Here is a 111987-nt window from a genome sequence, read left to right as displayed (position 1 = left end):
CCTTGAATGCTGTTCATGAATGGCAGCTCAACAGGTTGAATTACCAGACTGACGTACAAATTTACAGTCAGTGTGTTTGGAATAACCACGAGAGTGCTCCTGCTGTCATAGGAAATTGCTCTCCTTAGACCATGAATCCAGGTGTAGGTCCAGTGTAACTAGGCTGCAGACAGTTTGATTGCAGTATTTCCCTGGCTTCCTCCTCACCAACAAACGTCCATCACTGGTGCCAAGGTAGAACATGCTTTCATTAGAAAACACAACAGATATCCACTCCGTGCTCCAATGAACTCTGTCTTGACACCACTGGCATCGCAAACGACAATGGCTTGGAGTCAATGGAATGCACGCTACTGAGCGCCTGGTTCGGATCTGTCCTTGAAGTAACTGATTTCTAACAGTTCGTTGCATCACTGTGGTACTAACTGCAGCTCTAACTTCTGCCGCAGTCGCAGTACGATGCGCCACAGCTATACACCGAATATGTCGGTCTTCCCTCTCAGTAGTGCCACTTGGCCGCCCAGAACCCGATATTCTTGAGGCAGTACCATCCCTTGACCACTGCTCCCAACAATCATTCACAATGAATACATTCCGGCCAAGTCTTTCTGCAATATCGCGGGAAGAAAATCCTTCTCGTAGCCCTATTACACGTCGTTCAAACTCGGAGAGCTGTTGATAATGGCTTCTTCGTCTTCTTAAAGGCATTCCTGGCTAACATCAACTCAATACGTCAGATTTCAAAGCTAAATAACGCTTACGAACTTTACAGCACGCATTTAAAGCAAAACCTAATATGTAAATTCTGAGTGGCGGTAATGAGTGGAAGCGCGAAATTTGTATCGATGCCATCTTTCAGATGTATAAACCTGCTTGTCAAATTTTTTTTATCTAGCACAAGTCCTTCTTGGTGCTAGGATTTTTTTCCCGCCAGTGTATTAAAGTTATTTCCGGTTATGCAGTATGGAGATCATCGCTGGATGAAACAACGTATAATGTAAAATATTATTTTTAACATGACAATCTTCAGTTGTTGACATCGATCTGTAAATGGCATCTTCCAGCATGTATACTGAGATATCATGCAAAACATCCACAAACAGATCATAAAACTTACAATTCTTTTGTGCTAACTTACAGTTGTTTGAACCAAAGTTGATTCATGTATTTATTTCATGTGTAATGGATGCTCGCTAAGAAACATTTTTAAGAATTTAACATTTTAATTATGTTTTCAATTCAAAATTAATCAAAATTTTACGTTTTTTATCAATAGTTTCAGAGCATATTACCACAGAAATTTTTTACAGCACGTTAAAATTCAAATTAGCTTTTTAATTATATCATTTTATATTCGTATAATTTTTTACTAAATTTTAATAAAATTGTCAAAATAATGTCAAATATATTTTCCGAAAACACTTTCTATTTTTTTTAATTATTGCAATTATATACACACATGCTGCAAAGTTATTAAAAAATTTTGCGTGTGTGTGCCCGTTATCAAAGTTATAATTAGTAGTATATTTTTAAAAATTATAAAAAGATAGAATCAATCCTTAAATTTTATCATAGACAAGAAGTTTGAATCGTTTTTTTACATGGGTAGTAAAAGTTATTATTGCATAATATTTTATTTTACAGGAATTATTTATACAAATAAAGCTAAAAATATGAAATAAATATATGTATTTTAGTTGCAATCGAGCCCATAAATGGACGAAATTGAAGAAAAAGGATGAAAATGTGTCCAACGATGAAAAAAAGTTGGAAATATAAAAACCCCATCACTTTTAATGCAAAAAGAGCATTGCGTGAACGCATGGGATTAATTTTCCCAAATTTTCAATACACTTCCAGGTTTCTATTCATCTCACAGATGAAGTATTTATAGTTTGATTTGAAAATCTATTGTCAGTTTCTAAAGTGACATAAAGTGAAATCCAATTAAAATGACTGGAAGAAATCAAACAATTAATCTTGTTTGGTTAAATAAATTTAAAATTTTCAGCGGAAGCAACTTTACTTATAACTATTAAATTATAATAATGCAAAAGAAAAAATAATATAACCGCAAAATTAGAAGAGTCAGGAAGGGTAATTGGGAAAAAGAAGTAATTGGGAACAGTGGTTATGTTAGCATCTGAAGCTTTAGTTACTGAAGCTTTAATGAACTGTAAAACGTGCCTTTTTTAAAGCATTCTAGGTGATGACAAGCAACCCTTTTAAGCGTTTCTAAATAAACAAACGTTTATTTTTTGGATTTGTTTATTTTTATTACAACTATGTTTTTAAAAGAAGTGAAACTGAGATTACCAAATACCATTATCTATTCCCTTCATAAGTTATTTACGAATTCAATTGCAAAGTTTTATTTATTTATTAGATTTGTAGGAATAACGGCTATGAATAAGATTAAATTTTCGTATTTTGACTTTCTCCTGAGAAAGAGAATAGTATTTTCAGTTACTCTTGACAATTTTCACCAAAGGGTATTTAAGAGCGGGCTTTTAATATAATTAAAACCTACATTGCCATGCATTTAGAATAATTTATTATATGGTAGGAAGTGATATTAAATATAGGAACATGGTTAGAGTCTTTTTATGTCAATATATGCATTTTTTTTTTTTTGTCAATTTAGTATCTGATATTTTTAAAGAATCGGCCAAGTGATCTATATACTTATGTATATACTTATCGATATACTTTTGGTAAATGGATTTTGATCGATATACTTTTTATAAATTGAAGTTTCTTATTAATGCTACTTTGAAACAAAGACGATATTATTATATTATAGTTATTTAATTATTTAATACCAAGTATGGTTAAAAACAAACAAAACAAAAATTAAAATCAAATGAAATTCAAACAAAGTAATAAAAAAATTGAAATCTACTGTTTTAAATTTCAAGTTATCATGTGGGGACATTATTACTGTCGTGGCTGGTTCGTGAGTGCTTTAAAAAAATAGGCAAATAGAAAACTTAAAAAATTTATTGCAGATTCGTTCGAGTTACTCTGCTCAGTAACTCTTTCTCCTCCAAGAGCCAACACTCGAATGACATCACTCTTTTTAATTACACTCGCGCTGGTTGCCTAGCGCCATCTATGAACGTTTATTTCCTAACGCTTCAAAATCCAATCACTACAATTACTTTTTAAGTTATTATTTGTCTTAATTAATTTAAGTGATTAACCAGTTTGAAACAATCACGAGACTTCTCTATCGGTCTCTATCCCACCCACCCCTCTCTCCCTCCCTTTCAATATATATATATATATATATATATATATATATATATATATATATATATATATATATATATATATATATATATATATATATATATATATATATATATATATATATATATATATATATATATATATATATATATATATATAATTTTTTTAAACCTTAATTTAAATTTTTTTTAATCTGGTAAACAAAGTTTTGGAGCTCGACCGATTTTGAGACGAAAAAAAACCTATCGTTTTTCTAAATATCGACGCATGCGTAATCCGATAGTCTCGTGATTGTTTCAAACCGGTTTAAACTAGTTAATGACTTTAATTAATTAAGATAATTTGTAAGAATTCAGAGAATGTATAATTTGGAAATAACGTTGTGACTTTAGTTGGTGATAAATCGTCAAATGTGCCAACCTTCTGCATTATTTTCTAGTAATCTTATTTTAATTAGTTGAAATTATCCCTGAACCAATAATATTTATCGATTAAACGAACAATATTTTAACAATTTTTAAAAAAACGTAGCGCAAGTTAGGCAATAACACGTTGATTTCCAAGGGAAATACTATAGCAGCAGACGATAGATAATTCAAAAGCTATACAGTGAAAGCCGACTCCAAAATAAAACTACATTAACAGACGATAGATATTTCAAAAGCTATACTGTAAAAGCCGACTCCAAAATAGAAAAAGGGATAAATCGCCAACTTGTTACTTACGCATTTTGAGGCTTCAACAATTTGTTGCTTTCAAATCGCTTCAAAAACCTCAAGCTAAAACAGATCATGTTCTCACATGATTTTAAAAAAAAATGTGATCTGCTATCCCATATTTCAAGTTATTATGTGAGAACATTTTTTCCTTGAATTGCTTAGAGCTAGAAAGCGATATCTGAAACTCGGGATCGAAACGGAGACATTTTGCGTTGAATGTTGACGGTTGTGATTCAGAATCCAAATGGACATTCCTGTGTTTGAAGTTGAGTGTTGCGATTGAGAATCTGCAACACACTGCATACATTTACGCTTTTTTCGTTCCTGTTGTAAAGCTATTTTACGTTCATGTTTTAGTCGATCGGTTTCTAATTTTAAATTTTCATCATTCGTTTTTGTTGATTGAAGGTTTTGTCTCTGAAGGTTTGATTGAAAGTTTTGTTCTGGCCTCTGCTTGCTTTTTCGTTCCCTTTCTTTTTTTCTTTGCAAAGCTTTCGGGAGAAAGCTTAGGACGCCCCATTTCTGATTTATTCATTGCTTACGAGATTTCGAGCTTCAACCCACCCACCCTAACCAAAACAACATCATGTTCTTTTTCCGTTTCTCGGCTCCTAATAACGTAAGTGACGTAAATTTGGTATCGTTTGATAAAGAACATCGAGTAGATAGTATCGATGCCGGTCGTAAAGAGAGTTTTTGCAAAAAAGATGTCAAGAATCTCGCTCGAAAATTAAATTTTTACAACTTTGAGAGCTCGTATCTCGTGAATCGTTCGGAGTAGCAACGTGAAACTTGCATCGTTACGTGCATTTCGGCGAGTATTATCCAACGATACGAGCAAAGGCAATGTAACTCGAATTTGTAAATTTCGAGACCTGATCTCGGACCTTATCAAGACACGAGTCTCGGTAAAAATGTCGTTCAACTCTATTCCTCGAGACGAGTTTTAGACGAGTCGCACTCGTCTTTACGTTGCATAGAAGCCGAGATATAACTTCCGGTCTGACCGGAAGTAGACGTCATCGACATCCCGAAAATCATAGGAACTCTATGGTATCGATCCGACATTCATTTGATCAATATATAACAAAATCCGTACTGCACATGCGCAATGGAACCCATAATTTTTGGGGGCTTAGAGGACCCTCGGGAGTACTTCTAAGTGAAAACCCCATGTCTCTAACATATGTAGTTTACGAGATATAACGAAAATCATCTGCGCATGCGAGATATATGACTCCATAGGAGGGGGGGGAGTCTTTTATAGCCCCGTAGGATTACTATGGTGAAAACCCCATGTCTCTAGCATATGTAGGTTACAAGATAAACGGATACCTTCTGCGCATGCGCAGTAGATGACTCCATGGGGGGGGGTTCATCTGAATCCCCGTAGGATTACTATGGTGAAAAGCCCATGTCTCTAATAGCAGTTCAATCTTTTAAAAACGCATCTGCTTTCAAAGAAGCATATAAAATAATAATGCAATACTGGTAAAAGCAGGTGAAGCAGATGAAGATGAAAATTGCAATTTATGCTTTATTCATTGCCTACGCGATTTCGAGCTTCAATTATTCGTTGCCTTCAATTATTCAAATCTGCTTAACCAAAAACAATATCATGTTCTCATATGATTTAAAAAAAAAAAATGGGATAATAAGGAAGGAATCTGAAGATGAAGATGAAGGAATCTTCACTCTATTAAATAAGATACGGAGACTGTGGATATGGAGGAAATATCTCGAATCTCCCATGGATTTTTCAACAAATGCGAGCATTTTGATCAATTATATTGTTAAGAATAAAGTTCCGTTATTCATAAGTCTGAGGGATTGATGGAATTGATGATAGACAATTGAATGAGACAAGGTTTGAAAGGCACCCATTTGATTAAATAATTTTTTCTGCATGGGTAATGATAATTAGCGATTTTTGATTCAGAAGAAAATTCATCAGTCAGATCATACCGCTTAATAGACATTTTTGGTATGTAAATGTCAGAGAAAAATGAGTTTGATAAGAAATTGAAAGTTCTGTATAAAGTGAAAGCTGAGATCTTTGGTGTTAAATTGATTTACAAATTTCACTCATTTTAAAATTCGTTTCTAAATCTTAGATATTCCCATCTCATTTCTCAAAAGTTTTTGTCATTTCTGATTTTGTATATACTTAAAAGACTTTGTAAGACTTATATCCCCTCTGAAAACTGGAGAGACAATAATTATAAATTATTCCAAATTGAAGGTACAAAGCAGTTATTATGAGTTATATGGAATATCCCATGAAATAGAATACATTTTATTGAAAAACAGTTTTAAAAAATCAATTCTTTGGAGTCATTGCAATGTGTATCAAAATAAATTCTGAGGCAGTAAGCAATAGTTACTTATCATTTCAAGTATATTCTCTACGAATCAGTTTGTTACTTTTATCAGAAGTTAAAACAAGTGATCCCCAATACTCCATAGTCTATACTGTATTTGGAAACATACCTAGATAATTATGAACTTAATTCCTGAAACTAAGACTGATTAATTAATAACTTAATTTTAAAAAGACAAATGTTTTTGGAGCTCTTCATAGTATAGTTATGCGTGTACATAAATTATAGATTTGTTTTCCATATCATACGATCACCTCGAAACGGAGAAAAATGGAGAAATCTGCCAAAGTCGTTCCTCTTGTTGGCCCTACTTTAAGAACAGAATTTAGGATCGAAATTTAACTAAGTCAGCTAGATTAGGATGCTAGCCACAATTTTCTGAAAATAAGTGTAAGACTTTCATTACCAACAATTAAATGCAACTATAGATTTAAAGAGAAGTAGAAATGTTATTGAAGAACAAAAAATTCAGTGAAGCTTTCCTCGGCTAAATATAATGCGAAAATCAGTTTGATATTTTTATTAAGAAACAACCAGAATCATATAATTTTACATCTAATTATTTACATTTCATAATTTTAGCATTTATTTGACAGAAGAGTTACACAAAAATGCAGCTGTATGTTGAAATCCAAGTCAATCATTATATATTCTACAAACTGAGTTGGTTGGTTGGTTCGTTGGTTTTTGTGTTTTATTGGAACAAGAGCAATTCTTGGCTAAACTGCGCCAGACTTTTGTTTTTACAAACTGAGATATTCGTGCCTATGATTCTGCAGAATTGAAGTTTTCAGTGTAATGTTCTCAGCTCTTTTCTTTGTGTAGATATGAGCTGATCAAGATCGGTTTTTCTTTGTCCAAATATAACAAAGAATCACAATTAATTTAATTCCACAGTATCCTCTAGATTTTCTATGCTCTTTGACTTTTTTTTTTTTTTAAAAATTGTACCAATTACATTCAAGTTTTGAAAATTGTTTCTCTCATAATTTGAAACCTCAAAGATAGTTTTTTTTTTTTTTATTATTATTATTTTTTTTAGAAAAGAATTTTGTTAATCACTTTACTTTGCTTGGAAGCAAATTATTAATGAAATGTATTTTATCCAGAATTATTTACGACTTGAAAAGATTTTCTTCTTTTTCTTGTTAAATATGCATTGCATTGAATTGCTTACCCGGTCTGTAGGACTCAGCAAAACGACCACAAGATTTCAACAAATAGCAACAAAAGACAGACCAGAAAGCCAATTTCATTATCTCTAAATAATTTTAAATACTTAATTTTCCATTTTACTTAAATTTAATTTTTTCAATACGTTAAAGTAATATTTTAGTTGGGATTACTTTTGGGGGTTTTTCCGCACTTTTTCCGTCTTTCGCCTGCTCTTCTAGCGGAAAAGTAGTGAACTAAACTTGGAAACATTAGAAGGAAAGCCAGTTTTTCATGAGCTGGCATTTCACTTGAGAATTCAGAAGTTGTTACCTGGTCGCACCTGAAACTTATCTTTCTTTTTTTTTTTGTCGGTCGTTCTCTTCATTTGGTTTTGATTTTGTTGTAACCGGGTTGGGTGTTTCGGGAATGACTCATCCTCGCAGTTAATATTGGAATGCTGCTGTTGAGCTATGTTGTGATTAACAACAGGTGTCACGTATGCTGTCATCGAGATCTTCCCTGAATTTTTTTAAAGCACATATTTACAGAGATTTATTTGATTGTTTAGAATACTGATATTAATAGCTTGAATGTTGAAATTAATGATATATTCATGGAGGAGTTACTGGCTAAAAAAGATGGAATGGCTGATAGAAGAGCGGAATTAGAAAGAAAAAGACAAAAATTAGCGCTTTTAAGGGAGGAGAAAGCCAGAAGAAAACGTGAAAAAGAAGCATTAAGAGTAAGTTGATTATCAAGACACGTAGTCTCGTTCTTTTTTATATTTTTTAGATTGTTTAAAAATATGTGAGAACATTTAGATTACTATTAATGAACGTGATGAATGTAGAATAAACGTGTTTAGTCATTCATTAAAAGACATGCATATAAATGTAAAGTTGTGTTTTAGTAAATAATACTTTTTATGAAAGAATAATTATTGTAGATATATTAAGAATACTGTGAAAAATTAAAGCCGATGTATAAATTCATTATTTTTATATTTTTCGATTTGTAACATTATACTGTCAGTTATCAATATATGAGCACATTACGCCGGGCTTGCCTTTCCCCCCTCTCCTTCTTTTCTGAAAATCTCAAGCATTTAAAATCTATAGAGCTTTAATTATTTTCAGTCTATAAACAAAAAATTGAAATCGTTTGATGATTTGTTTTGCATAATAATATTTCATATTCATCAATCTTTAATATGTAAAATTTAAAAGTGTGCTTTTAATTTTTATTTGTCAATAAAAATTAATTATACTTATTTATTGTAATTGAAATAAAATGTAATTTATCTGCGAGATCAGATAAGTTTATTTTAATCCCTTTATTCTTCCAAATCATTCTATTTCATTAATTGATAAGGAGTTGTGTTTAATTATACTTTAAATTAAAAAATTTAGATAGGAAAATATTAATATTTTATTTGAAAAGATTATAAATTGTTTTGATCTAGTCAATTATTTTATTCTTATGATTAATGATAGTATAAAAATAAATTTTAAAAATATTATGTACAAATTCCATAGAAATTAGGGATTGCATTTTTTTTGGACATATTTTATCTTTTAATTTTCTCATTCTAGAATATCAATTTTATAAAGAATAAATGTATATTCTTCTAATATTAATTGTAAAAATAAGCTAATTATGCAAATGCTTAGAAATAATAAATTATTTATTTATATGTTTATTTAAAAGTTTTAAGAATTTAAATACAATTAAATTTTTCTTATGAATATTAGTATTAAGATTGCAAGTAAGAAAAATTATTCAATATAATTTTATGATCTTATTCATTATAAAATATTCTTAATTTAAAGCATCTTTACTATTTTAAGATGTGTGAGTATCAAATAATTAGCTATTTATATAATCATTTTAATAAGGATTTATTTCAGTATTTAATTGGTATTAATTCTTTTACCAGTGGCAAAATTTATTACAATTTATCTAATGAAATATGTGAATTATATCTTGAATAAAATGTGCTGCATTCCAGTATGGTTTTTCTGAAAAGAATTTGTTTTTTACTAATGCTGAATTTCAATTTATATTAGTTTTGTGAAATTTTTTGATTTAGAAGTTCTTATTCTGAAGATTTCATTTGGGCTAATAACTTATGAATTCTAAGATGGAGAAACATTGTTGCTTACTTTTTCATTTACTCAACAGGCCAAAGTATATCAAGTTTAGTAATTGTTTATTGCAAAGAAAATTTTTAACTGTTTTTTGCAGCTGTAATTGTGATGTTTTGAGAACTTTTTCCTATCAACAAATGGCATTTCACACAAATATTTATGACTGCTGCTGTCAATCTAATTAAAAAAAAATATTTCAAAAATTATTCTGAATAAGTCAATGGCATATTCATAAGTTTAAACTCTTGAATTCTGTTTTAAAATGTTGAGTGTATTACAAAATTTATATTATTTTAAAAACTTAATGGTATATGACAGTTAAAAATGTACCTTGATTCATCTAATGTAATGCTATTTCATATGCTTATTATATGTTGATTCAACAATTAAAATAATCAAAATTTTAGTATCAAAGCAGCAGGAGTCACCCCCCCCCCAAAAAAAAATAAAACTTTCTCACATGGTCTCTAATAAAAGTGTTACCCCAGAGAACGCTTTTGCATGGCATTGGTATGCAGTAGTGAAATATTAGTCTTTGCTGTGAATTTAGCATCTTTACAGAATCTATTATATGATATCATATCAGTGGTGATTTATTCCTGGTATGCAGTTAATAGTATCTAAAAATCAAATTTGTATTTTAGCCAATGGATTGAAACAAAATTTTGACACAAAATTCCATGTGTGGTCTCAAAAATAATGTAGCAAATTTTATATATTGAAGATATTGTGTTTTTAACTTATTGCTTTAATGTATTAATCTAGTAAGGGGAAACACAGGTTGACAGACGGTCAACCCCTTACTAGATTTGGCCCAAAATTTAATAAGTAGAATTTAAATCTGTGCGTCTAGTTTATCCATCAGACTTTCTTCGTTTTGTAGTTATTGTTTTAACCTACATTTGAACAGCCAGATAGACAGATTTCCTCTGAATGGATTTCTCTTAAAATATGATAGAAATCTACAAATTTAGTTTTAAGGCCAAAAACCAAATTTCATCAATCTAATTTAAAACATTTCGAGTTTTCTTTGTCATAGACAGACAGACATTTTCTAAAAGTGTATTTTTTGAGCTCAGGAAGATGTAAAACTGTAGATTCATTGAAATTTCAAGTTCAAATTTTTAGATGATTACAATACTTTTTCTATATTTCTTTTACTTTGCTTATTTTATATACAAAGTGAAAACTCTTGCAAGTTCAAAATTGCCCTTGGTCTGATTTTTTGAAAATGTATTTTTCTACTGAATTTTAAAAGAATGACGTTTATATTAATTGTATACTGTACTTATAATTTTGTTTAAATGTATTCATAGAATGAAGAAGCTGCACTTATTAGTTTGAAGCGAGAAAAGGATGTTTTGGTTGAAACTGATAGGCTGTTAGCTTCATTAAATGTCACTACATCAATTGGTAAGTTTGTTTTATATTTCTTATTATCACTAGACCCATAAATCTTATTTAAATTATATTGCTCTTTTCATATTGTAGTTTCTTAATATCATTATTTTTTTTAAAACAAGAATATTGAATGTGTAAATATCTTGTTTAAACATTCAAAACATGACTTTTTCCAAATTCTTGTATTGTAAATATAAAACTAATAAAATAAAGTAAAATTGTACGTATGTACTTAATATAGAACTCAACCAAATATTTTTAAACATTCAATCTTATCAGTATTTTGACAGTCATGCTCTGTGCATTTCTGACATTCTACATAGCAGAATTTGTATGGACAAGTATTACAGAATGAATTAATTCTGACATATGAGATTTTGTATATAGTATAAGTTTGAAATTTTCAAGATACAATATCAATAAGGTTTTCCAGTTTTTATTATTTTAATTTACTTTTTAGTTCAATGCTATCTATTATTTCTCCAATTGAAAATGCTTAATAAAAAGAGGCAGGGTTAATTTACCCACAAATATTTAAATAATTTTAAAGAAAGGAATGATTTATCAACAGAATTTGATCCTATGTTATATATAATTTTATTCTATTCTGAAATTGATTTTTAGAAAATGAATATATTTTTTTCTGGGTACATCTTTAAAATATGTTCTTTTATAAACTGTGGTATTTGAATTAAACACCTAATACATTGATTGTAATGCATTGGCTAATTATGTATTGACTGTATTCTCTTGATTTATATAATTAGATGGTATATAAAGAAGGGAAATATTTTTCTTTCCTAATTTTTAAATTGTTTGAATGGTCAGATATTGAAACTTTCTATGTATATATGTTTTGCAGCTTTATCATAACATTTAGAGTTGGGATAATCTTGCATTTATTTTTGTATAATATTTTGTATGATTCTTTTTAAACTCTTGGATTTTTCAATGGTTCATTATAGTAAATTTCCTTTATTAAGTTCCTACTAGTGCTTATAAATTGTATTTTCTGTGATGGTATTATCAATTTTGTATTACTAGGAAATTTTTTATTTTTTTAATATTCTAATTTGAGAGTTTTTTAAAGTCATTTGGTTTAATTAAATCTTAATAATAATAAAAAAAATATTTTCACTTTTAATTTATTAGATAATTTCTATTTTTGTCCTTCCATTTTTTTAAGGACTCTATATTATATTACAATGCTGTCTTACATTAAAAAAAAAAGAAATTTTTTATTTTTATTTTTAGAGAATGATATTTGTTTTCTTTGTTCATGATTTTGTTATAAGCTATTACATTTAAATCTACTTGTTTCTTGAAAGGAAACTTATTATTTTTTTATCTATCTCATTCTATTTTAAAATTAATTTATTATATAAACAAATTTTAAATTTATGTCTTTAAGATTAATTCATTATATTACATTTAAAATTTAAGAAGCATATTTTTTTTTAAAAAAAATTTAATGCATTCTATTTTTTTTCTAGCATCTCTTCCTAACACATCAGATTCGAGTCTATCAGATGCTTCTTTAAATAAATCTATAGTTCAGCCTTCACCACCCAAACCAAAACCAAAGTAAGCATTACATTTTTTGAAATAAAAATATTTTGCTTAAAAAATTATTTTTTCATAAACATTAGTTTTTGAAATTTATCTTAATTTGGTCTGTTATGTTTAAAATTTTTAGTATCTAAAGAATAAATCTATTTAAAATTTTGAAATCTGTGAAAGGATGGATAATTTTTCAGTCTTCATATTCTTGTAATGCTCTTATTTAAAAACTCAGTGAATTAGGTAAATGAAATTATGTATCTTGTCTAATTCACTGAGTTTTTAAATAAGAGCATTACAAGAATATGAAGACTGAAAAATTATCCATCCTTTCACAGATTTCAAAATTTTAAATAGATTTATTCTTTAGATACTAAAAATTTTAAACATAACAGACCAAATTAAGATAAATTTCAAAAACTAATGTTTATGAAAAAATAATTTTTTAAGCAAAATATTTTTACAGTGAATTAGGTAAATGAAATTATGTATCTTGTCTTGTTATAAAAATTGTTTTGTTCGAGTTTAATTTTGATTGGTGAACAAAAAAAATCATTTGGTTGCTTCATCAGAAATGTTTATGTGCAAGTTTCTGAAAATAATCTGAGCATTTGTGGTCACAGTCATATTCAGTGTCCACAATTTTTATGGTGGTGAAAGAAGAGATATAACACCTTTATTAGGGAATATATAACAAAGTTTCAAGGAGACCATGCCCACTGATTACAATAGAATTACGAGATTGCAAACACAAAGGCAGATAACTATAGGAAGTTCTTTATCAGTGAATTAAGTAAAAGAAATGTATTCTTCTGATAAAACAGATATTAGAGATTTACTATATTAGAATTGCTTGGCAACACAATTGTGTAAATGAAATTTAATTGCCACAATATTTTAATATAATGCAATATAAACTACTAACCTTAGGGCAATTAAATAAGCATTCAAGAGACTGCCAAAGGTTATATGTGCTTTGCATGTTATTAATATGTTGTTTCATATTATTATAAATTTATTTTTCAGTAATTCTGTTTCATTTACTTTGTCTGATGTATCTTTTATTTATTTCATTGGTAAAGAGATCTTTTTAGAAGTCACTCTTTGTGGATGTGACCTCTCCGGGTAAAAATGACTTGTTTCTATATTCCTGACCTAACTTTATAATTTGTTTCATGATTTTAGAATCGTCATGTATATTATGTATTGTATTCAAGGGAAATTTGAATTTTTTTCTAATTTTATATTAAGGCTTAATAGCAATTTCCTTTGGAAAAGGAAATTTTATTGAATTTCGAAATCAATATTAATTTTTAGATTAATTATTGATATATTTCAAGATGTGTGCTTGTCTTGTCATGTTGTTTTGGGACTTGCTCAATTACATATTTATATTTATCAAGCTTTGTGAAAAATTTGTTAAATATATTTTAATTATTATCATAAGAGTAATTTTAATACAATGTTTCAATTTTCTTGTATTATTAAATAAAGTAATTATATCCTCAAAGAAAAACAGAAATTGCTCTCCTGTCTCTCTAAGAGCAAGTTAATAATTCATTTTATGAAAAAATGTTTTTATTATTCATATATCAGCAAGAATTTCATAGGAAAGTATTAATTTTGTATTTAACTGTATTTGTCATTGCTTTTTATATACTTTTTTTATTTCTTAATTTTCTTTTTGGTAGAATTGTTATCATGTGGAAGATTCTAAATATTTTTATATTTATTTGCAGAAAAGTTAATTTAACTGTCGTAAATGTTCACCAAACTACAGTTCCACCTACTGAGAAAATAGTATATGATAAACAATCCCAGACAATACATTCCGGTGGAAGTGACAAAGAAGGTTTGTTATTAATTTATGTATAATTTTGAGAAGCATTATAAATTATTTAAAGAACTAGCTCTCAATTAAATTTAAATGTTTGAATACACATATCATAATATACAAACAAATGAATCTTTTATTGCTTAAATTAAATAAAGCATAGATATTATTGGCAGAGCCATCTGCAGTTTTTATTTTCCTTCTATGGAAAATCTAAGTTTGAACATTATATTTATAGTGTATTATATATAAAATCCAGATTTCTTTTATGAAAAAAAAATGATTTCTATACTTTTGTTAAATGCATTTATTTTTGCTTGTACTTGAATAACTTTTTACTCTGTGAATTATTTTTTTATGTAGCATTTTGTAGTATGACTATTGAAAGCAAACCATGAAGTGAAATATTTATTTTCTTAAGATTTATTTTGGTATTTAGCATAAAAAAATTGATATTATGTATATATTAAAACTATTGGGGTTTTTTTTTTGTATTTTAAATTCATTTGATACCTTTTTATTTTAAATATCTTTCTTTTCTTTTCAGCTGCTTCATTAGATTATTATGGTAAGTTCTTGTTTTTCTCAAAACTTTTATTTAGCTCTGTGATTCAATGTTAAAAGTTTGCTGTAAATATAAAATATTTAGTTTGTATTTATTTATTTTTTGCAAAGATCTGTTTCTTTTAACAAACAAATAGAACCTATGTCAATATTATAATATTTTATGTCAAAGATAATTTTGTTTTAAATTCTCAGAGAGAAGATTAAATTATTAGCAGTTTCTTGCAAAGTAGGGAAACTACATATTGCAGGGATTTTTTTTTATAAACATTTGTATTTGATTTTGTTTGAATGTTAAATATTTATTGTTAAATGTTAAATATATTATTTTGAAAATATATGCAAATAGAAAAAGCAGAAGAAAAACCCTATGTAAATTCTTGCAAAAAAATATCCAAGTTGAGTACTTTTATTTCATTCTGCAATAAAACAAGTTTTGTATTATTAAATTATGCAGTTTAGTTACATGATAATATGTGGACGTGAAGAAACAATTTTTATTTTTTACTTTTAACCTTACTTTAACCAATCATTTGAAATAATTATTATATAAAAATTAGTATCCTTTAAAGATGAAACTATTTTGAATGAGTTTATTTGCTTTTGCCATTTAGTTATGGAATTTCGTTGAGTAATAAAGATGCAAAAATGATTTTTGAATAGAACAAATTTTAAAAAATATATTTTGATTATGCTGGAGTTCCACTAAATAATAAGTTTCAGTTGTAGTTTTATTTGCTTTCATGTAATCTGTAATTTTGTATGTTTCCCTGCTTTGTAAAACTCTTTTCTGTTTTCGCCTTCTGTTGATATCATTAATAGTTGGCAATTTAAGTGCAACATAAATGTTAATTATAGAAAATTTCACAAGTATTATTCATGGAATATAATTTAAAATTAGAGTTATAATTATCTTGAAATCATATTGAAAAACTTTCTATAGACAAATTCTTAATAATTGTAAAATGAATTCAGAATTAGATTTTGCAAATACATTATCTTGATTTTTAAAATTTTCTTTTCTTTTTATTAAATTAGCTTCTGGCAAAAGATATATTTTTATTTAAGAATTATTTTGTTCCTTTTTATAATTTCCACTGCAAAAAAATTAAAATAAATTAATAAATCATATAACTTTGATGCATATTCTAGTAAGCTAACTAGAAAAGGAATAAATCTTTGCAATCAAGTGATAAATGCATTATTAAATAATTAAGCAATTACTTTCATATATCCGCTGCTGTATTCAAGAGTATTTTTGTAATGAAAATTTCTCAATAGCCTTATACAATACTTATTTTATTTATTTCAATCCTTTTTCCTTTAAAATTTTTGTATCATACATAGTTAAATCTTTTCTGGTTATCATCAAATCAATCATTTCTGATATTTATTATCAGAATAATAGCAATCTCTCTATGCATAAATTGTGCTATCTGAAAAAAAGAAATGAAATAGAAAAGCTGGTTCTTATTTTTTTAAGCCATGATCATATTTTTTTTCCTTGCACTTTTTAATAGAATTTAAAAATTAAAATTATAAACATGAAGAAGCATATGTATCTGTTTAAAAGCTACTTTAATTGGAGAAAAATTGGGAGAATCTAGATATTTTGCAATAAATAATACTTTGATGAAATTCATTCTTAGAATAAAGTTCATTCAAGGGTTACTATTCGATGTTAGCATTTTAATTGGCTTTTAGTACTCCACTTGGAAATATGTACATTATAACATTTTTGATTTGCAAATGCTGCAATGTATACTTGCTTTCTTTTAAGTGAAAATTCTATACTTGCAATGGAAATTTAATTGCATTTTTTTTTCTCTTTCTTTACTTGCACATTGCTTCCTAGGCTTCCAACTCTTTCATTTTATATGTATGATTTCATTTGCATAAACAATCTTCTTTTTACAATTTTGATGCACGGAATCATTTAAATAGAATCTTAAGAATCTGTTTTTCATGAAACTATTTTTAAATGTTTTTATATTAAAAAATTATTAAAATATAGTGAAATTTTGAGATTGTTGATTAGTTTAAGTATGTCTTCTAATCATTGCCCAATAGTCAATTTCTAAACCATTAGAGAATAGACATGTACTTGTTGATGGGAAAAGTGCTTTTTTATATGAGGTATATTTCATGTTATTTATTTCAATAAATCTATTAAACAACTACATTTAAATGTTATATAGTCTTTCTAACCCAATTAGTCATATATAGCAAAATGCTCTTGGCATTCTACCATTTTAAGGGGGGGGGGACTCGAAATCTAGATCGAAAGCCAATCAAGAGAGCAAGAGACATCCACTCAATAGTTTGGTGAAGCTTCATCATTTCATCCATCAAAATGGTCTAAAATCATACTGCTAATATCATTTTATAAAGCTTTTCAGCAATACGCTAATTAACCTAAGCAATATAAAATATAATTTAAAGCACTTTTCAAATTGGGGTTATATACCATTTAGGAACTGACTATTGGGTCATTAGAATAGACATCCTGTATAAGGCTCTTTTCAGATGAGAGTGGAACTGTGATTTTAATGATATTATTCTGCATGTTAGAACTTTGAGATATCTCTCATAGATGGATATATGTGTGAAGAAATATTTGTTATAAAGGAATTATTTGTAATATATCATTGGATGAAAAAAGTTATGAAACAAGCAATTTTGTATCATAGATTTCTCTAACTGACCTTATTGCATAATCCAATCTTTTGGGGCTGAACAGACTGACATTTGCAATCGATTGAAGAATGTGTATGTGATTTTAATCATTGACTTGCTAGGAATAGAGTTTGCTATTCCTAGCCCAACTAATATGTGAGGAATAGGGCAATTATCATTTGTATAAAAAAAAAAAAACTGCAACATCTGAAATTTGCATTTTGAGATATACTTTCAATCCCATGCATATGTGCTTTTCACTGACATTTTTTGCCAACAAGGACTGAATTACTGCTGTGTGAGCTTGTTTTGGGGAATCTCATTGTATCTTAGTTGTATTCAACCACATACTGCCACTAGCTACTTTATTCTCAACTACACAACCCTCTATTTACCAGTCATACCAGTCAACTAGCTAAAATTTGACAACTATAGAAGGCCTCTTCATACCTCAATATTTTTTTTGTTGAGTGTATATATGCACTCTGTTTTCAACCTTATCTAATATATATAAGTATATTTCTGAAAAGTAGAAGACAGGTTTGAAGACATAGAAGACACTTTGGACTTTTTAATTCTCTTTAATATTCATTCTGAGAAAGCATAATTATTTACAAGCACAGATGCGGACAAGGCACATCCACCACAGTGTGGCTCAAAAGCAGAAGTAAGGAAGGGAGGGTGAAACAAATGATCACTAGTCTTATATAACATGGGATTTCCGGCCACATTTCAATTGAATACTCGTGTTCACCTTGGCAAGGGCAACTGATGGTGCAGTAATTTTTACACAGCTTCAGTTGAATTAAAAGTGGAATGAGATCAGGAAATAAGAGAATATTACTGTGGCTTAAATTAAGATAAAGCTTTGGAAATTAAGTTGGATTAAATTAAGAATTTAAAATATCATTATATATATACATAACCATTTTTTTTAAATTACTTTCAAATATATATTAAAAAATTTTTATGTATAAATTATTCAAAACAACATTCTGGAAGATTACCCAAGATTACATGTTTCGTTATACCAGTTTATTATAATATTTCTTATTTAAAAATTGTTTATTTACATGTTAAATTAATATTAATAAAAACCCAATATGACTTCATAATCCAGTGTTCCTTGTAATCCTTATTCTATTGTTCTGATATGTCTCAAAGTTCTTTTGCATGAAATAATACTGCTGAAAACACAGTTCCATTCATTGAAGCATATGAAATCAAAAGAATAATATGCTTTGGAATTTTTTTGAAAATTTACCTGAATAATGAAAATTATCAATAATAACATTCAAATTCTTTTATCTAAATTTTTATTAGATAGAAGAATTATATAAATATTGGTGTATTATACATGTTTTTCTTCAGTATTAAATAGTACTTTTTTATTTTCTGTACTTAAAATGTTTCTGTAATTCTTTAATTTTTCCTGAAAATATGTGGCAATTCATGGATAGTTATGAAAAGCATTGATTAAAAATATATGAATGTAGTTTAAAAATAATATGTAAAACATTATTTCTAGATGACAGAGCATTAAGCTGAAACATAATACAAAGATACAGTAAGCTACATAAAAAAAAAAAAAAAAAAAAAAAAAAAAAATGGAGGAAGGGAAATAATATATTTACTAACTATAAAAAAAAAAATAGAGGAAGGGAAATAATATATTTACTAACTATTAGTTTCGTTTCTCTTTTCTCGTACTTTCTTTCCAGAATGATTTGTGATTATAGATAAAATCTTATATCTTTATTTTCATTAATATTGCAACTGTTGGTTGTTAACAAAAGATCTAAGAGAATAGAATGATGTAATTAAAAAAATGCATCCTTTTATTTTGAAGTAGATAAATCAAATTTTAAAAAATAAAGGTGGGGGGAGGTGGTAAAATTCTAAAATAACTCTTAGGTGTGTATGTAAGATGGAGGGAAAAGGGCTGTTAAACTTTACTGTTGTGATTAGAAACTTGCAAATTTTATAACCATTATGCTTAAACTATTTTCTAATTTGAAATTTAATTTTCTAATTTAGAACTCGGTGATCGTATGTAGGTTGTAATAGTTCTTTTATTTTATTGAAAGTATGAATATTTAGAATTCATTTTAAAATAATGTTTGTATCATTTTTTAAAAAAATTGAAGAAGAACTAAATTAACTGGGAAAGAATAATAACTTTTACAAATTTCTATTTATATTGTTTAAATGAAAAAAAGTACAAATACATTGATTTTTGTCTTAAAAAAATTCAGCGACTAAAATCAAGGCAATAATTTAATAAAGAGAAAAAAATGACCAAAATTCATTGATAATATTAACATTTGAAATTGTGATGATTTTATGTAACCTGATTTTCTGGATTGATGCTATTACCTTGAGGGAAAAATTATATATTAGAAAAATTTAAATATGTATTTGGGCTCAATTAAAAGGAATAAAAGCATGTTTATTTCTTATTTGTTAATCTCTTTATTAACTTTTATTATTGTTTAAAAAAATGTATAAATCATAGAATTAAGTTACAGCAGATTGTGAACACTTGAATTGCCTGCTTTTATTTATTTTAACATCATTCTTACACATCATTCTCATCATTAGTTGTTGTAAATTCAGTGCATAATTTATTTCATCATATTTGCTTTCGAAAACTATATCAAAACGTTTTCATTTTTCCATTGTTTCATGATACTTTCCTGCTGAGGTGAAGCTTCACTTTTTTTTCATCACTTTAGAGTGGGAAGATGAATTTCAAGGTATGTATTGCATGTTGCTTTTGCATGATCTTTTCATTCTGTGTCTCTTTGCTTTTGTTTCCTGCGAGTATAGAATTTTCTTACATTTGTGATTGTTTACATTGATGCTTTGGCACTAATCCCAATTTTCCTCTTTCACGTAGCATTTATCAAGTTCCTGATTTTTGTAGTGAAACGGTTGCTACACTTTGCCATCACTATGTGTGAAAATTTCATTTAAATTTGTTTTTTATATTAATTTACTGTAGTTTTATTTTTGTAATGATATGCCATAAATAAATAAATATTACTAATTTGTTGCATGTTACTATTTACTTATTTTAATTATTGCTGCCATGAATTGTATTTGGTGACTTTTATATATCTGTAATATTTGATAAGTTTTTATATTTTGATCTATCATAGGGAATGCTTGCATGTTTTTGAAAACACATGTAATTTCTAATCACTTTTATTTTTTTTATTCATAGTATCACAAGTAAGTTGCACCAGAATAGAAAATCAATTTGCATTGCAAATGTGATAATTCAGTTACTGAAAATATTTAGTTTAATTTTTAAAAATATAATGATATAAAAAGATAATTTAATAAATAGTCCTTTTTGCTGTAAAATTTTCTTAAACTGTATCTCATCTTTGATATTTTATTGAAAATTGTATATAAATTGAACTATTGCTATTCTTAACGATGTAGAACTGCAACTAAACCTCATATATGCATTTCCTTTTATATATATATATATATATTGTGCAATAATTAATAAATTCATGAAAAGTTTAAAAAATATTTTATTTATTTTTAGTTCTCACTTATGATGACTCATCTATATCTGAAGAGGGAGAAAGTTTGTCACTTCCTTCTATTGATGGAATTGTACATCACTTCCCAAACCAGAAACATCATAAATTAGTAGGTTTGCCTAATGTTCACTTGGTCAAACCTGCTAAAACCTCAGCTGATGAAGATAAAGAAGCTGAAGAAAAACAAAAGGAGGAGGAAAAGAAAAAGAGTAATTCTTAAAAAACATTTGATTTCATAATATTTTCTTTTGCATAAAGTTCTGAAAAAGTAATAGGTTTAGCAAATGCTTACAGATAGGTGTAAAAGTTATTTTAAACTTTCTTATGATCTGTTCCATCTTGTTATTATTTGTAAGATTAATAAATAACTTCTTGCTTGTTTGTTTTTAAAAGAAATCTTGGCAGAATTTTGCCGGCTTGTTGGTAAAATCTTTTTATTCATTACCATTTTTAAAAATTTTGTTTACTTTTAAAGATTAATTAATCATGCCAATGCATAATTTGATATCATTTTTTAAAAATTAATTTTATGCATATTTTTATGTGTTAAAATAAATGTGATATTAGTCTTATTTATGTTTGCTTATTTTGCTAAATTGGCTTGGATTGCAAGATTAAATTTCTGGAGAAATTTTGAAAACAATTGAATTAATTGAAAAAAAACAGCAAAATTTTTGAAATTTATAATAGCTCAATTAAAAATTATTCTTATTGTAATTAAATAAAAACAAAAGAAAAGTTTATTTTGTTCCACTCTGAAGCTTCCTTTCAGTCAACATTTTGAATGAATTGTATTTACATAGTGTCTTTGTAGATTCTAACAATACTTTTTTTTTACCTTAATTAGGCAGTAATCTTTTTGTAATTTTCCTAGGGTAAAAGATTTTTTATTGTATTTAATAAAAATATCAGATGGCAATATCAATTCCGTTTTTTTCTCCTTGCAGATTTATAAGCCCATTAATATGTTTTCATGAAAAAAAATAAATTGCTCATGCTATTGAAAGCTTTCAAAGAATTTTAATGGATTACATTAAATTTTATGCTACATTTCATATGCCTTTGCTCATTTCAAAGATTAAATTTCATTATGCTAAATAATAATTTATTTTTCTTAGCGGCAGATCTGAGTGATGAAGAAAAGTTACAGTTGATGAGAACAGAAAACTTCAGAAACTTTATTGACCGTTCTTCTCGTATTATTGAAAGAGCTCTCTATCAAGATGTGGACATTTTCATTGATTACACTGGTGTTAAAGAAGAATCAGAAAGGTTATTTTAAAATTATGTTTTAACTTTAACTCTTTATTTAAAAGTTAGTTGTGGCTTTCATACCTTTTGTCTTCCTTTATATTTCATTTCAGTTTTCCCGTAATACATTATTGAATAAAAATGATTGACTTTATTAGCATCTGTAATTTAATTTTATTTTTAAAATATTTATTGACTATTATATTTGAAATAACTTATTTTTCTTCATTCTTTTGTGTCATGAAACAATTTGAAAATAATTATTTAAAAGTATAATCATATTCACTGCATTGAATTTTGTTTTCATTCTACATATAAATAATATTAATTTTATTCTTATATCAAATTTGATTTTAAGTATTATATTGTGACTGGGTTAGGATGGAATTTTAAATGGCACATCATTCCCTTAACTCAGCTAGTTTTTTTATTTCTATTAAAGCAGTTCTTTAAGAAAGTATTGGAATTGAATTTGGATTTTTATTAAATGAAAGAATATGTTTATAATATATTTTATTTTAGTGATGACCGGAGTGGTATGTCATTAACTCTAAATCGCTGCTTTTCTGATGATCACTGGTCAAAAAATCGGACAGTTACTGCATTTGATTGGTCTACTCAGGTAAAAAATTACGCTATTATAATTTTTTCCTCTTTTGGTCTTAATTTTATTTATCAACTGAAATTTAAGTTTTTATCAGGGGAAAAAATAGAGATAATAGAATTTTGTTGTTGTTAAATAAACAATTCCTTTTTCCTAATCCAATCTTTTTTTTGCTATAAAATTTATATTTTCCAATCTAGCATCATTAAGCCTTTCAGAAACACAAACATTTGATTTTTTTGGGGTGTGAGAATGTTATTACTGTGTTTATAAATCCATAAAGACGGAGAAAAAATTTAAACTCATTTTTTTTTAATCAGATTTGTCTTCATTAGATAATTTTTTAAAAACATTTTTTTTTTTTGTTTGAATAAAAGATTGCTCCATAGCCATGGAAAAAAATCCTTTAAAAGAGTGGTTTTAATGAAAAATTGCTATCTTTGAAAGAGTTTAATTAGTTAATGGTAATTTTTAAATATTATTTTCATTTTTAAATTTTTGAATAATCTTATCATTGGCACATTTTTCCAACTTCTATTCTTTATTTAAGAATATTGATACCATTTATTTGTATGCTGTAATTCATTATTCAAAAATATTTTGAAATCTTATTTTTAGTTTCCGGAACTTTTGTGTGCATCTTATAATAGAAATGAAGAAGCACCTCACCAGCCAGATGGAATCTGTTTGATATGGAACACAAGATTCAAGAAAACCACTCCTGAATATGTGTTTCATTGTCAGGTATCTTGTTTTCCCAATTATTATCAAATTTAATTTTGACAAATGCACCTTTATAGAAGTAGTAAAAGCTATATAAAGATATGTTTGCTAATAGAACTTTACTGGCTTTGTAATCATAAATGTGACATCTTAAACATATTTTTAGGTTAATAAGTAATAAAATTATTTACAGTTTTATTACTTTTTGTATTCGTTATTTATTTCACTTTAAAAACGCAAAATTTAACTTTATTAACAATTTTTTTCCCTTCAACTTAAATAGCTTCTATCCTGGAGATATGTTGGTTTGTTAATTTAATTAAGAGTGTAGATTATTTGGGATAATAATGCATTCCATATAATTTTTGTAATGAATTATTATATCTTAATTTTTAGGCATGTAAATTTTGAATGTGATAATCTTTGGCATAAATGATAATGAACTCAACAGTTTAAGTGATTAATAAAACTGCAAAGAATTAACATTATAAGTAAAATAAATATGAATTTAACTATTTGCATACATATGTTAAATTTTTGTTCATATGCAGAATATTGTTTTATTATTTACTTTTCATACATAATGTAATAAAAGATATTGAATATGGGTACAGATATAACTGTATGGATAGTTTTGTTAGAAAAATGCAAAATATCAAAATTCAGTATTCTCCTCATAGAATTTACTGTGTTTGTAATTTTTTTATGTTAATACTATGCTACTTATCTATGTTTTTAATAGTTGTCATATGTTTTAAATCCATTTATATATATAACAGTTACATCAAAAGCAATTTTTTTATGCAAAATCAAAATGTACTGGGATTTGAATCTCAGTCCTATTCCAATTTTCTTAATTTTTCTACAATTATCTTTATAAATATAATGATATTGGATTCTTCATATAGAAAAATAGAGAACATTTGACTTTGTGATAAAAGTGATAGTTTTTTTAGAACTTGTTATGAAAGTAAAATTTTGTCATATTGTCTATTTCTAAAATAATTCTCATCCCTAAATGAATTGCTTGTAGTTTCTGCTTGTATTTTGAATATAACTTATGAAATATCATGAACATTATATAGAAAATTTTATTTATTCCAGTCTCCTGTAACTACAGCTTGTTTTGCAAAATACCATCCAAATCTAGTCATTGGAGGAACATACTCTGGTCAAATTGTGTTGTGGGATAATCGTAGTAATAAGAGAACTCCTGTACAGAGGAGTCCTCTTTCTGCCATTGCTCATACGGTAGGTTTTGTATATATTTTTGAAATATTACATTACGAGACTTCATTCTATATTCCCATATTATCATTTTTTTTTTAAATTTAGAATAAAGAAAAATTAAGAAATTTCCTATTATTATTCTATGTGAATATATTTAAGTCATATTTTTAAATGCTTCAAATGTTAAAATACATTAAAATAGGAAATTGGAAAGAAAATATAATTATACACACACATAAATGTTGGTGATATCTAAAATTATTCTATGTGAATATATTTAAGTCATATTTTTAAATGCTTCAAATGTTAAAATACATTAAAATAGGGAATTGGAAAGAAAATATAATTATACACACATATAAATGTTGGTGATATCTAAAATTATTCTATGTGAATCTATTTAAGTCATATTTTTAAATGCTTCAAATGTTAAAATACTTTAAAATAGGGAATTGGGAAGGAAATATAATTATACACACATATAAATGTTGGTGATATCTAAAATCTGTCATCTGATTATATATATGAAAAGAAATGTTTGAAAAATAAAGAGAGAAAATAAATTCTTTAACTGAAAGCTTCTTTATTCTTCATGGATATCAGGAAAAAGCTCCATTTAAAGACATGTTTTTAAAGCTAAAATCCATGACATGTGAGTAACACAAAAGCAGAAAAAAAAAAAAAAAAAAGGATTGTGGAAAATGTGATTATAGCTTATATAATTTCAAAAGGAAGTTACCCAAGATTTAGCTGCATCAGCATTTGAAATTTTGGTGTGTATAGATTCTAAGAAGCATGGGTAATAAAAGGGCATGCAATTCAGAATATAGAGAAAAGAAAGTGAAGTTTTAATTCAAGTGATTAGAAAATAATTTAAGAAATATGGTTAAATTGAAATTATTTGTGTGTGTGAATGGGAGAGTTAAATTAAAATGTTCAACTTTGTTAATATTCTTTTTCAGGCCATTTCAAATTCAAGCATGAAAGTGCTTCTGAATCATACAGGCTTTTGGTTCTTTCCTTGGCTTTCAAAATCTAATTGTTATAACATTAACTATCTGACATTCTGGCAGTACGAATAACAGGATAGGCCTGTAGGAATCCAAATTTAGCATTTTTCTGTAGTTTCATTTTGAAATGAGGGAAAGTTTATCTTGATTGCACAGAAACCTATATAATATCACTGTCTGTTTCTTTTATGTCTTTGGTATCTTCCTTGAAAGCATATCACTTCAGTTTCTGGCCATGATTGTACAGTCATTAAGAAGAAAAATCTCTGACTAACAGTTAAGAAAATGAAAGTTGTGATTAAATGAAAAATTCTTCTCTTTATTTAAATTTACATATTTATATTTGCGAACTATTTGTTGTAATTCTTCTTTTCTTTTATTATTTTTCCATAAATTCTTTCACCTTTCTCAGATTCATGTTATTTGCTTTTATGTAATATCTTCATAAATTTTGTATTTTTGATTTCAAAAGCTTAAATTTTCTTATTTATAAATGCTTCAAGTTTGTTCATGAATTTTTTTACTTAATTTATGCAAATTCTTTCCATTTTTCTATATTTTTGTTTTATTTTATTCACAGTTACTTTCAGTTTTTATTTCTCCAAATTTATTTTTTTATATCATTTATTCCTTTATATCTGTATTCTGTATTGAGATTTCTCGTCAATGTTTTATCATTTTTATCAAGTACAGAATAAGATGAAATTTACTTTTATTTAAGTTACATCTCAATTTTCACATTGTATAAACCGTCAAGTTAGTCCAAAGAAGAAAAGAAAAGAAAAAAAAAATGAGAGAGAGAGAGAGATAATAATAAAATAAAACAAATAAAAAAAAATTAGAAAAATACATCTAAATTTTGATATTGTCTGGCTTAAGTGAATAATTGTATTTAGTTGGACTTAAGCTGGCTTAGAATGTTCAGCAATAACCATTTTTAAATGTATGGGTAAAAAAAGAAAGCTAAAAATTCAAATCTTCAACAGCTAAAATTTGATGTATTTATGAAGAATTCTTTATTTTAAATCAATTAGTGGCCAACCTCAAGAAAATACTACCTGTTATTTGGTAGATCTTTCTCAAGGCTGTGAGTCATTGAAATATTTTAAAGTTGTCCGAAAAGTGATTATCAAATCATTACTTGATGAATTTGTCACAGAAATGTGAAACTATTTTTGAAATTTAAATGTCACAAATACTTTACTAAATATGATTGATTGGACTAGGAGACTATATACAAATTTGAACTTTGCAATTCTTCAAGGATACTTTATTTGTTCAAATAACATACAACATAATTTCTTGCATTGAAGCATTTTTCCAATTGGAAGTATGTGCTTGTCTATAATGGTTTCAAAATTACCTATTGAGTCACAATTAAAATGATAATTGACCTTGTATATTAAGCAATATATGGTATTCATTTGGTATATATTGTAGATATTTTTGTTTTAAAATCAATCATGCATGGAATTACAAAATAATTTTTTAAATATTTTTATACTGTTAATATTTTAATTATATTGCATAGGAATAGTGAATAAATTTTTAATTTGTAAAATTAACTCCTTGTTGCTGTTAATGTAACAAAAAAAAAAAAAAAAAAAAATCTGAAAATCTTCTTGTTTTATAGCTTGCATTTGTAGGATTAACAAGTAAGAATAGATATCATTTCCTCCTTTTTGTAGCTTAAAAATGTTGTTTTATAAATATTTCTTTTTCAGAGATATCATTTAAATTTGCATATCAAAATTATAACTGAATTATGAATGAGTGTTGTAATTAGTCCTGTAACCTTTTATAAATCAGAAAAACTGATATTAGAAATGATATAATTTATGGATTTTATTCCATTATGCATGTAACTAAAGCATTATGTAGTGGTGCTTATTTGCAACATTTACATTTGAGCATTAGTTTTGAATAATTTAATTAGTAAATATAATTACATTTTTTATTTGTAGTAGAAAGGTTTTTAAAAAGAAAGGAATTTAAATTAAACACAATTGATCTTTGGCTCAACTTTATTAAAAGTAACAGGCACAGAATTTTTTCCCCATTATCTGGAAACTTATTCTAAAATGTAGTGCTAAAATGTATCATATGTTTTGTCTCAATTTTTGTTGTGTCAGTTTATAATTATTATGATAAAAGAATTATATTTTATCTTGTACTGTATTTCAGCATCCTGTTTATTCCATTTCCATGGTTGGCTCTGAAAATGCTCATAATCTTGTCACTATATCTACTGATGGCAAATGCTGTACATGGAGTGTTGATATGTTGTCAGCACCTCAAGTAAGGATAAACATTTTTTCTTCATTTCTTCATATTAAGAACTTTTATTCATTTTATTTAGATTATTGGTGATTTTAATATCATAGCCATATGTTAACATTAAGCAGCTTTTAAATTTAATTTCTGTATGTAATCTATGTCTAAATTAATAGTTATGATAATTTTTTTTGTACTATATATCTGTCCATAATAATGTCTTTTTTTAATTTGTGATGGGGGATTTATGTTATAATATTTTTACCTTTTGCTAGCTATTTGATTCAAGTTTTTGTTTATGTCTTAAAACTTATTACAGTAATTACCTTAATTTATCGTTAAATATTTAAAAAATTTTTGAGCTATGGGTTTTTGTTTTGATTTTATATTTTTCTTTACTTTTCTAACCAGAAAGCTGTAAATTTCTATTTTTTTCAAATATGTGTATGCAAAAGTTAAAAATTTTTAAAGAATTTTCTATTGTTTTATTTAAGTATAGCTTTCAGTTGGTTTAAAAAGTGTCATATGTTGGTAGAGTAACTTGAGTAATTTGGGAAGATATCTTAAGAAATCATTACGTGTTATTGTTTCTAGTTTATAAAATTTAGATATCATAAGTTATTTCTTTCTTTCTTTTTTTTGCTCTATATTAAAACAAATTCTTTTAATAGGACACAATAGAGTTAAATCAACAAAAACAATCACGAACTGTTGCAGTGACATGTATGGCTTTTCCAAATGATGAATTTAACAACTTTGTTGTAGGCAGTGAAGATGGAATTGTTTATTCAGGTTTATTACTTTTTTATATTAAAATTTTTTAAAAATGCTTTTAAATACTTCTAGAATAAGCTTTTTAAAGCTATGATATATGTACTACCAATTATAAATGTGTTATGTCTATTGTTCAATTATATGTATTTTATTTAAATTTTTACCCCCTCCCCCCTCCATGTCCCAAAATGGTTTCTTGTCTGCAGCCATTCTTATGGTATGCCCATTACATCTCTGGAATGAATACTAAAACAAATAGACTTTTCCAAAAGATAGACTTTAAATTAGTGAATATTGACTTATATTATGAATATTGAGGCCATAGACTTTAAATTAGGGAAATATTGTTTGAGTCAATAAAGATGATTCTAAAAATATTTGAAATCTAAATTTTTATACATTTATGCATCCTAGTAGACATATTTTGTAAACTATTCTTGACACATTAACATTTTAAAGAGAGACAAATTCCATTTTTCTACAATCAAAACATATCAAATTATGAAGTTTTTCATTATTCTCTTGGAAGTTAAGCTGTATAATCATACAAATTGTTTCTCCTTTTTATGTGTATTCCATACACAAAGTCATAATTTAATCACTAGGCTTTCGATTGGTTGTGATGAGGGTACTAGCAAGTACTTAAGGGGCTTGTGTTTTATAATTTTGCTTTTTAAAAATTTATTGGCTTGCTGCCTTTCAGCATGCATCTTAGTTTATTATTCTTTTTTTAAAATTAAAGCCAAGGTTAATGGTTCATAAGTTAATTTCCAGTAAAGAGGTTTTTAGATTTCGGAGATTTATTTCCAGGGTCCTAATATCTACAGAATTTTGCTAATTTTTCTCTTAAAATCAGGTAATCAATAATGAATATTTCTTCCTCAAAGTGGCCTATCACTGTTTATAAATAAATAATTCAAAACTTCATAACTGTGTTACTTTTGGCTACAGGAGGTTGAAACTTTTTTTTTAATATTTATCTCAGGAATATTTTATTAAATATGATTAATAAAAGTAAAAAGTGATGCATATTCAACTTATTTTCTTCTCTTTGATTCAGCTTGCCGTCATGATAGTAAAAGTGGAATTGTTGAGTCTTTTGAAAGCCACCAAGGACCAATTACAGCCATTAGTACTCACAGAAGCCGAGGACCTGTTGACTTTCCAGATCTGTTTTTGACTTCATCTTTTGATTGGACTATAAAGTTGTGGAGCTTAAGGGTATTGCATAATTTTGAGAAAAGTATTATTTTTAAGACATGTAAATTAAACTGATAAAAATACACAACATTGTTGGTGTTTCAGCAATTTTAATTTGCAGTATGTTAATTTTTTTAAAGAAAGGAATATAGAACAAGAAAAAGCTATACAGTGCACCATAGAAAATTTTAATTGATGCATTCTGTTGGAATTTTTGTTATACAGGATTAAAAGAAATAAATGTTTATGTAGCCATAAAAATAATTTGTAAATTAAGTAAATAATTTGTAAATTTAATAACTACAGAATCAAAATGCAATTACAAAAGCACGAATATTAGTTTGTTGAATCAAAAATTTATATTCCATGAATAGATTTTTTTAATGTATGTTCTCCACATTATGAGAAACTCTTTTATTCTTAAATCAACTGAAGGTCTCTTCATATGTAATTAGATTCTTTTTAAGAATAAATAAAAAATTCAATATAAAAATTCTTTTTTTTTTTCTTTCATAAAAATTAATATTTTATTTGGTATACATTTCATTTTAAATTGTGTTAGAAATATATTTTGTATGTTTTTTTTTTTAATGCTATATCTTTCTTTATTTTTTTTCAACCGGTTCCAATTTTTTATAGTAAATAATATATGTTCTTTATACTAATTTGACTTTTTATTGTTATTGTTTTATATATGATAAAAGAATGAACATCTATAATAAGCAAATGCACGTTTTTGTGTTGCAGATGATTTTATAAATGAATGATATTTCATGCTGTAATGAAATAAAATTCTCAAAATGTATTATAATATATAATAATTTTTTTTTTTGAAGATTAAACCTTTTTTCAGATAGCATTGAATGCAGGTCATTTATTAAATTGAAGCTTCATTTTTCTTGGACTATTTAGGTCATATAGCAATCAAATAAAATATTTTAAATTATAACGTTTCATATTTAATCGTATATCATAAAATTCGAAATGAATAAATATTACCTTATTTTCACAATTGATTATAAAATGTTTTAAAAAGTGAATGTTTTAAAATTTCATATTAAAAATATTAATTCAGCGTATTGATCATACTCTGTGCAAAATGTCATAAATAAGAAAATTCCCTTTTTTCAAAACTCTCTTACCGATACTTCTTTAGTGATTTGGAACTCATTGACACTATAAAGTCAAAAAACAAGATCACTGCTAAGTATATGATATGATAAGTTGGGCAAACACTATATCTGAAAGTTTGGACATTTAAAAAGAATCTATGAATTCTCATGGGAAAGAAAATTCATTTCAGCTAATTTTTAAATGTGATTAAGCTTTAAATGTGATTGCTTCATTGCATTGTTTATCTTAGCAGACACCTTGCGATTTGGCATTGGTGACATGATATTGGCAGTATGAAGAAGTAGCGACTAATATACTTCAATCAAATGGAATTTTAATATACAACCTTCTACTTTGCGAATAGAGTTATGTTAGATTTTAAAATTATTTATTTATTTTTTCAGAAAAGTCAACCTCTTTACTCCTTTGAGCACAATTCTGATTATGTGTTTGATGTTAGTTGGTCACCTATTCATCCTGCTGTATTTGCTTGTGTAGATGGATTAGGAAATTTAGATATCTGGAATATAAATTGTGATACTGAGGTATTTATTTATTACTTCATCTTGCTTTTTCATTCCTTCTCCCATGCTCAATATTCTAAAGTTCACATGATTGAAAATTAATTTCATAATTTATTAGTTTTTCTCACTGTCTTATTTTTATGCGTAATTGCTGTTTATTTTAAACTAAAATTACTTGCATATGTTATTTGTATTATTAATGTAAATTTTTTAATGTAGAGTTTTAAATTTGTCTATTTGTTTAATTCTTGTGCCGACTTTTTCACAAAATTTCAAAACTGCAATTTATATTTTTTGCTAATTTGGTGCATGTTACTTTTAAATGTGAATAATTTATTCATAATAAATGCTTTGAACTGATGTTTTACTTATTTTTATTTTTCTTTATTTAATAGTGTTATATAAGTAATTTTTTTAATTATTTTATTGCCTTGTGGTATTAAATTTCATATTCCAAATGCCTTCATTGCTTATCTATTGCTATTGCTAAAAAAATTTTTATGATTCTTTTTTTACATTAGCATATTATCAACCATTTAAGTCATTAACACTCACTTTAATTTAAAATATTAAATATTTAACTATAATTAAAATATTTAACTATACATTTAATTTCTTTTTAAATTATGTTTCAAACATTTAAATTATGAAGTAATATTAAAATTAGTATTTTTTAAAAAATCTTTTAAAAAATCATTAGAAATTCATTTAAATAATTTTTTATATAGATATGTATTTAAAGACTTCTGAAAATGGTAAAATATTTTTAAAAAATCAAACCAATGTTCTTTAACCTCAAAATTTGATTAATAAGTGATGGATTTTATTTGAAACTTGTACAAAAGTTTGAAATGTTAAACAAAGAAGAAAGGAAATAATAGAATGCAATTGATTTATCCCTTGAAATATTATTATAATTGTCCACATATGAGATTGTTGTTTATTTAGTTAATGCTGACTTGTATAAAACATGTTACTTTTTTTTTGTAGATATGTATGTGTATTTATTAATATTTTTTTTGTCTGTTTTCTTTGAAATAATGTTTGTAAAATATTATGCACCATTTTTTTTATTTCAATATGTATGCATAGCAAAGAAAAAAAAGTGGTAGCAATGGAGATTTCAGAATGAGATTTGACTAAAATAAATGGAATTTTCAATTGTTTTGCCTGTTCTACTGCTTACATTAATCATAGATGTGTTGAATAACTGATGTTAGAACTCAAGGCTAGACCCTGATTATTGTATCCTAGAATTAGAATTTATAATAAATTAAAATTTATCTTCTAAATATCTTACAAATATAATATTGCATTTTTCTGCTTAATTTAGTTTCCTTCATATGTTATTAGGACTAGCAGATTAGTGGAACCTTATTAAGAAATATTCATTTTAGTAACAAAGCTTATGTTTATTGTTTGATTTGTATTTAGTTATACAGAAAATTATAATGTATAATAATAAATATTGCAAAATATGAGCAGCAGCATATTGCTTGCATCACATGACATGACAATGAGTTGTTTCACTTTGTATGCTTCTCTTTGCTGAGAATACCAGACTTTAAAAAGGGATGGATTAATGTCAGTCTGTTGTCTATTCATTCTGGATTTTTAAGAATATTACATGATAAACCGATTTTGCATTATCAGAATAAATTGCATATGGTTGAAGGCTTTATGGTGCATAAACATCTGTTTTTTTTTTTTTTTTTTTTTTCCCTCCATTGTAATTTGTTTTGTATGTTATTCCTATCTGATCTGCTAAAATTTCAATTTTTTTGTATTTTGATAGACTATCTAGTGAATGTTTTTTGAAATTCAAAATTTGTTTTTCAGTTGCCTACTGCAAGTACTCTAATTGATGGCTGCCCAGCTCTAAATAGAGTGTCTTGGACACATTCTGGGCAACAGCTAGCTGTTGGTGATTCAGTAGGAAAGATATGGCTATATGATGCTGGAGAGGTATATTTCATATAAAAAATCTTATATTTACACTGTATAAGTGAAATAAGATTCAATGACATCAAAAGATTCATCTTTTAAGATTGAGATTTTTTATAGTAAATATTTTTAAATGCTAATTTTGTACTTGATATATATTTTTGATGAAGTAATTTTTAGCTTTTGTATTTCACTAAAAAAAATTTATCAACCACCTTTTTTGAAAATTCATTATTTAATAATTGGCTCTTGCATTTCAGGATCTAATGCTTATCTTTGGTTATCAGATAATTTATATGACTTACAAAATAACTTTTTAAAGAAATTTTTCTTGTTAATATATATGACTTACAAAATTATTTTTGAAAAGACTTTTAATACTAAATACTAAACTATAGGGTGGTATGAAAAAATCTATTTTTGATTTTTAATTTGCAATATCTTGGAAAAGTTGCCTTTTGGTGTAGATAAAATAAATTATAAATATGAAAAATATTGGAGTAGGCTTTGAGATGCTGCTAGGATGTTAAAGTTTCATAAAAACACACTTTTTGCAACTTTATGAGGATTTTTGAATGCCTCAATTATGAAATAAAAAGCTGTAAATAGTCGTTGTCACATGAATTAAAATACAAAAACAGCTTTACTATTACACTAGCATGACAATGTGTTGTTGCCGGAGCGGTTATTGTTGAGATAATGCGGAGATTTGTCTGTGTCCGGTGACTAGGACAGAACTGGTTTCAAATCAGTAGCTCTGCTGAATTCATTTGGGTTGGCATCTCCGCTCTGTCTATTGTGTAACTGATTTGTTAGTTTGTGCCCTTGTGAGCTTTGCTGTGAGTAAAAATGGCTCAGTCTAAATTAGTGAGAACAAGACAAATATCGGAGTGTTCTATTTTTGGGAAATTTAGTGATTTGCTTGAAGTTGAACTCACTACTTACGAATGTAATGCTAATGTTATATTATTCATAACCTCAAAATTGCTTCAGAGAAGGATTCTTCTTAAACGTATGTGACACTTTAGTTCCCATATACAACCGATATGGTCAAAAGCTTCTATTCCTGTTGCTTCTAGCAAAAAAATTTCACAAATGATGAAAGATTATCATGCTAAATACAGGAATTTATCAAAGTCTTCAAGCAGAAAATGTTCAGATAAGTTTGAACCTCTCGGAATTTAAAGTAGAAGCTAGACATTTATTTGATGTTGCTGACGTGTATAAAAGAAAAAAACGCCAGTTATGAAATAAAAAGTTCAAAACAATCAGCGCTCTAACAGAAAAATGTTTATACGTTATATTGATATTGCTTCCACAAGTGCTTTGGGGAAGAAAGAAGCAAGAAAGAGTAAAGAACTACAGAAAATAGTTAAGCTTAATCAAGAATGGACCAAAAATACTTGTGCATCAGAAACAATTACTGGCAACAATGACAACGCTGAAGAACAACAGTGTTCTTTACAGAAAGTGGCAAATCAACTAGATCTATCAAATAGAGAAGAAGAGATAAAGCTACAAGGTGCTTGTGTGATTTAATATTAAGTTAAAACTTTCATTTACTTAATGGATCCAAACATCTTTTTAACCTTATCTCATATTCACGCTATTTCTCTGACAATCTCAAGAACGTTTTAGGCCAGATTATTTAAAGAAATAGGTACTTTGCTGCTTCAGGAAATATCTTTTGTCCTTGCTAAGTGATGAATGTAAAATTCAAAGAGAACTTGATTTACAACATGTTTTAAAAGCAAGAACAGAAAGTAAAGACAGAATCAGGAAATTTAAAGTTCCAAAGATAAATTTCGATACAAAGGATTACATCAAGATGATTTTATGGCTTGAAAATGATATAATTGACCCCCTCCCCCTTGCTACAACATGTTTCCAGCAACTCTCTCAAAGACTTTATACAGAAGGCATCTGAGGCTAAACCAAACAGTATAGGGGAGACTCGGTTGTCGACTTTCCCGAGCTTCCTTGTCACACCCAAGCAGTGGAAAGAACTTTGAAACTGGCGGCCAAATCGGCCCGAAATCTCTGTGGTTCAATCGCATGAGAAAGAGACATAAGAGCAAGATTTGACTTGCATGTAAATATGCCAAAATTTAATTGAAAAAAAAAAAAACAGTTTAATGTAGCAGTGAAGTAGAATCAAATATTTTGCAACTGTAACATTTGTAATCATTAAGGGTACAGAAGTAAGAAATGTAAAATTTAACATTAATTTTTTTTAATTATTATAGTTTGTAATTAATATATTTTTTTTTCAATTGTAATACTTATATATGTATTTAAAATAATCTTTTGTAACAATATATGAATGAAAAATTCATAAAAATATTTTATCAAAGTTTATAATTTTTCAATTTTTTTAGAAACTCTACATTCTTTGTGACACCTTCAGATCTTGTTGTATTGCAACCAGAATTTTTTAAATTCTTTTTGAACCTAAAAGCTAAGTTTTCTCCACTAATGATAAACAAAAATGTAAGAAAAATTTTTAAGGCCCTTTTTAAAAATTTCCATTTTTTAAATTTTTTTACAAATTTCAATCTTTTTGTGGCACATGAAGATAATGTAATATTGCTACCAAATTTTTAGAAATTGTTTTTGAACCTAAAAGCACTATTACCAAACTAAAATAAAAAAAAGGGGGGGGGGCATTTTTGTTTCACTTTACTAGACAGTATGTTATTGCCATGATTTTTTAATGGCTATTATAAGCAATGTATTTTAAAATGATACATTATATTATTTTAATGTATTCTTTTCGTTAAACATGTGCATCATTTATAAGAAGGAAACAATCAGTTTGAAATATACACTAAATCTTTTCTTCAATCATTAAACATGGACTCACTCCTATGTGTTGAACTCATTAATTTTTGGATATATATCTATATAAAGGTGCCTCAAAAATATAAACACAATTTGTATAACTAATATACATATAATTAAAACACAAAAGATATAAGTTTCTTAACACAAATTAGTCAAATTAAACGGATAATCTATGAAATCTATGGATAACCTATGTATGAAACATTTAATGTATTTTATTACTAAAAAATGCGAGTCTAATTTTTAAAACATTTTGTATGCAAAGAAAATTTGAATTAATTTATTTCTCTCCTTATAGCAATTAGCTAATCCAAAAGCAGATGATTGGCCGAAACTTACAGAGACGTTAGAAGAATTTCAAAGCAATCAGTCGTACATAAGCGGAGATATCATGCTTTCTCCGCAACCTTCTCAAGTTTCTCCACATCAGTCTCCTTATTTAAATGCAACGCCTGTCCGGTGATTTTATGTTTCTGTGATAAACTGAGCTTTGTCTGTTCTTCCATTTACTGCAGCAGCATGTGTTGTGATACTTTCTAGTAGCAACTGAAATAATTTATTTAGAAGGAACTTATTTGATGGTTTTGGTGTTTAAAAAAAATCTGTGATGTTTGGTAATAATAATCTCTTTATCAATCTGTGTATTATTGTTTGTTGCATTGTTGTTAATCTGACAGCTTTTGCTGATATTTGCATTTAAAACGGCTGCCTGACTCATTTTTTAGAGAAAAAAAAAACCAAGGCTTTTTCTTCTGGGATATTTGTTTTATTTGCTCTGTTTATTTATTATTTAAATGTTTTTATCTTGTTTCAAGGATAAATAAATATATAGTACTAACAAAATATTTTTAGCTCTTTTGTTGTTTGAAATGCTTTTAGATTTTTTGGTACTTATAATACTCATATAAAAGCTAGAAAGTAATTTAAAGATGTATGAATTTATGAAATAAGTTTGCTGGTAGAAAAAGAACAAATTCGATTTCTTCGAATCTAAAGCCAAAGAAAATAATACAGTGAAAAAAATACCAAAGTATGTATATGAGAATCAGTTCAAGAATTCTATTCATAAAACAAATTTAAATGTCATTTTATAATTCAAAAAATTTTCTAAAATTTTCATTGGGTCATTAAATAATTTTTAATTTAGAAAATAATATTCATTATCTGTTTTGATATTGTGTTTAATCTAAAGAGAAAATGCAAGAAAATCATTATTATACTTATGGCATTGTTCATATTTATTTCATATACAAAAGAACTGATTCAAAAGTGTAAAATTTAAATTAATGAAAAAAAATTAGATAAAGATGAAGTGTTTCTTTTTATTAAATTTTTTTATAAGAACAGAGGAATACAAATCTCAATATGAAGGGGAAAATGAAACAAATGTCTTAATAGTTATAAAATAAGTGGAAATAGCATTTTTAAAAATGTATAAAGCAAATGTATATCATGCATAAGTTGTATGTAAGGAAATAAAATTCAGAGTGTAAAGCTCAAAAAAGTAAGTAAAAGTTCAGAGTGTAAAGCTCAAATATATGGAATTTATTTAAAATTGCACATTTAGAATTTTTTATATATCATAGAAAATTGTTATTTATGTTTCTTCCCTGTTTTATTTTAGATCTATTCTATTTTTAAACAAAGTTGAAGTTAAAACATGGCTGGCAATCATGTAAAAACTTCAGATTTTAAAACTGGATAAGTTCAATAAAAAGCTTGCCATGTATTTGTGTTTTTCTTGAAAGGACTGATAAACCACATTTTAAGGTTAACAACTTCAAATTATATCATAAAATGCTGTGATCTACTTTATTACTAAGAAATATTCCTATTTAAACGATGTGCCTATTCATATAACATTAGTTTAAAATATACTGTGACTTAGTTTCTCTTTCTTAAATTAATTATAAATAAAAATCCCATTTGGTTGTATTTTGTAATATAATGTTAAATTTTATTACAAGGGAACTTTGTTTTATTTTTTTGACAAAGTTTACTTTTGTTTATAGTTTTAATTATTAGTCTTAATCATTATTGAAAGTGGATGCGCAGCTTTAAAGAAAAATTGCAGTTTAAACCTCATTGTAACATTTCTCCCATGTTCCTTTTGTTAAAAAATTTATTTAAATATTGTAAGGTGTTAAAATTCTAAAAGACTATTATTTGTGCACTTTTTTTTTTTTTTTTTTTCATTCCTAAAAATCAGAAATGCTGCGTAAATAAAAATTTATTCTTTTTCTATTTATAAAAGTATATCAGTTTTACATCAATTTCATTTGTTGTTGCTTTCCCTTTCTAATAGTTTATTATATTGAAATATGTTTGTTTTTATTTACATGGAATCTAAGTATGATCAATGTATTTTGATTTTTTTATCAAATATTTTAACTGGAAATGCATGCTTTAATATTATTATTTAATTCAAGATAGGAAATGCAATTTTTAAAACTTTTTTTTTTCAATAGTAAAATTTAATGATTATCCATAATTTAAAATTTGATATTTTATTTATAAACTTCTCAGTAGAAAAATATAAGAAAAGAGAGTAAACAATGTATTCTGTATATTTATAGAAACAGTATTTTTATATCTTTTAGTATTTTTGACTTTTGTATTTCAATTGCACTCTTAAAATGTTGTGTAATTTTATCAGGTATTAATTCATCAAGTATTCTTTTTTTATTTGAATATTTTGCAATTTTTTTTTCTCTTCTACATAAATATATGTGTGAAAATTCTGAACTGTTAAAAAAAAATTATGAAGTTTTTAAAAAATAGGTTTTTTTTTTAAAGTTGCCATTAAAGGATATTTACTTTTTTTATATATATATTTCCATATGTTGGCAGTATATGTAATGTCTAATAGAATGGCCTCTGGTTTTTTTAAAAAGAATTTTTGAAATAAAACACTTTTTCTCTTATAAATTTGTATCTTTTTTTTTTTTTGTCCTTATTTTTACCAATTGTAAAGTTTGTGGTGAGTTAAAACTTAATATTTTATAAGCAGAATTCCCAAAGTTTCAGTTATTTTTTATGTAATACGAAAAAAAAAAAAAAATTGTTATGTATGTAAATATTTTTCCTAGCTTTAGTGTTGATACTGCTGTAACTGAAATTTTAAGTGGTAAAGCAAGTGTAATTGATCTCTGAAAGATAGAATCTTTATTATTTCCTCTCTTGTGCCAGTCAAATACGTAAAAATAGTATTTTCTTAATGCTTCTTATGACATCCTCACACCTATTGCTGTCTCCAAATGAATGTGTGTTCAAACAGAAATATTTTTTTAATTATACATAAATTAAAATTTATCAAGTATAAGAAAGAAAAGAAAAAAAAAGATTACTATCTAAAGTTGAATATTTTTGTGCTGTATCTAAAAGCTTTCCTTGAAATATTGCTCAATTAAAAAAAAAAAAAAAGTTTTAAGTAATTTTTTTTATATATATTTTTGACTAGATTTATTTCTACTAGTTCAGATAATTTGTCAATTATTATTCATTATTTTTTTGAAAAAAAAAAGCTATTAATTTATGAATTTGTTTACCTTTCAGGATATTCATTCGCTTAATTGCAGAAAAAAATATATGGAAATCTATAGAGAATTTATTTAATTTCTTGCACTATAAATTAATAGGCAAAAACATGTTTAGCGACATGCATAACATGTCATTTCAGCCGAAGAAGTTAAAACATCACTACTAATTGCAATGATAGTTAGTTACTGAAAGCTAGTTTTAAAATTTATTTTCTATGATGCCATGTAACATTAATAATTTTAAAAAAAATTATTCTAGAAATGATTGTTTGAGCATGAAATTAGCTGCTATTGACCAACAAGTTTATTTGATTTATTGCCTCTGACATGAAAGGCATAGTTTTTAGGTCAAACACATGAATCTGCTGTTATTTAAAATGATAAGCAAGGTTGACTTTCATTAGAGATCAATAATTATGTGTATATTTCTATTTTTGGGGGAGGGGACATGTTTCAACTCTTCTACATAATTTTGTCTTTATGAATTTTTAACTCCTATAGATGACTCATCCTTTTTGGAATCCGTAGAAGACTGTAAAGGGCACCCAAGATACTTAAGCATGTCTAAGTTATTTTTTTAATAAATTAACTATACTTTATTGTAGATTTTTATATAAAAACTGTAGAAGAAGAGCAGCTGCCAATCTAGGGGCTACAGAACGATGGTCAAGAAACGAAATCAGAGAAGTTGACTGAATGTTGAAAGTGATTTGAGTTTGAAATTCGTCGAGTTTAAATCTTAGATATTGACTCTCTTATGGGAAATAGGGTCAAAATAAATCTAAATAAAATAAAAGTGACATTTTTGAATGCGCTTCGTAAGCATTAAAATATAACAACAGCCACCAGTTTATATATATATATATATATATATATATATATATATTGGTAGTATATGTTAGCTTAATTGAAGTTTTGTAATTCTTCAGTTTCTTTAGTATGACATTCGGACTTCCAAAAATAAGTTCAATATCCTATCTAGATCGTCCGTATATCAAGAATAACGCAACCTATGAATAGAACTCATTTATTGAATTGCCTTTATCATCAAATGAATTGTTTTCGTGTGTTTTGGATGAAGACACCATTAAGTTGCGTGATCGTACAGCTTATAAAAAAAAAACCACGAAAAAAGATACAACTCGCAACTGAAGCCGACTTCCGTAATAAAAGATCTTCAAGAAATCGATAAGCACCATCTGTGACGTGTTCTCCGCAATAAAATTGAATGATCCCAGAGAACTGAGAAATAGCAGATCATTGCTGATGTAGCAGCTGCTCTCGTCATTTCAGTTTTTATTTTTTCGCACTGGACATGCTTTACGATGACAATGAAAATAATTTAGTTGAAAAGAAACTGGAAATCAATTAATCTTTAAAATAAGTAATTCTATCTCGTCCCTTTATTTATTTACTAGCCACTTTTGATGACCAGCTGGTTTGCTAAGAAATTAATTGTACTTAACTAAACCTCTTATGCAAGGCTTAAATGTTCATTATTCACGAAGCACAAAATTGCTATTAACCCATTAACCAGTTTGTCCGTACATCATGCATACATTAATTTATAGCATTTTTACATTTTTGAAAGATTAATTAAGCCATTTTTAAATGTCATAATTCAACACTAAAAATACTTTACTAATTAAAAATTAATGTATTCTGCGTAATAACTGCATTTAATTATTAATTTAATTCTCTAATGCATGACTTAACTATTCATTATTTACTCACCCGATTAATCGTGTGACATAATATTGCAACAAACATTAACCCATTAACGGGTTTATCCTTGCGCCAAGCATACATCGATTTATCGATTTTTAAACATCAATCAAACCATTCGTAAATGTCATAATTCAATACAAAAATTACTTTACTAATTAAAAATTCAAGTGTTCTATGTAATAATTGTACTTAATTATTACACAGAATACATGGAAAATATTTCAAGTATTCTATAAATCCTTATTTGAATCATAACGACAAAAAATTTCAAAAATATAAGGTGTCATCTAATTAGATAGTACAGAAAATAAACCAGTTAAAGTGTGTTAAATAATCCTAACAACTGTTCTGTTTATTGAACGTATGCATCTCTCAGTCACATGTCATCACCCAGCTATTAAAAATACAGCATTTCATCTGTTTTTTAATTGTTGCAGTAATGTAATTTCACCAGCCGCCTTTGGAGTTAGTTTGTATTTTATCGGTCACAACAAATCCTGTCGATACTGCCTCTTTCAGTGGTGGCGGGGTGGTCGACTGTACATAAGAGGAAGGAGTCGGTTTGTTCGTTTTGATTGATGATTGGTAACATTTTCCAACTAAATTTTTTATTTACCTTGCAGTTAATATCTACCTGTAAAATATTTTTAAACTTCAAATTTTACAACGCATTATTTTAGAAACCTTACACGAAGATGCTACGTATCTTCCCAAACTAATTTAATTTCACCTAAAAATGTGAACTTTAATTTGAAACGTGAAAGATTAAATACTTAATGCAATAAAATTTCTAATTAAAATATTTAAAAGTGAAAGCATTTAAAAAATGCTCACCATTCCTTATTTGTAAAGTTAAACTTTAATCATAACATTTGAAAAAATTAAAAGCATAATTTAACGGAAACCGACTAATTATTGGAAAAGCGAGCCATATTTTCATACATTCAACCTCAAAATTGGGGGGAATCCACGATGAAATATTTGTAGCAATAATGAAAACGATTTGAGTTTCTTTACAACAGTGAAATATATTATTGTAAAGTATTTTTCAAAAAATTATTCTAAAATAGAAAAAATAACGCGGGAAAAAAAGTCATCTTTGAAAAGATAATTTTTGAATTTTAAGTTGATGTAAAAATCATTTTTAATATTCCGTAACATTTAAAAAGGTCATTGTGAAGAAATGCTAAAATTTCACTTCATTTTTAATTAATTAAAAATCCCCCAGAGATATACATTCTCGCCTTCCAAAATACGTTAATGAAATATTTAGTAAACTTTAGATCAAACGGTCCATCCTAGAACGCCAACACATTCACATTCTCCTCTATCCAACATAAAAACTGATATTATTGAAAATATTTTTTTTAATTTTAAAATAATATAAAAACCATTTTTTTTGTGCTGTAATAATTTTGGAAAAAACGTCAGTATTTCAACTAATTTTTATTTAATTAAAATTTCAAAAAAAAAAAATCTTTCAGAAGTAATCCATCTCCAAATTATACAAACGCGTCAAATTTTGTAGTTCGTATTCAAACGGCGTGGTTTGTACAGTGCCACCACACATACGATCATCTTTATTATTAATAGAAATACATATTAGACTTCTATATAATGTGATTAAAAATTCATGGGTATGCATAAAAAGAAATGGCATCGTACCAGAAAATTGACTGAACAGGAATCTACTGAAAATACATATCGGTATTATACGGCAGAACTTTTAATCTTGCTGGGCTGTATTAAAAATAATTTGATTTCGCCTTTGTGTACATGAAAACAGAACATTGTTTTATTTACAGGAATGGATATTTTCCAAAATCAATGAACACAAAACTTCTCGAGGAAATTAATGCTTTTTTTTTACAATATGATGCAGCAGATGAATCAGTGACTGGGTTTCAGTTGAATCAACTTTCCGAATAGAATCTAAAAGAAAAATGAAATTGTTTTCAACGTAAGATAGAAAATAAAAATACATAAATTTGCACTATGATGTATTTGTATATAATTATAACAAATTTATACTATGGCATTTCAAAAGAAATATGCAGATATATTAATGAAAATGTAACTTACGAATTCATTAAGAAAAAAATTACTTGAATAATAAATTATATAAGGATATTAAAGTCCGTTTTACAACTAACAAAACAAACTAAAAAGACACAAGGTGAGGACATAAAATTTACAACTGACAAAACCCGCCTTAAACCACAACGATATCTATAAAAGTCTAATGAAAAATGCTTGATGGATTTAATAATAAAAATTAAAACAGGGCAATAAAAAAAATCAATGCATGACAGTATTCAGATACGTATTTTTTTTTTTTTTTTTTTTTTTTTTGTTCCCTTAGCATATTGCTTTTAACCTGCATTCGACGTATGTATACATTAATCCAACTCTAGATTACTAGAAATCTGGTTTGGTTTGGTTATATTAACGTCCCGTTTGAAGCAACACTAGGGCTATTTTGGAACGGACCTCGTCATTTTGAACCGCGGTCAGATGACGAGGACGACACCTGAGCTGGCACCCCTCTCGCCACACCACACCACACCAGCGGGAGGACGTTTGGTCGGGACGGATTTAACATGCAACAAACCTCCTTACACGACGGTTTTTCGATGGAATAGGGTCACGAACCTGAAACCCTCCGGTTCCGAAGCCGAGACCTTACCACCAGGCCACCGCGGCTATACTAGAAATCTGGAATTTCGATCTATAACTCACATAACAGATTTAATAAAAAGTAGTTCGTTGCGTTTTGAATGATCATGTTCACGGAACAGAGAGAAAGAAATAATTCCAACGGATACAATTAGGTCTGAAACTTGGCGATTCATCAAAGTCCCGAGTAGATCCCCCCCCCCACCTTTCAGATGCTACGTATACGAATAAAAGAAAAAAAATCATACAGTAATTGAAAATAATAACTTATCCATTCATTAAATTCCAAATTATCAGACATAAAAGCCGCGCTTTTTACATCTCTTTCATAAGTTCTGTTCATTGTATACATGGACCTTTTCAATGGAATCAAGTTCCATGTCATCATAGCGCTATTAAAAACGTACAGTTCATTTATCTTCTAACATTCGTTGCACTGTAACTTTTTTTATTTGTCTTGTAAATTACACAGTTATTAAACAAAATCCCTCCTGTTTTAACTTACAGCGATGGAAGAAATTCAATTTAATGAAACAATGAAACCAGTAGGAATTTTACGTTAAGAATTGTTGAAAATTATATATATATAGCCCATATTAACTTCATTCTAAAATGTTCTCTTATTTCGTGGTCCAATTCCCACTTTTTTTTTTATTTAATTAATTCTACAAACGCTCCAGAAAACTGATATCTTAAGCATTTTCTCATGCTCTGAGCGAAAGGATAATAATCCCTAATGCTTACAACATTATTTAATGATACCTAAGATTCCTTTATCTTCGTCGACACGTGCAAAAGAAATCCGTATCAGATTCGCTTAGTAAAAATCACTGAAGGGAAAAATGTCGGCCACTTTGCTCTTATATCGTGATGTAAACACGTCAAGTTATTACCGCTTCTTCCTTGTCTTCTATATCTATCCATCTACACTTGCCGGCGTCCTGGCATAGGGGTTGCACGTCTTCCCCGTGATTTGGGCGTCCTGGGTTCGAGTCCCGGTTCGGACATGGTTGTTCTTCATCTGTGAGATGTGCGAATGTGCTCCCCTGTAAAAAGGGGTTGTGCAAGCGAATGTGATGCGTGAGTAGTTAAGACGTACTCTTAGCCCTAGTTGGCGCTATTAAACAAGAGACGCTCCCTTGGCTTAAAATTGCTGCCTTCGACAGCTAGCTTGTCCATGGCAAGTACCATTATAAACAACAACAACACTTATAATAAAGCTCAATGTGTGTGTGTTGGTGCTCTACAGGCCAGACCGTTTGACCTACAGTTACCAAATTTGGTACATGTATACCTTGGAGGTCAGGAATGTGCACCTGGGGTCCCTTTTTTTTTAAATTTTTATTATTAATTAAAACTAACTTTCCCGGCAAAAAAAAAAAAAAAAATCTTCATTTCCCCACCGCCAAATGAGTAATTCTTCAGTTTTTTCCTCCACGCTAATGAAGCTAGGCTTAACATTTTTCGATCGATTATTTCAAATGATTCTGTTTATTTTCTTAATGTTTCATGCATTTAAAACTGAACATTGTTAATTAAATTATATGTTCATGATGAATCTGAACACTGTAAAATTAATCAAGCTTTCAGATTCATTCTGAAGTACTTTTGAATTAAAATAAAACAGAATAAAGGAAATTAAAAATTTCTAATCTGCATAGCATTACTCCAACTGGCGTAGAAAAACTCACGCATTTGCGTTACCATAATGGGCGGTGAAAATTCAAGCATGCGCATTGTGTTCTGATTGTTGACAAATATTTTCAATGGATGCGGACTTGATTTAAATTATTTTTAGGTTAGTTGTATTTAAATACTCATCGACTCTGTTTTTAGTACTCATATTTAAAAAAAATGCTTCGTTTCAGTAAAAAATGTTCTTATATCAATTGCAATTTAACCATTTCCACTTTAATTTAAAGCATAATTTCTACGAGGGGTAACAGAAAATTAGAGAGATACATATCACGCTATGACTGAAGGCCTTTATAATATTATGGGTGAATTATATGACTATCAAAATGTGAAGTTTTAAAATATTTTGATGAAGAAGCTATTAAAATAGGAATTACATAAAATATTTAATAATTAAAATTTTAACGAGCATTCAGATTGGCGAACCGGCTGGTAGTACATAATATGCCCGACTCCCTTGATGAAGTAAATCAGAGTTCAGTTTTTTCTTTCCGAGCGCGCGCGCACGCACGCACGCACGCACGCACACACACACACACACACGCACGCACGCACGCACGCACGCACGCACACACACGCACGCACGCACGCACGCACGCACACACACACACATATATATATATATATTCGTGACGTCGTTTTATTTCATTTTGAAGAAGCAGGCATATGTACAAGCGATGAGCACACAGAACGAGACACAGAAAGGAATATGAGGAAAAAGCTCTTGGACATTTTATCCCTGGTCTTATATAACCAGAGAAATTGATAGAGAAAATATTTCTTTACAGTGCTAATATACCATTAAGATTTCGATAGGGATTTTCGTTACACGCGTGGACAAGGTAGGGGAAACACAGGGAGATTTTAAAAAAGAATTTGCCTGATCAGTGGTATTTTATCTCTTCACGCGCAGTGTGGGAAAGTTAGATTTTAGCTGATTCAACAATTTAACAAAGCTTCTCTTGAATTAATTAAGTAGAGACAGTGGAATTGGATCACGAAATAAGAGAATATTTTAGAATGAAGTTACTATGGGCTAAATTAAGATAAAATCTTGAAAATTAATTAAATTGAAATTAGAGTTAATATATATATATATATATATATATATATATATATATATATATATATATATATATATATATATATATATATATATATATATATATATATATATATATATATATATATATATATAAAATCTCAAAAACTAACTCACGCAACTATTAAACAGATATTATTAATAATAATTTATTTTTTTTAATTTTGTGAAATTTATTTATTTGCAGTAATTTTTTCAGAAGCTTTGCCAGGGAACGCCAAATTTAGTTTAATTTTTAATTAATTAATATTCCAAAAAAATCGTTTCAAAATGAACATTTTCAATCTATCTACTTATCAACACACACACACATATGCACGCAAGCACACACCACATATATATATATATATATATCTTCATTATTAGTATTGTATACTTTGTTAAGTATTATTCAATGGTGCTTTAATATCTTATTTTAACTTAGACTTCAAAGAAACAACATGTCTTTACTTAATCTAAATATACTACTACCTCAGAAGTAGGGTTAAAAAAGAATCTTATCAACTCATACCTTATTCATTACTGTGAGTTTCGCATTAGTTGAGAAAAAGAATGCTCACAACAGAAAGGATAAAAATAACGGAGAAGTGTACGAAACTAAAATATGACGCGAACACGGCACAGTTCTCTGAAATTCAATCTGAGTGCTGCCACACAAACAAAGAAGAAAATCGATCTAGATTGAAACAATGGAAATACACCGCTAATTAACCACAACCGGCAGAAGTTCCCGAACCATTTTCGTCATTAGCGCTAATGGAGATGGAATATTCATTCAATACTATTAAAATATAAGCGAAGCAAAAAAAACCGAAATATAAGTTTTCAGTTATCCGATTGCCGAACCTTTGCCGGAGCAACTGATACTAGATATTGAATTTTCATATCACTTGAAAGCCTTTGAAATACTCCCCACTTCCCCTTAAAACATTTTCTGGGGGAGGGGGTAAAGCGTAATTACTTGCAGCGGAGAGTTTTCGAAAGTAAATCAATTATAATACCAGAGTTATAAATCGGGAAAAAGAAGAGGCATTCCAGACTACGAAATGCTATATTGAGCGCAAACAAAAGCTACTAGCTTTTATCGGATTTGTTGATTTACAGCGACATGTAACAATGAATTGCATACAGAAGACATCAAGACTTAGTGCATCGCTTTCTTTGCATATATACAATTAAGCCCCCCTCCCCTAAGCATACGCCAGAATTTCGGAGAATTTCAAAAAGATGTAAACAGCACCATTACTTTATATTAATGGGAATTTTAATATTAACCACAAGAAGGGAAAGGTAATACTTTGAAGTAGGTGGTTCGAATACAGAGGAAACTGTATTGGTATATAAGTTTCTTTGAAGTCAGTAGTTGACTTTCAAGTACAAGTTTGATTATATTACAGAAAATTTATTCCAAAATTACCATATTTCTTCATGAATAACAGAAGTGAAATATTCATTAATGACAAGAAAGCTTATTAATTTATTAATGAAAGACCAAGACTGGTCAAACTTTCTAAATTTTACTCCGAAATGTTCTAGACTAATAATTTATTTAAATTGTTTATAGACAAGATGTTATTTATACTTATGATAAAGATTAATGTTTTGAGTGTTTTGTCGTGATTTGGCATTCGACAAGCTAGACCATTTGATTCTAATTAGAATGTTAGTTATTTTATAATTGGGCGAAATTTTGGCGTTTTACTGCAATATCTTAAAAAATATATTACAGCATCATTTTAAAATTCAAGCAATTATTTCTTCAGCTATTTTGAAAGCATATATACACATATTTTCAGTTTTTAATAAATTTTTACTTTTTTGTACACGTAACATAGTATTCGAATTTGAGTAAAAATTCGAATTTGAGATTTTGAAGAATCTCCACGTTTTAGACCTCGCTGTGTTCGGAAAAAAATTTATAGAATATCCGTCTGTTTGTCTGTGATAAAGATAACTCAAAAACGCTTTGAGCTAAACAAATGAAATTTGGTATACGGTTTTTTAGACTAAATTTGTAGATTTCTATCAAATTTTGAGCCAAATCTATTCAGAGAAAAACCGTCTGTCCAAATATAAGTTAACACGATCATTACAAAACGAAGAGAGCTAGATAAATGAAATTAGAAGCACAGATTCACAAATATAAATTGATTCACAGAATTAACATTTATAGTGTAAGACACCTAACAAATTTTGTGCCAAATCCAACAAGGGATTGGTTAATCTGTACTTTCAGAAACATTTAAAACGCGATAATCCAAAAATGCACTGACTTATATATATCAGATATGATATGAAATTTGGTGACTACAAGTACAGTTTTGTGTAAATTTTTATTTTAATCGGTTGAGAAAAATGCGTCTAAGTTCGAATTTTCGGATACTATAAACCGCATGCCAGGGATGAATCGCCAAAAAACGTGCCGAGGATGGCACAATAGATTCAGTAAAATTGTTAAATTCACGCCAAATTTATTTATTTCGTAACTACTGTACGCCCATGCAATGTAAGGCATTCTCTGGCAAGACAAATTTATTAGGGTCTATGCGAAATTTTTTTGGAGAGACCACTTCTGCCGGTTAAAATATATTTTAATAATATTTAATGTATAAAATAATTTTTCACACAAAATAAAAAATAAAATTTAACCAGCATGAACGCGTTATATTTGCATAAAAGAATTTGCTTTTATTAACATATTGCTATCACGCTGATAAAAGCTCAGATTAAAAAGATTGAGCTCATTTTCACTGCAAAGTAAACACCGAAAAGGCATATTTTTAGCACGGGCATCTATGTTCTTGTTGTTGTCGTGTCTATGCATACAGTGCTAGTGCAAAAGATTAGAGTCCTCCAAAAGCCTTGGTGACAAGATCTGCAAGTTCTGGAGCCCGATGGCTATAGAGGATTTCGATTGGGCGTGCTCGAAGTTGAAAGAGGGAACCGATAATGGCCTGGCAGTCAAAAACATGATCCGGAGTTAGTTGCGAATAGGGACAGTACTTGCAGACGGGATAGGATTTTATATTGGTTCGTGAGATCTCCATGCCTTTGAAATGTCCAGTACGTAGCCTAGCTATTGTAGAGGAAAGGTTTCTTGGGCAGTTTATATCGGGGATTGTTGCCTTGCTAAGATGCTGGTTGTAGATCCTTCGCCTGGCGGCAGCATTCGCATCTGCACAGGTGACTACTCGAGGTTGGTTTTCGTCGCGTGCTTCCTTCGCAAGGGCATCTGCACATTCGTTTCCCTCAATTCCAACATGAGCTGGAATCCACTGGAGAGTGCAAGGTATATTTAGTAAATGGAGAAGGATATTAATTTCTTGCGTTATTGTTGTTTTACCGTTATGTATGGCTTCGATTGCTGATTTTGAGTTTGAGAAAATCACAATTTCTTTTATTGAGTCGTTTATAGAATGAGAGCGAAAATGGGTAAGAGCCTCTTTAATAGCGATTAATTCACTTGTGAAGTTTGAAGCAATTTGGCTAGTGGGTATTCTGAGTTTGACCTTATATCCTGAGGGGTAAATGATGTAGAAACCAGCCCCACCACTGTTACAGTTAATATCAGAGGAACCATCTGTGTAGACTATAGCGCTGTTTTCACTGGAAAGTGAACGAAAACATCTATGTAATAAAGTAAATATGAAACATACAGGAAGCTTAGAAGTGGAAGATTAGATATTCAACTTGTTCAAATTTCCATCCTGGAATAGGAGCTCATTGGTGTGAGAGGAAGGGTGTGTGTTGAGAGGATAGGCTTGCAGTGTATTTTAACGAGACGTTTATGGAGCGGGTTGAGTAACTCTGCAACTGGCTAGCTTAAGCCATATTACCATGGTCGGTGATTTGACTAGCTCACGGTCGTATCTGAGAATTGCGGCCATTCGAAATGCGATCAGTGGTGCGTATATGGCGTACATATACGGCTACCATTTTATAAAGAAACGCTTACGAAAATTTCACAAGAAAAAAGAACAGAGTGGAATGTCAATACGCTATAGGCAAGGCGTTGAGTGAGCATGCATGAATGACCGTTTAACGTTGCAAATGGCTAGCTTAAACCATGTTTCCACGGTCAATAATTTGAACGAGCCAAAGGTGACTCGATGTCCATGGACAAGGAAGTATAGCGCATTTATGGATATATCTTTCGCATTACAAGCAATGGGAACAAGGTTTTAAATGCTAACTTTTTGGGATTGGGTCTTGAGCCCTTGACTCACCATATTTGAAGCAAAGACTACACCAAATGATTCGATCCACCCAGAGAAACGAGAAGATCGTCAAACTGGATACTTTAAACGATATCTCGAAGAATCTGATATAAAATAATTACATCAAACTGCTGATTATTCGCGAAATCGGGTTGCATGACAACAGTAAATAAAATAATTCAGCAGATATTCTACTAAAATGCAGAAAAAAAAACTCATAAAAATGAAAATGCTTTTGAAAAATTTGTATCTAAAACAAGGGTGCTTGCTACACGCACAATTGTGACTCAACAAACAATTGATTTCTGTATTACAAATCTTTGATTTAAATTTTTCACAAAAAAAAAAGAAAGTAATTCATTCCTTTCTACTGAAAACTGAACTGAATAAATCAAGATCAGTAACAACAATGTTACAGAAACGAAAATTTGAGTCATATGCTGACAGCAACAAAGAATATTTTACACGCATAACTAGAACACAGCCAATTCCATTTTCAAAAGAGAATCATGGATATATGAAGATAATAATAATAAAAAAACACATTTCAACATTCACAGATTTGAATTTTTGTATATCTGAATAATAAAATCTACATTTCAATAGTCCCAAATATCCATTTCTAAATTTCATTCGCATTCCACTGAACTTATTTCTTAAACAGGACGGAGGCAGAAGCTATTGAAATTCAGCACAAACATTGAGATAGAAGATCAATTTTCAGGGGAAAAAAAGGATTTATATTAAAGGATATATTATAGGGTATATATTAGCCAACGTTCTCTTTTCTAAGAAATTCTACTACAAAGAAGAAATAATCTTTTGTTTAACTTCGGCGGTGTCTGAATCCAAAATATCTAACACTTATCTGTTGTCTAGATACATTGTCAACCCTTAAGCAAGAAAGCGAACCTATTGTAGATAACATCTAGGCGAAACACACATTTTTCTTCGCACACAAAGAAAGCTTTATTATGTGCATCTATTTCTTGGAAAAATCAGATTGATTTTCTCGAAACCGAGCGAAAAATTTTCATTTGAATAGTTTCAATCCGAGATATCTTACCGAATTTTTAAATATTTTAGCGATGCATTTTCTCGCCAAGAAAACAATTTGCAAAATTGTTTCCACTTTAATATATTTCCCTCGAACTGTTATTATTTCGCCCGCTGTATTAAGAAAAGACATAATAAAAGGTTTGGTGGTAAAACATTTATGGAAATTCGCATAGGAGTTGATGAATTTTAACGGATCGGTTTTACCAGTAATGACAAAAAAAAAAAAAAAAAAAAAAATTTACAGAGGTAAAAAAAAAAAAAAAAAAAGTTATATATATTGAAAGAATTGCTATTATTTTAGAAATCTAAAGATACAACGGCTTAATTTCCATTCACAATTTCAGCTCGTAAATATTTTTTCCGAATATTTTTACCTGTTCAAATATTAGAGTAAAAAAAAAAAAAAAAAAAAAAAAAAGAATGAGAATGTTAATGTCGCTAAAATATCGTCTGCATTGGAATTCGCTCTCGACAAGAGAGATGTAAATTATTTGTTAAGTAATGCAATTTCATAAACTAAAGCAAGACTCTGTGAGATAAGAACAGCTGTTTAGCAAATTCATTTAAATTGATTGCATGTTTGTAAAGAGACATTTTGTATCCGATTTTTCACTTTTAAAATTCTGAAATTTTGCATTAATGTGTAGTCTCAATGACAACATACCAATTTAATACTTTCTGTCGGTCTATCAATTAACTGATCCCTTTAATTAAATTCTTATTTCACACAATTAGATACTGATAAAGATTTTATATGTATAATAATGATTGACAAATTAAAGCCTTAAAAGTATAAAAATATACTTCACTTTTTATTATAAATAATAGATATGATTTTAAAATCATTTCTGTTAAAATTATTTTATATTAGCTACCTTTGGCGACTAATTAGTTGGCTTGCTGAGATTAATAGCAACTAAAAATTTCAATTAACTATTTTGTATAGCTTTGTCTTAATGGTGGCTTTGTGACAAAATATTTTTAACTTCTAATTTTGATAGTTTCCCAGATTTTCCATCTAAATCTTTCTATATCCAATTATATTACAGAAAAGATGTCCTATATTTAAAAATCCTGTAAAAAATGAATCTGAAGTTAAACCTTAATTATAACGAAATTTTAATTTTTTTAAAACCTGGTTTTTAAAGAAAACAATTCAACATGGAAAAAATAAGTCTAATCTTCATTTCTTGATCATCAACAATGGAAAAAAATGCCTGTGTAGAATATTAATAGCAATAACAAAAACGATTTGAGTTTCATTTCAACAAAGAAATATATTGTAAAATATAAATAATTTTTATGAAGTCATATTTTCAGTAGTTACAACGGAAAAATCCTAAAATTCAGCTTCATTTTTAACTAATTAACATTTTAAATTAATCACTCCAAGATTCACATTCTCAAACTAAAATTCATATATGTCATCTTTAGTGGCTCTGATATGATTAGTAGAGTTATCAATACAGACACAGACGAATAAACATTTATCTTTATTATAATTACCATCTTAAACTAGTTATCTTTATTATAGTTATATTTATCCTTATATAAGTTAATCAGGTTATAAAAAATTCAGAAAATAGAAGGAAAGGGCATTTCCTTTTTTTTTTTTTATAGCGCTATGACCTTACGTAACTGATCTCCAATAGAAAGGTTCATTTACATAATAACCGGAACATAAACGATACAATTAAAATAACACAGCTTTAATGTATGCCAATCTGTCGGAAACATAGGCATGAAGTTATATTAAACTATTTATTCGAAATTAAATTCAATCTTTACTATCGGTGAACCAACTAGTCGAGAGAGGCGATTAGCGTCTAATAAAGCCATGCGAGAATTATTTATCATTCCAGTGCACGACGAAATGCCTCTAATATCAACTTGATTTGTTGATTTAAAAATGACTTACGTCCAATTTTATAAACAGGTGAAAGAAGAAAAGAAGCCGACGTCCTGGCCTAGGGATAGCGCGTCTTCCCCGTAATCTAGGCGTCCCGGGTTCGAGTTCGGGCATGGTTGTTCTCTTCCTTGTGTTCTCTCTGTGAGGTGCGTGAATGAACCCCCCTGTAAAAAGGGGTTGTGCAAGCGAGTGTGTGTGTGCTATCTTCATTTGAGCTAGAAGTCAGACTTCTGCCCTCGGGTGCTCAGGGGTCTTTACCCTCAGAAGCTACTGCGCAATATTTGGCTTAAATAGTCACATGACAAAAAGAAGAAGAAGAAGAAAAGAAAGCAAAAGTCAACTTTAAAAGAATCAACTTTTTAACTTCTTAAGAAAGCAAAATCGGCTTTGAAATAAGATTGGGCTCAAAAGGATTAGTCTTGTATATCTTTTATTATTCTCTATGTTCATTTTATAATATTACTCAAATCCCATTGAGTTTATTTTAGTAGGGTGTATGTCAACAACGCCATTACATCGATAGATAGATTATTAAATAAGATAAACCATTACCTACTCTATTTTTCATGTTTTATTCAGTTAACACTAAAATGTCCCACATTAAAGTCTTCAAAATTATGACAAACCTACGTGCATTCGTATTAAAATTACATATGAATAATTAAATATGCATGCGTCTTATTATATCAGTTAATAAAAGTAACTTGAAAAGCTGGGTGAAGGCGTGTCAAAACGGTAGCCTAAGCCAAGTAGCAGCAAATATTTTTAAAATTTAATATCCTTGAGCTATTTATACTTTTTACTTTCTCGCATAAAAAGTATAGAGAAATTACTGTATTCGCCAAAAAAATCGAACTTCATATTTTGACAAACCTTTATGTTTCAGACCTACCTCGGTTCGAAAAACACATTTTTCGAATTTTGTTTGCGACAAAGATAACTGAAAAAGCTTTCAATTCGACGAATGAAATTTGGCATAGCACTTAACACAAAGTTTGTAGATTTTTATCAAACTGTGAACGAAATCCATTCAGAAGAAACTTATCTGTCCAACTGTCCGAATATAACCATAAAACGAGGACAGCTAGACAGATAAAATTCAGTAAACAGATTTAATATCTATAGTATGGATACCTCTCAAATGTTGAACCAAATCTAACAACGGGTACAATGGCCGTCGATCTGCACTTACAGAAACAAACAAACCAAAAAAAAATGATAATTAGTATGGGATTTTGTGACTACAAGTGCAGTTTCGTGTCAAATCTTTGTTTCGGCCGGTTGAGAAAAACGTATCTGAAATACAAATTCGATTGTTGGATGCTATTAAAGCATGCCAGGGAATAATCGCCAAAGTATATACGACGGCTTCAGAAAAAAAGCTAACTTCACGCCCAAAAATCAATCTTTCGTAGCTATTGTTCTGCCAATTCTGCGCAAGGTATTCGCGATCTGAACTAAGGTTCAAATTTTATACGGGGTGAAGGAGATAGTATTTTTATTAGAGAATGTGCGAGAAAGTTTAGGCATCTGGTTTTATTTTCTAGTATGCTAAGTATATAAAGTGAAAAATTTTTTAACAACAACAACAACAAAAAAAAACAAAAAAAAAAAAAAAGATCTCGAGATTTGATCTAATTCCCACGTTTTAGATCACCCTGAGTCCCAAAAAACGCAGTTTTGAAATTATGCCCGACTGTGAACACGATAAATCAAAAATACTTTCAGCTAAACGGATGAAATTTGGCACATGGTCTTTACACTAAATTTATAGACATCTATCAAATTTTGAATTAAATCCACTCAGAAGAATGTGTTCATTCCGTCTGTCCGAGTACAAATGAATACGATAACCAAAAAACATAAAGTCGCTAGATGGGTACAATTTGATAAACAAATTCAGCATCTAAAAAATAAACCTACATTAAATTTGGAATCAAATCCGTCAAGGGGTTGGCGGTCTTCCGATCTATATTTTTGCATGCATTTAAGCGTGATAATTCAAAACTGCAAAGCCTGAAATAAATAACATTTGGTATGTGATCTTGTGACAATACTTGTAGTTCTATGTCAAATTTTGGTTTCCATTGTTCGGAAAAATGGCGGCCAAAATACTTATTTTATTTTCTGGTACTTGTGCATTAACCGCACGCCAGCGATAAATCACCCCAAAAAAATCGGCAAAGATAATACGCTAAATTAACATCAAAGATCAGTCCTTCTTAACTATTGTTCACCAATGCCACTCAATTAATTAATGCACAAATACCGATTTTCTTAACTACACTATGGAGCAGACAACTCTAAAGAGTGGAACTCTGAAAATAAAAATTTAAGCACTCTTTTAATTCACTGTCTTGTCCAAGGTCGTAAATTTCATGAGAAGCAATGGGTGAAAATATTTTAATTATAGAATATGCGAGACTGTTTCAGAAAGACCATTCCCGTTTATTTCCTCTTAAAATTGATTCGGATAATTTGAATTTTAAGAGTACTAGCTATCCTTGATGACAATCTTTTTTTTTTTCATTGAATAACAGTGGTGTTTACTGATTTAACAATAGTTATAATTATTTTATATTTGATATCTGGTATAGGAAGCTTTATCGGCCATCATGGTTTGTCAGCAAAGTAATTTTAAATTTCAAACTGTCAAAAACAATTTACTCGTACTATTTTAGAAGTCTGCTTTGTCCGTCAAACCCACGCGTTTCTTTAAAGGTGTCAACTTATCTGGCATCATAATTCACAATTTTATGTAGAAAAGTATTAAAAAAATAATCCCAAGGGTGGAAATTAAATATCACTCACCGTTTATTGACTTTTATTTCAGTACTGTCGAAAGAATGCATTTTATTTAATTTGCCCAATATTCAGCAATTTATTCTGCTTTTGTGAACTGCATTTTTAATCATTTAATCATTTTTTTTATGAATATGTCCTGTGTAAAACATTCTTCTTCTGTTCATTTTTGTCATCCAGTTCTAAAGTCCAAAGCTATTTCTTTGTTTTCAGTTCTATTTTTATGCACTTTTATTTAAATTCACTAGTTTTATGCTAATAAAAATGGAGTCTCGCCTGCAAGAAATCGGAATTTATAAGTAGGATAGCTTTTGTTCCAAAACAGGAATTCATAATTTTTAAATATTACCAATCACTTTTAAGACATATTGAATTTTTAAGCAAGTAATTAAGTAAGTGCATTGGATTTCTTTAGAGACAAACAGCACAAGTTCTTTTCTGAAAAGTTTATAGTAAATATATATTTAAAAAAATTAGATTAAATTTTAAAAAATCCAATTTTTAGAAAATTAACATAGTTTTAAAAATGGCTTCCAAGCAGGGATTCTTTATGAATACTTTTTATAGCATTAAAAGAACAAAACACTCTTCACTGTCGTAAATTTTGAAATATCGTCTGCTTGAATAAAATAAAATAAAATGAGACTGAAGAATAAATTCAGTATTTTGAAATAATAGCAATTTCATTTCACCAAGGATGATAACAATATAGCGAAAGTATTGTTTATTTAATAATCCATTGCCTGTTTCGTTTGGAAAATTTTTCTCCAGAAAAGGATGATAAAAAAAGTTAAGTTTCTAAAGTTCTCTTTTAAGCGCTCCCCCCCCTTATTCTTTTCCGATATTAGTTTTCAGTTTCTATTTTCCATAATTGGAGAATTCATTTTAATTTAAAAGCTGCGTCATATTTCAGAATGCTGTGTTAAAAAATAAACACTTCGTCCATTATCTTGCATTCTCAAACATATTTTGTTAAGTCAAAAACCAACAGGCGCATACGCAATAGTGCGGAAGATTTCTGCGTCTGAAAACAGATAGTAAATCATGCGATTTTTCTCAAATGTTATTACTGTTCGCTTCAGTATCCCCGGATTATCACTTATAGATGATTCTAGCTCGCTAAGGGATGCGACAAGGAAGGATGAGCGCATTTCCGAAATGCATCGTCATTCTTTAACTTAATTATATGTTTAACGGAGCGCCTAGCCCCTAGGGTTGGGGCTTAATCTCCGGTAGATAACAAACTTTCAGAGAGCCTGGCTTTCCATATTTGGCGTGATCATCTTCCAATGCCAATGATATGGGGATTTTTTGAGGCTCCTAGGCTCGTTCGCAAAAAAGTCCGATGCACTGGCTTAAATAGTATTAGCAGGAGATGAGGTGGGAGGTGCTTGATGAAGCTAAGGTTTCTATTGGCTGTCAGGATGTGTAGGGAGGTGCAACATGGATTGGGAAAACGCTGCCGAGCAATTTAATAAGGATATGAAAAAATTAAGATAAAATAAAATGGAAAAACTAAAAATTGGGGGGGGGGGGCTAAATCAGAATATTACGGCGTCTTTTAATACGAATATTAGGAGTATATTTAGGAATATCGAGAACTGCTTTATTATCATGAGTGTCAATATTTTTAAAGAATTTTTCTGCAATTTTTTTAATAAATTTTTTAAGTGGTGGGTAGTTAAGTGCTTTATACATGTTAGTGTTTGGCATATACCAATGGCAGTTAAGGAATCTTCTAATAAGGTTATTTTGTTGAATTTCTATAATTCTTAGGTTTGATTTAGCAGCGTATCCCCAAACCGGACATGCGTAAGTTAAAACTGGACGCAGATAGGCGGTGTAAATAAGTATTTTGTTGTCCCTATTCATTTTGGAGTTTCGAGAAATTAAGAGATAAAATGTCATTCTTTAACTTTGATTTCTGCCTCATTAAGTACTTTCTGGTTCAAGCTTCTTTTTTTTTTCCCCTTCTTTCTTTTCCCTTACTTGTATATGTGAGTGCCGTGCTGTTTCTGATTGCACTATTTGAAAGGTGATTTTGCACATAGCTAGCTATAATCCATCCAGTAAGCCCACATATGCGCAGAAACTGTACAGTAGCAAGTATTTGTTCCGTGGAGACAAGATCTTACTACTGTCCGCTCTTTCAGCGCAGGCGTGACTTACTGGAATCTTATAAATGGCTGAGTGTAAACCCACCTTAATTCAAAATTGCGTATTAATTGCTTATAAGGCTGATTTAAGAGAGAAAAAAGCTTTCAAAAGTGGCACGAAGAATATTTTATATAATATCATTAAATGTAATTGAGATTATCTACCGTTTTTAATCTCAAAATGTTATTAAAAAATTCAATAGCAAATAAATAAATGTTTTAGCATAAAAATTTTTTATTATTTTGTAAAAAAAAGTGACTTCCCAAGTTTTAAGAGCAAAAATCTTTCACCCCCCCCCCTTCATCATAATTTAATATTTAGTTCTCGTACAGTAAATAAAAATTGCTATAAAGTGTTTTATTGCGAATTAATATCTTTTTCCCAAAATATATGAGTTATCGCTGTTTTCACGTCTCCTAAGTCCGCGCATAACCCAAATTCCTCTTACTGTTAAATGTGAACATCTCCTTCTTTCATCTTTCCTTTTATTCCTATTTTGACTAAATAAACTCATATAAGCGCATGCGCAAAAGCGTGGAAGGTTTCAGAATCCTAAAATGGACAGTATATACAAATTTCTCATCGCTTACCTATTATGAGAATGAGCTCCGTTTTACAAGAGGCCAAGCTTTTCTTTTTCTCTCTGCTTCTTCTTCACGATATCGATATTCCGATCTCTCCACGTGCTCTTCCTCAGTTTGATAGGGCGACTTCCCACGTACCTGCCTGCAAGAAAAAAATGCAATATAAATGACGATAAATCACACAGGTGTTCCCCATAAATAAATGCCAAATTATATCGTTTCGGCATTCTATATATAAATTTCTCATTGCTTCATTCTAATAAATCAGTTGAATCTATATGAATTAACCGACTTTGGCGACCAGCTTATTCAGATGATTTATTGACATTTTGGGATTTTAATCTATTAACATGGAATGCATTTAGTTGTTGTTTCTTATGGCACTTGCCATGGACAAGCCCGCTGTTACGAAGACAGCGATTTTAAGTCGGTGGGGAAGCGTCTCTTGTTTTTATGGTAGCGCCATCTAGGGCCAAGAGAACGACTTAGCTACACAGACGTCACAACCCTTTTTATGGAGCGGACTTCATTCACTCATCCACAGATCGCAATTTAGACCTGAATCAGAGAACGATCACCCCTGAACAGTAACCTCAGTGGTATTACTCTCGACATGGAGGACTTTGTGACCAAGACAGATTTATACGCGCGTCAGCCACCAAGCACGCGGGAATCTTCGACCGGCGGGGCTCGAACTCGCAACCTAAGGGACGCGAATCCAACGCTCTACCAACCAGGCTATCCCGGCCTATGCATTTAGTTATTATCCGGAGAAAGCAATTATTTTTAATTTAACAATAACAAAATTACACGAATTGAATGTTCTGATGGATGAGTTTGAATTTCAACGCAACATTGAAAATATTTTTACAGATTATGTATCAAATTACAATTTTTAAAAAAATTATTGAAACGAAGAAATGAATTGTACGGAAATGAAACTGATAAGATTTAAAGGGTCATATTTTGAGCTATAAAATAAAGCAAAAATAATTTTTGCAGGACAATAGTTTTGGAAAATATGAGCAATGATTCCTTCAGACAAGTCATAGCGATTACCTATCTTGTGATGGTAAACCTGCTCATAGCCACGACTCAAACCTGACATTCGGTCCATCTATCTAAGGGGTCATCTAATTAGATAAATGATTCGGTACAATTAGATAATACGTGTAAGTCACAGGTGAGTTAACGTGTTAAGCCTATTTGCATGTTCGATTAAAACCTCTGTTTAAGTAACCATTTCTATCATTTTGATTTTTTTCCGCATCTTCTTTTTTCTGATTGAATTTCCGACTGACTTTCTTCCCAGCATTTTTTATAATATTTTATAGCTTCATTAATTTGTTAAACAAAGCGTTAAATAAAGTGCAGCAGCAAAAAATTTCAATAAAAAAGGTTCGTGTACAACATTTGTTTACATTTACACTGTTGCCATTTGAAATAAGTAACAACAGCGATTTCTGAGCCATATATATATATATATATATATATATATACAAAGCAAAATAGTCGTCAAATAATTTAAATCTACGCCAAAAAAAACGTCGCCAAGACTTAACGCGACAAATTTTGGAGACGTTTTTTGTGGGAACAGGTTTCAATTATTTGGTCACTTTTCTCTCGCGCCCGGCTAATCGAAAAGTAACTAAGAAAATTTAGTAATTTTAATCGAAAATATTTCCGCCAATGTCACAGATATCTCTATGAAAACTTTTTCCTATGCTTTTATTACGGTATGCGCACATTTTTCTAATTGGACTTTTTGGGTGATCTTTATTTTTTGAGTATTTTTTTGTAATTTCCTTATTTTACTACAAGGGGCGCTGCAACCTGTCTCAATAAAGTCAGTTTAGTCACTTTATTATAAGAATACAGGGTGTCTCAAAAACCTTGACCACGGCTTTTATAACTTAAATATTGATCGTAGACATATACTGTAAATTACAAAGTCGTAAAAAAAGGTTCAAAATGTCATGAAATCGATTAAAATTTTCAGGGAATTAAACTTCAAAAAATACAAAATTTAAATTTTTATACGGACTCTGTACAAAAAATTCCCAGTGAATAAAATGTGCCCCATCCTCTAATAAGGTCATGTACAAAATGTCAGAATTTTATCATGAAAACTCACAAACATATGTTAAAACAAAGTTGGAGAAGGATCAATTACAAATTAAAATGCAAATGTTTGCAGCTTCAGTGCAGATGACGCGAAGCAGGAATGCATCATAAGAAAATAAAATATGCTTCATATCTTTAGTTTTAAACACAAATTTTAAAATCTATGTTTCCTGAAAAATACTTTAAAATTTTATATCATGAATTACAGAATCTAACTTAAAACTAGCACAGTTAGTGAACTTGTAAAAAATCTTATGTAATCTTTCATTAAAGTAATCTTTCCTTTAAGTTATTATTTCTACACATTTTTAATACTTTTGAACCAATAGTAAAATTATTATTTAATTATTCAATCATTACTTTCTTTGTTAATTTGTGTACAACCCCTAAAACACGAACATCCGACATGATTTTTTTTCTCTTTGTGAATTCATATCCAGGCATCGAAAAGTGATTTAAGTCAGCATTTATGTAGCTTCATATCTTTGAGACTCTTTCTGATAAAATGCTGAAATTTCGTACATGACCTTTTTAGAGAATGCGGCCCATTTTACTCATTGGGAATTTTTTTGTACGGGGTTCGTATAAAAATTTAAATTTTGTATTTTATGAAGTTTAATCCCCTGAAAACTTTAATTGACTTCATAGCAATTTGCACCTTTTTCTTACGCAATTTTGTAATTTACAGTATATGTCTACGATCAATATTTCAGGAATAAAAGCCGGGTCAAGGTTTTTGAGACACACTGCATGTTTCTTTTTGGTTTTACGAAACGCCATTTTAAATTTAAAGGTCCTTTCATTACAAAAGAGTTCATCGAAATATTGAAAAATGTGTTCTCTGGCATCCCTTCCCCCGAACTTGAATGCACTTTTCAAATATATTTTTTTTAAACTTTCATTGTTGCTTAAATTTCATTTGGCCGTTGCTTAACTCGGATAAAATACTATGTACAAATAATAAATAAAAATAGCGGGGAATACATTTTTCATTTTTTGAACGAACCCTTTTTCAAGTGTCACGGATCGTTTATAACTTTAATAGGAAATATCTCCATTAGTTTTACAAACAAGTCCATGAAACTTTTTCCTCGCTTTCATTATGTCATAACGTACATTTTTCTAACTGGACTTTTTGGCTGATGTTCTGTATTATTTAAATTATTTTTTGTAACTTATTTCACCACTAAAAGCGCTATAACCTATTTCAATAAATTTAGCATAGTCACTTTACCATAACTACACAACTTATAGCTTATTTCCCTGTCTATACGAGATATCGTTTTGAATTTAAAGGGCTTAAAATCAGCCCTTTAATTCAAAATTGACTTTACCAATCAGCCTATATATATATATATATATATATATATATATATATATATATATATATATATATATATATATAATCTTCATTCGCAGGGTCTTTCTTCTTTAACTTTATTCCAGAATCCCTGCGAACTTAACTAGTAATCTCCCTGTACATGAGTCCTTTTTCACAAAAACAAGGCTAGGGAATATTACATTGTCAGTTTTAGTTTTGCTTTTTTTAGAAAAACTTTCATTGATTTTCCTCTAACTTTTCCTTCGACTTATTGATCTGGGACTGAACTAACACAGGTCAATATTACAGTAGCAATTTTATAGGTCGGACCAACATTAAACAATTGGTAAACAACAATTTTCAAGGTTCCCGTAGCTACAAGACGTACAAAAAGTGATTTTTTTTTTTTAAATCTAAAAAGAGTTTAATGCAGTATGTTTAATCATTTTTTTTAAAAAAAGAAACAAAATGAAGACATATTTTTTCTTCAACAATATAAAAAATAACAGAAAATACTTGACAAAACAGAGAAAGAGAACAAATTTAACGACATATTTCAAAAAGAGAAGGGGGGGGGGGGCTGTTCAAAAACACAATTGAAAATGGCAAAATCCATGAAGAATTCACATAAAAATGAGGATTTTTTTTTTCCCTGCATTAGTTTAATTTTCTTGCATTAAGCGTCTTCTTTAAATGTTTGTTTTGTACTTAAAACTCCACTTCAAGATTGAGCTATTGTAGGCGGGGAATAAAATCCAATATAAGAGCAAACAAAGTTTAATAATTGATTTAATTAACTAGATAAAATTTAATTAAAAAAATAAAAATTATTGTTTTATAAGATTTTAACTTTTTTTCATTTATATCGTTTGCTTAAAAAAAGCGACAAGCGAATATTTTTCACAAAATTTAAGTCAAACAGAGTCTCTTTTGCTTATGCTAATATTTCAGGCAATTAGAATTCAACTGAAATCGTTTTCCTTAAAGAAATTAAAAATGATATTTTGATTTTTTTAAAAAACATTACATTTAATTAAGGTACGAGATTATGCTCGAGGTAAATTTTTTGAAATACGTTCGGAAGTAGTTATTTTTTTTTTTAAATATTTGTATAAAAAGGATTGAAAAAACATCTATGAATCCAAAATATACCAGTTAAATGGCATTTTTTTTTTTTTTTTTTTTTTTTTTTTTTGCTAAAAAGGGGACATAAAGCAAAAATCTTCTAATTTAGAGGTTTATCAAATGATTTGCTTAAAGTTTTGCAGATAGATTAAAAAATGTATTATCTAGTTTCTGAACGAAAAAATGTATTATCTAGTTTCTGAATGAAAAAATAAACTGTATTTCAATTCATTCTTTAAATATTGGGGTTCGAGTGATAAATTTCGTATTTTTTTTCGCATTATATTAAAACAATTATATTTCTAAATGAATAGATTACTTATTATCTAGTTCAAGAACTGCAGAACATATTAAAAAACTATTATACCAAATTTGAACAAAAAAGCATGCTTTAGATTTTAATTCATAATGTTCAAAATTCAACCAAAGATTAGAATTTAAAAAAATATCACCTAAAGATGAAAAATAGCATTAAAATATATCTAAATGAGATGTTAATCTTTTTAAAAAAGAGACTTAAAAACAAAATTCTAACGATTTCATAAAGAAACCTGTTCAAACATTAAAAATATTAAATTTTAAAAAAATTCATAATTTCGCGCGCGCAAAAAAAAAAAAAAAAAAAAAAAAAAACCGACTTTTTAACGTATTTATCGATCTTAAAAAAGTAACAAACTATCAAAACTGAACCGATATACCTCAAAAACAAATATCGGCAACGTTTACACAGTTTCATATACATGTTTCCAATGTTACGAATTTATAATATTGTTTTCCCGCGCTATGTATTTGTCTCAATCTACAAATATGTTTTAATAATGCTGATGAATGAAAATCCAGCATCCATGGTAACAAAATGAAGGCTCTAAAAATATAAGAAGACTGTTGAGAAACCGTAAAAGGCGAAGCGTTGACATGAGAATACAATCTGTTTCTACATCAGTTCCCTTTCAGAACTCAACCACTTCAAAGCAAATCATCTCGCTTTGCTCCAAGTTCTCTGTCGTTCGTGGGTAATAACGCATTGGGCCATAGGAACCACAAACCATATTTTCAAACGGTTATTAATTATCTTTTTGGAGTGATGATCGCAGAGCGAGCTCTCTAACTATACCCTGAGCGTTACTGTGATGTTTCGGTTGTTTAATAACGATTTGCTGTTTTTCTGTTTGTTGTTGATTTCTGCAAGCGTTGTTTTTATGAATATTTCGTCATGTTTTGTTATTTATGTTTTCTTGTGGAATACATCGTCGTCATCTATTATTAAATGTGTTGCACACCCTTAATCATACATCTATCAGACGATTTTTTTATAGTAGCATTGGTGAAGTTTCGTTAGGAAATTTTCACTCATATCCTGACATGCAAGAGCTGAAATATTCTACAGCTGTGTGATCTCCGTGACTTAATCATATTTTAGGTAATTTAAAATTAATTTTTAATCTAAATAAATAATAACGAAACACACGAATAATTCGCTTGCTTCACTTCATTAATTCTTTTCAAATTTTATTCACAGATACTTAGAAAAATAAAGAAAGTTTTAATGAACATTTATAGTAATAATTCAATATATTTTTTTTAATTCATTAAAAAATAATGTTTTCATGTAGAGAAAAGATTATCTTTAATGTTGCCCTTTTCAGTAAATGAAAATACTAGAAATAATTTAAATCACTTTATTTGTCTAAAAGTTGTCACTGTTTTAATTAAATTTTGTACCATTCTTTGAAAATTGTAATTAACTTAAAAGTGAGAAAATAAATTTCCAGTGTTTTTGAAAAATCGTTTGGCACAATCTCGTATTCACATTTTAGTTAAAATAAAGAAGCAGATGATAAGAGGATTTTCTGTATTCTGCGTATATTTAAAAGCACTTTTACATTGGAAATAAAGCATATATTTTAAAATATGTATTTATTTATATGCGCATCGTCATTGTGTCGAATAGTATTATTAGATAAGGGCTTGTTTGTATATCTTTTGCACAAAACTTAATATTTTTCTGCGAACTTAATAAGATTTGATACACGCGCTCTTTCGAGACAAGAGAAATGTACAAAATTAATCTTCAAACATTTAATTAAAATCTAATTGAAAACTACGCAGTTTTTTTTATATGTTTTTCAGATGTTATTTCACAAAAAGAATTTTACATTATTTTAAAACTCAAAAATTATTTTTTTAGAGATATCAATACAATGTTTTATCTAATTTCAAAACATTTTAAAATTAAATCTGATATGCAATATCTGTAACAACGTTTTTATTGCTGTGATAAAATTCAAATAATTCCATCTCTCCTTTAAATCATATGATCGCGGGCTTTTGCCAGTGTTAAAATCGATTTTTAAAAAATCGTCTTCTTTAGACTTTTGGAAATGGATTTTAACTTCCGCTTTTTTTTCGTGGTTTATATACTTTTTAATTTGCACTCAAAACAATTTATTGCAATAACTTGATCCATTGAATTGAAACTTTCAGCCATATTAAATATTAACCTTAAATATCTCTCTACTACTAATAAAAAAGAATGTGTATCTGTTCTGTCTGTCTGTGTGTGTGTGTGTGTGTGTGCGTGTGCGTGTGTGTGTGCGTGTGTGTGTGTGTGTGTGTGTGTGTGTGTGTGTGTGTGTGTTGCGCGCGCGTTACGTGTATTTGTTGGAGCTCTACAGATTATAGAAAGATTAGATGTATGGAGCTATTGGCATAAGAATTAGGAAATGCCTAACGAAGTGAGAAGAATGAAGACGCTTCTAAAATAACATAATTTTATCGAAATTTGAAGAATAAAAATACTTTAATTTTTTTTAACAAAAATTGAAGTGCCATATATTTTACTCTTGAAACGAAATTCAAGTCTTTCTCCATTGATGCTGCTAATAATTCCTTCTAATTATTTTCCCCATTGCTAATGATCGTGATAAAAATATTCGGCTTTTTTTTCAGGTTGCGTAGACTGTATTGTAAGGTATATTTTTTATAATTTTGTTTTGAAATTTAGCTTTATTCAAAATAAAGACTTCATTTCAGAAAGGGGCGATGTTGAAATGTTATTGCATTGAATTGCATTGAGCTCATTTTTAAATACGGCTGTGTGTGTGTGTGTGTGTGTGTGTGTGTGCGTGCGTGCGTGTTTAATTTGTAAATATTTATTAATTTCATGAAACTTAATTAATTTTAATTTTTATACTAATAAAAGATATAAAAATATTCCTTTGAAGTGCAGTATTTGAACTAATGAAGAATAAATTAGCTATTTCAATTTATTTTTTTCCCCCAAAAGAAACTATCAGCTCTTTAACAAAATAAAATTAATCGTTGAAGATTTTATATACTGCCGAATACATAGTATTTAGTCGTAAACTATTATAAAGAATGTTATTTAAAACGGAGAACTAAAATACTTATTTGGAACTTTCTCTTTTAAATATGTGTAAAACTTATTCTCTGAAAAAATTTATTATAAGATCTTGACATATTAATGATATTGAATTAGAAAATACATTAAAGATTGTTTGTTTAAAAGTAAACATTTTTATTAGTATACGATGAACAAGTATAAAAAAATTTTTTTAATCGCAAATATGCAGATCGAAGCAAAGATCACAAATAAATTTTTTTTTTTATTTTGGCGAGGTATGGTCGGGGTTAGAATATCAAGATTTAAAGATAAAAAGGAAATCAACACAATCACATTTATTTATATTGCATCCAAATCTACAGGAGACAGATAGACAAGAACCAAAAGGGTTAGAGTATCAAGATTAACGACGAAAAAATAAGTCAACGCATTCATAGGTATTTATATTTCATACGGAAACATCGAATTCACGTTTAAAGGGGCAGAGAGCTGTGCAGAACAAAAAACACCAAAAGCAAAATATCGCGAACCCCATCCATCAACCCACGCGAAAGTCAGGCATTGGTTGTCGCGGTTCCCTTATAAAGCAGAGCCGAGAGGGCTAAATCGAAACTTGCCGGAGTCAGGGAACTGTTCGAAACTATCGGAAACGACCAGGGACAAATCGAAGTTCTTACCTCCCAGGTAGGGTTGATTCCATTATTAATAAGTAATTGAAAAGAAAAGGTGAAAATTATGTTGTAATATGTTATAGAGTTCATGATCAAAACTTTGTTTAATTCATATGTAAATTGATAATTATGTAAAATCTGAAAGACGTTTTTTAATTTAAAAATAATTATATATTGGACGTGTACAATGGGTTTTTTTTTCTTATTACATAAATAAATTTATGAGACAATGTTTTAATAATAAAAAGAATATCAATAATAAAGAAAACAAAACCGCTGAACTAAAAATAAATATTTATGATACATATAGCGAGATATATTTTTAAATCCATACATGTTTTCAGTTATTAATATAACGAATGAATGTTATAACTAAATAATAAGAATGTAATAACATTAAGTAACCATTTATGATGCACTAATTGTAAAATTTAAGTTCACGCGATTTTATTTTAAATCTGTGTAACGGAGATAAATGAATATGAGAAAAAGTAGTACTAAATTTATTTTGAAATTCTTTAATAAAAGCTAAAAAAATCTTTAAACAACCTAGCAAATTTTCTATTAAAAATTTTTAAAGGAACAATTCTTCAAGTGAAAAATGCGATACATACCTTTTTTTATTAATAAAGCATTAAATTATTTAAAACTAAAGAGAAAAAGTATTAATTATCTAACTGTACATCACTGTGTAATGTAGGATTAGTATTGGACACGACACCGATTTCAATTGAAATTGCAATGCAAGAAAGACTTTGTTCCTTATATTTGTTGAAAATACTTCAGAAATTTTTTCCCGTCTATTTTCGAAATAAAAAAAGAAAAATTAGAGGGGGGGGGAGAGAGAGAGGTGGATGGAAATATGCTATGCTTATTAAAATTCACGTGAATTTTTATTATATAAATAATTTAATAGAAATGTTTTGTCATGACGAATGAATGTTACAACTAAATAATAAGGAATGTAATAACATTAAGTAACTATTTATGATGCACTAATTGTAAAATTTAAGTCACGCGATTTTTTTTTATCTGCGTAAACGAGATAAACGAGTATAAGAAATATAAGAAAAAAATATTATTATTTACTTTGAGCTTCATTAATAAAAGGAAAATGTTTAAAAACAACAAATTTCCCATTAAAATTTTTGAAAAAATAATTCGTGCAGTAAAAAGTGCAATAAATAAATAGTTTTATTAATAAATTATTAAATTATTTAAAACTAAAGAGAAAAATATTATTTATCTACACACTAGGTAATATAGAATTAGTGGTGTACACGACGTTGAAACTGTAATGCTAAAGTTTTTTATTTATTTATTTATTGAAAAATACTTAGGCATTTTATTTCGTCTATTTCAAAATAAAAAATTAAAAAAAAAAAAAAAAGGGTTGGGGAAATAAAGGCGAATGGAAACATATTATGCTTTTCAAAATTCATACGAATTTCCTTTCCGAATTGTTTTTATTTTCGCAGCAAACTTATTTGATTTTTTTGTATCAAAGTACAAACTTAATAAACAGTAACATCAACAAAAAAATGTTAAAAAATATATGCTTAAACGGTTTTTAATTCCTTTATTAAAACTAATATAATATTATAATCATTTTAACTATGTGCATAGTAAATAATCATGATTTACTCTATTTCTATAGTGAAGGGGAAAAATACAATGAGTTAAAAAATTTTATATTATTAGAAGAAACATGCAATCTAAGTAGCATAATTTTACAGTCAGCTTTTCTACCTAAAAATTTGTTTCATGTTGTAAAATTAATTATATAAATTAAGTAAGCTAACAATTGTGAAAATTAATTTATGTTAATTTAACACAATATTTTAATTTGTTGGTCCAGCCACTGTGCTATCGAAGACCCTAAATTCTTCAAAAAAATAATTAGTGGCACTAGTACAAGGTGAATAAATGTTAAATTAACAAAAATTTTAATTTATTGGTCCAGTTAGTGTGCTTTTGAAGAGCCTAAATTCTTTTTAAAAAATCAATGGCGCTAGTAGTACATGGTTAATTTATCAAAAATTTAAATTTGTTGATCCAGCCAGTGTGCTATAGAACCTAAATTCTTCAAAAAAAATCAGTGGCATTAGTACAATGTAGATGTGAGGACACTGTACTTATGTTTTACAATGACTACTTTTAGAAAAAAAAAACTAATTAAATTTTTGTGTTTTTAATTAATTTTGAATAATTTAATTATTAATTATGAAAAATAATAATTAGATTTATGAATTGATGCAGGTAAGTTTTAATGATGAAATTATGAAAAACCAATTGTAATTTTAATTAAAAACTAAATCTTTAATTTCAAAAAATAAAAATTTTCTTAGTTAAACTTTTTCTGCAATTCTTACTCTCCTCATAAGAATTTGAGGGGGTATAGATTGATTCTTCCACTTAAAATGTGCAGAGCTTTAAGAAACGCTACGGCATTTTAACAACAAGGGTAGCTTTATTTTATACAAAAAAGAAAAGAACAAGTAGACCTAGCTCTCTCGAGTTTTGGAAAGAAATACTAAATTCCTGCCGGCAAGATTACATAGTGGATAGTGATACAGAAATCCCCACAAATTTACACAAGCGAAATTAACAATTAAAAAGTGGTAAAAAATGTAGATTAAAAGAAATTCACGTGATCCAAAGACTTGTCCGACAGAGCGTCAATGCACAGAGATACACTTATACTTTTAATATAAGAGATTACGATTCAAGAAATGGCATTTCTTGCTAAAAGATTTTTTTATTTTTGAGAACATAAGAATTTCCTATTATGATATTACATAACATATGTTTAAAATAATCTTATTTGAATAGCAGATCAATCGATTCAGGACAGATAATTTTTTAATAAAATTAGAATAAATTACAGAAATTAGAGAAACTAGATAAAATCTAACCGAGTATCATATTTCTCTTTTCAATTTCTTTTATAAATAGAAGTCTAAATAAAGAAGATTACGAATGAAAGGAGGAGGTTTTATCCATTTCAAATTCAAAAGAAGCGACTTTTAACATTAAAAATCATTGATAGAAATATCGCAAAATTTTAACTGGTAATTTGTATAGAAAAAAAATTTCGGATATTAAATTCTAGATGAAAGTTTTATAACTTAATCTTATTGAATAATCTGTTACTTTATTTTTGAGTAACAAATTCATTTAAAATTTAATATATCATAGGAAAGGCCTTATAATTGGATACCGATTTTGCACAATCAAAAATTTGTTCAGAATTTCAACGTTTTTATTAGTTGCGATTTACCTTATTATAATATACAAAGGGATTTCGTTTACATTGTCACTAGCCATCTTTGCCGACTAATTCGTTTGTCGAAATATTTTTTTTTTCTATATGTTAAAACTATTATTAGAAAATGCATACATTTAAAATAACACTTTGTTATTTATTAAGACAGAAAAATATTAATTTATTGGCATCAATCAACTACAAATCATCGCATGAGCAAATTGAAAATTGTAAATACTGTAAAATCGAAATGGAAGTAAACTGAGGAAAAAACTTCTTCATCGTATTAAAAAAAAAAAAAAAAAATAAGTAAATAATAAATTTTAAATAAATTGTTGAGTTTAAAGATAGTGTCAAAATAATTTTTATATATTAAAATATTTTTAAAGATATGTCTGAAATTTTGACAAATCTCCATGTTTCTCATCAGATCTTCACGAGATCGAAAAATACATTTTTACAGTCAACCCTCCTATAACGCGGTGAGTGCGTACCGCGTTATATGGAAACCGCGCTATAAGAAACTCGGATTTAACCGTACAAACCAGGATAATTCGTAGCGCGTTCTATGGAAACCGTCTACCGCGTTCTATGGAAACCGCGCTATAAGAAACTCAGAATTAGTACAAATTACATCATTCGTACTGCGTTATATGGAAACCGCGCTATAAAAAACTCGAATTTAACCGTACAAACCAGGCTAATTCGTAGCGCGTTCTATGGAAACCGTCTACCGCGTTCTATGGAAACCACGCTATAAGAAACTCAGAATTAGTACAAATTACATCATTCGTATCGCGTTATATGGAAACCGCGCTATAAGAAACTCGGATTTAACCGTACAAACCAGGATAATTCGTAGCGCGTTCTATGGAAACCGCGCTATAAGAAACTCAGAATTAGTACAAATTACATCATTAGTACTGCGTTATATGGAAACCGCGCTATAAAAAACTCGAATTTAACCGTACAAACCAGGCTAATTCGTAGCGCGTTCTATGGAAACCGTCTACCGCGTTCTATGGAAACCGCGCTATAAGAAACTCAGAATTAGTACAAATTACATCATTCGTATCGCGTTATATGGAAACCGCGCTATAAGAAACTCGAATTTAACCGTACAAACCAGGCTAATTCGTAGCGCGTTCTATGGAAACCGCGCTATAAGAAACTCAGAATTAGTACAAATTACATCATTCGTACCGCGTTATATGGAAACCGCGCTATAAGAAACTCGAATTTAACCGTACAAACCAGGATAATTCGTAGCGCGTTCTATGGAAACCGTCTACCGCGTTCTATGGAAACCGCGCTATAAGAAACTCAGAATTAGTACAAATTACATCATTCGTACCGCGTTATATGGAAACCGCGCTATAAGAAACTCGAATTTAACCGTACAAACCAGGATAATTCGTAGCGCGTTTTATGGAAACCGTCTACCGCGTTGTATGGAAACCCCGCTATAAGAAACTCAGAATTAGTACAAATCACAACATTCGTACCGCGTTATATGGAGACCAATAAATACAAAAGACAAGCGATATAAACTTTCTTTTTAATCCTTTTCTTGTTTCTTTTGTGTTTGACATGATGCAAATCTAGGCTTAATAATTACTTTATTATTACACCAAATTTTGAGTAAAATCTATTCAGAGGAAGTCCGTCTGTCCGAATATAAGAAAACATGATAGCTAAAAACGAACAGAGCTTGGTAGATAAGATACAATACACAAATTTAACGTCTAGTAGACAGCTGTCAAATGTTGAGCCAAATCCAACAAAATATTGAACGTCTGTAGATCTGTACATTCAGAAATATGTAAACGTAATAATTCAAAAACACAGAGACTTAAATATATCAAATTTGGTAAGGGATTTTGTGATTGCAATTGCAGTTTGGGGCCAAATTTTGGTTTCAGTCAGTTAAATAACACCTGCCTAAAACAGAAATTTGATTTTAAGATACTATTAATGCATGCCAAAAAAAAACTTGTCAAGAGTCACACGACAGATTCGGAAAGATGCTAAATTCGCTACACAAGTAAATATTTCTTAAGAATTGTAAATCAGTCATGCAAGGCGTTCTCTGGCATGACAAGTTTATTACAGAGCATGCGAAAAAAATTTCGAAAATAACTTTTGGCATCTCTTTTTTCCAAGAATTTTGTCTCAGACAGTTTTTATGCCTCCATGCATGCTCTATATCACAGTTAGGCAGAATATATTAACAATCAACAACCTGGACTTTCCCTAACTTAGGGTATGAAATTTTTTACAAATCTTTTCAAGTTACTCATCTTTACTTTTTATATAATACATATATATGGTACCGTTCATTTGATTGATTCGGCGATTATTCAAAATCACCAGTTTATTACTTTTACCCTAACGTAACACTGTATTGAGTCTTGGCATAGGTGTATCGCTACCAAGTTCTCCAAAATCCTATTAGCCAGTTAGTTGCCCTTAATCAGACTTTAAGACTGAATGAATGGGCATCTCTTACAACAATTTTAATATAAAACACACACACTCTACAAAAATTTTAAAAAAACTGAATAAATAATAAAATTGCTTAGGATAATATTTAATTTTACGAGTCCGGCCTCACTCTAAATCGCCCCGTCAGACAAAGACTTACATCGGATATATAGCTGTAATTTTGAGGTAAATGTAATTCATGACAGACTGCTTATATAGAAGGAAAAATTCCGTTCGTACACTAAAAAAAATTTCCACGGATTTTGAGATTCTGGAATTCTCACACTAGCCGGGCTCCGAGTTAGAAACTTCAAATTACTTTCATTGGGATTATAAAAATATTTCAACTACTTAAAGTAACCAACAAACTTTGTTTTTGTCTTGATATCGTAATAGGATGACATCAAGACCATGATTCTAAAAAAATATCAGCCCTGTACATGAGCCTGGTGCATGTTAAATCCGTTGAAGATTAAATATCCTTCCAATTGATCACCAGCTGGCTTAGATGTCATCCTATTCATCTGATCATGGCTCCAAATTACGAGAACCTCACAAAATAGCCCTCGTGCAATTTTAAACAGACTTCAGTACAACTAAGACTAAATCCCTCTCATGTAATTAACCTTTAAATCATACATTGTAACTAAAAATATAGCATTCAATTTTAAATCATGAGCCCTCATTTAACATACAACGCACTAATGAGCATTCTAAAACAAATACAGTAGACTCCCGATTATCCGCGGGCGGGTTATCGGCGTAGCGGACTATCCGCGCTTGCCGCACTAAGTTTTTTTTTGTTTCCAAGCAAAGAGAAAATGCTTCCAAAGCAATACATATATATTAATTTTTCTGTGCATCCTTGACGCCTCTCGTAAGTACAAAGCACTTTTCTGTTTTCATTAACAAAATGCATTTTAGGTTAGTTTTGAGTGATATACTAAAATATTAAGCGTTAGTTAAACATTTCCTGCAGTTTGTTTTACGTTTTATTATACATAAAACGATTTTTCAAAGTTCGAATGACTGTTTTCTCTTTTGCTATACCCGTTTTTAGCTTTTTTCGGATTATCCGCGATTTTTGTTATCCGCGGCGGCCGCGCCACCCAATTCCGCAGATAATCGGGAGTGTACTGTATATCAAGCTCGCGACATAGCAAATAAAATAAAATTTCAAGTTTTAATAAATTTTATATTCTATCAGATGAATCCGACAATGCTTTGCTATTGCTAGATTCGAATATATGTGTAGATAAAATGCAATATAACTGAAAGCTTGATATCGATTATTGTATTCGGTTAAAATTAGATATTTATATAGTGTCTCACAAAAGTGATGGGACACTTGTGCTTTACAAAAAGAAATTGTAATAAAATAAATTAAAAAAAACATGTGCAAATTTTTTGTGGTTGTGTTTCACACTTAAATTTAGTAACAATTATTACATAACATACATTTTGTCAAAATATTAAAATATTAATTTAATAAAAATACAATTGTTTAGAACGGAGCAAAAAATAGCTCACATAAGTGATAGCACACCATTAGATATGCAACAAAAATCATCTGAAATAAGCAATAAAAATATTTTTGGTGGTTTTATTTTTACTCAAAAGCAATTGGGAATAATTTATAAAATCGTCTGCAGTATTTCTCTCCAGTTTGTTTTGGAATTTTTGTGTTTTTTAGCTCAGTGCAGCCATGAATACTAAACGAAAAGAAACTTCGCCTGAAATTCGAAAATTAGTTATTAATTTGCATATTGAACGTGGAAAATTTATTATAAAAACTACTGAAACAGTTAACTTGAGTTATTTAACAGTTTTCAATATCATTAAACGATATAAAAAGAATCATATTATTCAGGATAAAAGAAAACCTGGCCGACCATCAAAGCGATCCAATGGAATAAAGCGAATTATCGTTCGAAATATTAAAAAAAAATCCAAGAAAGAGTGCTCTTAAAGTTGCTGCTGATTTACAAGCATTATATGGAATAATTGTTAATCCTGAGACTATTAGAAGGGTAATTCGATCTGCTGGATATCACGGTAGAGTAGCCACGAAAAAATTCTTTGTAAGTGAAAAGAATAGAAACTCAGACTAGCTTTCGCAAAATCCAACATAAATAAGAATTCTGATTACTGGAATAAAGTTATATTTGCTGATGAGAGTAAATTTAATATATTTGGTTCTGACTGTAGAATCTTGGTGTGGAGAAAACCCAGGGAAGAATTTCGCAAACAGAACTTGGTGCCAACAGTAAAACATGGTGGAGGAGGAGTTATGGTATGGGGCTTATATCGTCAACTGGAGTTGGTAATCTTTTTTTTATTGACAGTATAATGGATCAGTACAAGTATATTGACATTTTAAAGCAAAATTTGAAATCTTCAGCACAAAAATTGAACCTTCATAACGATTTTAAATTCTACCAGGGCAATCACCCCAAGCACACTACTTTGAACGTTAGACTCTGGCTGCTGTATAACTGTCCTGAGATAATAAAAACACCACCACAATCTCCAGACTTAAATCTAATAGAGAATATTTGGCAAGAATTGGAATCAAGAATTCGCAAACCCACCATTTCTTCAAAACAACAATTAAAATCGGTGCTTCAAGAAGAATGGGATAAAATTACTCCAGAAATCACAAAAAAATTAGTCGAATCCACTCCAAGAAGATTAAATCATGTTTTAAAAGTAAAAGGAAATCCAACAAAATATTAGAACCTTTTAAAAAGTAAAATTTTTGGATAAATATTTGATGGAAAAGTAAGTGTCCCATCACTTATGTGAGCTATTTATTGCTCCGTTCTAAACAATTGTATTTTTATTAAATTAATATTTTGATAAAATGTATGTTATGTAATAATTGTTACTAACTTTAAATATGAAGCACACTCAAAAATTTTTTGTACATGTTTATTTATTTATTTTATTACAGTTTCCTTTTGTAAAGCACAAGTGTCCCATCACTTTTGAGACACTGTATATGCGTTATTATTTTTGTTTCGGATCATAAAAATTGCAATTACTATTGTAATCAACTTTAGTAAATGTATTTCAGCTTAACTTTATCCATTAAAGAATTTTGAATAATCACTGATAATTAACACAATCATTACATTTATTACATTATATTACATTTATTGTAACAGTACTGCTACTACTATTATAATATTAAGCTCATAACTTTTTTTCGATAGGTCAGTTCGAAGATTTCAATAGTTTTAAATATTCTTAAGATAACATGGATCATTTTACAAGAAATCGCACGTAAATTTGTCTTATGTCGCTTTTTAATCTAGAAAGAACATGCAAATAAATATTGTTTTTCATATATAGATTCTATTGGCATTTCATTAAAAGGCTAACATTTTACAATAATAATAATTAAATACAAATCAATTTCAATTAAAGCTTTTCAAAATAAAAAAAAAATGTGTAACATTTTTCTGCTAAATAAAGAATCGGTTTCTATAAAATATGCAAACAATTTCGTAATCGTATTGTATACTATCGTAAAAATATGCAAACAGAGCCAATTTAGATTTAATAACATTTCTATCTGAAAGTAGAATTCACTGAACTTACGGTGATTGAATTTCATAAATATTTTCTAATGAAATTCGGAGTCAATAGAAAATTCGCAAATGAAATTATTTCGAGATATGGCAGTTATTTCAAAATGAATAATAGAACAAAAGATTTTTTTAAGGTTAAAATATACTCTTCCAAAACAAATGTTTATCCTTTCTTTTCATTATGTTATCTGTTCATTATGTTTTCATTATTATCCTTATTTATTAACCGTGTCAAATGCCAAACGATTTTATAGCGATGAAATATTTGTATTCAGTAAATAAATGATTGATTACAAAATTAAGCTTTGAGAATGAAAGAATAATGGCAAAATTAAACAGAGTAAACCAAAACACAGGGACAGAATTAAACAATCTCTACTGGTAATAAAGATCAATGCGAGTTTGTGTTTATGCTTACATGTTCGAGCAGTAATTTATGTGCATGCGTGCATGTGCGTGTTTGTCTTTACAGGCCAGAGACTGTTTGGCCTACGACCAACAAATTTGGTATGTATACACATTGGGCATTAGGAATGTGCACCTTGAAACGATCTTGTTTGAAATTTTAATTTCGAATCTTAATTTTTAATCTTAATAATTAAAAAAAATAAGCTGAGTTTTGGCATTTTTCCACGGCAATTGCCACAAATATTATTGCACAAAACTAAATTTTACATCATTTCAATATTTTTTAAATGTCTTTTTAATCATGTTAATTTAATAATCATGCAAATTTGTCCTGAATTTTTCGCAATTTTTACAAAATATTTCCACCAATGGATAACATTATTGCCTTGCAATTCGAATTATTTTTATCTCTTTCATCGAATATTTAATCGCGTGATATTGTTCCCTTATTGAAAGCTAAAGATGAAGGACCTTGTAGTAATGAGACAAACGTTAAGTTACAATACAGCAAAATTTAGCAAACAGATGAACCGCTCACTAATGTTTCTAATAGCGCTTATGATGCCTTGGAACTAATCTATGGTACAAAAGTTCATGTAAGCAGAACACATATCAGACAATCAAAATAACACGACTTAAGTGAACGACAATTTCACAGAATCATGAACATGAAATGATATCTAAACAGTTTAAATTAAATTAAATATAATGGATATCTTAGGCGAACTAGCTAGTCACCTAATACGGAAAAAGAAAAACTAAAAAATTATATCAAAAAACAAAATATGAAAATAAAGTTATTAAAAAAAATTAAGAAATATGAAACTAGAAAGAAGACGAACGGCAAAACGATCAGCACTCAAACGATCTCAAGGGTAAATTAGAAAAATCGGAGATATTCTACTTTTGGCATTCACTTGTATTTCATCATACAAATAAATCAAGTAAAAAAATAAATATGTTTACTTAATTGTACTGAATCCTCTAAAGACACATTTATCAATTTAATGAATATTACAGTAGCAATTTTATTAATTTTTTTAGACATATAAAGCTGTGGTGGTAACATTATAAGCCAATTAACAACTTCCGGAGGAGAGTGTACACTTTTGTCTAGTGGCTTTGTTACTCGGCTACGAACACTAACGTTGCGAGTTCGAACCTCAACATGCACAAAGCCATTAAAAACCAGCATTAGTGTCTTTTTAATGTACCCTCTAACATACCAAAACTTCCACACTTACTTCCTAATAAAAACTTTATCTCTATCCACTCAGCACAAAATTTTGTACCTTGTGTCTTGAAAGCTACAAATGCTCAGATTTTTATTTTCAGAGTCCCAAAATAAGTGCTTTGTGCTTAAGAATATAGTGAAGAAACACTGAAAGTGCATTTTAGAAGTCTTTTTTTTTTTAATTGAAACCTAAATTTCACATGCAACTACAATTACATACACAAGAAAACATATTATTATTATTTTCATTTAAGTCGTTGTGTTTTTGGAAAACCATATTATTTCCATAAATGGATTCTGTTCAAAATTTTATACAGGTTGATTGATTTTGTTTTAAAACCATATACCAAATTTCCCCTTTATTCCCTGTTTTATGGAAGGATGGACAAACAGATACTATTTTAATCAACAGCTCTATTCAATCAAATGACAAAAAGGATTAAAATGAGGTAATTCATTCAAAATTCTAAGATCAAATATTTAGACAATTACTTTATTTTTACTGTTTGTTTTGCTCTTGCTCTATTACTTATTCACCATTTTCAATCAGAAATGTTCTAGTAAAATGTAGTGTTTAAGACCCATGAAATGATAAATGAATTTTATATTTAAATCCAATTACAAAAGGAACTAATATATTTGCATTAAATGGTTGAATTCTTAGTGTGTTAATGCTAAGGGGAGGGGAGGGAAAGGAATAGATAATTATGTAAAATAATGTGGAGGAGATATACTCCTAATCCACAGAAGACATTAAAAGCGATTTGAAATAAATATTCTACCAGATGAAATAATTACTGATATGAACTGAAGAGTCATTCTGAAAGTAACGTAAGAAAATAATATTATTGAAGATAGGCCACAACAAGTTGCAATCATTTGTTTTATCATTATAGTATATTACACATTTAAAATCTATTTTCTTTAATTGGTCATTTTTATGATCTTTTTATTCCCAATCAATGTAAACTCAAATTTGTCTTTTCTTTTAGTTATTAATTAAGCTCTTTATAGGGTTGAATTTTAAATATTTATTCCAGAAATTTCTTAAACTTAATTTAAGAATCAAATTTGGTATCATGACTCATTATGTTCTAATTCGGCTTAGAAAAATTCAAAGGACAACTTCAGACACCTTTAAAAGAATCTTTAGATCAAGATGTATCTAAGATTTAAACCAATTTTTTTAATTTAGTCAACTGAAATAGCAGATCTCATAGACTGAATGTCATTAATAAATTGTCAATGCAATTTTTTCAGTCAAATGACAAATCAATCAAACTTTTAATACAAAAACCTAAATTTTCTGTGCTGGCATATTACAATTTGATTTATATTACATACAGGTTTTTCAAAATAAAAGATTCAAATATTTTTTAACAAAAAAAAAATTGATTATTTCCCTTTTGGCATTATCTTCCCTTAAACAATGGATATACTTCTTAAGCAATAAAAAATTAGCCCATCATATATTAATACTCTCCCCTTCAAAGCAATTTTCATCCAAGCATTTTTTTTTTAAATGATCTTGCTTTTCATGAGTATTATAAAAATAATTATTATTTAAAAGGATAATAAACAGTAAAACTAAAAATATTAACTAGAAAACTATATTTAATACTTTACTTTATACTGTATTAAATACTTTACTATTTTTGCTTCACAAAAATATTACATAATTTACCCAATCCTGTTTAGCTGAAAATTTATATAATGCAACATTTTTTATATAAAATATTATTATATGAAAAAGTCCTCTGATCTTAAGAATAAATAATAAATGTATCAATTATACTAAGCAATTTTAAATTTTGTGCCTTTTCAAAACAATTAGAAAATATCAAACAATTTTCTAAATCTGTAAGATGCTTTTTTTTTTCCCTATAAGTAATTCATAATTTTTAAAATCGATATAAAATTTAATTTTAAAAATGAGTAGCAACTAGGTAGCAAATAAATAAAATGTTTTATTAAAATAAACTATTAAAATGATTTGCTTAAAATGCAATTGAAAATTTAAAAAAATTTCTGAAAAAGCATGCAGTTTGAAAGCAAATAAGAGTGCAAGAATTGCCAACAGCCATTTTTGAAAAATCCTTAATAAAATAATTATAATAATAAACCCTAGAACTTTTTTTTATTTAGCAGATATGACTTATTTAATAGGAATATAAATAACTTATTTAATAGGAATAAATGTTTAAAATAAAGTTATCTTTACCATACATGGAAGCATGGCTTATATTTAATTAAAAAAAGTGTCATTTAATTGAATATCATAAACTTTATACTTTATAATATTTAACAACAAAATTTGAAAAGAAAACTATTCAGTAGTTTGAATTTTTATAGCATATAAACTATTTATAAGTTTCACTTTTATTCGTGAACATTTTAATAAATTCAATCTTACTAAATGAAATAGAAATCTACAACCAATTCAGCATGTATAATTATCTGAGTTCACTTATTAAAATCCGCATCTAATCTACAATAATACTGCAGATAATGACATACAAAGTTTTAATTAATACAAAAATTAACCATTTAATTCATTGTCAAAAAATCATTAAATTTCATAGTATTTACAAACAACATTTGAAGAAAATATTCAGCAATTAAAAAAAAAAAAAATTCAATTTTATTAATGTAGATAAACAGGATTTATGTGTATTTGTTTGTCACAAATAATTAAACTTTTTATTCTCATATAATATTAAAATGATATCCATTTCTTACTTCTAGATTTGATAAAATGAATCACTCTCATAAAAGACTCAGATCTGCTTTTGTTTTGCACATCATTATCATTCACATTCAAGCCTCCTCAGCCTATTATCCAGTGGCCAAAAGATCTTTCCAAAATGCAACAGAAAAACTTTTGAGAAAGCATATAGTTTGCAAGCAGATGGAGTGCATCGACTACCAACAGCCTTCTGGAGATGCCTTCAATCGAGACACAAAATCTGGTGACTTTCCCCATATGCTTGCCATTGATTTGTCACAATTGCGCCCAAGATCTCCAGGAGTGCCAACCATTTCAAGACATAAACCACCTGTGAATCTCTTAGGAGTTGATATTTCTGTACTCTCACAAAATCCAGCACCAAATCTTCCCATTGTGCCTCCAGCCTTCGATATAACACATGATGGGAAGATAATACATGAGGATAATTTTGATCCTCTCTATGATAGATTGCCAAGATTAGAAAGTGATCCCATTAGGAGTTACTTGCCACGAGTGTTTACTCCTCGAAAAATTCCTTTATTGTATCCTTTTCAACATTTACCTTTAAATATTATGACCACATACCATTTTGTAGCCAAGAATAAAAAGCAAGAAGAAAATTTTAAAATAGGCAATCACCAGAAAGGAAACGACAATGAAAAGAAATACACAGCCAATTTCATTTTACAGTTGCTCTATCAGCTTTCTTCTAATCAGCAAGGTGACTTCAATCAGTGAATATAATATTAAATTATTCAAGAATTTGCAAGTAAATTTGATACCTGTTATCTAACAGGCATATTTACCACAATATACGATATGAATAAAATGGAAAAATAAATTTGTACTTGTAATTTTTGAATAATCATGCAATTTTATGAATAACTGATAAAAATTCGTTTCAAATTATAAAAAGAATAAAATTTTATAAATATATTTGATTCATTCTATTACTGTATAATCAATGTTTCGATGACTTATAGCTATATTATTATCATATTTAGGAACATAATCTGATGCACATATTAAATTATTACTTATTTATTATAAAATACAGTAAGAAATACTTTTTAGTATTGATAGAATACTTTATTCATTGTCTAAAAATTGCTAAATTATTACATATTTTTCTCACAATAAAAGAAGTGGAGGAAAAAAAGTCTTTAAATTCTTATTAGAACATTTTAAATTTTACTTATAAATATGGAAATATTTTGAAATGTTTTGACGAAAAAAAAATCTATCAATTAAATTGCAAGTTACTTTTAAGCTTATGGATACTGCATTAAAAAAATTAAATAAAAAAAAATACATAAAAATAATTTTCATACACAAATACAAATTTGTACTAGAGCTTTAAATGAAGACTTTTAAATAGGAACCAGTTATATATAAAATGCTATAGTTTTTGTTTTATAACATCGCATTTTTTTGTAGTAACTCATTTATAATTCTACTTATTAATAATTTAATTCTACTTATTTAATAATTATAAGTGAATAAAATCAACTTCTTTAAAATTATTAAATTGAATATCAGTAAATACAATAAGGCAAACAACATTAAGATATAAAAAAAATGCAATAACACATTACCAATATATATTATTAATGTAATTTATAATGTCTACAGGTTCATATTAAAGGGTATAATTTATATCTAAAGGCATAATGAACATGGTAAATGGTATATTAAAGAATGTAATTAATTTAACTTTTATTTCTGTAATGCAAAGTGTTCATTTTTGCATCTAAAATCAAAAAATAAAGATAATTAAAAAAACTTTCTTAAATTCTGGAATAAAATTATTTAATTATTTTAACCTGAAAGTGTCTTCAAAAAATTATAACTATTTCAAAAACTGTTTTTGATTATTTTTGGTTTATTTCTAAAATATGCATTTATGTTTAACAATTTAAAGGAATTGGAAGCTATGAATTAACAACATAATTCTTTAAATCATGATTAAGAGCAAATGAAAAAAGTCTAGTTCATTTATTGTTACCAGAAAGAGACCAAATATAAGTAAAAAATAATCAAGGAAAATTATATTTTGTGCTATTTGTATTTATAAAAATACCTTTTCTCTTCCAGATGATATGATAAAATACTGCTCAATAAGGTTAGCCATTAAATATTACTTCAATCATGAAATTCACTTACCTCAAAGGCAATAATAAATCATAACCAAATAGCCTTTCAAAGTAAAATTCAAATAATTTGATAAGTCACAAGAGATATTAAGTTGAAAATTTTCCAAATAAATTTCCAGGAGTGTATAATTATTTGAATCATTATATTTATTTTTATGAAAGACATATGCTACTTCTCTACTACTAATAATAATAAAGAATTTGTGTTTGTCTATCTTACACTCTCCCTATCACTTGAACTACAACTTCTAAATTTAACACAAATATATTTTAAAATATGCACCTTTGAACATTTTTCTAGAAATATTAATTAAAATGGAGCAAAATTTAAGTGCTTTCATACATAATTTCAATAAATAATTTTTTAGCTATCTAAAAAAATTTTTAAATTATTATTTTAATGAACGCCAATTCAGTTTTTCTCCAATTTTTTTATTTAAATATTTCTATTATAATCTGTGTAATTTTCAGTGTTTCAATGAATTTTTAATGTTTTCATTGTTTCATCAAATATTTTTCATTCATTATTAAAAATTTCAAAAAAAAAGGAATACTCAGTTTATTTTATTTCTTGGGCACAACCTATGAATACCTGCCTTAATTTGATTTTTTACTTTGTTGAGGTAATTATAATTATCAATTTATTAAAAAAAATACTGAAATTAAAGGCAACCAATACTGCTGGTAAGCAGCTAATTAAAAATAAAACAGATAATTAATATTTGAAAAATATAAATAATTTTTCTCTAAAACTCCAAAAATAAATAAATAAAATAAAAAGCTTTATATTATATATATTTTTTTTAATGAAAAATTACATTGAAGAAATTGTTTTAAAATATATATAAATTTGTGTGGCTTTTAAATCTCTAGCACTTTATAATTTGTACAAACAAAATTCTAAATATTATGTCTATCTCGATTAGAAATAAATTCTTCACCTGGATCAAATACTTTAATAAATTCTTTCTCAAGGGGGATGGAAGTAGGAAATTTATCTAATTCATGACAATATCCTGTTGGCTAAAAATTCAGCTTTGAACAGTTTAATAAGAGCAGTGACTTTACATAGTTCATCAATACTGATAAAAATACTGTCACTATTAATTAAATATAAAGGCAAAAAAAAAAAAAAAAAAACTTTGTCTTACTTACCATTCATTTCACGCATAGCCTTAATGAAATCTTGTGGATCTTTGAAGCTCACAAAGCCAAAGCCTTTCGTTTTGTTAGTTCTCTTATCCCTGATAACTTTTGCTCTAAGAAAAGAAGGGTATTTGCTGAAAGCTCTGATTAAAACTTCATCAGTAACATCATTTCCTAAATCTCCACAAAATATTCTAAAATCATCTGAAAAGAAGTACATATACTTTAGAAAACTGATGTGAAGTGTTAAACATACATATATAATATACATAAGAGGTTTTTCTAAATTTATATCTGAATTTCTGCATATAAAACATTGCAAAAAATGTCATCTTCAATTTAAAAAAACTAATCCCTATCAATTTTTTAATTCAAAACAATGCAAGATTTTTTTATTCAAATGAAAAAGTGTCATAACTAAACAGGATAGGATCTGCAAAAGATAATTCTTGAGAATATTTCAAACTCTACAATTTTTAGATATTTTTTTTTTCTTTGACAGATTATATAAAGAAATATTAAGCAAAATTTTTAATTTATGTTTTAGAATATTATAAGCTATTACATAAAAATCTTCTGATAAGTACAATCAAAAGACTTTTTAAATATATTTTATATATCTTTGAATATATTTTATAAATCTTTAAATATATTTTATAAATCTTTAAATATATTAAAAAAATTTTACCATTATCCCAATCTTGCAAAGAATTGTCTTCCCAAGCTTGCCCGCCAGCCATACGGATAATCTTTTTCTTCTTCTCTTTCTTTTTACTAACAACAGTTTCTTCAGATTTCTCAGTTGAGGCTGCAGTAGCCCCTACCGAAGATTCATTAGATGATTTGGCTGTCGACAACTTTTCAGACTTCTGTACAGCAGGAGATGAAACACTTGAAGTTAGATTGTCTTGTCCACTGTTAGATGAAGCATTCTCAGATTTATTTTCTGAAAGACTTTTCACAAATGGAGCAGCATAAATAGTAGGAGCAGAAGCTACCGTTGAGCTATCATTGGATTTTGCTGTTGAGGTAGAAGTAACAGAGGTCTCTGCTTCTGAGCTCTGAGTAGAATTTGATGAAACAGCAGGAGGTGGATCAAATCTCATATTTGGAGAACCCATTGGTGGACCAGGAGGGCAGAACCCAGGAGGCACAGGAAGACTAACACCCATGTTCATACCTCCCATTGGTGGTGGCATAGACATGGCGCCTGGAGGCATTGGAAGCATAGGTCCTCCAGGAGGCATGGGTCCAACTGGTTGCATGGGGCCACCAGGATTTATAGGACCTATTTGAGGCATTGGTGGCCCCTGCCCCATAGGTGGAGCAAAAGGCCCAACAGATCCTGGAGGTGGAAATGCACCAGGCGGGCCTGGCATTGGGGGACCACGCATTCCCATAAAATTTGGTCGCATCGGAGGACGTGGAGCTGGTGGCTGTCTTTGAAGTTGGTGAGGAATAAATCTCATGGCAGGTGATGGCTGAGTTGGAATCACAGGCATAGGTGGTGGGTGGAGTGTTGTACCAATCGGAGGAGATAATGGTGGTGGTGGAGGAGGAGGAGCTTTGACAAGAACTGAAAAAAAAATCCTAATATTACAAAACATACAAGAATTCAATCTTTCAAGAAGTAATAAAAGAGAATTTTATTTGTAATTTTAGTAAATTAAAATTAAAGACAGAAAAAAATAGAATTGCTTAATGAAATTTGTTTCTGAATTTATTATAATATTCAAATAAACTAAACAATTATTTTTTTAATAAAAAATACAGCAAAACTTTAGTAAACATTATAAAAAAACTTCTATGATAATTCTAAGTAACAAATTCACCTTCTAAAAAAATTTTACAGAATTTTAATCATTCTTCATGAAATTTCAAACCAAGTTTTGATTTTAAATGTATTTTGTTCAAATTTATCATATGTATCAGTTTGGAAAACTGAATTAAAAACTTTATGTAAAAGCATATTCATTGGCTTAATATTCTTTGACTATATGCAATATGATGACAATTATAAAAATGCATCCATTTATTTAAGAGTAGGAGAAAGACACAACAAAAAACTTTTAAAACAAATTAGGTACAAAGTAGAAAAAAAATTACTATCTATTTTTTTTTAATTGAACAGATGTTTAGAGAATTATATATTATGTTTTAATTAAAGCAATTAGCCTCAGCAGATGAATTGTAATTACAAATTGGACTCAGCTTATTTTCTTATAAGTATAAAACTTTCTAAAAAAAAAGAAAAAAAGTAATCCTGAAGCTCCTATTTAGGTTAAACATCTTCACGGCCTTTCTAAGGAAATTGATGAAAGTACAAATAAATTAATACAATTATGCAAAATGTTAAAGCATTTGTTAATCCATCAACAGATATTTCATAGCAATTTGGATTTGATGATTAGTCAGTCAATTCAATTAAATGATAGACTATTTGCTATAATTATGGAACACTTTAATCGGACAATTTAAGAAATTCAAGAAAAAGGGGTTTTTTTTTGTCAACATATCATAACTTGAAATTTATTTTGAAGTTTAAGTATGTTATCACATAGATGATTGACAAATTGGTAATTAGAAGATTTTGGTAGGAATATATAAAGTGAATTTGACCTAATCAAATGAAAAAGGGTGACAAAAAAGCCTAAGTGAATCATAAAACACTACAACAATTCTGTACTATATGATATTGTTTCCAAGTAATGGCAGATAAAATAAATATGCTACTAATAAGAAAAAATTATAATTTAAAAAGTTTCTGTCAGAACTAGAGATAAGATATGCATATATTTTGAAAGAGCAAAAAAAAAATCTGCATAAATGGACTCTATTTTTATTAGGATTAGGCTCATTTGAAAGTTGATGGAATGAACAAGCTTTTGGTACATTTGGCAGATTGTAGCTAGAATAGTTTGTAGATTCAATATTAAAAGATTTTAGTGACAATTAAATTTTGCTTCATTTCATCAAAGTTTCAACACTTGTGGATGAGCTTTAAATCCAGATAACATGAAGAAAACTGCATCATTTAAAAAGAATTTCTTTGTTGCTTTAAAATATGTGATTATTTATGTATAGGTCAACAAAAACTTTCTAAATTAAGATTTGTTTTCCCCAATTGGAAGCACATTAATTTTATCCATTACAATTTACAAACAGTAAAAGAGAAGACAAGATTTATAGAATGTTTTATTATCCACATGGGATCTTCTATCACTCTCTTTTGTTTGACAATCAAAATTACTCTGAATAATTTGTTTATGAAAGAACAAAAATGGATTCACTATAAATCTATCTAATTATCTCTTACTAAAAGTCTACTTCAAAATATCGAAGGTATAATAACCAAATAGATGATTCATCTACATGTGTTGTGGAATATTCACAATGTGGTTGATTCACTTTAAGGAGTTAATTCAGAAAGAACCATGAGCTCCAAAAATGCTTCAGAGTGTTATACTTCTCTTTTTTCATAGAAACAGATTAGTGGAACAGTCTGCCTGATAATAACTGCCATTCAACTGGTAATGAATGGTATTTTTTAGCTGTAATCAGAAGCAGTTGTTTGGCAGAATAATTAATATCAAACTTAAAATATCAGAAATGTAGATATTTATTATTTTCAACTTGAAAAAAAGTCATAGCAAAAAAAGTCTTGTTTTGATCAGGAAAAAAAGTGTTATTGGCCAATATTGAAGTGAAATTAACTATTACAATGATCATCAAACAAATAAAAATTTAAAGTATTTATTTCAGAACATTAAGTATTAAGAATTTAAAGTATTTATTTAGAAACAAATTTTTTGTTATCTTCATACCCTCTGGAAGTAAAACTGTGACAGCAGGGGGAGGAGGTGGAGGTGATAAAGGTTTACCAATAGAAGCAGCATTTAAAGATGAACCAATTTTCGCTTCACCTGGTGCTGCAATTTCCAGCTCAAAGCTATAAAAACAAACATATTTCATTATTTCTACCTAAAATGATGAAATGCACAATAAAAGTCATGTTAACTCAGGCAATCCGGTATCTCTTAATATAGAACATCAATAGTATACCAATAGCAATTTATCAAATACTTTGAAAAAGAATTGAATAGATTTTAGAAATAAAATTAATGGTACATTTAGATTTTTTATAAAAAGAAATAAAAAGATTTGGAAAATTAACTTTATTTTTGATAAATATTTTTTTTTCATATTTATTTATGAAACTGCATCATATTTTCATTAATAAATAGATGTTTTCTATTAATACAGACAAAAATGTATCAAAACTTTGAGATAGCTCTCTTAGTGGTAAAAGGTAAAATAAACAAAACAGCATTAATCTTCAAACCTGACAGCAATTAAAGAAAAGTACCAAAAAGCTTGCTGCTATTTGCTTAGTACTACTTTTAGTTCAAATTCAGATACACCAATTAAGTGTATTATGATTATACAAACAAAAAAATTTAAATATATGAAGATTGAATGATTTTATTAAATATTCAATAAGAATTATCTGTATCTGTACAACAAATAGATTGTAACTCTAAAAAAACATAATAATTATTATGTAGATATAGAAACTACTTAAAATTCTGAATCTTCCTCAAAATTTTCATTCAAGTATATATACAATTGATAATTTAAAATTATTGCTAAGTAAAGAGAATATTTTAGAAATAAAACTTTTAGGATTAAAAGTCCAACTATCCATAGAAAACACTTATCACAACAAAAGATTAAAGTGATAATTTCTCATCCATCATAAAACATATTCAGCAATTTTACAAAATATATTTATCTGCTTATTTTATTGCCATATAATTTTGAAACTACAAAATAATGCATGTAAGCAAATTAGCACAATTTCAGTTAATAACACAATGAAATAGTTATAAAGATATCAATGCATTGCGATTCTGGAATCAATTACACTTTTTTGTTTATACTAAACATTACATTATTATATGATTTTTAACTATAATTTGTTCATAATTTTGTATTTGCTAATTATATTCAAGAGCATGTCAGTTATTTTTGTACACTGATACTTCACATATATTAAGTATACTGATACTGATGTATACTTCCGTCAGATGTGAGATATAGAATACAAGATTGTTGCCTTCAAACTGAATCCATTAAAATTTACGCACACAAAACCCGCATGCTTATGAAAAACAGCACCAGCTGATTCATGATTCAATGTCGAGTATTAAAAAAAAAAACAATTAACGCAAGAATCTGTCGAAATATAGTAAATAAAAATCTCAGATGTGATAGAAAAGAATACTACAAGATGTAATATGATAATAATATGACATAACAGTTTCATTAACTCACCGGCTCATTTCTTCTTCCATCTCCTTCCGTCTTTCTTCAGACATTAGAGCCATTTTGATATTATTTGGTCACACCACCTAAGCTAAATTATTATTATGTTTTATGTTTCATAAAATGTCGTGAAATAAAACTGTTTAGATGTGTGAGATTAACTGAAAAACACGGAACGGCACGAATGTAAACAGAAAAATAATAATACAATACAGTTACAGTCAAGATTATTATCTATGAGATTTCATTATTATTATTTTGACACTATAGTTATCAGCACGTTTAAATTTTGGAATTTGAATCAATAAATAAAAATTAGTCAGCATAAAAATATTTAATTTCCAAAAAATTATTTTTTTCTTTATTTGTTCTTCTTTATAAATAACCTTAAAAACATGTAAAATTAAAATCGTATTCCTACAATGATATGCATCATGGTTATAACAAAAACACTCTTCTTGAAAGCAAAATAGTAAACATCGAAGAATGGCTGAAAATGCAACATCATTCGATCAAGATGTAAATATTGATAAAACACAATTAAAATATATGTACTATTGTAGTTTCTTGGCCAATAGGAAAGCAAGGAGATCACAAAAACAGGTGCCCCCCTCTTTCAGATTTATTGATATTTCTTGTATAGATAGAATAATTTTGTGGGGTGAAATATTAAATCCCTTTATAAATTGACGGCTGGTTTTTTTTAAACTAAAAAAAAATGACATCTTTCAATGACTTTTATTTTTAATAATGATTTCATTAAAGCTGCATTCTTTTTACGATACATTTAAAACCAAAATAATCATTGTTTGTTAAAATATTTTGTGATAATTCATCATTTTGATTACTATCCTAACAAAAATTAGCTTTCATTTTATTTAAATAATTTTATCTAGAGCTACATTTTTAGCTCTAATTTTATTTTAAGTTAATTCCATAAAATTTTATGAGTGAAACAACCTTCCCATTAATATATATATATATATATATATATATATATATATATATATATATATATATATATATATATATATATATATATATATATATATATATATATATATATATATATATATATATATATATATATATATAAATATATATATATAACTAATCTTTACTTCTAATTAATATTTGTAACCTTACCAATTTTTTGAAACAATCGTTGTATTGTTTTTAATATATATTAAATTCCTTTATTATATATATATCCATCCAGGAAGGCTTAATTTATGCACAAGCAAGCAAGAAGCGACGTGGCACGTCAATCTACAGCACGGCGCAAGAGTGAAAAGAGAAAAGAACCAACAAAATATTTAACCCCATGATTATATACTGTAAGATTCTGATAGGGATTTCTTTAGACGTGTCGATTTAGGTAAGGGAATTATGGTAATCTTTTAAAAGAATTTGATTAGATAGACAAATTTTTATGTCTTCACTCGGAGTGTGGGAACTTGCCACTTTTAGCAATTTTACAAAGCTTCTATTGCATTAATTAAATTTAAAAAAATGGTGAAACTGGATCAGGAACTAAATGACATTTTAGAATGAAGCTAATATGGGCTAAACTAAGATAAAAATTAGGAAATTAATTAAGATTTAATTTAGATTTGTGTGTGTGTGTGTGTGTGTGTGTGTGTGTGTGTGTGTGTGTGTGTGTGTGTGTGAATAACATAATCCATCTACATTAGAAAAAAAAGCTAGCCCAAGGTATAACTAAATTAGTATGAATGTAGATAGAGTTTTTGCATACATATAAATGTAGTTGCTTCTATTTCTTTGCTTTCATTTGTATATTTAGAAATATATAATTAAAATGATTTACGAACCCAGAAATTTCATTTGAATCTACCAAACTACTAATTTGAAGATTAAATGCAATAAAACATATTTTGAGTAAATACGGTTTGTTAGCAAATAAAGTATTTACATAGTAAACATATTCTATATTTTTACAAATAGTGCGTAATAACAGACATGATTTCTAAATCTTTCATATTAGTGTAAAAACGTTTTTTTTTTCCTCCCATTGTTTGCAATGACGTTCTAAGATAAACAAACATTTTATATATTTCTCTAAACATGCAAGTTTTTAAGTCTTAAAAAGCTTTATTTAGTGTCACACGAATTAATATGCGTTCATTTCAAACAAATACACAAAATTCAATCATTAGCAAATTCCATGTATAAATCTCATTGTTTTCAAATAACATTAATTCAATGTGAAGAGGAAAAATGATATATTTACATATATTCAGGCATAATATTATCTTTAATAAAGCATTAACCAAACTGGTGAAAAATTATTATTTTTTATTTAATGCCTTGCATTGTTTTGAATAATTTTTTTTTTGCTCTTATTTGCTTTTAATATAATTCATAATGTTTTTCAAATGCATTTAATATATTTAATAATTGTTTTATTTCCAGAGTAAACAAAAACATTCCAAAAAAATTATTTTGCTCCTCTGACGAAATTTATTGAATTTTGAGAAAAAAAAAAGTCTGTAATTTAGCCAATTTTCCCCAAAAAACTTTAAGAAACTAAAATTGCTGCATCTAACAGTTCAAATACGTAAATTTTTTCATACTATTTGAGGTGATTATTCGAAAGCTGAGATTCGCTGAGAAATAGAGGATACATAGAAGAAATTTTGTTTTGTCTTTTATCATAAACCTCTATTTCTTATAGAATTTGAATTCTAGTAACAGCTCAATCGTTTGTTGACAATCAAAATCCGCTGAAATGAAATTTCAATGTAATTAGAGAATTTGTAATAAAAACAACTCATTTCATTGTCTGTCTCATCTTGTTTAGGCTATTTTCATTTTCATTTATTTATTTAGAGTTTTATTCGTTTGTAATTCTCCAAACTATATCACGAAGAAAAAAAGTGTGTAAACCGTTGTAATTATTTTTTAATTCATTGTCATACTTTTATTTTATGTTCTTGTTATTTTTATTCCTCTGACATTCATCATGTTATTGCCTTGCGGATTAATGTGCTCAATTTATTAAAAAATTATTGTTTTATCATTGAAAAGTAATCGGTAGAAACAGTTTTCCCATTCATAAAAATACATGACAGAGAATCAATTTAAAATAAGAAACTGCATCTTTTTATTTCAATTGCATGATTTGTATTTTGGTAAGAATATCTTCCAAAGTTTTTATATTAAATTTATTTTGAAGACAAAAAAAAGGCCTCTTTATTATTTGTAATCTTCTGGATTAGAAGAAGAAAGATGATGTAGCAAATATCAAATGAAATTAGTAGTGCATTTCTTTTCGCAGTCATTCGGTTTCAAGATCACCTTCTCACTTATTATTATTATTATTATTATTTTGGTTACAAAATGGTATATTGTCACAATATTCAAAAGTAAATGTGGAAATGGACACAGTAAAGGATTGTAATAATAAACACACTTGCAGCAAGTATTTTCCCCTGCGATCATTTTCTATTCTTGCCAGTCTATCATACAGAAGATCGAAACTGTCCTCTTGGATTATCTTCTCATTATGTATTATATAAAAGGCTGAAGGTACAATGTGAACGCTTGTGCTGAACTTTGTGAATATAAAAATATCAACTTCTAAGAGATTCACAGATGATTTGTGTTTTGTTAAGTTAGAGTACTAGAGGATCTTCGACACAGTCATGATAAATCTATGGCAAGCATGCCAGAAAAATTTCCAAATTTTACATCTCGTTTTAAATGCTTCTTATTCAGCAGATGGCCTGTCTTAATTGATGCATTCTATCTCTTTACAAAATGCGTACTTTCACAGATATTTTCTCATGTTTACAGGTGCATTCAGTTCAAAACTTCTGATCTCTAAATTATAATATGAGAAGATGTGAAAAAAGATGATAATGGTTTGAAGAATGAATGCGAATCCGAGTCCCTTGTAAAGATGCTTCCTTTTACCAAATCTGAAAGAAAATAACAGATTTTTTATAAAAAGAAATAAATTATATTTCTGAAAATAAATTTATGAATTTATATAAGTATATTAATATGAGCCTCACAGTTTCAATACTCTTTTCACTTTTATAAACAGCGGGAATGATAACACAAAAACTTTCTTGCATACTCTCTAATAAAAGTGTCATCCCTTTCCGCCCCATTAAATTATGGGTCTTGTGTAATTTCGAGAATGCCTTGTATGGCACTGGCGAACAATAGGAAATATTTATTTTTGGCCTGAATTTAGCATTTTTACTGAATCGATCATATGGTCTTTGTTGAGTTTTTTAGCGATTAATCCCTGGCATACAATTAATACACTAGCATTCGAGATACGGTTAACATACACACCTTTTTTTCTGATCAATTACAACCAAATTTGACATAGAACTATTATTTTAATCACAAGATCTCATAGCAAATTGTATTTATTTAAGTCACTGCATTTTTGAATTATTACGCTTACATGGAAAGTAGGAGCGATAAACCATCCCTTTTACGGATTCAATTCAAAATCTCATATGAATTTACTTTTTATATGCTAAACCTAAGTACCAAATTTCATTTATCTAGTTCTTCATGTTTTGGAAAATGATCATGTCCACTTGTATTCGGACAGCCTTGATGCATCGGACATGCTTTCTCTGATTGAATTTCTGTCAAATTTGTCAGGAATCTGCAAACGCGATGAGAAGAATATATATCAAATTTCATCCGTCTAGTTGAAAGTGCTTTTGAGTTATTGTGTTCACAGAGAGACAGACAAAATTCCATAACTATGTTTTTCGGAAAGGTGGAGTTTTGTCAAAATCTTGAATTCAAACTTTTGACGATCGCGGTACTTACACCGGGTAGATTTCGTGTATAAAAAAGTAAAAAGAAAAAAAAATCTACAATCGCAAATTTCAAACTATCATGTGAGAACATTATTATTTTTTAAGTCATTATTTGTCTCAATTAATTTAAGCCATTAACCAGTTTAAACCGGTTTAAAACAATCACGAGACCTCTCTATCGGTCTCTATCCCTCTCTCGTTATTTAACAAAGTTTTGGAGCTCGACTGATTTTGAGATGAAATAACAGCTATGATGTCATAGTTCTACGTCAACCTTTTAAAAATGCACCGGCTCTCAAAGAAGCATACGTAATAACAAAGCAATACTGGCAAAAGCAGGTCAACCTTTTAAAAACGCATCTGCTTTCAAAGAAGCATACATAATAATAATGCAATGCTGGTAAAAGCAGGTAAAGAAAAATATGCGATTAAAAGATGATGATAAAAATTGCCATTTAGGCTTTATTCATTGCCTACGCGATTTCGAGCTTCAAAACTGTATAACTAAAACATCATGTTCTCACATAATAAAAAATGTACTATATTAAAAAAAAATTTTAATTTTAAGATTTGAATTTATTCCAAATAAAGTTTTAAATACAGCCCCGTGCTGAAATGCGATCAACATTACGGTAGCGTTTCTTCCAGACTACAAAATCTTGGAGGGGGAGGGAGAGGGGTGATCAAGATCTCCTGTCTTGTATCCATCATAGAGCACACAATTCTCACGTGTGGGCTTGAAAAATGAAAATCTGAGTACACGTGGCCTTCATGGCTTTGTCCAAGGCCTACAGTTTTATTCAGATAAGAAAAGTGTAACGCTTATATTAGAAAGTATGCCAGGACATTTAATGGAGACCACTTCACTGGTTATTTTTTACTTGTGAATTCATTCAAATTGTGCTGTCTTGTTTAAAACCTTCATCGATTTTTTTGAAAATCAATTATATTTTATTCAATGAAATTATTTAGTTGATCATGTAAAAGTAGCTGCGAAACGTATAATCGATTTTATTTCAAAACTTAATTTCGAAAATTTCTGGAAAATTAATTGACGAAAAAATGGATTTGCTGGTATAAATATAATTTTTAAATTTTTTTTGATGACATATTATTATATTAAAGGATTTTAGAATGTCTGTTAAATAATAAGATTTATGGTACATTTTTTTTCTAGAAAAAATTTTTAAAAAGCAAATTTTATTCCATTTTCTTATGTTTTTTTCTCTATAATTATACTCGCCTCTTCTAAATCGCCTCTTCTATTATTTTTTACTTCATTTTTTATAAACCTTTTTTCATTAGTTGAACACTATTTGAATATTAAATAACTCACCAAAGCAAGCCTAAATTAGTCGACTCTTTGTGAAAATTCTATTTTTAAATTTTATATAATTATTGATATACTAACAATAAAATTTATTTATAATCATGCAATGCATTAATTTTAAAGGGATTTTCTTTTTTTCATAAATCCATATTTATGAATAACATACGCGTACCTGCAAATGGAAGATACAATTTGATCCAAAGATCTTTATAGTTCTGAACTTTTTTTCCAACTTAAGTCGCGCAAATTTCAATTTTGTGAGCGATTGATTTAAAGAATGCGACGACAGACAAAGCCGGATTCGCTCTTTTGTTGACGCACCTGGATTTGTGAAGCTTTTCTTTTATCTTCGCTTTTATCGTTATCCTTATTTCCAATTTTTATAGCCCTACCTTTCATTTTGATACAATATTTACATCCTAAATCTATTTATTATAAAATGTTACAGCTCTCATTGTCATTTTATCTATTTATTTTTAAGGAAGATGCCCACACACAAAAAAAAATAATCCTATATATCATTAACCTTTTAATGCATAGCAATATAGATCTGCATCTTATGTTTAAAACCTTCTATCGCTTTATGTAGAAACCTTAGCATAATGTTTATTTTTAAATTTTAATTTTACGAAAACTATTTTATCTTTTCCGAAAGCAACTACTAGAATCTTCTGACAGTTTATTTCTTTATCTGCGACAGTTTTCATTGTTGACGTGCTATTTGAGTACAATTTCATTTCGGCGGATGTTATGAATTACGATTATTTATATAAAAAATAATAAAAACATACTGTAAAAATTGTTTTCGGATGCAAACAAGGTAAGAATGTCAGGTAATATTAGTAGATTTGTAGAACTCAAAGAATGATTTTTCGTAATGATGTAGAAATACATTAATAAGTTGTTTTTTTTTAAGTTAAAAAAAGATTTCCCATTAACTACACCCATTTCCCGATTGATTTCAAATTTTATTTATTTAAAAAAATCATGCAGTAAAGGGTTAATCCTTACTACTATTTTCAATTGATCACTAGTTGATGTGACTAGGTACTGAATTGGCAAAATCAAGGCAATTTTAAGCAGATTTGAGCCATATGCCAAAGGATCATGGTATTATAATGCTTTCAGATTTATTCATCTTTCTTGCGTTTATTTTTCAAAATTTATTCGCAATTCTAATAACGATCGTGTGAATGAAAAATAATGTATTTAATACCGATGCAATATTCGTGTGTTTTAATGGAATTAATTAAACAACGGAAAATCTGTTGCAAATATTTAGAATAATTCAGTAAAATTTGAGAAAAAAAATCGTTTGGAAATAAGATTGATATTAATGATAATCTATTTTTTTTTTAATTCTGTAAAAATGGTTTTTGCGAATTATATAATTTGAAGTTACTGAGGAAAAAATATCTAATTTTCGATTAATTTTTAATTTAAAAAATCTTATTATAATTTTGAAAATCTGTTCTCTATTGAACACCAGCTATTTAAGAAGTAACTTACATACCATGTTTGATAGGTCCATGTTTTATGGTTTGCCCTATTTAGCATTTGAACGAGTTTTGAATAATTCATGACGTGCACAAATAGTATTCAATCTATAAACATTATTATGTTAAAATATAACACTATATTGCATGGTTATATTTATGAGAAACATAATCATCATAATATCACTTTCCATATTTGTGCTTCATTTTCATGAATAGAGATATTTTAAAAGAAATTTCTTTATTTCTCATAGTTACTAATATTGTAAACTTCGATTATCATGCCGATATTAATGAACTATCTTCAGGGTTTTTTTTTAAAACCAAATAACTTGACTCTGGTGGGCTGGCGGCTGTCCTTTGATCACAAATAGTGAAGGGCATTTGCTGAAAGGAGAAAAGTATGAAACTAAGAATGTATCCGGGAAAGATAATGTTATTTCATTAAATTCGATTATGTTGAATCGGCATATCATCCAAACTTTTTTTTTATATATGTACTAGCCGCCTCTGGCAACTAGTTGGTTTGCTGAGATATTTGAATATTTAATATCATTAACATTTAAAGTTTCACTTCAATAAAAATAATTAGCCTCTATAACTGAAAATCATGAGGGAAAAAAAGAACAATTTTTTACATTGCCAAAATTTAAAAATTGCCTCACCCCCAAACAAAAACAAGTACTCAAAAATTGTCATTAAAAAATTACTTTTTTTAAATTTTAAAATTATTTGTGTTGCAATGTTTTTGCAAGTTATCACAGGGAAATACCAAAACTAATCTAATTTTTAATTAATGAAATTTCTAATTACAATTTTTTAAAAATTCCACCGAATTGCACATTCCCAGCACCCAATGTATTATTGTTGTGCTGAATTCGGTAGTACTAGTTGGAACGGTCTCTCTATTCAGCTGTAGAGCCCCAACACATATAAGCACACATTCACTTTTAGTTTTTAATTTTAACTTAGTTATATTAATGTTCCGTTTTAAGGCTATTTCCGTTTTACTAGGGCTATTTTGGGATAGACCTCGTCATTTTGAACGGTGGTCAGAATGACGAGGATGACGACTGAGCTGCCCTCCCCCTCTTTTTTATAATTAGAGATTGAGATTGATGAAATAAACTTGCTTTGAAAAAACACACACAGCCAAATCTGGCAATCTGATTCATATTCATCTTCTAAATAATCAAACTAGACTCGTCTAATTTCCTGCTTTGTTTACGTCACATCCGCCATTTCACCAGAATCACCATTCACCACTTTATACTAATGCATACCATTAAGTATTAAGCGAAATTGTATAATTTTTCTTTAATAACTGCTACCCCTTCCCCCGCCTCCAAATAATGAATAATCTTAAAAAAAATTCTAAAAGGAAGAAAAATACTGAAATTTTTCGAACTATCAAAAACTTTTATGAATAAACTGATAGAAATTTAGAAAAGAAATAATAGTACTTTTATAATAACGATAGAAATAGTACTTTTATAATAACGATAGAAATAATATTTTGATAATAATAATTTGATAATATGTGAAAGAAAATTCTTATACGGATTATCAAAATAATTCTACAAGAGAAAGATCAAATTTATACTGAAGTAATAATATGTAATATAAATTTATACTGAAGTAGTAATAATGTAAATATTTAAGCCTAAATGTCGAAGGGAAGACCATTGTAATGTGATTGAATCTAAAGTAAGGAAAAACTGCAATCTGCTCAAGAATAATAAAATTACATTTCAGCGATTCAATAAATAGTAAATAATAGAATTAAATATCTACAATAAAAATTCTTTAGGACAAGAGAAAAATATTATTTATAAAGAATTTTCTGAAATATTCTTAGCCGGAAATCTCTTTATTAGGTAACATACCATTTCTATTTCAGTATTCTAAGAATTCCATTTTCAGTACAATTTTATGAGAGCGCAAACTATTTTCGTTGCTTAGTAAATTAGAGGCACGTTACTCAAATTTAAAAAGGATTCTAATTTTGTTTTCAAAGCAGTTTTTATTGAGGTGTATTTTTATAGCTCATTTGTTATTTAATCTTTGTGATTTGAAATATTTTTGCATTGTTTGCGAGTTAATGGAAAAAAGAATGTAGTCTTCCTATAGGAATCTACCTAAAAAAAAAATTTGTTCCCAAATTTTTCCTATGCTACTCTTTGTAATCCAATTGAATTGTTTGAAACAATATTTTTCTAATGATTTGTTTTTAAATTTTTCTGAAATCAATCTATATCTCTTTGAATATTATTTAAGTACATAGAGAGCCTTGAATCCTCTTCCTACTGATAAGTTCTAAATTTTTTCATAAACTACATTCCTTATGTTCATAGCATTTTTAAAAAAATTGAATTATTGTTATTGAAGATTATATAATTAGATAAGAAGATTATATATTATAAGATATCGAGCTTGAGGGTCCAAATTTCATCCCTCAAGCTCGAAGTGGTGTTTAATTATCATTTTCACAGGAAGACAGACATAATGGCAAAAAAATATTTTTCGAACGTAATGTGATATGAACCATGGATTCGTCAAAATCTCAAGTTGGATTTTTTTGATGAATACAATACTTTCTCTATAGCTTTCAGAAAAACAAAAATCTGAACACTCGTTTTCTTTTCTAACTTTGTCCAAGGTCCAGAGGAAGGATAACACTTTTATTAGAATATGCGAGAAAGTTTCGAGAAGACTACTCTCATTGATTTTGATTATTACATAGTTTTTACATCTAGTGAAATTTCCCTTTTAAAAGTTAATAATTTGAAGGAATGTAATTTATTAAGGTTACTTTTCGATATGGTTTAAGTCAGGAAAATTGGGATACCCGAGGATTTGTTTATTTATATATTTGAATACGTTTAATAATATACAAATATACGTTTATTAATATAAAAATTCTGTGTCAAAGATTAAAAAATAAATATGAAAGCTGGCAGTGAAAAGTGTTTCCAAAATAATTAACATCGGAAGAGCTTCAGAGGAAGAAACAAACATAAAGTGAGAAAAATCAAAACAATCAACAGGAAACAAAATAGGCGAATCAGCCTTAGGCAAAAGGAATTGGGGATAAAGACGGAAAATCAAACAAAACTAATAAATGAAAAGGTTCTTACTTGTCGAAGCTAGTAGGATGACATTTAATGGAGATTATTGTGTGGGTAGAATTCCGGATTTTATACTTTTTCGAATACGGAATTTCCGAATGTGTGGAATGAAGATTCATTATTTTTTGCTAGTTTTGCTTTGTAATAAATAGAATTGAGTCTTAATTTAAGAAGTCTCATAGTTCCAATTAAAAACTTCGTTATAAAGAAAATTCATTAAACAGAAATTTTGAATTAAGTTATAAAAACGAAGTATAAACAAAAATTGTGATTTTCTGAGCAGATTTATAAACATCTCGAACTGCGAAAAATGTCTGCACTTTAACACACATATACACAAATCATCTTTCATAAACATTTTTATACTTTTTTTAAAAATAGAAACACATTATTTGTAGCATTTTTTGAAAACTGCAGCCCACTTCTTATTGGCTCAAATACTGCTGACATTTTTTTCTTGCAGAATTTAAAAAAAATTAATCCTTCAATATCATCCTAATGACTCAGTGTATTATCTTCACGACGTTTTCATTATATTTTGTAATGTGTCATTCTCAGTAGGATAGTAGGAATCAACATGAAGGAAATTAAACAGCTCTATACTGTTATAAATTTCTAATATTACTTTCCTGCGCAGTACAGATTACAGATAATAGTAATGGCAGCAAAATGGATGGCGGTAATGTCCCTCGGCTTCGCTAATAAACTTGGTGACCTTGGTAACTTGATGACAAAAACGAAGGACACAGACTATTCGAGAATCTTGGTATTTAGCACCATTAGGATTCATTTTCCGACACTTATTGTAGAATATTTGATGTCTTATCACGGGATATAAAAGCAGAGTTAGTTGATTTGAACAAATTGAGTCGAATCAAGAAAGAGTGGTTGAGTTCTTTCTGAGTACTGTTACGGTTGCTTATCATCGATTTGCAGCTTGTGTGCTACTATTTATTGCAATTGCTGTTCTTATGTACGTTTTATCTGTACTTTGTGGCCTGTATATTCCTGTAGGTGAAACGTTGTTTTTAGATATAGAGTCTGTTGGACTTTTTCTACAAACAACCAACAGATGGATTGCTGACAATAACATTGAAGTAAGAAAATAATTTTTGATATTTATAAGTTAGAATATTTAATTGCATTGAATAAAAAATAAAATATTTTATTTAGAATTAATATTATACATAGCTATTATAAAGGATTGAAGGTAAAGATTTTTATTGATGCATTCCATAAAAACATACAAAATATATTAACAGACCCTTATAGGCACTTGGATACATTTTATATACACAAATGTACAATTAGAAATTAATGAACCATTCTTATAAATGAATGTCAAGAATTTACTAAACTTTTTTCATCGTTCGTTTCGTCACCAAACATTCGTAGTGTTCAATTGCTGTCATTTTGTCTTTCATCGAGAGAGATTTCGATGAATCGTGAAATAATGTTATGAATCTAATGCTATGATTATTGGACGATTCTACTTTAGTTGAGATGGCAGAACATTTTGAGTAGAAATTAATGGAATGGATGCCGGTGCTCAAGGTAGGAGATGTGGTGTTATGAGTTCTCGAATGAGCTGAAATAGCTGTGAAAAGGTCAGTGGGTGGAGAAGGTATGGGATTGATTTGTTGAAACTCGCTAAATTTTGAAACTCGTCAGATTTTGTGCAACATAATCCTGATACTAAGGAACTGCAATTTTTAGATTCTTGATATTGGAAATGATTCGAAGAACTCCCATTTGCAATTGAAGCCATTAATTACTATTAAAATCTTCTATCAGCAGACCGTGATAGAAGGAGGTTTGATTTCTCAGGTACTGTTTTTTCTAGTACCTTTAAAATTTTCAAATCTATTCCATCTGTTTTCTTAATGGTTGAGTATTTGAAAGAGCTTTTCTCTTTGTTCCAGCTGTTAGGCTTGTTTCTTGTAGTGTGTTATTAAGAAGCTGTTGCCAAGATCCATAAATTTCTTTATTCTCTTCTTCTATAATTAAACTCTCAATACCTCTACTTTTTTTGCCTATCTTTTAAGAACTGTAGTTCTTTGGTAAATAAGCATTTTTTTTTCGCTAGTTTGAGACTTACAAGTTTGCCTTTTTTCAACAGACATTCCTACCGCATCATCACTTCTTTACTTGAAAACAATTTCTATATAATCTACATTAATATAAAAATATTACATAAAATATAATATAATAAATAATTGTTATATATATATATATTTGTTTCCCAGATAACTTGCAGGTGAAGGAAGTTTCACTGACTTTCATTATGATATTATATCTACCATTTTTACAGCTTTCTACAGATAGAGCGATAGACAGAGATGTTTGCAAAGCACTATGGAAGATTATGTATCATTACAAAAGAAACGTGGGAATCCATAACAAGAGGATTTCAAAATGCAGCAAATTTTCCTCATTGCATAGGGGCAATAGAGAGGAATTTCTACAGCTAGAGCGATAGACAGAGATGTTTGCAAAGCACTATGGAAGATTATGTATCATTACAAAAGAAACGTGGGAATCCATAACAAGAGGATTTCAAAATGCAGCAAATTTTCCTCATTGCATAGGGGCAATAGAGAGGAATTTCTACAGCTAGAGCGATAGACAGAGATGTTTGCAAAGCACTATGGAAGATTATGTATCATTACAAAAGAAACGTGGGAATCCATAACAAGAGGATTTCAAAATGCAGCAAATTTTCCTCATTGCATAGGGGCAATAGAGAGGAATTTCTACAGCTAGAGCGATAGACAGAGATGTTTGCAAAGCACTATGGAAGATTATGTATCATTACAAAAGAAACGTGGGAATCCATAACAAGAGGATTTCAAAATGCAGCAAATTTTTCTCATTGCATAGGGGCAATAGAGAGGAATTTCTACAGATAGAGCGATAGACAGAGATGTTTGCAAAGCACTATGGAAGATTATGTATCATTACAAAAGAAACGTGGGAATCCATAACAAGAGGATTTCAAAATGCAGCAAATTTTTCTCATTGCATAGGGGCAATAGAGAGGAATTTCTACAGATAGAGCGATAGACAGAGATGTTTGCAAAGCACTATGGAAGATTATGTATCATTACAAAAGAAACGTGGGAATCCATAACAAGAGGATTTCAAAATGCAGCAAATTTTTCTCATTGCATAGGGGCAATAGAGAGGAATTTCTACAGATAGAGCGATAGACAGAGATGTTTGCAAAGCACTATGGAAGATTATGTATCATTACAAAAGAAACGTGGGAATCCATAACAAGAGGATTTCAAAATGCAGCAAATTTTTCTCATTGCATAGGGGCAATAGAGAGGAATTTCTACAGATAGAGCGATAGACAGAGATGTTTGTGAAGCACTATGGAAGATTATGTATCATTACAAAAGAAACGTGGGAATCCATAACAAGAGGATTTCAAAATGCAGCAAATTTTTCTCATTGCATAGGGGCAATAGAGAGGAATTTCTACAGATAGAGCGATAGACAGAGATGTTTGCAAAGCACTATGGAAGATTATGTATCATTACAAAAGAAACGTGGGAATCCATAACAAGAGGATTTCAAAATTCAGCAAATTTTCCTCATTGCATAGGGGCAATAGAAAGGAATTTCTACAGCTAGAGCGATAGACAGAGATGTTTGCAAAGCACTATGGAAGATTATGTATCATTACAAAAGAAACGTGGGAATCCATAACAAGAGGATTTCAAAATGCAGCAAATTTTCCTCATTGCATAGGGGCAATAGAGAGGAATTTCTACAGCTAGAGCGATAGACAGAGATGTTTGTGAAGCACTATGGAAGATTATGTATCATTACAAAAGAAACGTGGGAATCCATAACAAGAGGATTTCAAAATGCAGCAAATTTTTCTCATTGCATAGGGGCAATAGAGAGGAATTTCTACAGATAGAGCGATAGACAGAGATGTTTGCAAAGCACTATGGAAGATTATGTATCATTACAAAAGAAACGTGGGAATCCATAACAAGAGGATTTCAAAATGCAGCAAATTTTTCTCATTGCATAGGGGCAATAGAGAGGAATTTCTACAGATAGAGCGATAGACAGAGATGTTTGTGAAGCACTATGGAAGATTATGTATCATTACAAAAGAAACGTGGGAATCCATAACAAGAGGATTTCAAAATGCAGCAAATTTTTCTCATTGCATAGGGGCAATAGAGAGGAATTTCTACAGATAGAGCGATAGACAGAGATGTTTGCAAAGCACTATGGAAGATTATGTATCATTACAAAAGAAACGTGGGAATCCATAACAAGAGGATTTCAAAATGCAGCAAATTTTCCTCATTGCATAGGGGCAATAGAGAGGAATTTCTACAGCTAGAGCGATAGACAGAGATGTTTGCAAAGCACTATGGAAGATTATGTATCATTACAAAAGAAACGTGGGAATCCATAACAAGAGGATTTCAAAATGCAGCAAATTTTCCTCATTGCATAGGGGCAATAGAGAGGAATTTCTACAGCTAGAGCGATAGACAGAGATGTTTGTGAAGCACTATGGAAGATTATGTATCATTACAAAAGAAACGTGGGAATCCATAACAAGAGGATTTCAAAATGCAGCAAATTTTCCTCATTGCATAGGGGCAATAGAGAGGAATTTCTACACCTAGAGCGATAGACAGAGATGTTTGCAAAGCACTATGGAAGATTATGTATCATTACAAAAGAAACGTGGGAATCCATAACAAGAGGATTTCAAAATGCAGCAAATTTTTCTCATTGCATAGGGGAAATAGAGAGGAATTTCTACAGCTAGAGCGATAGACAGAGATGTTTGTGAAGCACTATGGAAGATTATGTATCATTACAAAAGAAACGTGGGAATCCATAACAAGAGGATTTCAAAATGCAGCAAATTTTCCTCATTGCATAGGGGCAATAGAGAGGAATTTCTACAGCTAGAGCGATAGACAGAGATGTTTGTGAAGCACTATGGAAGATTATGTATCATTACAAAAGAAACGTGGGAATCCATAACAAGAGGATTTCAAAATGCAGCAAATTTTTCTCATTGCATAGGGGCAATAGAGAGGAATTTCTACAGCTAGAGCGATAGACAGAGATGTTTGTGAAGCACTATGGAAGATTATGTATCATTACAAAAGAAACGTGGGAATCCATAACAAGAGGATTTCCAAATGCAGCAAATTTTCCTCATTGCATAGGGGCAATAGAGAGGAATTTCTACAGCTAGAGCGATAGACAGAGATGTTTGCAAAGCACTATGGAAGATTATGTATCATTACAAAAGAAACGTGGGAATCCATAACAAGAGGATTTCAAAATGCAGCAAATTTTCCTCATTGCATAGGGGCAATAGAGAGGAATTTCTACAGCTAGAGCGATAGACAGAGATGTTTGTGAAGCACTATGGAAGATTATGTATCATTACAAAAGAAACGTGGGAATCCATAACAAGAGGATTTCAAAATGCAGCAAATTTTCCTCATTGCATAGGGGCAATAGAGAGGAATTTCTACAGCTAGAGCGATAGACAGAGATGTTTGCAAAGCACTATGGAAGATTATGTATCATTACAAAAGAAACGTGGGAATCCATAACAAGAGGATTTCAAAATGCAGCAAATTTTTCTCATTGCATAGGGGCAATAGAGAGGAATTTCTACAGATAGAGCGATAGACAGAGATGTTTGCAAAGCACTATGGAAGATTATGTATCATTACAAAAGAAACGTGGGAATCCATAACAAGAGGATTTCAAAATGCAGCAAATTTTCCTCATTGCATAGGGGCAATAGAGAGGAATTTCTACAGCTAGAGCGATAGACAGAGATGTTTGCAAAGCACTATGGAAGATTATGTATCATTACAAAAGAAACGTGGGAATCCATAAAAGAGGATTTCAAAATGCAGCAAATTTTTCTCATTGTATAGGGGCAATAGAGAGGAATTTCTACAGCTAGAGCGATAGACAGAGATGTTTGTGAAGCACTATGGAAGATTATGTATCATTACAAAAGAAACGTGGGAATCCATAACAAGAGGATTTCAAAATGCAGCAAATTTTCCTCATTGCATAGGGGCAATAGAGAGGAATTTCTACAGCTAGAGCGATAGACAGAGATGTTTGCAAAGCACTATGGAAGATTATGTATCATTACAAAAGAAACGTGGGAATCCATAACAAGAGGATTTCAAAATGCAGCAAATTTTCCTCATTGCATAGGGGCAATAGAGAGGAATTTCTACAGCTAGAGCGATAGACAGAGATGTTTGCAAAGCACTATGGAAGATTATGTATCATTACAAAAGAAACGTGGGAATCCATAACAAGAGGATTTCAAAATGCAGCAAATTTTCCTCATTGCATAGGGGCAATAGAGAGGAATTTCTACAGCTAGAGCGATAGACAGAGATGTTTGCAAAGCACTATGGAAGATTATGTATCATTACAAAAGAAACGTGGGAATCCATAACAAGAGGATTTCAAAATGCAGCAAATTTTCCTCATTGCATAGGGGCAATAGAGAGGAATTTCTACAGCTAGAGCGATAGACAGAGATGTTTGCAAAGCACTATGGAAGATTATGTATCATTACAAAAGAAACGTGGGAATCCATAACAAGAGGATTTCAAAATGCAGCAAATTTTCCTCATTGCATAGGGGCAATAGAGAGGAATTTCTACAGCTAGAGCGATAGACAGAGATGTTTGCAAAGCACTATGGAAGATTATGTATCATTACAAAAGAAACGTGGGAATCCATAACAAGAGGATTTCAAAATGCAGCAAATTTTCCTCATTGCATAGGGGCAATAGAGAGGAATTTCTACAGCTAGAGCGATAGACAGAGATGTTTGCAAAGCACTATGGAAGATTATGTATCATTACAAAAGAAACGTGGGAATCCATAACAAGAGGATTTCAAAATGCAGCAAATTTTCCTCATTGCATAGGGGCAATAGAGAGGAATTTCTACAGCTAGAGCGATAGACAGAGATGTTTGCAAAGCACTATGGAAGATTATGTATCATTACAAAAGAAACGTGGGAATCCATAACAAGAGGATTTCAAAATGCAGCAAATTTTCCTCATTGCATAGGGGCAATAGAGAGGAATTTCTACAGCTAGAGCGATAGACAGAGATGTTTGCAAAGCACTATGGAAGATTATGTATCATTACAAAAGAAACGTGGGAATCCATAACAAGAGGATTTCAAAATGCAGCAAATTTTCCTCATTGCATAGGGGCAATAGAGAGGAATTTCTACAGCTAGAGCGATAGACAGAGATGTTTGCAAAGCACTATGGAAGATTATGTATCATTACAAAAGAAACGTGGGAATCCATAACAAGAGGATTTCAAAATGCAGCAAATTTTCCTCATTGCATAGGGGCAATAGAGAGGAATTTCTACAGCTAGAGCGATAGACAGAGATGTTTGCAAAGCACTATGGAAGATTATGTATCATTACAAAAGAAACGTGGGAATCCATAACAAGAGGATTTCAAAATGCAGCAAATTTTCCTCATTGCATAGGGGCAATAGAGAGGAATTTCTACAGCTAGAGCGATAGACAGAGATGTTTGCAAAGCACTATGGAAGATTATGTATCATTACAAAAGAAACGTGGGAATCCATAACAAGAGGATTTCAAAATGCAGCAAATTTTCCTCATTGCATAGGGGCAATAGAGAGGAATTTCTACAGCTAGAGCGATAGACAGAGATGTTTGCAAAGCACTATGGAAGATTATGTATCATTACAAAAGAAACGTGGGAATCCATAACAAGAGGATTTCAAAATGCAGCAAATTTTCCTCATTGCATAGGGGCAATAGAGAGGAATTTCTACAGCTAGAGCGATAGACAGAGATGTTTGCAAAGCACTATGGAAGATTATGTATCATTACAAAAGAAACGTGGGAATCCATAACAAGAGGATTTCAAAATGCAGCAAATTTTCCTCATTGCATAGGGGCAATAGAGAGGAATTTCTACAGCTAGAGCGATAGACAGAGATGTTTGCAAAGCACTATGGAAGATTATGTATCATTACAAAAGAAACGTGGGAATCCATAACAAGAGGATTTCAAAATGCAGCAAATTTTCCTCATTGCATAGGGGCAATAGAGAGGAATTTCTACAGCTAGAGCGATAGACAGAGATGTTTGCAAAGCACTATGGAAGATTATGTATCATTACAAAAGAAACGTGGGAATCCATAACAAGAGGATTTCAAAATGCAGCAAATTTTCCTCATTGCATAGGGGCAATAGAGAGGAATTTCTACAGCTAGAGCGATAGACAGAGATGTTTGTGAAGCACTATGGAAGATTATGTATCATTACAAAAGAAACGTGGGAATCCATAACAAGAGGATTTCAAAATGCAGCAAATTTTCCTCATTGCATAGGGGCAATAGAGAGGAATTTCTACAGCTAGAGCGATAGACAGAGATGTTTGTGAAGCACTATGGAAGATTATGTATCATTACAAAAGAAACGTGGGAATCCATAACAAGAGGATTTCAAAATGCAGCAAATTTTCCTCATTGCATAGGGGCAATAGAGAGGAATTTCTACAGCTAGAGCGATAGACAGAGATGTTTGTGAAGCACTATGGAAGATTATGTATCATTACAAAAGAAACGTGGGAATCCATAACAAGAGGATTTCAAAATGCAGCAAATTTTCCTCATTGCATAGGGGCAATAGAGAGGAATTTCTACAGCTAGAGCGATAGACAGAGATGTTTGTGAAGCACTATGGAAGATTATGTATCATTACAAAAGAAACGTGGGAATCCATAACAAGAGGATTTCAAAATGCAGCAAATTTTCCTCATTGCATAGGGGCAATAGAGAGGAATTTCTACAGCTAGAGCGATAGACAGAGATGTTTGCAAAGCACTATGGAAGATTATGTATCATTACAAAAGAAACGTGGGAATCCATAACAAGAGGATTTCAAAATGCAGCAAATTTTCCTCATTGCATAGGGGCAATAGAGAGGAATTTCTACAGCTAGAGCGATAGACAGAGATGTTTGCAAAGCACTATGGAAGATTATGTATCATTACAAAAGAAACGTGGGAATCCATAACAAGAGGATTTCAAAATGCAGCAAATTTTCCTCATTGCATAGGGGCAATAGAGAGGAATTTCTACAGCTAGAGCGATAGACAGAGATGTTTGCAAAGCACTATGGAAGATTATGTATCATTACAAAAGAAACGTGGGAATCCATAACAAGAGGATTTCAAAATGCAGCAAATTTTCCTCATTGCATAGGGGCAATAGAGAGGAATTTCTACAGCTAGAGCGATAGACAGAGATGTTTGCAAAGCACTATGGAAGATTATGTATCATTACAAAAGAAACGTGGGAATCCATAACAAGAGGATTTCAAAATGCAGCAAATTTTCCTCATTGCATAGGGGCAATAGAGAGGAATTTCTACAGCTAGAGCGATAGACAGAGATGTTTGCAAAGCACTATGGAAGATTATGTATCATTACAAAAGAAACGTGGGAATCCATAACAAGAGGATTTCAAAATGCAGCAAATTTTCCTCATTGCATAGGGGCAATAGAGAGGAATTTCTACAGCTAGAGCGATAGACAGAGATGTTTGCAAAGCACTATGGAAGATTATGTATCATTACAAAAGAAACGTGGGAATCCATAACAAGAGGATTTCAAAATGCAGCAAATTTTCCTCATTGCATAGGGGCAATAGAGAGGAATTTCTACAGCTAGAGCGATAGACAGAGATGTTTGCAAAGCACTATGGAAGATTATGTATCATTACAAAAGAAACGTGGGAATCCATAACAAGAGGATTTCAAAATGCAGCAAATTTTCCTCATTGCATAGGGGCAATAGAGAGGAATTTCTACAGCTAGAGCGATAGACAGAGATGTTTGCAAAGCACTATGGAAGATTATGTATCATTACAAAAGAAACGTGGGAATCCATAACAAGAGGATTTCAAAATGCAGCAAATTTTCCTCATTGCATAGGGGCAATAGAGAGGAATTTCTACAGCTAGAGCGATAGACAGAG

General features: G+C 28.9%; 2 protein-coding genes across 3 annotated transcripts; one reads left to right on the top strand and one right to left on the bottom strand.

The window, feature by feature from the left end:
• Positions 1-7809: 7809 nt before the first annotated feature.
• LOC129972193 (cytoplasmic dynein 1 intermediate chain 2-like) lies at positions 7810-39313 on the top strand. Of its 2 annotated transcripts, XM_056086258.1 has the most exons (17): positions 7810-8249; positions 10971-11067; positions 12549-12639; positions 14355-14467; positions 14997-15017; positions 20425-20445; positions 21249-21455; positions 22365-22518; positions 23020-23119; positions 23720-23845; positions 24929-25075; positions 28249-28362; positions 29010-29130; positions 30173-30333; positions 31830-31970; positions 33789-33914; positions 37036-39313. In XM_056086258.1, exons 1-17 carry the CDS (start codon positions 8121-8123, stop codon positions 37198-37200), a joined length of 2034 nt encoding a protein of 677 aa, XP_055942233.1. In that variant the 5' UTR covers positions 7810-8120; the 3' UTR covers positions 37201-39313. The 2 variants fall into 2 exon arrangements, with proteins under 2 accessions (XP_055942233.1, XP_055942314.1); XM_056086339.1 differs by lacking the exon at positions 20425-20445 and having other exon boundaries at positions 37036-39312.
• A 4180-nt stretch (positions 39314-43493) lies between these two features.
• On the bottom strand, positions 43494-91345 carry LOC129965683 (RNA-binding protein 42-like). The gene is made up of 6 exons (XM_056079790.1): positions 91156-91345; positions 89646-89770; positions 86510-87397; positions 85831-86025; positions 60212-60347; positions 43494-43936 (listed from the first exon to the last, which is right to left on the bottom strand). The coding sequence occupies exons 1-5, from the start codon at positions 91206-91208 to the stop codon at positions 60235-60237; spliced, it is 1374 nt and encodes a 457-aa protein (XP_055935765.1). The 5' UTR covers positions 91209-91345; the 3' UTR covers positions 43494-43936; positions 60212-60234.
• Between the last annotated feature and the right edge of the window lie 20642 nt (positions 91346-111987).

Source organism: Argiope bruennichi, chromosome 1, assembly GCF_947563725.1.
Source record: "Argiope bruennichi chromosome 1, qqArgBrue1.1, whole genome shotgun sequence".
In the NCBI taxonomy this organism is placed as follows: domain Eukaryota; kingdom Metazoa; phylum Arthropoda; class Arachnida; order Araneae; family Araneidae; genus Argiope; species Argiope bruennichi.
This window is presented reverse-complemented; position numbering and strand designations above follow the sequence as displayed.

Coding starts and splice junctions, on each gene's coding strand:
- LOC129972193 (XM_056086258.1), top strand. CDS start 8,121: ATGGAGGAGTTACTGGCTAAAAAAGATGGAATGGCTGATAGAAGAGCG. Junction 21,456..22,364: donor GGAGGAGGAAAAGAAAAAGA/GTAATTCTTAAA, acceptor TATTTTTCTTAG/CGGCAGATCTGAGTGATGAA. Junction 30,334..31,829: donor TAAAGTTGTGGAGCTTAAGG/GTATTGCATAAT, acceptor TTATTTTTTCAG/AAAAGTCAACCTCTTTACTC.
- LOC129965683 (XM_056079790.1), bottom strand. CDS start 91,208: ATGGCTCTAATGTCTGAAGAAAGACGGAAGGAGATGGAAGAAGAAATG. Junction 86,026..86,509: donor TTTGCAAGATTGGGATAATG/GTAAAATTTTTT, acceptor ACTTCTTTTCAG/ATGATTTTAGAATATTTTGT. Junction 60,348..85,830: donor GGCTATGCGTGAAATGAATG/GTAAGTAAGACA, acceptor TTTTTCTTGCAG/GCAGGTACGTGGGAAGTCGC.